We start from the raw sequence: 142307 nt of genomic DNA, 5'->3' as shown, positions 1-142307 counted from the left end.
CGCAGCTTCTTAAGAATCTGGAGGAAGCTGTTGACTACGTTCTAGTTCCTGAACAAGTTTGGAAAAAGCTCGTCGAATGGTGACTGATTGTTTCCTCTGTCCCTACATAATAAGAAACGTCCCGGTTTTGTCATACTTTGTATATCTTTTTCAGGTATAAAGGAGGTCCTCCAATAGAGAGGAAGCTGATCTCTCAGGGTTTTCATAGTAAGAGCTATAGCGTTGAGGTTTACCCACTCTGCCTTAAGTTGACAGACAGTAGAGACGGAAGCAGTTCCATCATAAGGTTGAGCAAGCAGGTATGTGCTGTCAAGTGTTTTGTTTGTTAAAGTTCTTTTGTTCCCTTCTGATTTGGATTCTGTTGATGTCACAGGCTTCTGTAGGTCAACTCTTTGAGACGGTTTGTGCTGCCAGAGGGGTATCAAAAGAAAAGGTGTCTGCTCGAAACATTTTTCTCTTCTCCTATAGGATGATACGATATATTCAACTGTTTGATGATGTGTATAAGCAGGCTCGCATCTGGGATTACTTCCAGAAGAGTAAAAGCGTACTCTTGGATCCTTTATCTGAAAAAACCTTGGAGGAATCTTGCCTTCAAATAGATCAGGATGTAAGTGTCTTGGCTCATGGCAGGTTTTGATGGTGAAGATTGTTTCTTTGTTTGGCACTGATGTATGTATTCCATGCAGATTCTTCTTGAAGTTGATGGGTCTGCGTCATCTCAACATGACATGAGCTCGGCGGGAAATGAGTTAGCTCTCGTACCTGTAGAGCCTACGGCAAATACTATGCTTAGCCAGGGGACCGTATCTAATGGTCATTCCAACGGTTCCATGTTTAGCCTCTGGAAAAACCCTTTCAAAGATGACGGTGGTTCCTCTAGTGGTTTTGGGAAAAGAGACAAGAGAGGCTTAGCAGGATTGCAGAATTTGGGAAACACGTGTTTCATGAATAGCACTCTTCAGTGTTTGGCCCATACGCCTCCTATTGTTGATTACTTCTTGAAAGATTACAGCGGTGACATAAATGAAGATAATCCTTTGGGAATGAGAGTAAGCTAACTTGAATTGGTCTCTCTGTTTATATTCTTTCCAATGTGAAAAGTTGTTCAAAACGAATCTGTATATGTAATGCGCAGGGTGAGCTTGCGGTTGAGTTTGGTGAACTTTTGAGGAAACTGTGGTCATCCGGACAAAATACAGTTGCGCCGCGCTCCTTTAAGACAAAGCTGGGTAGATTTGCACCGCAGTTCAGTGGTTATAATCAGCATGATTCTCAAGTAAGTTAGACAAATAAGAGAGAGTATGTTGAGAAACAAATGTCTTAAACTCTTTTGTTTACAGGAAATGCTATCTTTCCTGTTGGATGGGCTTCATGAAGATTTGAACAAGGTTAAACAAAAGCCTTACATTGAATCCAAAGATTCAGATGGTCGTCCAGATGATGAAGTGGCCGAAGAAATGTGGAAATATCACAAGGCTCGTAATGATTCCGTCATTGTTGATGTCTGCCAAGTAAGCAATCCTTCCTTGCCTCTTTTTTGTAACCTCTTTCGCTTCTAAATGTGTCTGCCCCTTCTCTGTCTGCTCTTTACTTATATGCTTGTATGTGTTTTTACTTACAGGGACAATACAAGTCAACGCTGGTCTGTCCAGATTGTGGAAAAATCTCAATCACCTTTGATCCCTTCATGTACTTAACTTTGCCGCTGCCAACAAGTCGCACTCGATCAATGACCGTTGCAGTGTTTTACGGCGACAGTAACCGTCTTTTGACGCCATACACAGTAACAGTTCCCAGAGATGGTTCTTTGAGAGATCTAAGCAGTGCACTAGGAGCTGCTTGCGGCTTGAAAGATGATGAAAGCCTTTTATTCGCAGATGTAATGATTTTTCACGCCCCCTTTTCGTTGTGCTTAACATGTAAGAAAAAAAAAAAGACATCTAAAACGTTGTATTTTCTCTCTCTCAGGTGTTTTCTCACAAGGTGTTTAAATATCTTGACAATCCCCTGGAGTCTCTGAATGAGATCAAAGACAACGATCGTATTGTGGCATATCGGTTCAACCAGATGCACAGAGGACCAGGCAAAGCCAAACTTGAAATTCTTCATTGGGAGCAGAAAAAGTAATCTTGCTTTCTTAATGATGTTTTTATTTGGAAAGTATACAAAGTTAAATATGATCCTTAAAATGAAACGGAGGGTGTATTTACCATATCATTCTCTTCCGGTCTAATGGATTGTATCTTTCAAATTTTACAGGTTTGGTATTGGCAGAGACACAAAGTATTTTGGAATCCCCCTTGTTACTTATGTCAACACAGAACCACTTAGTAAAAGTGATATTGATGCAATTATATCTGGATTGCTGTCACCTCTACACCGGACTCATTCATCATCATCTACTGTTCATGTTGGAGAGGAAAACGGTCACATTCCAGATGTTGCTGGTGAAACATCTGGAATCTCATCGCCTAAAGACACTGAAATAGAGGAGGATAACGCAGCTGGTGATGGAGAGTTATCTTTCAACGTCTTCTTTACAGAAACCTATTCCAGCAGTCTGAAGCCACTTGAGCCCGGTTTTGTTGCGAATCCTTGTAGTGCTACAAAGGTTGTAGTCAAGTGGAGCGAGAAAGAGCATGAAAAATATGATTCGAGCTCCTTGGATGTTGATCTACCTGAGATTTATAAATCTAGTCTCTTTGTGAAGAAGCCAAAGAAAGAGGTTTCTTTGTTTTCGTGCTTGGAAGCCTTTATAGCAGAAGAGCCTCTCGGACCAGAGGACATGTGGTACTGTCCGGGTTGCAAAGCGCACAGACAAGCAAAGAAGAAGCTCGACTTGTGGAAGCTGCCAGAAATTCTTGTGGTCCACCTCAAGCGGTTCACGTACAGCAGATTCTTGAAGAATAAGATTGATACGCTCGTGAATTTCCCGATTCATGATCTAGATTTAAGCAAGTACGTGATGAATAAAGATGGTCAGTCGTGTCTTTACGAACTGTACGCGGTTAGCAATCATTACGGTGGTATGGGAGGTGGTCACTACACTGCTTACGCTAAGGTTTTGTGCCATCTTTTTTTTTATATTTTTTTTTTCATTTCCTATGAGTATATAATAATATGACAAATGCGTGGTGCTGTTCCTTTCTGCAGCTGATGGATGAGAACAAGTGGTACGACTTTGATGACAGCCGTGTTTCAGCTGTCGATGAATCCGAGATCAAGACTTCGGCTGCATATGTTTTGTTCTATCGAAGAGTGAAAAGTGAATCAACGTCATCATATATGGATGAAGATTAGTCGAAGAAAAGCTTTTCATTCTTCAGTATTCATGACAACGGTTGCTGCTTTTCTCAAGATTCATTTATTAAAAAAGAGTTTAGATTCTTAAGATCGATTAGAAAATTTTTGGGCAAACAGATTATACAAGTATCTAATGCGGGGGAGAATTGGCATATTGTTGTTCTTACCTTTTTTTAACTAATTACTACAAGTTAATTGTTTCAGCCAGATGATTTGGTCTGAATAGTTTATGTTTTACTGAGGAAGGACAAGCAACTCTTCCGTCTTGGCTATACAAGAACCAAAAGAGAATGCTTTTTAACTATTGTGATTTTTTTTTTTTTTTTTTTGTCATCAACTATTGTGATTCTATTGGACCGAATGTGATCATCACGAACGTTAGCATAATAAGAGTATTATTGATCGGGAATATAAAATGTGAATTACATAAGGTGACAAAATGAATTTCTAACATAAATATAATAATAGATAAAAGAAAAAAGAAAAAAAATAGCCGTGAAAATAAAGCTCCAATGGTATGAGTTTCGAAGAATGCAAAAACAGATTTTGCACTCTTTAATTAAATAAACTCTTTTATAAGTTAAAACTCTGTTTTCGTGTAATCAAAGTAAGTGTCGGGCCAATAACATGATCACCGCCACTGACAATACTGCCTCTTTCCCTTTTCTTTTCCCCTGCAACAAACAAACGGTAACACATTAAAGCACTTTATCACTAGATTTTCATCAAACACGCAAAGGTAAAAGAAAGTAACGTCTCTAGCATTGGTATCATCACATATGTTATCTGAATATTAACAAGTTCAGTATCATCACGTCTGTCCATTTTCAAAAAAAAGAACTACGAAAATGGAATAATTATGAGCGCATTACAAAGTTGTAACGTAAGGTTGAAAAGGTTCGAATCTTCCACTTTACTCAACCAAAACTAAAAAAATATGACGAAAATGAAAATGCGAAGAATCTTACTGGAGCTGACGAAATTGCCAAATAACCGGTCGATGCACTATCTGGAGCCACCGGCGTCATCGGTAAAACTGGTGTTTTTCCTCCTCCACTGCTACTACTATTACCACCTTTTACGACATCGTTTAGAGTGAACCCAAGCGAGTAAGCCTGAGTCCCGTCAGGTTTAAACAGACCGTAGTTCCTCTCCGAGGTCGGACCAGGTTTCATGTTCTCGTTGAACAAGGCAAACACGTAGATGATAAGATCGTTGTTCGGTCGTAGGGGCGTTTTGGTCTTTTCATTCTTCATAAGCTTTATCAAGTTTCCGTTATACCTCTTCGCATTCTCCGGCGTGGCTCCGAACTCGTCGTCGTCTCCTTTCGACGGCCACCCCGTCTCCGATATCTGCACTTTAAGGGTTTTATATCCCGCCGCCGCTAAAGCAGAGTAGACGGCGTCGATCTGCGCGAACAGCATGTTGTCGTAGTGGAACCCCGTGGTCGGATCCACGACACCTTGGTTCTGCTGGAAGAGGACGAAGTCGAGAGGGATCTCTTTAGGGCTTCCTTTGTAAGCGAAGAAAGGGTAGGCGTTGATCAAGAACGGAGAGTCTGTCTTCCGGTGAAACTCGAGGATCGGTTTGAGGTAATCTATTACACCTGGTGAAAACTCTCCGGCGGAAGGAGGGAACGATGTCTGGAGGATGGCGAGAGAATGTGCGGTGGTGACGGCGATTTGATCGGAGAGTCCGGCGGTTACTAAAGCGGAGTGGACCCCTTGCATCGCCGGGAGGAGACTGTCGGTGAGGGAAGAGTCGTTGAGAGCTAAGATCTCGTTACCGATGGTGATGCAGGTGATGTTCGTCGCCGGTAGAAAGGGAGTGACGTTTTGTTTGATCCATGTTAAGGCTTTGGAAGGATCTTTCATTTTGGAGAGGTACTCGTTGCCAAGTCCGACGATGAACTCTACGCCCGTGCCGGAGAATGCTTTGAGGATCTCTGGGTTTGCATCGTACAGTTTCACTTTCGTTGCTCCGATTGATTTCACTAGTGGAACTACTTCTTCCGGTGATGGGAGGTTATCTCCGATTTGACCGTAGTTTACTCCGATTGAAGTCACCGTCGTCGGGGAAAGAATCACCACTGTGTTATCACAATGAGGTCGCAATGTTAATAGACTGTGACTAATAAACACTTGTGATAATAAAGAAATAAGCTGTGATTAAATTTTGAACCTGAGAAGAGGAAAAACAGTGCAGAAGAGGGGTGGAAGCTTTTAAGCTCCATTTGATTCGATGCGGCGGAATCCGGGAATGCCGGCGGTGGAGACCGGCGAAGAGGAAGGAGAAGTGGTGATAAAGTGGAATCGACACGACGGAGACTTATTGCAGAGTGGAGTTTTGTGTTTATTAAAAATGGTCGGAGAGAGAGCGTCGGAAGCTGAGGTTGTTTGATGTTGATATATGATTCGTTATTACTTTTAATTATTAAATTGTTGATTTGAGATATTTTTTTACGTCGGCCATCTAAGGAGGGAATCTCGATGTAGTTTGCTTATAGTACTATTCTTTTTCTTTTTTTTAAATAACAGTAATTCTAAAACAGTAAGGAAATAAGTGAACTGAAGAGAAGATCCAAGCGTGTTACAATCTAAAAGAATCTAAAAGAATGAAAGAGAAGATATGAAACTAAAGTAGCTATTAATAAATTTGCAGGTGTCATTTTAAATCATCATAATCCATCCTCCATTTTCAAAATTTAATTTTATAGTTTGTTTAAAAACTTACTTTGGTTAGAAGACAATTTTAACATATACAGCGAATGATCTAGAGAGAAGCAAAATCAAATAGAAAAAGCAAGAAAACAAGCTTCACATGGACGACTCATTCACTGATTTTTTTTTGTCGACTTACTCATTCTCACTGATTGAAATCCTGAAAACACATTTTTTATACATTTCTTTTTGGGGAAACTGACAAAGGTTTTTATGAGAATGTCCATCGTTTATAAGCTCAACGGCTTTGATCTGCTCTTCTTTTTCTCTCAGGATCTGACTTTGCGTGGCGTTTGCACTTTGCACCGCCAAAGGTCGGCTCCATACTCATAATTTAATTTTCTAACAGAAAGTACCTAATTTAATTTATAATCTTAGACAATTTGCAAAAAAAAAAAAACAAAATCTTAGACTTAAATAACAATTTTCATTTGGTGTTTGTGACATTCGGATAATATGTGTTGGTCTATTGGGTAAGGAACATATTCTTACCTTAGCTTTCTTGGATGAATGTAGCTAGCTAGTTGTCGCCTTTACACTTTTACAGCTTTCAGCCTTTCACGTTAAGTTCAACTCAAAAACTACATAACAATATGCCTTTTTTTTTTTGAGCAACTACAATATGCCTTTTATAACGGAAAGTTTTTGTGGCATATTTCTTCTTTCAATACTTATTTATTAATTAACACGAAATCAATTCGTTATTTGGTTATGATTAGAGATGGCAAAACCTGAACCTGCCCGCGGGCCCGGCCCGTTTGAACTTGCTGCGGGGCGGGATTGGTTACAAAAACTCAGGCCCGAATTTTTAGCGGGCCTAGCGGGTTGAGCTTGTGCGGGATTGGGCCAGAAGCGGGATGGGCTCGGTGTGTACCGCGGGACACTGCGGGACGCGCGAGGATCCGCAAAGACATCGTCACTTTCAGTCTTCAAGCTCTCACCGACAAAATAACCTGAGAGAAATGGCGATTAGAAAGCATGTCTCTTATGGCTTCTCTTCTTTGATCTCTTACGGCTTCTCTTCTTCCTCTTAAAGACAGGAGAGGGGAAGACAGTACATCTCTGCTATAGAGAGGAATATGTCTCATGTGAATGATAATTAAATCTGGAGCTGGTGATAAGAGCTGATAGACTTTAGGTTTGCATTTGTTGTGAATGGTTGCTTACGTACTGAATACTGATTGCTTCCTGTCCCGTCCCGTTCTTATCACCAGCAATCAGTATTCAGTACGTAAGCAACCATTCACAACAAATGCAAACCTAAAGTCTATCAGCTCTTATCACCAGCTCCAGATTTAATTATCATTCACATGAGACATATTCCTCTCTATAGCAGAGATGTACTGTCTTCCCCTCTCCTGTCTTTAAGAGGAAGAAGAGAAGCCGTAAGAGATCAAAGAAGAGAAGCCATAAAAGACATGCTTTCTAATCGCCATTTCTCTCAGGTTATTTTGTCGGTGAGAGCTTGAAGACTGAAAGTGACGATGTCTTTGCGGATCCTCGCGCGTCCCGCAGTGTCCCGCGGTACACACCGAGCCCATCCCGCTTCTGGCCCAATCCCGCACAAGCTCAACCCGCTAGGCCCGCTAAAAATTCGGGCCTGAGTTTTTGTAACCAATCCCGCCCCGCAGCAAGTTCAAACGGGCCGGGCCCGCGGGCAGGTTCAGGTTTTGCCATCTCTACATGTATTGATCCCATCTGATAAGGCAAACGAAAATTTCCACCTACTTATCAACAAACCTAAACCCAAATTTTAAACCGATTAATGAGTCCAGGGTCTAGAATCTAGATATAACACGTAGTATGCCTAATTCTATATATTTCCAGTTGAACAAATATTGGTCAACTGTTTTACAAAAAAAAAAAAAAATTGGTCAACTAAGTAATTTGCTTGTGCTCCTTACAAAATAATTAAATCATAACGATTAATTATTATTTTTATTTATAGATAAATTTAAAATAATTTTTTAATTTCTATCAAACAACTTATTTATCATTCAAAATTTAGGTGGTATGAAAAACTAGACCGAAATAAAACAATTAATATAATACAACTCCTTATGATAGCATGTCGATATCTTATATTAGCTAATGAATCTAGAGAAATATTTTCAGAACAGAGAAGATAAATAATGGAAAAGTCATTAAATATATCTTTCAGTCATGATAGTTTTCTTAATTCCATGGAAAGCTTGGTCATTCTTGTGGATCTTAAATCATTGTGATTAGCTCTCTACAGTCGGTGCCAAAAAACTTGGCACGTCGATATTTGTAGCATGCATTCCATTATCCAAGATAACGTTTCAAGTTCTGAATGTAGAGATGATATTCTTCTTCTTTGGTTTCTGGACCCAAAAGTTGCACTTCCCTCTGGAGTTCTTTCATATTCATCCACGACCACTAAAAAGTACGTCATATGTCCACGAATCTCTGAGATTGCATTTTCTGTAGTGGGTTGTCTAATTTCTGGTATATCCTTATGTTTGTTGTTAGCTTCAAACCAAACATGACATTCTGACTCAACATGTCGAACAGTTTTCAATGAGTCCATGTTTATCTCTCCGGACAATTTTCATTCTTTGCTTTCCAAATATACTAGATTATCCAAGGACATAGATCTCTATCCAAATATGGGTCTTCAATATCGTTCTTTCGATAGAAAAAAATCCATATTATGCATTGCTCGAGGAAGAGAAACTCAAGAGTGGGGTAGGGGTTACTGCTAGTGCACATATTTGTGTATAGGCTCGAGGAAGGGAAACTCAAGAAGGCATTCAAAAATGGCATGATTGACTGTTTTATTCTTAGCTTCACATCTTGGACAATGATTATTGCATCGCATATGGCGATGAATTAAAATACTACTAACATCTAGCTGACCCGATTTCCATATAAGATGATGAATGATCATGTCTTCACTACCATTTTAGTGTGTTTCAATTGGACTTTTGTTGTGCCGGGTTTATGTGATAAATCTTGTTTGAGTAGTAAAGTAGGGTTAGGTTAACGGCACCTGATAAGAGACAGTCATGTCGAGTCTGGGGATATATTAATATATACCGTAGGTAAACACATAAAAAAATCATACACTTTGTAAGTGAGGTATTCACGTAGGAAATGTGGGATCGTAGTCTGATTTGGATGCTCTACACGAATGTTGAGATGGAGGGGTTGAGACCTTTGTGGATTAACACTAGGTCCTAGATGTTTAGGTTGTTTGTTGTTTGTTGCATTCTGGTTAATATTAGTTTGTGACTTTGTATTTGTTGTGTTAGATGGTATGAGGTGAGTTATTAGGTTCCTAAAACCCATCTTCACTAAAGAATTCAGTACTCACTTCTTTTCTTGTAGTTACTACATACGAGAAACTGTATGTGTAGAAGTTCGTGTGGTACCATCTTTTGAAGAATTGAATTTACTTTATCATATTTAAAATTTAAAATACTTTCTTAAGTTACTGTAAGGCCTTGCTTGAAATAAAGAAAGTGTTAGAAACTAAATTTTGTTATTGTCGAAAGTAAAATCCTCAGAACTGTTGAAAGGACACGATGGTTCGCTTTGTGGCACAGTCATGTGTCTTGTAAACTCATTCCTGGTCCTTGGTTGTTGTTAAGGAAGGCGCAGCACCGGCCTACTATTTGTAAGCCCAAGAGCCAAATTTTATTTGGCCTTCTATAAATTATTATTTTAATAAAGACATATAAACATAAAAAGATATCTCCTCTAGATTCGTATTTTGTAATCTGATTCAGCTTCTCAAATAAATTACCAGCACAGTTATACATGAGTTTTCTGTTTATTTCGGCCTCTAAAATAAGTAAATATTTCTACGGCTCTAAATAGGAAAATAGGCTTTTAAATTCTCGACTATTTGAAATCATTAATTTTAATATTCAACTATCACTTACGCAGATTTAATTTTGAAGTTATTGTTGACTGCACAAAATCAGACTTAAAAAATTAAACATTATTTATTAAATAGAAACACGAATTACAAGAATCTATGCTATCTGATCGATTTGGCTTTCATAAACCCATAAATCTCTAAATCTATGCTATCTCAGCGATTCCGGGAGAGAAAAACGGATATTGTTACTAAAAAAAAGGAATCATGTTCTCCATTTTCAATATCGGAAGTTTTATATTCTCACTGAAACTTTCTTTTTTTTCACCAAAAATCGTTTGAACTCGATTAAAATCTCCTCCATTATCTTACATAGTTAATTTTAAGAATTTCTGGGTTTTTAAAAGCTAAACCAATCTTTTTACTAATTTTAATTCATGTAATAATTAACATTTAACTTTTTAATATCTGATTTTGTGCAGTCAACGATATTTTTTGAATTAAATCTCCAGAAGAGTTAGTTGGATATTAAAAGTGATGATTTCTAATAGTCGGGGATTTAAAAGCACATTTTCTAGGCCCGAAACCCATATTTAGGTTGCTTCTGTTCAGGTCGGTTCTGGAGAGGCGAATGTTATACCTTTTGTGGGTTGTTCTCTTCGGAACAGTGAATATTGTAACAAAAAACAAGCGATTTGTAATCGGCCCAATAAGCCGCATATGCACGTTATAAACCCTTTTTATTAGCAACATATAAATGCATAAACTAATAAGTTTTTAACATATTTATTTTCGTTTCGAGGTGGTGGAAACGCAATTTCGAGTGATACGACATGCCTAAACACGAGAAGGAAAAGCCATGTGAATGGGGGGACCCACGACGCAAACAATTTAAGATTCAATAACGGCCTTCCATTGTGTATCTATCCACATTCAAGTTTCAAACCCAACTTGGACCAGATTAGGCTGATTCGTGCTCCGTCTTCTCTTCAGCGCGTGTTACCTACGCCACACCCTTTCTCAAAATTTATCAATCAAAAGGATTCTTTCGGTGAATTATAATTGAAACTTCCTTCAACTAGATTGCACGTAAAGAAACGAATACACTTATACACATCCTGTTTTCTCAATAATGCACGCTTACAACCTTTATTCTTTCGGTGAATTCTAATTAAACTTTTTCGTTCCTGGTAGTAATATTTGTAAAAGCGTTTACATCCATGTTATTTTATAAAGACATTCAAAATATCATAAGTACAAGTAACAGTATAATAATTTATAAATACAAAACTATAAACTAATTTTCCTAATGAAATATCATATATTAATTTTTTTTGAGAATTTCTATGAGATATGTGCGTTAATTTACCTTCTTTTTTTTTTTTGATCAAATGCGTTAATTTACCTTTATGTTACCCCTTTCAATACGGAAAACGAAAGTGGATTACTTGCGAATGACTGTATCATGTGAGAATCTGACAGGGTGACATGACATATGCTTTTTTTTTTGCAATTTGTTACGTAACGCGCAGGGCGTGGCTGCTCACGCGTCCAAGAAGCAACTTGGAAATAAATTGCTGGGGAAAGCCACCAAAATTCTTCACTCTTCCCATTCAACACGGTCTCTCTGACTCTCTCTCTGTATATAAATAAACTCTATTTGTCATTGTAAATCATAAAAACCTCACAAACACATTTCTTAATTTGAAAATCTCTCTCTCTCTCTGGAAACTTCAAAGTCTCTTGGTCTTGTTTATTATCTTACTTTACATCATGAACTCGATGTTCAGTGCCTTCGACGCCCTCTTCGTAGAGCTTATGGGAAAGAACCTTATGGTTTCTTCGCTTAACGCTAGCTCCACCGCCACCCCCAAACCTGCCGTACTGCAAACGCAGACGCAGAAGGAGGAAAACGCAAGCAATAAGATAAGTTTGGTGCAGAAGACTCCGAGGTTTGCTCTGGAGCTCGACGGTCTCCACTGCTTCGAGACAATAGTCCGTTCTTGATTTTGATTCGTATTGGTCCGTCTTGTAGCTTGACCTCGAGATCAAGAAACAAATTTTCTGAGATTGTTATTTTTATTGGATTTATTCATTATATCATGTGTTTGTGAATACATTTTGTAATAATATCGATTGATTATGTATAATTTATTTTATATATTTCTTATCAATTTAGTTAAAGTCGAACCAGAAGTAACATAACAAATTTCAATATTGGTATTCTTGAGTTTGCTCATAGCCTCGAACTTTAGATTCTTGGAAATACATCATCAGATTAGTCGTATTCTTAAAATCGAATCCAAATTAAAACATTAGATTGTTTCAAAAAAAAAAACAACTAAAATATTAGATTAAACAGAACTAAAGAACATATTACATATGGATTGAAACAAAACCAAAAGCGAGATTAGGTGTACCCTACTTGATAAAGTGTAGTTTCATGGTTAATTAATTTTTTTTTTTTGAACTGATTCTTTAACAGAGTAAAACAAAAGAGAATATTGTTCCCCGACGTCCTAAGAAACATCATTGTAATTGAAGAACAGGATAGCGAGGGGAGTTTTACAAAAAAAAAAAAAAAAAGGATAGCGAGGGGAACTAAATTTAATGGTTAATTAATTTTTATATAAGATAATTTAATAAATTGGCATCCAAGCAAATGGAACAAAGATGATAAGTTGATAACTATTCCCTTGCATTCCAAGTGTATGGTTTAGGATGTGTTCTCTATTCCCTTCCCTAGTTTAGAATGTGTTTTCTATTCCCTTGCCTAATTTAACATTACGTAGTCCGGATAAAGAACACGATATATTCAACATAACGATATTGGACATTTGTGCATATATAGATACAAACAAATTAACTTTGTAAACAATATAAATAGAACTGCAACACGCAAAAGTGTTATTAGTCGCACAAATAAAATTCAACCTTGCGGAGGGGTTGGCGTATGTATTAAAACAATATCCGTTTATATACTAAAACAACCATCCAGAAAAGTTCACAATACACATATACCATTTCTAACGATGTCTTACAAACATGTATCTAGCTAGCTAAAGAACCAGATATATTCAACTTTTGTAGTTGAAATTTGACCATGTACTGGTTTATATGACTTTGTTTATGTTTGACTCGGCTGGCTCTACTACAACTTTCCAAAAGTCAATAATAGTACTCCAAGAAATACTTTTCATTGAACTGCGATTAAAAGTCAATGAATTCTATAAACAGTTGAGGCTGTCTAAACTCTCATGTCACCAAACACATAGAATTGGGAGTGGTGTGCACTATAAAATCAGTTATCCGATCCACGAGGTTACTAAACCATTATTGCGAGGTTCACAGGCTGTTGATTTCCATTAGTTCTTGTTAACTAGCTATATTAGCATCCGTATTTAGTGAAGATTTATATGTACACATAATCTGAAGACGTTTCCACAATAGTAAGGAAAACATCTCCTCATGTCCATAAGAAAAACTCTATACAGTATTAGTTATTCACCAAAAAAGTAATAAATTTTGGTTGACAGGATTCCTGCTCCCGACTCTGGAGGGAAATCAAGTTGGAATGGAAAATTGGAAATAGTTATAAACTGGTGAGCATTGAAAAAGAGCGTTATTGGTCAAACTACATTCTCCAACTAATAATGTTTACCACAAAATAGTGAAGTAAGACTTGCCAAAGAAAATGTTCGTTTTTCATTTGATAACGGAATTTAACCGTAAGACTCAGCTTTTGTAAAATGTCAATGTATTGAATTGTTTTTAAATAACAGGATATCGGATCGGTCAATGTCTTCTAAAGCATGTTAATTTATATTTTTGTTAGTTGGGTCTAAATAAGTTGGCTAACCTTGCCTTTATCACCCAAATATTTTTTGAGATAAAAATTTTTCTTCAAACCAAACAAATGACCTAATTCTGTTTTTGTTTTTGGCTACCGGAATACCTAATCAACACCAAAAAGACAACTAAATATTAGTTTCGAAATGGAACCAAACATTAACTACTATGTAGATCATAGTTTTCATGAACCAGGTCCAGGTCTATCTAACCCAAAAACACAAGAATAATTAACATAAAGCACAAACATGTTCCATCCTATAATAAGATTCATGGGTGACCATTACTTTTTTCATACCAAAAAAAGTAATTGGATTTGATAAATTAAATTCAAGGGAGAATTGGTGAAATGACCAAAACAGAAAACGAAATTAAAATTTTATAGAGAAGGTAGAGATAGACAGGAGAAAAAAAAGAGAGAAAATAATGGAAAAAAAATGGAAATCTTCAACTTCGCTTTCCTAATCCAACACGGCCTAGTTTCGTCGCGTCTTTATAAACATTCTTTTATATAAAAGCAAAACCAAAGCTTAAGTTTAGTCATAATCTCTCCTAATTCTTGAGATAATGAATTCGATGTTCAGTGCTTTCGACGCCATGTGCGCTGAGATGATGGGCAAGAAAGTCACCGCTGCGTCTTACATCTGCAACCGCTCTGAAATCAACGCCGCTTCTTCCGGCGGCGGCGGTCAAACCGTGGCTTCGCTGAAGAAAGACGAAAAAGCTACAAACTTGGCGGCGGCAGCGAAGCAACCGAGGTTTGCTCTTGAGCTCGACGGGCTTCAATTCTTCGAAACCATTGTTCGTTCTTGATTCCAACCCAAATATTACATATCTTTTTCTGAGTCTTTCTTGTTTTCTTCTTCTTTCCGAATGTAAATACAATTTTTTTTTGGAAAAATATAATCAAACACTTTTGCAGTTTTATGATTGCTCCTGTTTCCTTTTCTGATTCTTGAATACTGTACATAATAATATAAAAACAAAACAAATTATTTTTTCTATAATCCAAACACAAAAGGAATCATTCATTATCAAATTTAGGGTTTAGGATTTGATTAAGGAGGCAAAACTTGAGGCTTTTAGATGATGATTCCTTTAATGTTTAACATGAACATCATCATTATGATCATAACCTACACTAATCATCATCCATAACATAAGAAGCTGAAGCTATACATTAAAATTGGTCAGAGAGCTTAGAAACTGGTGTGCCAGATTGCTCCTTGGCCTTCTCCGCAACGTTGGTGTACTTCAAGCATTCTATCCACTGATTTGCAGATTCCACTGCAGCTCCAGTCGAAGGATGCTGCGCAAGGGTTTCCTGCTTGACCCTTCCACTCACAATCTGCCACCACACACACACACACATATCTCATCTAAACACAGAAGAACCAAACTTTGCAATGAGTCAACAATAGTGTTCATCCATCTTTTACCTAAGGGTGTTCCGCAGCAGAGGCTTCTGTCATCGATGTGTTCAACATCTAGACCAATGAACCATGATCCTAAAGAGACATCTTCATTCGCGTACTTGTGTAGTAGTTGCCTGAATAAGACATTGTGGAAGGTGAGTGAGTCTAACATGTTTGGGAAGCTGACAGTAAAGAATCAGAGGTGAGAGAGCTCACCGGTTTACTGAGATATAGGTTGCTAAGTCTTTGGAGACGGCATAGATTTGTCCAGTGGCATGTCTGAAGTACTTGTTTCCTTCTTCACCGAACTTCCAATATTCCGGCTCATGGTACTTGACTCCTCTGCACACACGAAGATCCAGGGAAAAAGAGTCAAATGATCTGTGTAAAAAAGAGTCAAATGACAGACTTTGTTGCTTACTTTTGAGCAAGGACAGGTCCAGACTTCATGCACCCAATGTACACTCGCGCTTTTGATCTGTGGCGAGCCAATGTAGAACCAAGCATTCCTGGATGATAACTGAATTTAAATAAAGCTTTTCTTGACGTGAGAATGGTTTATGGAAACTGACCGAGATTAACGTGAACATCATCATCCACTTTGATGTAGAAGTCCGCATCCCATTTTGCAACAGCCGATGAGAAGTATATTTGGGTTTTAGATGATAACTCATGATAACCTTCTATGTGATTCTGCAACATTTGTTTAGTTTTTTTTTTTTAGCAAAAAATGCAAAAAGAACATAATAAGCACGTGGGAGAGGGGATCTACCAGGCGAAAGAAGTCCTTGTGTTGTTCTTCTTCTGCTTCAATTGTGTGGTCCAAGACTCCCCCAGGAGAGGAACTAGTAAGGAAGGGTTGATGTTAATAGTAAACTCAATTCAATGTTATGAAACTAAAGGTGAGTTTTAAGATTCTCTCTACCTGTGACCAATGACAAATCGCATAATGATTCCTTTCTCTGTCTCCAATCTTTTCAGTTCATCTCCTGCAAAAGGAAATGAACAAAGCAAACATTTTTTAAGCACTTATGTTTGTTACATCTGCAATGGAGAAAGAAGAGGTGTTTTTTGTTCTTGTTGAACCTTTAGGGAGCCAGGTTCCTCTTATGGAGTCTCTTCGTTTTCTGCTACTGAAAGCAGTCATGATTCCCATCACGAAGAACATCCGAGGCCGTTCCTTTGATTGATCAGCTACTGCTTTTGAAACAGCTGGAGATCCATCAGATCTTGCTGCTGCTCGAGCCGTAGCTAGTTCCACTTCAAGGGACGATATTGTTTTGTCTAGTGTCCTGTACATGAAATGCATAATAATAATCAATTAATGTTTCTGTATACACAAAAACATGTTACAGGCAGTGAGACAAAAAAGGCAGTTTACTTGATAACATCATGAGTATGGGAAACTCGAGATAGAGTGTCTCCTTCCTGAACAGAAGAATCATTTACCAAAATGAGATTAGTGAGTTTGAAAAACCTTCGGTTGTGTAATTGTGACTTGCCTTGTTCTGGCAATCAACAAGAGGATGAAGTGATGTAGCTTGATCAGATGAAGCTCTCCCATTGCTATCTACGGTTTCAGAAGTAGCCAAAAGCCTAGAGAAATAAAAGTTTAAGATTATGTAAGATAACAGAACAATGGAGGAGAAACAAGACCAGAAACATTAGAAAGAGAGAGAGAGAGAGAAGCAAAGAACCTGTTAATGACAAGAACACCGAGGAGGAAGCTAGAAATGCAGAGAACAAGAACCCATCTCGCTGGAACTCCAGATTTCTGATGCCTCCCCATTCCCATGTTTTAATATAAATAAATAAAAATGTTCCTTCTCTCAGAGGAAGAACTCTGAAGAGAAGAGAGAAAGCTTCTTCCTTTGGTTTTAAGGTTGTCGAGAGAAAACAACAGCTGAACTCATCATCTTCTTCTCTCGGAATAGAAACACTCTCAATAATGTCTGTAATTGATTCCTACTTTTCTTTTCTTTTTTCACCACTCCCTATGTTAGTCTCATTTCTTTTCTTAAAAAAAAAAAGCAGAAAATGAATGATTTTGTTTTCATTTTTTTTATTCCTTCTCTTTTAATAATATAAATTCTTTTAAAAGTATTTTTATTTTTATTTCAAATGTAATTTGTTTTCATATTCGATGTAATTTTCTACATTTATTAGATCAATTATATTTTTTAATTGATTGATTAAACTGTAGCTAAAATTCTCTAATTTATATTAAAAAGGAAGAAATATATTTTTTCACATATAAATGCTTTTTAAAAGAATATATAAATGTTGACAAAAAAAGAATATATAAATCTGTGTGTTTTGTTTGTGTCGCGTGAATCTCAGCTTCACTGTTCTGTCCCAAGACAAAATACTAACTTCCAAATTTACCCTCCTTTATTCTTACAACCACCACCAATTGTTTTATTTCTGATTTCTCGTCTCTCTTCAACGGTTATATATATTACAATTTCGAAACGTAGCGCCAGTTTTAATTGGTCTTTTCGGACGTCTAGTTAGGTGACAATTGTCTTTTTCTTTCTCATTTATGTGATCTAATTTTCATTCCTGCTTCTTATATTCGTACAAAATCTAACCATACTATATACTTTACGTTTGCGTATACATATGCAGTATGCAGATAATGTCCATACCTTTGCTTGATGTTGTGGATCTTAACTACTTTTCTAACCTAAATTAATTTGTACTATGAGACAAAAACTGAGCGTGATAACAGCTTTAGGGGCTCGACGTTACTAGTCTTCAGATAATAGATCTAGGTCTCTTGATGCAAAGACTAATATAATAAGATATGTATATGGACTATTATATCCATAACTTTAGACCATCAGGTTCCACCAAACTTGATTATAAATTAATAATTTGTCATGATTAGTACCACTACCCATCGTTTTAACGGGATTATGGGTTGAATCTACAGATAAGCAAATTATTATAAAGTTTCATACGATCATTTCGGCTACACATAACTTTGAACCAAAGAAACATGTAAGAAAGACGGTTGATTTTATATTGTACCCAACATAGTATGCTATATTATTCATAGACATGAGCGCTGTCTTTAACTTTGATTAATGAATATTAGGGGTATTCCGGCGCTACGCGCCGGGTTCAGAAGTTGATTTCTCTTTTGAATTCCATTAGTTTCATTTTCATCTGTTAGTTGTTAGTCCAATTGAATCTGAATTATTAGTTTTTGCCAATTTAGATTTGAAGGCTTAAACTAATAATTGATTTTATGAGTACATGTAAGTAGATCTCATGATGTCATGTTTGCGTTTCTGACTCCCACTGAGTGAATAAGATAATTTTTTCACTTATGGGTTAGATGCAGTTTTTTGGTTTACGTATGTATTAAGGATTTTATTTATTATTTTAATTTTAGGAGCCAATACAGGAGGGTGTAATAATTTATTTTAAAAGTAAAGAAATATATAAATTAAATTTTTTTTTATTCATGATAAGAAATGTAAAATCTGGTTTGTCTTTAAAAAGCAAAGTAAACAATGACATATTTTATTTGGATCTATTAGCAATGTAATCGACAAATTTTTCAACTCTTAAGAAATAGTAACAATTCTTGCATAGATGATTTATGTTTTGGAGATTGCAACTTCTTGGAGGTTTGAGTCTTGCCATGTTTTTTAGATATATGTGCTTCAGCTGAATAGGATAGACACTGAGGTTTTCTTTTTAATTTTCCTCCAACAACACTTGGACTGTGTGTTTCCCCGAGTCTAGGGTATTTAGCTCCAGCAACTGCATTACCAAAAAAGAAGCATTATCCCAACCTCCAGCCAAGAGCACCACAAATGAGATAAAATGGTCCCCACACAACCCCGACCAAGGAAGTTGTTACATAATAAACTTGCATCTCAGTTTTTCAAAACACAGCATTAGCGAAAGTATCAAACATTTATTGTTCCTAGTTATAGGTTTATAACGCTAAGGTAGGTTATTTGTTTACTGAAAATTTTGCTGAGAATAAAAAGAACAAAAGATTCTGAATAAATGCAACAACAAAAAATGAAAGCAAGAAACTTTCTCTATCTATCTAAAAGGTATTCACTCTTGTTGTCTCGGAGTTGCTCTTTGAGCTTTTATTACATCAAATTTGCTCTGTATATTTTTCCTTTGGTTAAACTCACGGAACAGTTTGATGATATGAAGTTGTCTTTCTATTCAGATTGAGTTTGCTTCTTGTGGTTCCAGTACCCAGTTTGTGGTTCGGGTCGAGAGCTTCAATGTCCTGTAGAGAAATGATTACATTGTGTAAAGAGTAAAGCTTCTTCAACATGTTCTACAGAAGAAGAGTTGGTCCTAAACATTTACCTGAAGCAGACTTCAAACGAAGTGTATAGTGGCTCTTGCGGAACCTGTATGGAGATAGTGAAGCCCTTTAGCGCATATCTCAAGCTTCTGTCTCCAGCTCAACCTAGGGTTATCCGAGTCATTCCGATGGTCCTTAAGCGTTCCCTTTTCCCTATACTCATACACATCGATCATCTTGCTGTCCTCATTGCAATACCTGATTAAAGAAACAACATGCATGAGTCTGAACTGAGACAACATTTTGATCTATGTCCTGAATTTGTTTGATGTAAAGCTATATCGATCTGATTACTATTTCTGTGTTTCAATTTTTTTTTTAAGACATTACATTCTGTATTTGGAGATACTCACGGTAGAAACAAATTGATTGATTCTGTTGAGATACCATGTAATAAGAAAGCTTTCTTTCCTCGTCTGCACTTTATCTCAGGAACACTGCATCAAAACAAAAGAGAACAGTTCGATCCAATTAATATTTTTAATATATATTCAGTATTTCATCAGTGCAAGAGCAGAAAAGTTGGTTTCAAACCTTTGGATATGGCACCAAGAAAGTGAAAGTAATTGTCGGTCAAGAAACACACTAACATATGGGTTACGTGAAAGTGGTCACCTGTGAGGCGATATGATATAAGCATTTAGCTAAGACAACGTTTCGATCTTCTTAACACCACCATATTTCGTAGACGTTGACAATGAACCTTCCTACCGAGACCAACCTTGTGGTGACTAACTCTGTACATGATTTATAACATGAAGACATGTAAATTATTTTCACAGTAACAAAGGCTATAATCCTTACTTTGTGAGATAACTTTGGCTGGCTACACTCTCATGGTCAAAAAAGAAATGTGTTCCTGGGGTAGCATTTAGAAAAAAGATGGCTTAAAATAACATATGAGTGTTAGAAATGGTTACCTCCAACTAATTTAGGGTTGATATTGGTGGCTACAGCAACCTTTGGTTCCACACCTGACATTACTAATTCCTCATTGGAGCTCCGCAAGGTTGTCGAATACACTTATGCATGCGGGTCTGTCACAGTCGGACGTTAACAGTTAAATGTCATTTTGCAACCTTATAGCTTCCACCTTTCCACAGATGAAAATAGCAAAAGATATAGAGAAAATTGAATAAAAACTAATACCACTACACAAAGTCATAGATTTTTATCATGACATTCGTCACATAATAAAATGGTTTTAAAGTTTGATACAGAGAAAACTAAGGGTTAAGAGAAAGTGTTTTCCTATACCAAGCTTCTTCCTCTGCTCTGTACCAAATACAAATAAAGTTGTATATATTAAATTAGATCCACAGTTCCTAAAATTAGATATCTCAGAATAGCAGGAAGTAGTCAACAACACAGAGAATGAACATTTTCTCTAACCACACACAGACTTAGTACTTCAGGGAAGCATGTTAACTAAACCTGAAGATGTAAGCTAGATGACATGTAAACGATGTATATTGTGCGCAACCTGTGTACGACTAAGATCATGTGAACCAAAGTAGGATAGTCATGAATCAATCAGCTCACCGTAGATAAAGAAACGACTAAGATCATGTGATGGAAAATAAGTCATAGCACAATAGTAACAAAGAAACATGTTAGTTTATCCGAATAGTAACTGAACATGCAAGATAGATTAATAGACAAATTAGATTATCTTGTCCAGCACATACCCTATTACAATATTGAAAGCATATAAAATACAATGGAGAAGCGCACCTTTTGCTGGTTTCTCAAATCGTAGGCTAATATATGTCTATTATTTCCATACAAAAAAAAGAGAAACCATAGAGAACTCAATGAGTTAGAAGTAATTACCATGAGCATAGCCTAAAAAGAAACACAAAAATTTAAGCTTGGGAGGTAATCAATCAAAGATAAACATATAGTGTCCTGAGAAAATGACAGGGAAATCAATTATCTTATTGCATTGCCATCTCAAACAGGTAACAAATGAATGATACTCAATTCGTCTACAAAACAGTAGATAATATTTACATAATATCAATTCAAATTTGTTAATGCTCTCTCAAACGTACGTCCATTCGTGAGTGGATTTCGAGCCTCCCAGAAGTGAATCAGACGAAACCTCAACTCCGCTTCGTGTGGGCCGAATGAAACATCTCGGAATAACATGACTTGGTCTGCATGCGCGGAGGAGAGAGTGGTAGCAATGTTTGGTTTCACCGGAACGGTAGATGAAACATCAGTCTTCACAATCGCATAGGAAGCGATGGACTTCCCATTTGGTTTCACAGTAGCAGAGGAGGCGATGATCTTCTTGCCGGTCTTGCGGTCACTGGAGTCGGCGGAGTTGCCGGTGGGTTCCATCGGGATGAACGTCTGAGTTTTTTTTCTGAGAGAATGATTTCGATGGAGACATAAGATAAGAAAAGAGATCTATAAATAGAAAAATTGAAAGGAAGGTGAAAAGAAGCCATTGAATGAGTTGAAACAAAGTTTTGATTAGAGCAATTAGTGATGAAGTTAATCGGCTAAACAGATTTGCAGTGAAGGGGAAAGGAAGAGGTGAAAGTTGAAAGGTAGGGGAAGAAGGAACTTAGGTTACGCCGTCTTTGCGTCTCCGAAACACGAACACAACACATGTGGGCCAAAATAAACAGAAGCCCAAATAAGCGGGTCGCAAAATACACCCGAAGCCCAACTTGAACCAACTCGTTGATGACATGGCCGAACGCTGATTTCTTACTGGATGAATTTCCAGTCCGACGTGGACCATCTCAGAAGGCTTGATATTTGCCTTTTAGTATAGTTAGACTAGGGTCGGGTCCGGGATACGCCCGGAATTTTCCTATAATTTTTGTTATTTGTTTGCTATTTATATTTATATATATATATATATATGTGTTATAAAAATATATGCCTTTTAGACAATTTTAAAATTAGTTTCATTATTAGAAACTATGTATAACATAATAAAGATAATGAATAAATAATGAATTAATCTTAGTTATGTTCTGAATTTTTTTATCTTGCTTATTTATATTTACTGTAAAATAATTTTTAAATATACACAAATTAGAACATTTCTCTTTTGAAGTTTTTTTCTTCAACCTGCCCTACATATATTTTGATTTATTTGGACCATCTAATTTTCCAATATATATATATATATATATATATATATATATATATATATATATATATATATATATATATAATCAATTTTTGAACAATTGTCATAATAGTATTTGCATAATATTGTTATTTTCTTGAGAAAATAGTTATTAACAAAGTATAACAAATTATGTATTGTGGTTAAAATTCTATATTGTAGTTGTCTTTGGATGTCATATGATAATGCATAATATGTATTTTGACATTTATTTTTAAATGCATGATATGTAAGTAAGGCTTTTTCTCAATGAATAAACAATTGCGACACCAATATTTTCTGGTCAAAAGATAACCAATTTCTTTATTTTTTTTAAAGACAAACAATTTAATCCATTCTTAATATGTCAAGCTCCTTTCTTTATTGTTCTATTGTCTTATTCTATTATCAATTTTGAATAATCTTCTTTACTAAATAGGATTTCATCTTTTCCTTTAAATTCTACAACGTTCTTATCCTTTTATCATTAATTTTAAGATGTTGTAGATTATTTCAACCTTTTTCAACATGTTTATCAATATATTCCTATTTTCACTTATAAAGAAATTGTTACACCAGTGGGAATTTTTTCACGCAAGAATCAAATAACAGAACAATCAAAAACTTAAACGAAGAGAAATGATCACGATTTGTTAATGGCTCCGTCAATTTTTTTCTGGACTGTAAAACATATATTTTTTACCGGCTATACATTGCCCGCGTATCTTTCCAGTTTCACAACACAACACATATTTTATCAGCAAATATTCTCCAGCTAAAGAATTATTTGTTACAGATAGAATCAAAAGCCAGTTTCTATCATCAACCTCAAGAACCTGACTCATCTCTATCTTACACTTAATCACTTTCCGGGTCCATTACCAGCGATTTTCCAGGAGTTAAAGAATCTTAAGGTTCTTGATATTTAAAAAACTCAAGGGAAGCATCTCAGCCTCTCTTTCAAGTTTGGCCAGACTTAGAGTCTTGAACCCTGCAAACAACTTCTCAGGGGAAATTCCTCATGGTGATCTTCCAAACCTGAAGTAAATAGTTATCCAATGATAGCTACATCTGCATCACAACACTTGATTAATCTTTCTATTCTTCATCCAGAATAAAACCAACGCAAAAGAAAAATAAAATATTACGGTGGAAGCAGTTAAATTAACTTCGATGCAGATTAATGTTCACAGCATGATTTTACTTTTTAGATTAATGTTCACAACATGATTTTACTTTTTACCTGCACTCACCTCTCTCCCCCTCTCTCCCTCACTCCGTCACTCCCTCGCATGTCTTTTTTTTTTTTTGGCCTCACTCCTTCCATTTTTATTCTTCAAGATGTAGTGGCCGCAGATCACTCTGCTCTAGTTCATACCGCTACTCAACTTAAGGTATTCAAAAAATCCGACTACAACACTTTATCCCATTGGTATCGTCGTTTCAGGGGGACTATCTCTGGCCACACTTGCGGTTGAATCTGTATAAATGCAATGAATGGAGCCCATTAGAGACTTCAAAATTAATAAATTTAAACTATGAATATCCATCAGCAAGATCTAAACAAGAACGGTAACAGCCATAGGGTCGAAGCAAATACTCTTTTGTTTACCTGAAAGAACGGGACGTACAGAGCCTCTGCAGCAGTCGGTCTGTTTCATGGGTCCCAGAGAAGAGCCACTGATGGAGTACCACTCAAACTGATACTAACCAACTTTTAATGTGTATACACAGGATTGTAGAAGTACTTCAGATGCCCTTTACCTGTCAGCACAAAGCTTTTAGAGTCAGTTAGGCAGCAACGGTCTGCCGACTAATAAAATTATGGGTCACTGAAGTAGAAATATAGACGCATATATTGATATACTAAAAGAGACATTGCGATAGAAAAAGGGAATCAAATCTTTATCAGCGTATAACAGCATACTCGATCAATCCGAACTCGGATTAACCTCTCATGCCAGTTCAAAATCTGAAATGATTATTATGGGGTTAGAGAAACAGATCTTTTGCAACAACCAACACAAGCATAAACATAGATTGGTGACAAATAACTTAACCATGATTGTTAGAGAGATATAGTGGCCAAAATAAACACTGTCAATCTTCACAGTGGATGTTTGAAGCTTTGTATCGATTGACACCTCAAGGCTACCAATCAACTGGCTACGATCGTGTTGGAGCTAACCACGTTGATGCATCTAAGAATCAACTTCAACATTGTGATATCCCACATACACGTCTCCGTTAAGTTTTTATTGCTTCCAGCTTAATCATGCTTGCTTCTCTTGGGTCCAACAATCTCTCTCGAAACTTGATCACAAACACAAAATCAAACATTTCAAGAGAATATCTTGGACTAAACTATCAGGAATCCATAAAGAATATCACTTTTTTATAGTCAGAGGCAAGAGAAAAAGATTGTGAAATAAAAAACCTTTGAATTGGAAGTTGTAAGAATCAAAGAAGTTGGAGTCTCCTTGCCATTATCAGCTGAGATCAACTTTGTTTCAATGTCTGAACTCGATCAAAATTTCTATAAAAAAATGTGTTAAAAAAGTTTATACTGTTAGGAAGTGTGAGGATGATGATCAGGGTATGAAGGCTGACCTTTTTATAGGTGGAGATCCACCACCCATTGAATGAGACATCGTGCTTGATGGAGTTAAGAAGTTTCTTAAAGGGGATGAATCAAGGAATCTCGTAACGTCACCGATAAGAATCAAAGACGAAACGACAAATCGAAGCTTGACAGAGAGCTTCTTCGCAACATTCGTCTCACTCGCATTCATTAACGCTGGAACTTATCAAAGCTTCGAGGAAATACGAGGAACCTTAGGAACAACGCATCGTGAAGAAGATAGAAGGACGAAAGAACCAATTTTTAACGGGCCAAAACTTTTCCCGTATGACCCCAATAGAAGTCACGAATCTAAATTTTTTTTTAAAGAAGAGACACGTGTCACATCCGTGTGTGATGTGACAAAAAAACAACTTCCCATTGGTCGATTTTCTTTGGGGACGTGGACAGCCTAAAAACTCAGGATATCTGGCTTTTAGTATTGTGATTATCATGAAGGGACATAAACTTCAATTTTAATTAGGACTTTTAACGTTAAAACCCTTTAAATAAGTTTGTGTTGGTTAAAAATCTTCAAACTAAGTATTTAACGAAAGATCCCCAAACTAGCTTTATTTAATGAATTCAACCCTACCAGATCATAATTACCATTACTAATGCTAAATCTTTAGTTTAAGGGTTTTTACATTAAGTAAACATAATTGAGGGATTTTACCATTAAAATATTAAAAATCAAAAAATTAAAATTTTATAATATTATCTAAAAAGTAGTAACATAAATTTTCAAAATTACGATTTTTAATTTTTTTTTTGTAAATATATGAGTTGCTGTGTTTTTAACATCAATATTATATATGTATAAATTAAAAATGTACAAACCTAGAAAATATAATAAAAAATTATCTAAAGATTTACCTGTAATAAAATTACTAAAAGATTAAAAATGTAAAAAACAAGAAAATATAATAAAAAATATATCTTATCTAATAAAAATGTAATAATAAATCTGTAGATAACTTTTATTATATTTCTGGGTTTTACATTTTTAATTTATACATATATAATGTTGATGTTAAAAACACATCAAACTCATATATTTACAAAAAAAAAATGCTAATTTTTGAAAATTTAAGTTACTAATTTTTAGATAATATTATATAATTTTGAATTCTTTTGGTTTTTTAGATTTTTAATGGTAAAACTCCTCAACTATGTTTACTTAATGTAGAAACCCCAAAATAAAAATTTACTAGTAGTAATGGTAATTATAACCGGTTAGGATTTAATCCATTAAATAAAGTTAGTTTGGAAGGGGTTAGTTAAATACTTAGTTTGAAAGTTTTTATCCAAAACAAACTTATTTGGGGAGTTTTTAACGTAAAAAATCCTTTTAATTTTGATTACTTTGGCATGTATTCATTTTCCCATTAGACTTGTAATAAAGAAAAAAAGTTTTAAATCTTTTTTGTGAAGAAAGTGATTCTTTCAGATAAAAAGATAAAACTTGTTTATCTTAATTAAAAAATTGGAGAAACGCGGGGGAGAGAACTTTCGACCGTCCGACATAGGTGCCAGAATTGGATAGAACCCCTCCGAAAACTAAAAAATAAATTTTTAGAAAATTAATTGAGAGAAACGCGTCTGTTCAAAGGTGAGAAAATTTTTTTGTTTAACTTAACTAAGGCTAGAGTCTAAAAATGATGTTTTCCGTTTTATATTAAGTGTCACTTTACGATATTTTTTTTGTTACATAAAAAATATAATTCTACAATTTCAATGCAGTTTATACTTTTTTTTGTCAACTACTTATTTTTAGCTCAATATTAATTGTAAAATGCATTGATTTTATAAATAAATTTATTTATCTAAAATGCCATTGAGTAAATATATGACATTAATGAAAATATAAATGCGTTTCAATCAGTTTTTTAGTGTGAAAAATGTCTACGTGACATTCTTTGTGAAATAGAGTGAGTAAAACGTTTATTTGTCAAAGTTACAGTTTTAAGTTATTTTTTCAGTTTCATAAAGGTATCTCCAATGGTACACAAAAATTTTATCTATATTTCACTCTAAAATAGAGTAACTTTATTATAGAGTTGAATTTGTTCCAATTGTTCACTTTATAATAAAGTTACTCTATAATAGAGTGAAATATAGAGTAAGAGCATCTCCAACCCCACTCTATTTTTCACTCTAAAATAGAGTTTAGAGTAAAAAATGCTCCAATGGTACTCTTTTTCTCACTCTATAATAGAGTGAAAAATATGTTTACTCCAAATATAGAGTAATTTGTTTTTTCTTTGTTCATCACTATATTTTCTACTCTAAAATAGAGTACCATTGGAGCAAAATCAAACTCTATTATAGAGTTACTCTATTTTAAAGTAAAAAATAGAGTAAGCCATTGGAGATGGTCTAAGGGCATCTCCAATGTACACAAAAACTATATCTATATTTCACTTTAAAATAAAGTAACTCTATTATAGAGTTTAATTTGTTATAACGATTCACTTTAAAATAAAATTATTCTATAACAGAGTGAAATATATAGTAATGTTGTTTTTTTTACTCTATATTTGGAGTAAAAAAACAACATTACTCTATATTTTACTCTATTATAGAATAACTCAATAAAGTAAACGTATGAGTAAATCCAACTCTATAATAGAGTTAATCTATTCACTACAAGAAAACAAAAGATTTACGAGGGCGGTTTTCCTCGTGATTTCGTCGTAAAAACATGTTTACGAGGAATTAGCGAGGAAACCCATTTCGTCGTTATAAGTTTGTCGTAACGCATATTTCCTCGCTAATTCATCGTAACATAGCGAGTAAATGATTTCGTCGTAAAAACGAAGAATAATATTTCGTCGTAAAGACTACGTAAAGCTTCCACATAAGAACGTCGCTAAGTTTCCTCGTAAATACCTCGAAATGAGTTCCTCGCAAAACAGACGTAAATAACTCAAAAATAAATCCTCGTAAAGTACACGTAAATACCTTGAAAGTTTTCCTCGTAAAGAACAAGTTTAGTTTTCCACGTCATTTCCTTGTAAAGCCTTCCTCGTAAAGAACTCGTTAAACTTCCACGTAAAGAAGTCGCAACGTTAGCTACGAATTTACTTCGTTTCATTATTTTACAGAAATATTAAAATATAATTAAAAAATAATTAAAATTATTTAATTTATTAATAAAATTAAAATTCTAAAAAATCAAAACCAAAATTTTTTATGTATAAATAAGTTTTGAATTTATAATACAACAACCGAATAAAAAAGAACTAAGAGTCGTTCATCGACCGGTAGAATTCATCACTCCTCCTCGCTACATCCGCCTCGGCATGTGTGTCGGATGATGACTCGCCTTGAATAGGATTTTGCTGTCTCATGTTCCTTAACAAGGTCTCCCATTCCGGATTTGTGGCCGCTACAACGTCCAAGAAGCCCTCGAGTCCACCCACACGAGCTGTGAACGCAGATCGCGTCGAGGTCAACTCGTGACGCAGCTCAGTGGATTCTCTACGCAGCTCATCGGACTCTCTACGCAGCTGAGAGACTTCATCATCCCGTCGCTGACCATAAGACGATGTCGCTCTCGGAACATCGTTGACAAAACCAGTCCCCAACGTCCGTCCCTTTTTTTTAGGGACAATCTTAAAAAAAAAATATTGTTTGTAAAAATTTAAAGTTAAATTAAATGAATAAGAAAAAAAATAAAAAATTTTAATTAAAAAATTTACCTCCTCGTAAATCTTATCCACTTCAAGTGTGGATAAGGTGACGGGTAATCCGTCGGTCGACTGCTGGGTCAGCTGGGTCTGGCGGTCTTCAACACGAGCAACCAAGTCGTTGTAGATTTGCTCGGACTTGCCATCTAGAAATACGCCCGCCTTGTTCTTGTGGGTCTTCTCGTAAAGTCCACAAGAGACGGAAAATGTCCCGTCTCTTTGGCCTAAAAAATATTTAAGAAAGTTAAAATATTAAAATATTTAAATATATTAAAATTTTTATTTAATGAAATATTTAATTACCATTTCCAAACGGACACCGGCGTGTGGTTTTTGGCCCGTAGTGTGAAGCGTCGGCCCGTTCCCGTTCTCATCGACCGTGTTACGGGAGTTAGAGCAAGACTGGGCGATTCTAATGGAATCAGGAATACGCCAATATCGGATGAGGCCATCCCACACATCGTAGTGAGCTCAGCGGGTTTTCCACGCTCATACCCCTTCACGATCCAGTCACCTTTCCAGTTGGAGACCGTATCCAACAAGCAAACTTTCGCTTATGCGATAAACTTCTTCCTCACCGTCTCAGTGATCTCCCAGGCCCAATTATATTTTTGTTGTTGGAAAAAATAAATTAATAATTAGTTTTTAAAAAAGAAATATATATATAAATCTTGAAAAAATTAAAGTATATATATATATATATATATTTAATTAATAGAAACTTACGGCATAAATTTTGAACCACGTACTTCTGACGTAGTGAGGCGTTTTACTCCAGTTCGGATGTGGCATGGAGAAGTAACCTTTGATCGTAACGGTTACGTCCGATGCAAGACATCCGTCAACCCCAAATATGAAAAAAAACAAATTTAAAATATAAATTATTTTTTAATGTTATAAAAGAATTTTAAACGAATTAAAAAAAATTAATGTAACATGCCACAAAGTTCCGTCCGGTCGGTCGGGATCGATGACTGGTAAACCTTCTCTGCCTGGCAGACGGAGAATGTCCTTTACAGTGTACTGCGAGTAAGGATCACTCAGAGGCACCATCAAATCGGGATGAATTTCGGCGGGCATCGGAGGTGCCATCGGAGGAGGCACAGGAGGTGGCATCGTCGGATGAGCCATTGGGGGAGGCACATGAGGAACCGATGGTGCACTAGAAGAAGGAGACCGAGAGACTCTCGGAGAAGACTGAGTCTCGAGGACAGTCTCCTGACCCGAAGAACCGGGAGCTGAAGAAGAACCGGCAGCTGAAGAAGACGGGTCTAAACGACTACCCGGCTCACCGAACATCTCTCTGTAATGGACAGTAAGTATGTTCTTTCGAACCTGGAAAAAAATTTAAATTTTAATAATTAACATCAACAGTATAGTTCCCTACATTATCCACCTAATCAACACTAATTAACATAAAATCCGTAAACCTATATAAATTCGCTATACTAACCACCTAATCTATCCTAAACTAATCAAATTATAGGGAATTAGAGAGACTTACCATTGCTACGAAATAGAGAGGAAGTGGAGAAGAAGTGGAGAGGAAAGAAAGAGCGAGCCCTCGGGGGTGTATATAAGATTACATGTCCTCTTCATTTCCTTGTAAAGTTACGAGAAATTACAAAGGCCTGTTTTTTATTATACGAGGAAATAACGACGAATTACAAAGGTCCGCATGTAGGAAAACATCCAGGGACCTTTTTGGATGGTTCGGACCAGGTATTAATATGGTCAAGAATAGCAACTCCCGTTGCATGCACATCTCCGGTGGCAGGTTGTATGGCGTAAGAAAAACTGGCCACAATGAATATTGTCTCCCTGACATTCCAACCGGACTAAATCCATCTGTGCATAATCCGAGATACACATTCCGGCTATTGCTAGCGAAATCCGGATGTACTTTGTTGAAATGTTTCCAGGCTCTTGCATCTGATGGATGAGTCATCTCACCATCCGTCTGAGTATGCTCGGCATGACATCTCATCTTTCCAGCAGTCTGCTCTGATTGATACAATCTTTTCAATCTCTCTGTAATTGGTAGGTACCACATCCTTTGGTACGGTACCCTATTACATCCCCGTCCTTGCGACTTGAATCGTGGCTTCTTGCAGAATCGACATTCTTCTAGCTTCTCATCATCTCCCCCAATAGATCATGCAGTTGTCGATGCAAACATCTATCATATTCGAAGGCAACCCAAGACTATAAACCAGTTTCTGAATCTCATAATAAGAATCAGCAGACACATTGTCTTCCAGCAAATACTCTTTAAACAAGTCCGCCCATTCGTTCATGCAACTTTCAAGTAGATTGTGATCAGTTTTAATATTCATCATTCTAGCAGCCAACGACAATTTAGAGAGACCTTCTCTACAACCACTGTAAAGTGGTTGATTCGCCGCGTTTAACATTTCGTAAAACTTTTTTGCATCTATATTAGGTTCTTCATTTTCATCATGAGCTACAAATGCATCAGCTACCATATCATGAATCCTATCATAATCTACCATCTCCTCCTGATGGTAACTATGTTCATTATGCAAATGATGATCAACCGGTTCTTCCTGAAAATTGCTATTACTACTATTAGCTTCATTCTGATCATAATTAAAACCTTCTCCATGTTGAAACGAGATATAGTAATTTGGCGTGAAACCTCTATTTATTAAATGCTTCCAAACATTTTCACGGTTTGCCAATTTTGAATTGTTGCATTTCCGAAAAGGACAGAACATCTTACCACTTTCTTGGGCGAGCGGTGTTGAATCTGCTTGATGCATAAATGTCTCCAGCCCCACAAGGTATTCTTTTGTCACTCTCCCGTTAGCATCTCTACGCATATACATCCACTTCCGCAACTTGTAAATAGTCCCGGAGCCAGCCTTTTTTTTTCTTTCACGTTTTTTTGTTGTTGGTGTGTTTAAAATGATGTTAAAACATCCATATTTATAGGAAATTTCGAATCTGGTAGATGTAATTTTCTTATGAATTTACGACGAAAATTAATTAGGTGGCCGAAAAAAAAACGTGGGCACCTACAAATTTGGTGGATTCAAAATTTCCTTGCTAAGTACACGTAAATTATTTCCTCGTATAGAACACGCGAAGTTTATGTCGTTTTCACGAGGAAATAGTGTTTACTCGTAAAAGCCACGTTACGTTACATCGACTTTACGACAAAATTGTTTTGTCGTTACTTTACGAGGAAATAACGATGATTTTATTTTTCCACGTAATTTCCTCGTAAAATCGACGTACATTTACGAAAATTATTTTTCCTCGTTAATTTTCTTCGTTAAACTTGTGTTTTCTTGTAGTGATTTTAGAGTGAAATATATATATATATATATATATATATATATATATATAATTTTTGTGTGCTATTAAGATTGTCTAATGTTGTTATTTTACTATATATTTATAGTAAAATAACAACGTTACTGTATATTTTACTATTTTATATAGAAATTCTATTATAAAGTGAATTATTGGAACAAATTCAATTTTATAATATAGTTACTCTACTTTAGAGTGAAACATGGAGAAAATTTTGTGTATCATGATCTAATATATTTGATCATAATCATTATTTAGTGACGATGGATGGAGTCGGCAGCTTATATACACACAATCATTTTGGTTGTTTTTATTTTTAGTATACTGTCTTCGTAATCAATAGTCTTTTTTCTTCTTTCATATTTATTCGTACAAGACAAAAAATACGTAACTTTTATAGTTGCAAGTTGCAACAAGACACTAAATCAATTGTTTAAAAACAATTAAGATCAGAACAAACAGAGGCATTTTAATATTTTGTCAGTCATATCAAAGAGGGAACATAAAATCACGACGTTAATGGTTCAATTTCATTATGCGATTTTGGTGGTAAATAATGGTTTTTTATAAAGAAAAATGTCATTTTGCTTAATATTCATATAAGATCTGACAATTAAGAATATAGCCATCAAACATTATTGAGCAATGTATGGAACAATTAGGTCAATAAATTTTCATTTCTCTCTCTGCGAGTGAATATCATATAAGAAGATAAAACACATGTGTTATATTCCATTGCACCTTGAAACCTGTCAAAGCTCTATCATAACAACGCATCATGGAGATTGTAAGAAGAGGTAACTAACTAGTTACGAAATTGGATTTCATATGTTAAGTAACTATACATGATTACAACGTAGTACAAAAAATACTAAATACAACCACTAGACGTGTTATACATAATTAACATACTATAATATACTATATCGATTAAATAAATAGTATAGACAACCGGATACATAGAAACATCACAATGTAAATCATTTATAGATTAAGAAAGAATAACAGTATTGCTTCACCGCGACAAAGAGGGAAGATGTGAGGGGGAGGGGCATCGTGAAGGAGGGGAAGGGGAGGGGCAGGGGGATGGGAAGGAGGAGGAAACATTAAGAAACTATTTATATTCTATGGTTATCAAAGAAAATAGTACTACGTAGTGTGTACTGTTTATCTTCTCCGATAGTTCTTCACAGTTTTTTTTTCTTAATTTACATTTATCAAAATAACAAAGTTGTAAAGCCAATCAAATATGTGAATAAAACTAATCAGATAGTCAGTTGTTGTATCTGATGATTATACAGCACGCGAAATCAAGATCATATGCTCTTCAATCTAACCGGATTATTTTGATTCGTTCGTTTTGATAGCAAAGCGGAATCTTTTGCAAAGTTCGTCGTGAAATTTAACATTTCTGTGATTTTTGGTGATGAAAAAAAAGAGAGAAAAAAAATAGAAAGAAGAAGTGTATGTATTAGTTGGTAAGAGGTGAGCATAATCCCTTTTATTGGTCACGTACTTAATTTATCTTGTGATATGATATGGTCATGTCCCCTAATTTCTCTAAAAAAAATTCTCAAGAAAAAATAAGTTTTTTTCTTGTAATGAGATACAAAGGTGTTATAGTATTTTACGAATTATAGAGTGTGGATAATCATGCATGACATAATTCGAAATTCAAAAAGTGGATTGCATGTTCGTGAACCGGCGTCGGTCGGGTGGTGGCAAATAGGACCAAATTGCTAATCGAAAGACGAATTGAATCATGACAAAAGTGGCTCATTTTACATAAATAAAACTATACTCCTTCTGATTTGCCAAGCCTTTCTAATTTATTTATTAGTTTTAGATTTATTTATACAAATACTTAACTTACTGAATAAATTCTTTACATTTTTTTTGTCATACAAATTCTTTACGTATAAAAACATAAATCTCCATTGTATATAAATATTACTTTAAGAATATAAAAATATATTTAAGGCAATTTAGGAAACTCTTCAATTCTAGCTTTTTCCATCACTTTTTTTCTTATAAGATCTCTGAAGTTTGTCAAAAAACCACGTATACATTTTAGTTATACATTAATGTTTTAGCAAAAGTTCAGGTTCGATTGGTTGAAGTTGTAGTTTTATGTTTTTTTTTTCTAAAATTAAGACTTTAGATATTTAGCTTCAACTTTAATTTTTTCTGCTATTGAAATCTTTTCAAGTACTTAACAAGAACTTTAGAGAATTTTCTTTTCTAAACCTAATATATTTCTTTTTAATAAGGTTTTGGCTATAGATTAAATTTTAAAACCTAAAACATGATTAAAAGGAGACTATAGAAATTAAAGTGGATATCCACAACTTCTCTAGCTTCTACCGATCAATCTTTCAAATACAACTGTAAAAAATAATTTCTCAGTACAATAAGTTTATTTTGAGAATCTATAACATATTTATATATTTATCTATAATAACATTTAGATATAAAATTATTACAATCTATTTCTATTTCATAGAAAAGAAATTATTTTTTTCCTTTGTTTAAAGAAAAAATAGCTTTTTCTATATTTTACCTATTCTGAAATTGCTATTTTACAGGAAACATTTGATCAAATTTTATCTTTTTCATAAAAAAATTTGTTTTAGAAAACAACAACACAATTTCATTAAAATGATCTTTTTTGTCCACCACATTAAAATGGTCTTAAAGCCAAAATATTACTAGTTTACTAGTAGTGCTCATGAAGTGGATATTGTATGATGGAATCGAATGATATTATTCACAAGAGCAGAGCTCTAGATTTATACAGAGGAGATCGTACAAACTAGGTAAGTGTATATGCAGGAATTAAGAGATAATATATGCAGCATAATTACAGGAGTGTGCATCAGGACTTTCCATAGTCCCATACGCCCCCTCAAGACGGACGGGGAGTAGCAAGTCCGATCTTGACACACAATGTCTGGAACCGTGGTCGTGGGAGAGGCTTTGTTAAGGCATCCGCAAGTTGATCACTGGAGTGTATATGAGAGACACGGATGTTTCCAGCTTGCACATGGTTGCGAACGAAGTGGTAATCAAGGGCAAGGTGTTTCATGCGGGAGTGAAACATGGGATTAGCGCAAAGATATGTAGCTCCCTTGTTGTCACAATAGATAGCTGGTGCTGTAGTGGTTGTAATGCCAAGTTCCGTAAGCAATGATTTGGTCCATGTAACTTCAGCTGTGGTGTTGGCTACGGAACGGTATTCAGCTTCGGTCGATGAGCGAGCAACGCCAGATTGCTTCTTGGATGACCAAGCGATAGGATGGCTACCATAATAGACTAAGTATGCTCCAGTTGACATGTAGTCGTCTTTGTCGCCCGCCCAATCAGCGTCAGTGAAGGCATGGAGAGATGGTGTGTTCTGCGTGGAGAAGAAGAGACCATTCGTCTGTGTACCGACAAGATATCGCAGGATACGCTTCACGGCTGTCCAATGATCAGTAGTGGGTTGGTGCATGTATTGCGAGAGTTTGTTGACAGCATAGGATATATCGGGGCGAGTGAGTGAGAGGTACTGCAAGCTACCAACAGTGGCTCGGTATTCTGTTGGATCGGGTAGAGGAGTGCCAGTGTGGAGTGTGAGCGGAGTGGTTGCACACATGGGTGTTGTCGCCGGTGTTGCTGTTGTCATCTTGGTTTTATGAAGAATATCTGCAATGTAACGATGTTGATTTAGTAATAAACCATGTTTTGTTCTGGAAACTTCAATACCAAGAAAATAAGAGAGAAAACCCAAATCCTTTAATGAAAACCGAGTGGAAAGTGATTGAATGAAGGTGTTGACGATGGTATTATTGTTGCCGGTGATGATGATATCGTCGACATAAACCAACAGATAGATGAGGGTGCCAGTCTTGTTGTAGATAAATAAGCTTGCATCAGCAAGTGAGTTTGTAAACCCGGAATGAAGAAGAAATGTACGAAGCTCATTATACCAAGCTCGGGGAGCTTGTTTCAGACCGTAAATTGCCTTGTGAAGTTTACAGACAGCAAGGGGTTGCGTCTTGTCTTTAAAACCCGGTGGCTGTGACATGAACACTTCTTCATCAAGCTGGCCTTGAAGGAAGGCATTGTTGACATCTAATTGTCGTAGCTGCCAGTTGTGAGAGACAGAGACACTCAGCACCAATCGAATAGTTGCAGGTTTGATCACAGGACTAAAGGTTTCTTGGAAGTCGACACCAGGTCTTTGATGGAAGCCTTTAGCAACCAGGCGCGCTTTGAATCTGTCTATGGAGCCATCAGGATGTCGTTTGATGGTAAAAACCCATTTGCAGCCAACTATATTCGCTGCAAGAGAGGCATCAGTGAGATCCCATGTTCTGTTTCGAGCCAGTGCTTCCAGTTCTTCATACATGGCTTGACGCCAACGAGGATCCTTGAGAGCTTCAGCTACACTTGTTGGAATTGTCTCAGAGAGTGGAACCACAGTAGCCGTGAGATTAAGCTTTTGAACTGGTTTGCGGTTGCGATTGCTTGTACGCCTTGGTTGAGCAGGTTGAGCTGCAGTTTGTGGCGTAGGTGATTGGTGTGCACCAGTTGGTGCCGGTGTAGCATCAGGTATAGCAGGCACGACTGGTGGAGCTGATGTAGTAGCCGTAGCAGGTGCAGTAGAAGACATTGGATCAGGCGGTAATGGTGCTGTTGGTAAGGGAACCTCTGAAGGCAGAGACTGATTTGTAGCAGGTGGAGCATGAGCATTGTTGGAGTGCAGAGATGTGACTGTAACAGAATCTGCAGGAGTTTGTAAAACCTCATCAACAGAAGAAACATTAGACGTTAGTGGTACTGGCATCGAAAATGGAAACACATATTCATGGAAAACAACATGTCGTGATGTGTAAATCCTTGAAGTTGTACGATCTAAGCAAAAATATGCACTTTGGGTTGGTGAGTAACCAAGAAATACACAAGGCGTTGACCTTGGATCTAATTTGTGCTTAGCATATGGCTTAAGCCATGGGAAACACAAACAACCAAATACTTTTAATTTTTGAAAATTCGGTGAAGTTCCAAAGAGACATTCATGCGGTGTCTTGAGAGACAAAACCGGAGTTGGCATGCGGTTGATCAAGTACACAGCCGTAGAAAAAGCATATGTCCAGTAGGACTTAGGCATAGAGGCATGACTCAAGAGAGCAAGACCAGTTTCGACGATATGACGATGTCGTCGTTCTGCTATGCCATTATGCTCAGGCGTGTGTGGCAGAGTGGTGAAATGAGATATACCGTGACTAGATAGGAACTTTGCTAGTGCAATATACTCACCACCATTGTCCGTATACAGTGTTCGCAGCTTTGATTGAAATTGGTTTTCAACCAACGCTTTAAACTTAACAAAGACTTCATGAACATGAGACTTTTGTTTTAATGGATATAACCAAGTATATCTCGTAAAATGATCAACGAACAAAACGTAGTACTTAAAACCATCGATTGAAGGAACTGGTGAGGTCCAAACATCCGAGAAAACAACATGAAGAGGATGAGTGGAGACTAATGTCGAATTTTGAAAAGGTAACTTATGCATTTTATTGATAGAACAAGCATTACAAGGCTTGTCAAAAATAGCTTTAGAAGATAAAGGTAAATCAAATCGAGAGAGAATAGTTTTTAAAATAGGTAACGCAGGATGGCCCAAACGGGAATGCCAATCCGAAATCGAAGTCTTAATAGCAGAAGCAAAAGCAAGTGAAGGAGGTGTAGTAGTCGAAAGCTTTGGCCACTCATAGGTTCCATTCTTAGGTTTGCCTTCCAACCGAAGAACCCCCGTGTTCAGATCCCTGACCTGGAAGTAAGTGGGAGTGAATGTAACAGAAACACCATTAGTATAACACAACTGAAAAACAGAGAGTAAATTTTTGTCTAGAGATGGAACATAAAGAACATTATCAAGAAAGAAGGGACGAGTAAAAGAGGGTGTAGATAAGGAACCAGTATGAGTGATTTGTAAACCGGAGCCATCACCAAGCACGACGTCATCGCCTCCAGAGTATGGTGAGTGAAGAGACAGGTTCGCAAGGTCTGATGTCATATGGTGAGAGGCGCCAGAATCAAGGAGCCAAGTAGAGGAGTCTGAGGCAGGTAGCATTGCATGATTTGCTTGTGGTCTCCATGACTGCTGTGGGAATGGTTGCCACGGTCTGATGTTGTTCGTTGATGGCCATGGCGGAGCAGAGGCAGAGGCAGAGCCACGAACGATACGGAACTCTGGACAATTCTTAGCACTATGTCCTTGGATTCCACAGGCTTGGCAGCGACCAAGGTACGGTCGTGTGTTGCGGTTGTTGTTGAACGGAGGTGACGCCGTGTAGTTGCTGCGTGAGTTATTGTTGTTGGATTTCCAGTTTTGACGTGGGCGAGTATCAGTTGCGTTAGCCGTAATAGGACCAGTTGGAGGAGTTTCAGAACAGAGGATCATCGCCTCTCGATTGAGCAGACGTTCATGGAGCTCAGCAAAGGAGATCGGATTGTCACGGCCATTTATAGCATCGATCTCTGGCTTGTAGTCTTCACTCAGACCTGCAAGAATCTGTTCAGTGAGATCTTCTGGATCCAGAGGCTTTCCTAGTAAACCAAGTTCGTCGGCTTTTGATTTGATGATACGGAGATACTCGCTTATGGTTTTGGTTCCCTTGGCAGTCGTCTTGATCTGAAACTTAAGTTGTCGTATGTGACCCCTTGTTGGATTTCCATAAGTGGACGCAAGAATATTCCAGACATCAGCAGTTGTCATGGCGCTGGACACGACAGGCTGAACCGGGAGTGAGATAGCACCAATGATAGCGCTGTAGAGAAGTCGATCCTGACGTCGCCATGGAGCGTAGTCTGGATTGGGAGAGGCAGTGCCATCGATTACGATCGTAGCGAGGGGAGCAGATGCATCAAGGAAGTGATGAAGCTCGTGGCCTTCAAGAAGAGCCCGGATCTGTCGGCTCCACATAATGAAATTGAGATGTGTGAGTTTGGTAATGTTTGACATGTTAATCGAGATCAACGTTGTCGAAGGATTTTCAGCATTATAGAAAGTGGTTGTCGTAGCAGAGGATTGATGATTATCAGACATGATGAATCAGAATAGAGTTGAGAGAATAAGAAAAAGAAGGGGAAGCGGAAGAGAAGAAAAAAAAATAGGGTTTTGATCGTTAATGCTCTGATACCATATTGTATGATGGAATCGAATGATATTATTCACAAGAGCAGAGCTCTAGATTTATACAGAGGAGATCGTACAAACTAGGTAAGTGTATATGCAGGAATTAAGAGATAATATATGCAGCATAATTACAGGAGTGTGCATCAGGACTTTCCATAGTCCCATAGTGGATTCCCTTGTACTTCATGTTTTAACCTTCTTTTCGTAAGGACAATTTTTCTTTCAATTAAATTTTCCGATTCCGAACTTGGAAAGACTATGAGTCTATGACCCTAAAGAATAACTTCCAATATTTTTAAAAGTTGATTTCAATCCAAAATTTGAACAAAAAAATGCGAACAAAATTTGTCCAATTGGTTGAGTTAACTTCTTCTACCCAAGCTGAAAACTCTACTCATAACCCTCACAATGAACAATAATTTCAATCAAATTTCATATCGGCTGAACTTGGTGAAGTCGCAGACTCGTCCAACTCGGGATCCATAAAGTTTGAATCATCGGTGCAAGTAGCCTCAGTCCAAAGTCGCAACGCCAGAACAAGCTGTAGCTGATAACTCTCGTCCGTCTGCTGCACTCAGCTCTTCCTAGATGGCGACCCCCATATTTGGGAAAATGACTTTCTTGATTGCTCAAGAGGCTTATGTTAGAAAAAAAGTAACTAGAGTGAGTTGCTTTTTTGCTGGATATTTTGGTATTTGAACAATAAAAAAGTGTGTCAAAGTGAGAAATGTATTATTGTTTAGTCCCGACTAGACAAAACACGGTCGTGCCCGAGATTTCGCACCCCGACTGAGTCTGCTGCCATCCGAATCCTCAAATCTCCTCATACGACAAATTGAAAAATGCATTTAAGATTCTCCGGGCAAAATTGGTTACATATAAATTAACCAGGTCTGTTGGTTTCTGGAACAAGGATGTGTAGAGTGCGTTGTTCGGCGGTAGCCAAAAAAAATGGCCGCGAAACATATACCACCGATAGGTCGAAATGAATAAAAAACAGTTGAGGTTAGGATTCGATTGGGATTAGAATTGTGAATTGAAACCATATTTGGGAAAATGACTTTCTCGGGTTTATTTTTTATTTTGAAATCTTGATTGCTCAAGAGGCTTAGGTTAGAAAGAAAGTAACCAGAGTGAGTTGCTTTTTTTGCTGGATATTTTGGTATTTGAACAATAAAAAAGTGTGTCAAAGTGAGAAATGTCTTACAGTCGTGCCCGAGATTTCGCTTATGGTGCCAAACTATTAATAAATGAGGTTCGGTCTCTATCTTAATCTTCTTTCTTTGTTGATCGATCGCGTTTGTTGTAATCTAACAACCACTGCTCTATTTCACATTTGTTGAAATTTCCATGAAAACAAAGCATTATTATTGGCTACATAAACGACTAATTGAGTTTGACCAATAATTTAGTCGGACTAAAACTTAAACACGTTTCTTTATAAAAATGCGTTTACTTTCTGAAAAGTCTTCAAGCAGAATGAAAAGAACGAAACACTATTTTCTGTGTGAATTATGTACATTCAACACAAGGAACAAGCGTAACACATTCTTGGAGGAGAAGACATCTATTCTATTATAAATGCTCGGCTTGGGGTGATTCCTGAATTAATCTCCAAGTAGAATTAAGAATTAGGAAACAGTCTTCTTTACTTGGAATGATGAATTCTAGATTATTATTTGCTTTGGTGCTTAATCTGATAATAGTTTTGAAAGTCGCAAGAGCTGGTGCTGAGAGCAAGGTAATTTAATTAATTTTCTTTGATCATACTGTATATAATAGGGTTATTACAAACTTTTGTTTGTGTTTTGGTGACAATCTTACAGGTTCATATAGTGTATCTGGGTGAAAAGCAGCATGATGATCCTAAGCATGTCACAGAATCTCATCACCAGATGTTGTCGTCACTTCTTGGAAGGTACAAAACAAACCTAATTAATTAGTAATTCAACTCTATTATATGTCTGTAGCTGTTACCGATGTTTTTGTTTAAATGTTTGTGTTACACAGTGAAGTGGAAGCACATGATTCAATGGTTCATAGTTACAGGCATGGCTTTTCAGGCTTTGCTGCTAAGCTTACCGAGTCACAAGCCAAGAAAATTGCTGGTACTCACAGGCTTGCTTCTGTCTTAAGTCTTACCATGATGTAATCTTGGATTACTTTGGTTGTGATGCTCTTTATTTTTGGAAACAGATTCACCTGATGTTGTTCATGTCATACCTGATAGTTTTTACGAACTTGCCACAACTAGAACTTGGGACTACTTAGGTCTTTCTGTTAGCAATCCGAAGAATCTCCTAAATGATACAAACATGGGTGACCAAGTGATTATTGGCTTTATTGACTCAGGTATATAACTAGTTTCTGTTTCGTTGGTTCCTTTATTTTAGCCCCCAGGGACTTGAGGTTTTGTGTGGTTGTAGGAGTGTGGCCAGAGTCTGAATCCTTTAATGACAATGGGGTTGGACCAGTGCCGAGCCATTGGAAAGGGGAATGTCAATCAGGAGAAAACTTCATGTCAACAAACTGCAATAGAAAGCTAATAGGAGCCAAGTACTTTATCAATGGGTTTCTTGCTGAAAACGAAGGATTCAACTCCACAGGATCACGTGACTACATCTCTGCTAGAGACTTTATTGGTCATGGAACGCACGTAGCCTCTATCGCAGGTGGTTCCTTTGTTCCCAACGTAAGCTACAAGGGACTCGCTGGAGGTAACTTGAGAGGTGGTGCACCGCGTGCTCGCATAGCAATATACAAGGCTTGTTGGTATGTGGATCAGTTAGGCGCGGTGGCTTGTTCATCTTCTGACATATTGAAAGCAATGGATGAAGCTATGCATGATGGTGTTGATGTATTGTCGCTCTCTCTCGGAGCTCAAGTTCCTCTGTTTCCTGAAACTGATCTGCGCGATAGGATTGCGACTGGAGCGTTCCATGCAGTAGCAAAGGGAATCATTGTTGTTTGTGCTGGTGGGAACTCTGGCCCAGCGGCTCAGACCGTCTTAAACACAGCTCCTTGGGTCATAACAGTTGCTGCAACAACTCTGGACCGGTCCTTTCTCACACCTATCACGCTTGGGAACAACAACGTCATACTGGTAAAGCAGACATCTGTTTTGCCTGTCTTGGGCAAAGCCAAATAAAACATTCCCTTCGAGCCCTCAATTTTTTTTTTTAAAAGATAATGACATAGATATATTGACCTTCAAATTTGTAAAATAATTTTTTATTGAAATCTTTACTAAATCGCCTGCATCCACCAAAATGTTTTGATAATGGTTATGAGCTTTTCAACTGTGGATGCAGGGTCAAGCACTATACACAGGTCCAGAAGTTGGCTTCACCAGTTTGGTTTATCCAGAGAATTCAGGGCACAGCAATGTGACCTTTAGCGGGTAACAACAAGTTTCGAGCATCTTGTTGAGACTTACATGTAATCTCCCTTGAAATAGCATAACTGATCAGTTTACTTTACTTCTCTGAATATGTCTGAAACATTAGTGTCTGTGAGCGTCTTAATCTCAACCCAAACGGTACAATGAGAGGAAAAGTTGTGTTGTGTTTTACGACAGCAACACTCTTCACTGCTGTATCAAGAGCTGCCTCTTATGTGAAGGCAGCCGGTGGTGTTGGGGTGATCATTGCAAGAAATCCAGGTTACAATCTCACTCCATGTAGAGATGATTTCCCCTGTGTAGCCATTGATTACGAGCTCGGGACGGATATACTTCTCTACATACGCTCCACTGGGTATGAAACACTCCCTCCAAGAAACATAACACTTGTAAGAAACTTTATGTAACTTGGCTGTGCAGATCACCTGTTGTGAAGATACAACCTTCTAGAACAATGGTAGGACAACCTGTGGGGACAAAGGTGGCAACTTTCTCATCAAGAGGACCTAACTCTATTTCTCCTGCAATATTAAAGGTATGCTTGAATCCTTTTTTTTTTTTTAACCCATCAGATTCGCTGTAATCATTTTCTTGGCAATGCAGCCTGACATAGGGGCACCAGGAGTGAGCATACTAGCTGCTACATCTCCAGATTCCAACTCCAGTGCTGGAGGATTTGATATTCTTGCGGGAACATCCATGGCGGCTCCAGTTATTTCAGGAGTTGTTGCACTTCTCAAAGCTATGCACCCTGACTGGTCTCCTGCTGCTATTAAATCAGCCATTGTCACTACAGGTTATATCCAATAACACAACAAACGATCAAAAGACAAAATAACAGAACACAGTGATCTCAATAAGTGTTTCTTTAATTGCTTTGCAGCTTGGAGAACAGATCCATTTGGAGAGCAGATTTTTGCAGAAGGTTCATCTCGCAAAGTAGCTGACCCGTTTGATTATGGTGGAGGCCTTGTGAACCCAGAGAAAGCAGCAGATCCAGGTCTCATATACGATATGGGCCCAAAAGACTACATTCTCTACTTATGCTCGGCCGGTTACAACGACTCATCTATCTCTCAGCTTGTTGGACAAGTAACAGTCTGTTCAAACCCTAAACCTTCTGTTCTTGATGTCAACTTGCCTTCACTCACAATTCCAAACCTTAAAGAGGAAGTCAATCTCACCAGAACTGTCACTAATGTTGGACCAGTTAATTCAGTCTACAAGGTTGTGGTCGAGCCTCCGCTTGGGGTTCGAGTGGTTGTGACGCCGAAGAAATTAGTGTTTAACTCCAAAACCAAAAGTCTATCCTTCATGGTTCGAGTCTCGACCATACACAAAATCAACACAGGATTCTATTTTGGAAGCTTGATTTGGAGGGACTCTGTGCATAACGTGACTATTCCTGTGTCTGTGAGAACACAGATTCTGCAAAACTATTATGATGAGAATTAATGATTCTTGTTTTTGATGATTAAATGTATACCAAATCTTGTCTTCCCTTCTCATTTATGGTTAATAAGAATATAAATAGTTATGGTTAATAGTATATTTAATACGTAATGCTCAAAACTTTGTCTATAAACTGATTGTAACTAATCATTGACGGAGACCTTTTCTTTGATATTAGGGAAGATGATACCAAGTTGTGCACTGCCACTAACATAAGAACCAATTTTTTTTTATAAAATAACATCTCATAGTCATAGGTATAGTCACGGTGGCTTTATTTGCTGGTATTCTCTGTCGAATCGTTTGTTGATTGTGTTGACTATAAAACGTTGTTATAAACTAGAATATAGTTGACCTTGTACAGATTTTATAAACATTCTCTAGTTTTTATCTGTGACTAAAATAATGGAACTTGAAACCTGTGAAAAGACCAAGAACCATTCCAAGAAATGGAATGATGCATCTATATTAATGCTTGTGCTTCCTCGTATAATTTTCCTAGTAGATTGAAAATAAAACTCTTTTTCTTTTGCTTGAGATGAATCAATCTTTATTTCTTGTGGTGCTAAGTCTGATAATTCTTTTGAATGTCGCACGATCTGGTGCTAAGAGCAAGGTAGATTGTATCTTCCTTACCAGATAGAAAAAAAAACAGAAATGAATAATAGGTTGTGATCAACTTTTTGCTGATAATCTTACAGGTTCATATAGTGTATTTGGGTGAGAAGCAGCATGATGATCCCAAGCATGTCACAGAATATCATCACCAGATGTTGTCGTCACTTCTTGGAAGGTACAGAGTTGAATAATTAACTATCCAATTCCAATGGGTCGTTATAGCTCTAACCAATAGTCTTAATGTTTGTGTCACAGTAAAGAGGATGCACATGACTCAATGGTGTATAGTTACCGACATGGTTTTTCAGGATTTGCCGCAAGGCTCACCAAGTCCCAAGCCAAGGAACTGGCTGGTACTCCTTGATGTTTTAGCTAACAATGTCTTGGATTCTAAGAAATGAAATAATGATGTATGTTTTTATTGTTGATGGACGTTATTCTGCTAACAGATTCACCAGAAGTTGTTCATGTCATGCCTGATGGGTACTATGAACTCGCAACAACTCGGACTTGGGACTATTTAGGCCTATCTGCTGCACATCCGAAGAATCTCCTAAATGATACTAACATGGGTGAACATGTTATCATTGGCGTTATTGACACAGGTATAAGTAGATTTCATCACATGGTAGATTCATCTTTGGTTCTTTTGTCTCCTTCATTTTAGTGCCTCAATGAGTTATGGTTGTGTGTGGTTATAGGAGTGTGGCCAGAGTCTGAATCATTTAGTGACAATGGGGTTGGAGCAATACCAAAGCGATGGAAAGGAGGGTGTGAACCAGGAGAAGATTTCAAGTCAACTAATTGCAACAGAAAGCTTATAGGAGCCAAGTACTATATCAATGGGTTTCTTGCTGAAAACGATGGATTCAATTCCACAAAATCACCTGACTACATTTCTCCTAGAGACTTTAACGGCCATGGCACGCACGTAGCCTCTATTGCAGGTGGTTCCTTTGTTCCCAACGTAAGCTACAAGGGACTTGCTGGAGGAACCTTGAGAGGTGGTGCACCTCGTGCTCGCATAGCAATGTACAAGGCTTGTTGGTATCTCGAAGAGCTGGAAGGAGTGACTTGTTCATTTTCTGATATCATGAAAGCGATGGACGATGCTATTCATGATGGTGTTGATGTTTTGTCACTCTCTCTAGGTAGTCGGGTTCCTCTGTTTTCCGAAACGGATATGCGTGATGGGATTGCTACTGGAGCATTCCATGCAGTTGCAAACGGTATTACTGTTGTTTGTGCTGGTGGTAACGCTGGCCCATCAGCTCAGACCGTGGTGAACACGGCTCCTTGGATATTAACAGTGGCTGCAACCACTCTGGACCGGTCATTTGCCACACCTATTACACTTGGGAACAATAAAGTCATATTGGTAACAGCAGACTAAATGTTTTCCCCTTTTCTTCTTTTTTTCTATAACAAATGGTTTCTCTATTGTTGTCAAGCCTTGAAACTCTCTGATTATGGGTGTTTCCGCTGTTACTTCAGGGTCAAGCAATGTACACAGGTCCGGAACTTGGCTTTACTAGTTTGGTTTACCCAGAGGATCCTGGGAACAGTAATGATACATTTACTGGGTAATTAATGATACCAAATATCAGTTTTCATTTTTTGATCTCTTACTGAATCCGTGTGTTTTTGCAGTGAGTGTGAGTCCCTTAATCTCAACTCCAACCGTACAATGGCTGGGAAAATTGTGCTGTGTTTCACAACAACAAGAGGTTACACTACTGTATCAAGAGCTGCATCTTTTGTGAAAAGAGCCGGCGGTCTTGGCCTGATCATCGCAAGAAACCCAGGGCACACTCTCAATCCATGTAAAGATGATTTCCCCTGTGTGGCTGTTGACTACGAGCTTGGGACAGATATACTTTTCTACATACGTTCCAATGGGTATGAAACTATCTTTAACTCCTTACATTATTAGTACATACTCAATTGTTTCTTCTCCTACAAGTAACAGAAAATCATAAGAAAATAATACTTGCTGGAGTCTGATAATATGTTTCTGCCGAAATTCTGGTTTGCAGATCACCTGTTGTGAAGATACAACCTTCTAGAACAATGGTAGGACAACCTGTAGGGTCAAAGGTGGCAACTTTCTCATCAAGAGGACCTAACTCCATTTCCCCAGCGATTCTAAAAGTTTGTCCTGAGCCCATATGTTTCTAACCTATATTGCTATTAGTACTTGTCCTAAATCATACAAATTAACCAGTACTTGTTCCACCATACAGCCTGACATAGCAGCACCAGGAGTGAGCATATTAGCTGCTACATCTCCCAATGCCACCTTCAATGCTGGAGGATTTGTTATGCTTTCAGGAACATCGATGGCGACTCCCGCAATTTCAGGAGTTGTTGCACTTCTCAAATCTTTGCATCCTGATTGGTCCCCTGCTGCTTTTAGATCAGCTATTGTCACTACAGGTTCTTTTCTTCTTCCAACTACAGAAACATCCAATCAAAATAGAAAGGCCAATCCTTCTTTAACTCAATAATCGTCTTTACATTGCAGCTTGGAGAACAGATCCGTTTGGAGAGCAGTTACCAGCAGAAGGGTCATCTCGCAAAGTAGCTGACCCGTTTGATTACGGTGGAGGCCTCGTGAACCCAGAGAAAGCTGCAGAACCAGGCCTCATATACGACATGGGCCCAAAAGACTACATTCTCTACTTGTGCTCCGTCGGTTACAACGACTCATCTATCTCTCAACTTGTCGGTAAAGGAACAGTCTGTACAGACCCAAAACCTTCTGTTCTTGATATGAACTTGCCTTCAATCACCATTCCAAATCTAAAAGATGAAGTCATTCTCACAAGAACCGTTACTAACGTTGGACCAGTTCATTCAGTCTACAAAGTCGTGGTCGAGCCTCCGCTTGGGGTTCGAGTGGTTGTGACGCCGAAGAAACTAGTGTTTAACTCCAAAACCAAAAGTGTTTCCTTCACGGTACGAGTCTCGACCACACACAAAATCAACACTGGGTACTACTTTGGAAGCTTGGTTTGGAGTGACTCTGTGCGTAAGGTGACTATTCCTGTGTCTGTGAGAACGCAGATTCTGCAGAACTACTACGATGAGAACTGATGACTTATGGATCTTTATGTGTTTGCGAGAATAAAGCATCAATAATCAAAGTTAATATGGGGGACATTACATAGGCCTCTTATGTTCCGGCCATTTTATCACAACCCTGATTCTACGTAAATTTGGATTTGTTATTCTGCATGCAGAACCGAGATCTCTAAATAATTGATTTATATAATGATAAAATAGAATTAAAATTCTTGATACTACATTTTAGAAACAAAAACGATTTGTGCAGAGACGAGACACTCTTTCTGTATTTGTAGTTGTTTATAGTGTAACGGTTTGAGAAAAAAGTAGTCTAGTATAAATGTTGTATTCTTAACATGAAAACAAAAGACAATATTGTGAGATTGATGATGTTGCTGTTGTTCGTGTGTGTTCTGAATTCAAAGAAGGAAGTTGGATTTTGCAATTCTATGCAAAACCCAAAGTATGTTTCATGTACATAGTGATAACGGAATCTGAAAAAAGGAATTAACATTTCGACATCGGAAAAAACACGAGAACGACACGTAACAACACGTAATAAGTCTGAATCACTTATATGGAGTCATGATACCTCTGTATAATTAAAAAAAAAAAAGCAATCTCAGACTTTATATTCTCTATTTAGTTATGGGGAAATTGCCAAAACGGAACAAAAAAATAGCATGGTTGTCCTTTTGGTACAAAACCTTTTTTTTTCCATTTTGTCTCATTTTTACTCTTTCCAATTTTGAAACTAAATAAAATAAATAGTTTTATGAATCAAAAAAAAATGTTAAAAATATAAATAATTAATAAAACACAAATATACACAAATACATTTTTTTGTCAAAAATCTTGATAAATAAATTTTTTAAATTACGTTATAATAAAAGTAGAATTAGTGTTCTACGGAAAATGAGTTAATAGAAAACGAATTCAAATATTAACAAGTCTATCTACTTTTTTAGAACATATAATTTACTTTTAATTAAAATTCTAAATATAATGAATGCAAATTCTACTGATTGTAAAGATATCTACTTTTATTTCGAATGCAACTTCTACTTCTATGAAGTATTCTAAAATTTCGGGAATGCGAAATCTAGATACAACACGTACGTCTACATGGCGTAGAAAGCGCATTCAGGATTTATGTCATTGTTTTACACGTTGTGGAAGGTGTCTTCTACGGATAAGAAAACTTGTTTTTCAAAAATTAAGGAAATTTCAGTTAAATAATATTCTTAAAATATTCTAATTTCCTAAAATGTGTTTTGATCGATTTGCTTTGCCAAAATATCAAAAAAAAAACGATTTTGCCTTCTCTTCTTCATCAATATATGATTTCTCCATAGTTTATCTTGTAATTTTCACAAACTCTTGTTATATGATGCATATCTATACAACATGTGGTGTTTGGGAATTAGGTGCAACTACTGAATGGGTTTTTCGGCTGATGACAAAAGGGGTAGGCTACTGTTATTGGAATCAAGTTTTACCTTAGATGATTTTAAAATAATGATTTTGAAGGATTTTGGTATGGAAGAATATAGCTTAGACGATTTGGAGTTGAGTTATCTACCTGCTGAGTTGATCAATACATCAACATGTCCACCTGTGATTATTGCAAATGATCGATAGCTTAAGAATTTTGTTGGTGTTGCTAAAAGGAGCGTTTCTACTCGATTGTGTGTAACATATAAAGTGAAGGTTGAGAATCTAAATTAAGCAGACTTTGATCTTAACAAGTCGCCAGTAGATTCAAGTACTGATGAAGAGGAGAAAAACTTGTTTTACAGAGGGGACGAATCAGCTACTGTGTTTGATGAAAGGCAGAGCGAGAAGCAGAAAGAAAAGATTAAAGGAGTTGAAGTTGATGAGGCTGCCGATGATGTTGATACCATGAACTCTGAAAAAGAGAATAAACATAATATGTCAAAGTATTCTCTGCAAGAAGGAATAATTTTTTACAACAAAACTTCGTTGAAGGCGATTTTCGAGATATGTGCAATGAAACATAACTTTGACTATCAGGTTATCAAATCATATTGATAGCTTTGGTATGTTAGATGTGCGGACAATGCATGCAACTGGGCTGTTCGAGCAGACTGTTTGAAGGATTCTACATATATTATTATCAAAAAGTATGTCGGTGAACATACATGTGCACCTTCAAGCAAAAACCAAAGTAAGACTGCTTCGGCAAAAACTATATGCAGTCTTATTATGCATAAGTATGAAGGTGTCAAGGAAGGGCCCAAATATAATGATACCATACAAGTTATGCGTATGGATCATGGATGTGAGATCTCAAAATCTTTAGCATGAGATGCGCGTGAATATGCGATCAATGCAGTTAGAGGTATTCGAAAGAGAAGTTATGGGAAAATGCCAAAATACTTACACATGCTGAGAGAGGCTAATCCGGGTACACATTTATCTTAAGAGATTGACAGCACTGGGAGATTTCGGTACCTGTTTATTGCATTTGGGCAATCGATAAGAGAATTTAACAGAGTTATGAGGCGGGTTATTGTGGTCGATGGAACTTTTCTGAAGAATAATTACAAAGGAGTTTTATTGGTTGCAACTTCTGTAGATGGAAACTCTAATTTGTATCATGTTGCATTCGGAGTAGTCGACTCAAAGAATGAGCGTTCTTGGGAATGGTTTATGAGACAACTAAAAGTTGTCATTGCTGATGATCATCATTTGGCTTTTTTTCGGACAAACATGTGGCCATCGAGAAAGCGCTTGAGAACGTGTTTCCGACAGCTAGACATGGTATTTGTATTCATCATTTGTTGAATAATGTGGTAACATATTTCCATGGAAAATGAGTTGCTGGGTTGGTTTCAAAGGCGTCCAAGGCTTAAAGAGTTGCTGATTTTGAAAAGACATTTTCTAGTGTATGTAATATCAGTCCGACAATTGAAAATTACCTACGGGAGGCTGATGTGAAAAAATGGGCTAGATGTTAATTCTCTAGATACATATATGACATAAGGACAACCAACCCTGCTGAATCCATCAACTTTGCTTTGCGTTAACCGAGAGAGTATCCAGTCATTCCTTTGATTGACAGTGTCATGGAAATGTTGTCTTGGTGGTTTTATAAGCGTAAGAAACTGATTTCAAAGCATAAACATCCTCTGGCCAAAGATATGGAGAAGAAGGTTGATAGGCGAACCGGGAAAGGCAAAATATTTACAGTTTATCATGTCACTGATGGTCTATTTCTTGTTAGAGGGGAGAAAATCAACTGCTTAGTTGCTTTGGATATACGGACTTGCTCATGTGGAAAGTATGATCTGATGAAGATCCCTTGTACACACGCAATTAAAACTGGTTTTCATGTTGGCAGAGAGCCACACATATTGACTGATTTGATGTACACGACATGAGCTTGGAGAGAAGATTATCAGGAAAGCATAAATCCTATTGATGTTCCTGAGGATGCTTGGTCCATACCAGAAGATGTTGAGGAAGTCAATGTGCTACCACCATACACAAGAAGATCAGTTGGAAGGAAAACAAAACCCAGATACGAAAGCGTTGAAGATAAAATTTGGTCCTCACAAACATCGCAAAAGAGGCACCCTCGCAAGTGTAGTAGATGTGGCATGAGTGGTCACAACATAAAAACTTGTCAAATACCAATCTAGTCAGAACAAATGGTAAGGGTCGGCTTATATTGTCTCATTAATTTGTCTTTCATAGTCGGTTTGTTTCGTGACTTATATTAAAGAAGCCACTGAATCATAACAACAAACAAAGCATTACATTCATGGAGTTATCATTACACAAACATTCAAGCATATTACACATTACAAACCTATTACACAAACTTGTTCCATTGCTTATTACAATATCCGAAAGTGTTACATAATATTACACAGTGAAAATGTTAAGTTCCAAGTACAACCTAGCTCCAATAGCCTAGCTCTAGCACCCTAACTCAAGCATCCTAGTTCCAAGTACATCAAGTCCTACACTTTCTTTTAGGAAGTACCTTTTTCTTTGCTGGAGCTTGAACGGTTTTACTCTTAGGTGGAGCTTCATCAGTTTTGCTCTTAGGAACGCTTCCTTCAGCACTCAATCTGATTGCTTCCCTGAGCTGTGAAACCTCACTCTCCATGTCGCCCATCCTCTCTTTAAACATGCTCTCCATATTCGGCATTTGCATTCTGAGTATATCGCCCAAGGAATTGACAGACAAGTGGACTAAACCCTCAATGAAACTCTTAGTTTCACGATCAATACTCTGTTTTTTTTTTTGATGTTCGCTTACACAATAATTTCTTCTTTCTTGTCTCGGCTCCTTCATCGTGAATATTTTTCTTGCCTTTTCCAGCAACATTAAACGAAGATGTCTCTACGTCTGCTGCAATATCAGTATCATCCACACTCTTATCAGCTTCTGACTTCGTATCCTATGTATCAGCTTCCTCCATTTCAGTCTCATCAGGTTAAATAACTGGCCATTCTGTATTGCTCTAATCAAACCTTTTTTTTAATCCTATTAAAAAGAATGTTCATTCGTTCATCTTCCATCTTATCCTTCCTTGGATAATCAGCATGCAGAAAACACATCACCATTACCAGTCACTGAGATGACCGAGAACAAGTCACCCTACAAAACAATTATAACATTAAAAGCTATAAAATATATATACGACAACCATATAAAAGAATCAATAAATATACATACCTTCTCAGTAAATGAGCCATCAAGTTGAATGATGTCTTCATAAGAAACTTTTGCAACTCCTTTTCAGTTGCCACACCTTGGACCTCTGAAACTGTCTGAGACTCTTCTGCCACATATTTCTCCAAAATCCGGAATTGTTTCCATAATCCAAATCTAGAAAGCATAGGAGAAGCCCTAAAAAATGTAGCTGTTCTTCTTACCCAACTTCTTCCTAGCCTTCTCAATGGAACTCAGCAAGAATTCATACGAGTGAAGACCCTAATGGAACTTCTAAAGCTTGTCAAGATCCATCACAAGATTGATGTACATATGAGGGATGTTCACCTTCTCATCTCTCCCCATCACTACACCCATTATCACGCACAAGTAGATCAACCTCATCCTATCGCCACGAGTCCAGTTGTGAACTTCTTTTAGATGCATATTTTTGATCGACTGCAAGGTTATCTTACCACCTGTCCTTAGTAGTTCACTCCAAAATTCCCCGTCTTTTTCCATTTAACTACGTCACAGATACTTTCCCGCGAAATATTGAGGCTTGTCACAGCGTCCTGAAGCGAAAACTGGAGAGGTGTTCTCGCAAAGACAAACTACTTCTCATGCATCTTCGAGGTAATCAGCTGCTTACACAAGAAGTTATCCACCAATTTCCCCGAAAACTTGAGCTTATTTTCTGCAATAGCCATGATATGTTTGAAAACATGATCTATCTTCACATCATCGTACTATGCAGACATATCTTTCTTAAGATCCCTTATACGTTCCATGCGGCAGCAGTTGTTGATCTTTTTCACCTGAGGTTCCAAACTCTCTGCATACACTCGCTTAGGTAGCTCTAAATCCATATCTACAAGACAAAAAATTGATTATTGTTAAGCAAGCTAAGACAATTCACAAAGGAAATGAGTTGATATAATAGAAAACTAAGACAAGATTGTTATGTAAAAACACATAGACTATCATTCTGTTCATATAATCATTTAAGCAAATTAAGTGAAGATTTTTATATAAAAACACAAAGACTATCATCCTGTTACAGTGAAACATAGACAAACTACAAGCAAACAAAATCAATTAACCAACCCAAACAAAACTGTTTTCACTTGCAAACAGAGACAAAGTACAAGTAAAAATGTCACTAGAAAACAAAGACAAAGTACAAGTAAAACTGTCACTAGCAAACAGAGACAAACCACTTGTAGTGACAATTTGAATATTGTATGCATGATAAGCAAGCAAAACATCATTATAGAAATGAAACCAAATATGACATTGTATGAACTACAAGCAAACAGAGACAAACTACAAGCAAAGAAAATCAAATTGTCAGTAGCAAACAGAGACAAACTACAAATAAGACTATTTTCATAACTCTAGTTTCTATAGAATACTGTTTTAAAAATTCAGAATTACAGAGACTATCATCCTCGTCAGAAACAAAATCAATTAACCAATCCATGTCAAGCGAAATCAATTCACAAAAAGCAAACAAAACAAATATCAATTGATCCAAACAATAACCGGATCGAGGAAATGAAATCAAGAAATATAAAGTTGGAGATAATACCTTAGGTGAACACAATTTCAGAGAAAGAGAGAGGCAGAGAGGCAGAGAGAAGCGGAGAGGCGGAGAGAAGTAGAGAGAAGCTGAGAGCCGGAGGCGGAGACAAGCAGAGAGGTGCAGAGAACCGGAGAGGCGGAGAGAAGCAGAGAGAAGCGAAGAGGCGGAGAGAAGCAGAGATAATTAGAGAGGTGGAGAGAAGAAGAGGCTGAGAGGCAGAAAGAGGGTTACACCTGAAGGGAAGCTCGATTTCACCACACGCCGTTGAATTCACCACTCGATGTTGATTTTACCGGAGAAGACACAAGATCACCATCTTATTCATTTCGCGAGGGAGAGAGAGAGAGAGGCGGAGAAACCAAACATTAGGGTTACGTGTTTTGCCTTTTTGTTTTTGTTCCCTTTAAAAAAAATATATTTTCCCTTTGTAACACATTTTTTAAATTAAATTTTTAAAAATTCTATTAGTTTAATATGTTTAATTTGATTAATTAAGAGTTAGTTTTGGGAATATGAAAAAAAATATACTAAAGGGACAACTTAAGGATGGATTTATACTATAGAGACAACCATGCCAAATTTTTGTTTTGTTTTGACAATTTTCCCTTTAGTTATTTGAATGTGTATTCAGAATTTTGATGTTACAAATCAAATTGTTTTTACGCTTAATTACTTGTTGAATGACATAACCAACATAATTTTTTTTGGGGCTCAACATTAACTTTTATCACTAACCAAAGAGTAATAATGGTACATGATTTGTAATCATATCATGATTTTTACTAGTTTTCAGTTACGATATAAATTTTACTTTAAAAATGAATATTACATATTTAAATTGTTTGGAGTATTTATAGAATTAAGTACATTCTGAACGAATTTGGTGACTTTGGATCACTTTAGAACGTAGAGAGAAATGATGCTGAAAACATCAAATCCGAGTTGAGTTTTTAGTCTTGTGTCGATCGATGCCCATTTTGGTGTAAGTCAACACCCATAATCAGTGCCGATCCTGACATGGCAAAGACCACAAGTAATTTTTTAAAAACTTGGCCTATTCTGTATTATATGTAACTAAAGTAATATATATATATATATATATATCAATGATGTGTTCTAAAACAATGACTGACTTTTTCAAGTTTTTTTGGTCGGCCAGAAAGTTGTGCTTGTTGGGCTTCCCATTAGGGCCGCTACTGCCCATGATGTATGAACAAATCAACATATATTTAATGGTGTTTCAAGAAAGTGCACTTTGTCCAAGATTCTTAATTACACCCATGATCATCTATCTAGTTTATAGTTCTGAAGAACTTACGAATTTTCCGGAGTCTAGCACTCTTCATCTCTGATAATTTGCGATCTTCTTGTTTTAGATATTATATACTGCATTACATCCCTTGTTGTTTAGCATAACGTTAAAAACAAAAGTCTATTATGTAATTTTAGAGTTCTTGTGGATTCAACCTTTAAGTGATACATTCAATTTTTTATTAGATTAACTAGATATTGACCAGCGCTTTAAAAGCGCATGTTAATTTTGGTTACAAAATTTCACTCAATAATAATTAGAATTTTATACATGATTTTTGTATTTTTATATTTATTCATGATTTATGTTTGAATTTATGTATATAGTTTATTTTAATTATTTTTGAGAACTATTTTGTATATTTGATTCATTAACCCGTAAGAACTTCAATCTTAACCAACCTAACCAAAATATTAATTATTTTCAATATTTAATTTTATATGTAAATATATATATATATATATATATATATTGATCAAATATTTGTTATTAGGTTAAAAAATAAAACATAACTTTTATAAACACATTAGAATCTTAACAGAAAGTAGACATAATATGTAAACCGTCTACTAATATATATATATATTATATTTGTCTATGTTGTTCTCGAGTGTTAATATCAAATAAGATCATCATTTATTATATTTACCATGTCATTAATATAACTGTTGACTAATATCTTATACAATAAAACAGACTTCTCTCTCCTCATGCGTCCACATCAGCAGGGAAAGGTGGGCAAATCACGACACATCAGCACTAAGTCAAACTCCTCTTCTGTCATCTTCTCCGACTGGGCCCTAATTTTGAATGGTGAAGTCCAATATTTACTAAGCCCACTCATACTTCTCTTGCCTGTGTTTCCTCGACTCTGTTCAACTTCCCTGAAATCTTTAGACTCAGTTTCAGGTATCTGTAACGCTTGCCTAGACGATGAGCTGTTTGCCTTTACTTTACACCATTAAATCACTTTCAATCTCTCACACTACGATGAATTCAGTTACCTCCTTCCCAAAAACTGAGATGAAAACCCTAAAAAAAAACATTCTTTAAATTTCATCTGATAAATCTTCAAATCACGCTGCATCAACAGAATATAATCTCTTTCTTACAACACAACCTGCAATAATGGTGGCTTATCGAATTCTTTTTTCTGATGTTAGCATCGGTTTCTGTTCCAATACCGTAGTCGCGTGTCTTATGTGATTTTGGGAGGCCTGAAACGTTAACAAAGGAGGGGAACTGGTTCCTTCTTGATGAAAAGGTTTGTCTCCTTAGGTTCCTTTCTTATCGTTGAGCCTGAAAACTTCTCATATACTTCAAAACCTCTAATTTTGTTTGCCTCTTCCCAGGCAACGCTTATGCAAAGGTCTATTAGTGTTCATCTGCTTAATACTTTCCGATCATGGCTACTCTATCATGCTTGGTGTAATTTCTCTGTATGTTAAGTTTATCTATGTGTCGTGAAGGTGAGCGAGATTTTTGTCTATATGGATGAATATATCATGGCTACTCTTCATGATCGATGTGTCTCCAAGGTGAGAGATTTTTAGTTTATGGTTGCTCTCTTCTGTTTTCACTGTTTGCAACAAGCTTTTATAAATTCAGTAAATCTTTAATTTTCATTCCATGATCATGAAATTACCATCAAGTTCTTAATTAGGACTATAATTTTTCTTATTGATGTTAGCTGATCAGGACTAACAGATTTCAAAAGAAATGAAGAAGGAGATCAGAATTTAGGCTCATGATCGTTTGCTAAGTTTATTTGGCTGCTATTTAGTGTGATATGGTGCCAATAGTTTCATGATTATGAGGCGTTATCACCGTAAGTAATTTTGGCTAATTGTTTGCGTTTGGCATATGCAAGATCTACTTCTGTATTTGGAGTAGAGTCTACATTCCTTTAACTGTTTTTGTGTTCTCTCTCTGCAGGAGTTGAAAAACCAGAGGCTTTTGTCCAAAATGATTTCTCAGTCAAGACAAATGTAAATGGAAGAAGCATTGTCAGATACCATATTTACTTTCTGAAAAAAAAAGAAACCCGAGGTGGATGACAAACATATGCGTCTTTGAAGGATTCGCTATTAGAAAAAAAAAACATAAACAACAAGTTTTATACATGTATTCTCATATAAGTTTCTCTTAAATTTCATATAGTTCTACTGCTTACAAGCTTTTTGATTTGCTATTTTGTTCAACTATTGTTTACAAGCTGACATAGCTTTTTTAGTGGTGTTTGATAGCCTATGCTGAGAGATTCAGAAGCTGGATATTAATGAAACTGTTTACTCTCAGGAAAATCACCAGAGAGATTATTGCTTCCAAGGGTGATTATGCGAAGCTCAGTAGCGTTGAAGAAACACTGCAGGAGTGACCCCTTGAAAAAACTGCTTGACAGATCCAAAATCCAAGAACAAGTCCCAAAACCAAGGTGTTTGTTGAGAAGTACAAATCTTGTGACACTGCACATGTATGGTGTGTTGGGCTTCCCAAATTATATACACGTGACACCTGCCCACAAGCATTGTATTTCGTCATAGTTCCAGTTATGTATAACAGAGAGAGAGGGTCACTGAGGATAGAGTATTTGAACGATATCAGAAGAACACCATCAGTGCTGAGGGAATTGTACCTCATGAGAGGTATATTCTTCGCCAAGTACCTTGGTTTAAAAAAGCGCTTCAACCCCTGAGGCGATGGAAAGTTCAAGCTCGCCTCAACGCTAAAAGCGTCGCTTCGGAACACTTCGCCAACTTAAAGCGTTATATTAACTTGTACGTAAGATTAGTGGTTAGAACATATAAATCATTCAAATTATTCTGTTCTTTGTAATTATCTAAACAATTAAAACTTAAAAATAAAGAATTAATCCCAACAAAGTGTTCAAAAAACAGAAAAATTAATCCCAACAAAGTGTTCAAAAAACAGAAGAATCATACCAGCAAATCTTAAAACAGAGAATCAAACCAGCAAAGTCTTAAAAGAGAGAATCAAACGAGCAGTCTTAAAACAGAAAATCAAACCAACAAAATCTTAAAACAGAGAATCAAAATCTTCGCTGCCTACATACTCATCAACGTCCACATACTTATTAGCCCCAGCTTCAACATCTTCTTCAATTTCATTGTCATCATCCTCATCAATCAACATCATTTGAGATGGCCTTTGAGAAGCTTTTTGACTTGGAGTTGAGCTTGTGGATGAATTCTTTCCTCTTTCATTCCTATTTGTAGTTCCTCTAGTAGTGTAACTAGGTTCACTAGCTCCACATGCCTTGCTTACCAATTCCCATGGTAAATCATCATCTTCAAATACTAGATCAACACCATCAGCAGATTCTCCATCCATTGTTCCTACCAGCCACTCATTACCCTCATCAATTTCTTCTAGGTCAATGGGATCAATTGTATCTTTCAGATTGTAACGACGTCGAAGAGCACGGTTGTACTTAACAAGAACCATATCATTCAACCGTTTTTGGGTCAAGCGATTCCTTTTCTTGGTATGGATATGCTGAAATACACTCCAATTTCTCTCGCAGCCTGTTGCACTACACGTGAGACTTAGAATTCTTACAGCAAAATCTCTAAGTGTTGGAGTAGATGCTCCATAATACAACCACCACTCAGCTGGTGCCTTTGTTTCCCTTTGTCTTATCGCCATCGGATGGCCAAAGAGTCCAGAAGCACTCTTAAAATAATCCAGCTCTTTAAGTATCTGATCTTGAGTTGCAACTTCAGGAACCAACTTTTCAATGGTGTCATATAATCCTCTCATAACCTCTTCACAATTCACTTCAGGTCCTTTGTACTGAAACTCAGGATTCAAAAAGTGGCCAGCAGCATACAAAGGGTGATGGAGTTGGCAGTTCCATCTTTCATCAATTACTTCAAAAGCACGCTTGTACTGATCTTCTTTCCACATTAAGTTTTCAGAAATCTTCTCCTTGGCTTCATAAATATACCCCATAGCTGGTTTCTCTCCCCATCTACCAATCGAAGAACTTTAACTAAGGGCTCAGTCAACCTGATTGCATACAGAACATTTCTCCAGAAGCTCTCTTGCATAATGATTTGTTTCACCCTCTTTGCTCCTGCTTCTTTTGACCACCTTGCATCATTCCAATCTTGAGAAGTTACAAACTTTCTCAAGTTATTCTTGTGGTGGTAGTACTGGCCAAGTGTGATGAATGACGTAGCAAAACGAGTAACTGCTGGTCTATGCAGATTTCTCTGGTCTGTGAACCTTCTCATCATATTCACCATAGATGTATGACCATAGATGTAGCCATTCATGAAGATGCAGCTTCATATTGTAGCCTTAACCGAAGGAATCTTTCCTATATCCTCCAACATGAGATCAATGCAGTGTGCCACACAAGGAAGCCAATATAGATGAGGTCTTTTGGCCATTTGCAGCTTCCCTACGAATTAGAAGAATAAAAGATTCATTTAGATTCATAATAACTACATAATCAAAAACACATAAAGATTGGACAGAAATAAACTTACCAGCTTTAACATAGTTTGATGCATTGTCAGTTACCACTTGGACAACATTAGCCTCTCCAACTTCATCAACCATACGATCAAGCATGCTAAACAGCAAGTTAGTGTCTTTCACAGCCTCTGAAACATCAACTGATTTGATGAAAACTGATCCCTTTGGAGAGTTAACAAGGAAGTTGATGATGTCCTTTTGAACAACTGAATCACGCCATCCATCAGACATGATTGAACAACCTTTTGCTGCCCATTCTGTTTTGTGTTCCACCAGCTGATTCTCAACTTCCTCAACTTTTTTAATCAAGAAAGGAACTCGCAGCTCATACATACTTGGTGGCTTAAAACCAGAACCATATCGACCTACTAATTCAAGTGCCTCCTTGAAACTGTCATAGTTGGCGGCATTGAAAGGAATCACTGCATCATAGAACCACTTTGCAATAGCTCTACAAGCATTGTCCCTTTCTCTTTATCACATACTCCAAAAATATCTTTTCTGTCTTTTCTTCCTTTCAAGACATCAGGAGGAGTAGGAGCAACAAACTTGTCCATAGGACCCTTACGTTTCTTCAGATTAGGCTGAGATGGGCGTGGTTCTTCTACTTCTTCATCATAATCAAAGGCTGGTTGTTGCATTTGGAGAGCAGCTTTAGCATTAGCCTTGTTTAAGAGGAAGGCTTTGATTTCTTCCCTCACATGATCAGTGACTTTAGGACACAGAGTTACAGTAGAGAAGCCTCCAACCAGATGATGTTTAACCCTTAAAACTCCACCATTCATGGTTTTACCACAAAAGTTACATATCCAGCAACCTAATTTCTTAGCATCAGCAGTTGCATATTTTCTTGCTGGATCCATTTGTTTAGTTGAAGTAGACATGGTGAGAAGAAAAGAGTAGAGAGATTTGAAACAGAGCAGAAACAAGAACCAAAAGGTTTGTAGAACGAGAAGTGCAAGGAGAAAGAGAGACTTGGACAGTGCAAGAGTCGAGATAAATTTTTTTTTTCAAAAAAGTAAAGAAATCAATTAGCCAATTCACGTACATTGATGTTTTGGAACCATAAATAGAAAGTAAATATGATCTCAATCATAATTCCTTTTTTTTTTAAATGTAAAATAAGTTTTAGTCGCCTAAGCAACGAAGCGTGATGAAGCGTGAGGCGTCCAAAGCGGCTCGAGGCGAGATTAAAGCGACGCTTTCTTGAATTCGCCTTGCTTCACGACTCCGAGGCGGTGAACCCCCAAACAAAGGTCGCCTCACGCCTTAGCACGCTTTTTTAAACCAAGCCAAGTACACAAAGTGAGTGGGGGAAGTTAATACTTATACCTCTGTTCCGCTATGGTTTTAGCCATTGTTTGCTTTGATTATTGAAAAATATATAACCGTATTATAACCCTAAATAATTAATACACTGTAAAGATTTTCCGGTGATTTCTAGCAGCAGCTAGAAAGCATTCAGAAGATGATGGAATCAGTTCCATTGATCGGCTTCCTCACAGGTTTCCTTTAATATTTCATTACATCTACAAAATATCGTTGATCACTGACAATGCATTTGCTGACTTTCTTACACTCTTTTATCTCCAGTGAATTGGTTTTCATTTGTATGTTTTGATTCTCTGACCTTGCATTGGAGAGAGCCTTTAGATATAATATATAACTATGTAATTTTTCTATATTACCATAATGCTACAAACTAAGTCAAATTTTCCTTCCAGCTTCCAAGTAAATGATTTGAAATTTGAATGATGCAGCTACGAAAGGGAAGAAGGTGAAAGAACGAGTCAGACAATGAGGTCAGCACTGTAAAAACGTAGACCCGTGGTTGATTCTCATCGTGTTTATTAGTTGTGGTGCACGTTTTACCTTTTTATACTTCTGCTTTTGTGATCTATAGAAGGATACCATGCAGAACAGCCACTAAAGATCCAAATTTCTGCAACACTAAAACAACAGCTCATTATCTGGGAGAATATTACGCACCAGGACAAGGTATATCAATCAATCTAACTAAGTACTTTGACTTCCAATTTTCTAAGGCATGTGTAGCATGTGCCTCTGCTATAGGTACAACCAGGGTCTGCTGCTGATGGAAGTTCACAAGCTAATGACATTGATGGGAAGTGGAAAATTAAGCGGGCAAGAAGTTGCTACTAAGACCTGCCATTATCCACCTAACAACTCCATGGCTGCTTCACAACACTAACGTGTAGCTCAATGCATACAATGCTTTGTAAGTTTATCCAAAATCATTTGAATATACAGAAATGCAGAAAAGTGTTATGTTGTAACAACTTTAACAGATTGTTGGAGGCCCATACGTGTCCTCACCTGACTAAAATTTGGTAGTGGACTTACGAATCTGATCTCATTTAGTACATAGTGGCTCTGTGAGTTTTAGTGTTCATAATTGTTTGCTTGATAAAATGTTATATTGTCAAATAAGTTATGCCATTTTAGTTGATAGCCTTCTGATTATTCTTACAGATAGTTTACAAGAAAACAATAGGAAGAGCAACGATGATCCTAAAGTATCAATACAAAGTTAAGGAAATGAGATCGATGCTTGGAGTGAAGGGATTATTTTAAGGGAAATTTGGAAAAAAAGAAAAAATTAACTATACTATTGTCCCCTTAGTACAAAATCAAAATTTTCCACATTTTGACTTTCACTACCCTTTTTGTTAATAAAAATTCATATCATTATATTTACAATGTAAAAAAAAATTTAAAAATATAAAACATGAAGTAGTTAAGCATGTGCATATATGAAAAATATTTTTGGAATAAAAAAATTGTTAGAATATTAAGTTCAAAAATGGGAAAAAAGAGTTAGATTGTCAGATCTACCATCTACTGAGATTTAGAAAATGCAATCTAGGTAAGACACATTGATCTACCATCCGTAGAGTGCATTATACACTGCGAACACAATGATGTACCGACGAAGAATCTATAATACACCAGAAACATATACATCTAGTGTGGAAGAAAACAAATTATACAGTTCCTTCTATGTTCCGTATTTTTGGTAGATCATAAGACATACTAAATATTCTTATATCTGCCTTGAGAGAACATACAATCTACGATGTCTTCTTTTATCTATAAATACAGTATTTCCTATCTACGTGTTCATCTTTTTTCTAACTTGGTAGAATGTATGTTCTACAAGATTTTTAAACAAAATCCGAAATAAGGAAAAAACAGTTACAAAAATATTCCTAAATCTATTAAATCTTTTTTATTTCCTTTTTAAAATAATATTGCCTAAATGTAAATCTTCATCGTTACCACGTTGATTTTGGATTTGCATCGTGGGGCTTCTTCTTTTCCTAGTTGGGGGCTTCATCTTTTCCTAGTTTTTCCATGCTTTTGTCTCTCTAACATAAGAAGATGCACATCTATGCTTCTTCTGGTTTGTGGAAATCGTCCAAAAGAAGTGGATGGAGATTTCTTGTTGATGAAGTAAAAGGAGGTAGATTACTTACTTTGGACACAAGCAAAACCTTTGACAACCTAAGAGTTATGGTTTGTGAAGACTTTGGAATCGATGTAAACATGGTCAATATCGAGCTCAGTTACTTAGCTTCTGATTTGGTCATTGGCATCGACTCACCACCTGTATTCATCACCAATGATCGGCAACTCAAAAAATTTCTCACCTATGTGAAGAACAAAGCTTCGACGTGGTTATGTGTGTGTATTCGATCTAAGGCCGAGCCTAGCAATATCAAAGTCGATTTGAATTTGAATGAAGAAGCTACTGAGTCGCCTAACAGACAGAAAGAGCCTATGTCGTTTGAAGTTCGAGAAGAAGATGTTGAGGTGGATGAAAGTGATGATGATTGCAACCGTGAAAAAGATATGATCAATGTAAAGGCAATTCGTTTTTCTCTCCTTGATGTGGTGAAGAAGGGTCAACATTTTACTACAAAAAACGCTTTGAAGGCAACAATGGAAATATGTGCAATGAAACATAATTTCGACTACAAGGTTGGCAAATCGGATAAAACAGTTTGGTACGTTCGTTGCGCGGATGATGATTGCGGCTGGCGTGTTCGCGCAGAGGGATTAACAGGTTCTTCATTTTTTATCATCAAAAAGTATGTACCTGATCATTCATGTTCTCCATCATCAAGGAATCACTCTGTTCGGACAGTTTCATCAAAATTAGTTGGTAGTCTCATTATGCATAAGTACGAAAGTGTCAAGGAAGGGCCGAAACCTAATGATATCATCCAGTTTATGCGGGATGATCATGGAGTTGAGATATCCTACTCTTTAGCTTGGGATGCACGTGAGTATGCAGTAAATGCTGTGAGAGGAATTCCAGAGAAGGGTTATAAAAAAATTCCCAAATACTTGCAAATGATGAAGGAAGCTAATCCAGGAACACACACATTTTATGAAACTGATACCGATGGGCGATTCAGATTCCTCTTCATCTCATATGGTCAGTCTATTCGCGGTTTTTATGCTGGCATTCGAAATGTTATTGTTGTGGATGAGACTTTTTTGAAGAGCAAATACAAAGGAGTATTACTGGTAGCTACTACTTTAGATGGTAACTCGAACCTATATCCTATTGCATTTGGAGTTGTCGACTCAGAGAATGACCGCTCGTGGGAATGGTTTATGAGACAACTTAAGGTTGTCATTGCTGATGATCAGAGTTTAGCTTTTGTGTCTGATAGGAACGCCTCCATTGCTAAAGCTCTTGCGAAAGTGTATCCGCATTCTCATCATGGAATTTGCATTCACCACTTGCTGAACAATGTTGTAACATATTTCAAGGGTAAAGGTGTCGCTGGTTTGGTTGCAAAGGCTTCTAAAGCTTATCGAGTAGCTGACTTTAAGAAGATTTTCACTGCTATTTTTGGAATTAGTCCTGAAATTGGAAACTATCTAATAGAAGCTGATGTGAGTAAGTGGGCTCGCTGTCAATTTCCGGGTTACAGGTATGATGTTAGGACCAGCATCTGGAAGGAATCCCTCCATTGTTAATCATGTTCGTTTTTTTGAAGAGTGAACGAAAGAGAGGAGAAATAAAAGATGAGATAAGTAGGGTTTCTCGCCATTGGTCTTATATAAGTTTATTTTTAGGGCAAATCATGGTTTTAATCGGGTCAAGTTTTAGGGTCTACTTGCATGTGTTTTGTTATTAAGATTTGTATTGATTATTATGATGGGAGATTTGTAGTCTTGGTAGGTTTGATATCGTATATGGATTAGTTTTGTTTCATTTAGGGTATTGTTAGGGGTTGATATCGTGTGTGGCTTTGTTTAGTTTTATTTAGTGTCTAGTTTGATATCATGCTTTGTAATCTAGTTAGGTTTCATTTAGGGTATAGTTAGGGTTTGATGTCTGATAAGGCTTAGTTTAGTTACATTTAGGGTCTAGTTTGTTATTGTGTACAAATATTCAAATAAGAACAAAAACATAGAGAGAAATGAAACTAAAAAACAGAGTCGTTGTTATTGCCTAGAAGATGGCATTCAATGTGCTTCAGCGCATATACTCCACAATCACTGCTAGTCTTGTTTAGGAAGGGCATTGGGGCGTAAGTGACATCATATGGCTTGACGATTAGTTTACTCTTCGAAGACTGCACAGCTTTGACAATTCTAGGGATGAGATGTGCAAATGGCTCCAAGCCCTTGTTTTGTTTCATTCCTCCACAGTCAAAGACCTCTATTGAACGAGTAACAAAGTTCACGCACATAGAGATCCAGTGGTTACCGTGAACAAGAAGAGGCACATACATGCGACTGACATCAAGATCCCACATTAGTCCTGTTCGTCCATGTGCAGGAAGTTCACCAATTCCGTACTGGTGGAGCAGTCCTTGCACTTTGAAACCTTTCCTGTCTTTTTTGAAATCTATGTAAGAATTCTTCATTTGATTACTGAATATGCAGCTCATGAAGGCTACTTTGGATTGATTCCATCGTCCCAAAGAAGTTCTCTCGCGAAATAAGTACAACATATCATCAATTTCCTGAAAGTAATGATACAAAATTAGTAAGTTGGTGTACAGAAAATTAGAACAGACTTTTTTATAACTCACATCGTTCTTTAGCCACACTGCAGGTCCCATTACACGTGCTGCTAACTCACTTGTGTAGACATAAGGTCCAATTTTGAGGTGCCTGCGATACAAAACATAGTTAAAAGGTGTTTGAATTTAATACAGTAAGGCACGCCAAAAACTTACTGTTTGGAAGTTGAACACCACTCCCTTAATTTGACCCATGAGTCCTCAGGGACAAAAACTAATGAATAATCTATGTCGTTCACCCGGTCCTCATGTAAGTCTGTATCTTTGAGACTGAGGGTTTTGTAATCCGCAGGCTTAGATGATGATAAAGGAGTACTAATTTCTACGGCTTCTTCAGCTGAGCTTTTTTGTGAGGGATCGAAACCTCTAACATGTGATGCTTGAGAAAGGTTACCCACAGCGTCTTGTAAATACTCTTGGGTCCCCATATCTTTATTTTTCGATGATTGTGACAGATTTTTCAAAAAATCCAACATATCATCATTTTAAATCTCCTGTTAATAACACCAAACATAAAATTAATAGCTAAAACAGACAAGAACAGAAGAAAAGAGGCAAACCACAGAAAAAGACTATATTACAATAGAGTCAATTAAACAAGTCATAGTCATCAGTTCGCTTCATATCAAACAACAAAATACATTACAACCCGATGTTACAAGCAAAGACCAAAGACATTGCACAACAGTCAAGAGAAAATTAAAACACAAGTAATTTCTCCTGACATACTACAAAGCTTCATTTTGTGGTTACCTTTCTTGGCCGAGGGCTACGATGAACCGTAGGAGGAACTCCAGTCTCATCTGCCTTGCCTTTGCCTTTTTCCTTTGCTGCTAAAGGCAACAGACTCTGTGATGTTTCTCGGAATTGGTCTTTCTCCATTGTTGCTGAAGGAAACATAATCTTAGTGGCTCTTTCTTTTCCCATTGTATCTGACGGACCCGAGATCTTAGACACCATCAGGTATATATGATATTAAAAATATATACAGAATTTATGTAAAAATTAAACATTATACTACTATTATTTAATCTAAAATTATGTTTACCCATCTTATATAATAGAATACCAATAACTTTTTCCTGACTAATAGAATACCAATAATCCATAGCATGTTATATAAATTGAAACAAACATTACCACAACACATCCAAGAAATCATGACGTAATTGAACCACTATCAAATGAACTAGAAAAAAATATTATTTTCTTTCAACATATTTTATTTTCATATTTTAACATATTTTCTTTAATAAAACCATAAAACGAATTATAAATTCATGTAAAAATAAAACATACGAATCCGGCGCGTAGCGCCGGAATACCACTAGTCATATATATAATGGGGCACTTTTGCTTCTCCTAAAGCTATCCACGTATGCATTTCATAAAGCATGTGGGTTCCACTTAATCTCCGGTTTGTTTAGATCGAATAGGTTATTAGTTTGGGCTGGTTTAGTTTGATGTAATTGGATTGTAGTTGGGTCTGGTTTATAAACACAGCAGCACATATATGCATGAAACATAGAGTTTTGTGGTTCATCTGAATCATCGTTCCCTTACTTCCTTACAGAACTCAATCAGCCGTCATGTCTTTTCATATCTGGAAAACTACGGCTTCTCTTCTCATCTCTAAACCTCCCCTGTCGTTATCTCTTCACCTCCCCTGAGGTTAGTTGTATTGCTTTTAATTCGGGAATCATTGTTAATCACATTAAACCCAGTCATGATGTCGACGCCTCCGTTTCCTTCACGTGATATCTATATATATGAGCGGCTTGAGAGGATGATTGACCCTCAGAAGCACTGTCAGTTTATCATATTATAAAGCTTAGAAAGTTTCTCATAGATGACTGATATCACTCAAATTACCCTAAAGAGTGAATTACTCTCTCAAATAAGAGGGTTCAGATGTAGTAGTTAGGGATCAAATCCACAAAGAATAGGATTACACAATAGATTATGGATTTTGAAGAAGGCTAGATTAATTGGTTTATGGGTTTTAAAACAGTAAATGAATTGGTGAGCAAGGTTATTGCTCGATTGGTTGTTTTGAGGTTGTTAACAGTTGGGAGAATAGCTAGATTCAAGTATATTTTCAGGTATGATAAGTAAACACTTAATTTGGGTTTTTAGGGGTATATTGATATTAATTTTTCTTGAATTCAAATTAAGATATAATCAATCTGATTATCTAATCTGGATCTTGGATAACAACTATCGTATGTTAATCGCGAGAAAGTGTCTATCGATAATTCATTAAGAATATCGATCGATACACCTTTCGAAATATCGATCGACAGAACTATCGCTGTGTCGATCGATGCTTCTTCCATAAAGCTTTACGGACATGTTTGATTTATATTCTCTAACTCACTAGATCAACTCTCGTCTGTATCTAGTCAATTAGATCATACTAGTTTATTTTCAGGTATTGAGTCAAGCAATGACTTGATCTCAATTAATCCTAAGATCTAAGTTTAAAGGGTGATCAATCTTAAACTTAGCTTTAAGAACAACTAAATGAAAGAACTATATTTTTAAACGCCCTAATAACAGTTTGAATCAGTAATACATTTATCAACCTATTGAGAAACCTAAATTTAACAGTGATGCAGCAGCATCTTAGAAGCTTAACGGCATCTTTCCTTTTTGAATATTTCCTTTTTACTTGAGTCTTAAGTTATCGAGCTTTTACTATTAGGATTAGGTTTTTAAAGACGGTTTAAGAGTTTTATATAGAGAACTCTCTTATGGCCTTATAAAACACGCTTTTGAGAATTAATAAACTAGCTTTGTGCTTTATACCTTGATAGAGATTTGATTCAATTCATCTTGTCCGAGAAGCTTTGAAAGATATTCGATTAGATTCATCTTCTTCAAGTTGCAGGTCACTAGTGATTTCAATTCGAAATCCCTAGATTGAGCTGATCACTGTTCTTATCCGCCATCAGGTTCCGACTGAGACGGCAATTATTCCGGCTGATCAAAATCGACCTGCCAGAACTGGTGTCCTACATTGCTTTGCGTGCGGGGAACCCGGTCACAGACAGTCCGCCTGTCCGAACAGGAACCGTCGAGGCTTACTACTTGACTCATCCGGCCGCGATGTTGAGCTTGAATTTGATGATACAGTTAGCGACCATGTTGACGATTCTCCAGAAGAACTCGAACCCGACATTGGTATCTCGTTGATGTTACGACGATCTTGTCTAGCACCACGATCACAAGAAGACTTTCCACAAAGGAATAACCTGTTCCACTCCCGCTGCACGATTGAAGGAAAATTATGTAAACTAATTATTGATTCAGGCAGCAGCGAGAACATGATTGCTGAAGACGCTGTTAAGAAACTTTCACTCCAAGACGAGCACCACCCGGCTCCATACAAACTTGCATGGTTACAACGAACAAACGACGTCCTTATTACACGACGTGCTTTAGTCGCTTTCTCTATCGGTGATTCTTATCATGATAAAATCTACTGCGACATAGTACCAATGGACGCCTGTCACTTACTGCTTGGTCGACCTTGGGAGTTTGACAGACGTGTGCTACATGACGGTTTTCTCAATACATATACGTTCAAGTTTCAAAATCGGACCTTCACACTCAAACCTGCACCACCAACGCCTCTCGCCTCTATACCACCAGCGCCTCTAACACCTATACCATCATCACCTATACCACCATCTCCACTTCTTTTACTAAACAAGAAACCCTTTGAAGCAGCGCTGCGTGAAGAAAAGATTGTCTACGTCTTAACTATGACGCCTTCCTCATCACCTTCACTTGAACAAGAACCAAGTCCAGAGTTTCAAATCCTTCTGAAGGAGTTTTCCGATGTATTCCCAAGTGATTTACCGCCGGGACTTCCTCCGTTGCGAGACATACAACACCAGATTGATTTTGTTCCAGACGCAAATCTCCCTAACCGCTCCCATTACCATATGAGTCCATCCGAGCATGAAGAGTTATGCAAACAAGTGGAAGAATTGGCACAAAAAGGATTTTTACGCGAAAGTATGAGTCCTTGCGCTGTCCCAGCATTGCTAATACCAAAAAAGGATGGTTCGTGGTGTATGTGTGTTGATAGTCGAGCGGTGAATAAAATCACAGTACGTTATCGCTTTCCGATTCCCCGTTTAGATGACCTCTTGGATCAGATCGGAACGGCACGAATATTCTCCAAATTGGACTTAAAAAGCGGTTACCATTAAATTCGCATTCGTCAAGGAGATGAGTGGAAAACAGCTTTCAAGACACGAGAAGGGCTTTTCGAGTGGATGGTAATGCCCTTTGGATTATCAAACGCACCAAGCACATTTATGCGTGTTATGAACCAAGCATTAAGGCCTTTTATTGGCAAATTTGTCATCGTCTACTTCGACGATATCTTGATCTTCAGTCTAACGTTGGAAGAGCACTTACGGCACCTACGGGAAGTTCTAGTAGTACTGCAACGTGACAAGTTGTTTGCAACGATCAAGAAGTGTGCTTTTGGTCTACCTCAGGTTCACTTTTTGGGTTATATCGTTTCTGAGAATGGTCTACAAGTCGACCCGGCGAAAGTCTCTGCTATCCAGTCTTGGCCGGAGCCAAAAACAATTTCCGAAGCCAGAAGCTTCCATGGTTTAGCGTCCTTTTACCGCCGTTTTGTGCCTCAATTCAGTTCGATCATGGCCCCTTTAACTAATTGCATTCGAGAGGGATCTTTTGAATGGGCCCAAGCGGCGACAACTTCATTCAACATTATCAAGGAAAAGCTAAGCTCCGCTCCTATACTTGCTCTACCCGACTTCACTGCAGTTTTCGAACTACATACCGATGCTTCTAAAACCGGTATTGGCGCAGTCCTGAGTCAAAAAAACAGACCAATCGCTTTCTTTAGTGAAAAGATCGCAGGTGCCCGTTTTCGCTACAGCACGTATGATATTGAGTTCTACGCTATCGTACAAGCAATCAAGCATCGGCGCCACTATTTATTTCACAAAGAGTTCGTCCTTTATACCGATCACGATGCCCTCAAACATCTCAGTACTCAAGATGAAGTCTCTTCTCGCCATGCATCCTGGATCGCATTTTTGCAGTAGTTTACTTTTGTTATCAAGCATACTTCCGGTACAAGTAATCGTGTTGCTGATGCCCTGAGTAGACGTCATCACTTACTTGCAGTTCTTCATGTGTCTGTTCCCGGATTTAGTTCCTTCGCGGACCTTTACCCTACCGACATTTTCAACCGGTTCTTCTTCATCTTATGCTTTACATGACGGTTTCCTCTTTCGTGATAACCGTCTCTGCATACCGGATTGTAGCCTGCGCCTACAGCTTATTTCAGAGCTCCATAACGAGGGACACATAGGGAGGGATCGTACATTACACCTTATCGCAACATCATACTTTTGGCCTTCGCTCCGCCGCGACGTTGAACGCTTTGTTGAAAGATGTGTTATTTGTCAACAGTCTAAAGGGCAAGCATCAAATGCAGGTTTATATCTCCCTTTACCCATACCTACTCAGCCGTGGACTGATATCAGTATGGATTTCGTGATGGGTTTACCGCGAACTTAAAAGGGGTATGAATCAATCTTCGTGGTGGTTGATCGCTTCTCCAAGATGGTCCACTTCATACCTTGTAAACGCACGACTGATGCAGTCCAAGCCGCTACGCTATTTTTCCGCAAAATCTACAGACTTCACGGATTACCTTTGTCAATTGTTTCAGACAGAGATTCAAGATTTCTTAGTCACTTTTGGCAGTCCTTATGGAAAACACAAGTCTTGATATGAGCTCAGCATATCATCCTCAGACAGATGGGCAAACCGAAGTTAAAAATCGCTCCCTTGGTAATCTTTTGCGCAGCTTGGTAGGCACTTCAATCAAGTCTTGGGATTCAAAACTACCACAAGCAGAATTCGCTCACAACCATGCTCACAACCGCAGTACTCGCCTCAGTCCATTTGAGATTGTTTACGGGCTCGTTCCACGGGCTCCTACGGATCTCTCTACTCTTCCCGATCGGACACGTCTGCATGGTGATGCTGAAACATTTATGGACCATCTAGTCGACACACATGTTCAGGCTAAATGTAACTTGGAGGCCTCAGTTTCAAAATATAAAACAGCGGCTGATGCTCATCGACGACGCCTTGTGTTTGACACCGGCGACCTTGTTTGGGCAGTCTTAACGAGAGATCGTATGCCTGCACACGCTTATAACAAACTTAAAGCTAAAAATATTGGGCCCTTGGAAGTTTTGGAACGTATCAATGATAATGCCTATCGCCTTCGTCTCCCTTCTGATATCACTACTTCGGATGTCTTCAATGTCAAGTACCTATCCCGTTATTTTCCGCCAGACCAGCCTCACGATTCGCGGTCGAATCCTCTTCACCCCGGGGGACCTGATGCAGCAGCATCTTAGAAGCTTAACGGCATCTTTCGTTTTTGAATATTTCCTTTTTACTTGAGTCTTAAGTTATCGAGCTTTTACTATTAGGATTAGGTTTTTAAAGACGGTTTAAGAGTTCTATATAAAGAACTCTCTTATGGCCTTGTAAGAGACGCTTTTGAGAATTAATAAACTAGCTTTGTGCTTTATACCTTGATAGAGATTTGATTCAATTCATCTTATTCGAGAAGCCTTGAAAGAGATTCGATTAGATTCATCTTCTTTAAGTTACAGGTTTCTAGTGATTTCAATTCGAAATCCCTAGATTGAGCTGATCACTGTTCTTACCTGCCATCAAACAGTAAGGACTACTCAGACATATTCATAAGGTACATGGTCATGATGGTCTGAATAATAATAATAAAATGAATAATAAGAGTAAGCAATATAGTAAATGAAAGCAAGGGAGTTCAAGATCTTCTCTGTTTTATAGTTTAAATCTATCTCTCCAATACTAAGCTCTCCTTCTCCGATGGTGGCTTGTTGATTCTCTCCAAACTAGGTCTAAAAGGTCGCTAAAATGATACAAAATCCTAATAATATAGCCTAACAGGCAGCCATAAACTTAAAATGTAATTATTGAAATTTTTGTGAAACTTGCAAAAACGTTTTTTTTTTTGCGGCTATGGGCGGATTGTAACCAGAAACGTTTTTTTTAGATCAGAAGTTTTTTTTTTGCGGCTAGGGGCAGATTGTAACTAGATGCTCCCGTAAGCATTGATGGTCACATCTTTAAAGCCCTTCTCTACGACAAGGGTCCTGGAAGTAGTGGTGGCTACAACGTACTCGCCATGGGTGAGAGCTCTTCTGTTGGCGCCTTGGCAGAGCAGGACACCAGCTGAACCTCCATAACAGCTGGATCTGTGATGGTTGCAACCGCTTCTTCCTCCACTCCAAACATCGGTGGTATTGGCAGCTCCTCCGCGGTGACTTACAATGATCCAGCCGCTCTTTATCCAACGAGAGAATAATAAGTACTCAGCAGCAGAAGAACACCATAAATTTTCTGGTTTTGCCTTCGAATTTCATATTGTAATTGATTATGTAGATCAGATTTCGGCCTGCGATTTTTTTGGTTTGTAGTTAATAGTCATTTGGGTGTTGTATATAATTTTTGGTCTGGAAAAGTTTAAGACATGTTGATAATATTAGTAGCACAACGTTTAAACAGTGTGATTCTCCCTTCTAAGGTACAAAGCAACAAGATCACATTGCCTATCATTTAAAATTTAATATTCATTGATATTCAGCTTTGCCGTGTGAAGCCTTTGTCAAAAAAAAAAAGAACTTAATTATCTGGTTCTTCATAGTGAAAACGTTTTATTGCATCATCAGATAAGTAAAAGCCGATGATGTCTTATTGCCAAATAATAAGTCTGAGAGTAGCCTCATCGTATTACTGTCCCTAAAACATCCATACTAAGCATATGTACGTTTAAGTTTTTTGTCCAGCCGACTACTCCTTGGTATTGTATCGATATATTATACATTGTTAGTGCATATGAGGCGACGAAAAACAAGTACAGAAAGTAAAACACACAAAATTTGTTAACGGGGTTCGTTTCCTACATCTCTGGGACCTCGTCCAGATTTCATTGACTTAAAACAAGGAGCAACCTACAATTGCTATATGATACAACACACACACTAGTGTTTACCACTCTTTTCTAAGTAGCAATCTACAAAGATTAGGAATCAAGCACGCATGCATAGATCACCATCCGACGCATCGGAGCACACTGTCTTCTACAGCTGCAATCTTCACAGATCTCTTTAATGAAACCGCCTCTGCTAAACTCCCCCTGAGTCTAGGCTTCAATTTTCCACTTCTCGGAAGTACTTCACCAAGTACGTCAGCACCCAACGCACACCAGTGACACCAAAACGCTTGATCACCCAAGCACACACAAAGCTCACACGAGCTATACACAATGGCTAACTCCACCACACAAAGCGTCAACTCCATCGCCACCAAACTAAGTCCACATCAGACTCCATTAGACAATGCTTCAGAATGTCCTTCGACACCAAGCAGTAACACACACTAAGGAAACCTCTCTCTCTTTATTCTCTGAGGTCTGGCTTTCTCAGAAGGCACATCCCTCCTTATAGAGCAGACCAAAACTTGCTCTCCACGTCTTCAACTTGCTCTTCAAGTCTTCCAAATACACTTAAGGTAACTTTCCATTTTCATTAATGAAAAACTACATCTTCAAGCAAACTCCCTTTTGCTTTATGGAAAACGTCCATATGTCTTCAAGCACATATCATCTTTCCTTTTCCAAGCTCAGCAAGTCCACGCACATCACAAAACCCAAACTCACATTAAGCTCCATCTTCATGACACACGCCTGTAGTACTTCCTGTAGTACTTCGCGAACTGATACATATCATCTCAGCATACTGCATCTTCATACATTACTTTGATTCTCGAATGAAAATTTACTACTGATGCAAACATATCTTCTTATTATTTAGACGAATCAGGTTACTCTGGGATCTCAACCCATGGCGGAAGAAACAGATTATGCCTTAAATGGTATGTTATTTCACTATCTTTGCAGTGATTCTCTTTGTTTACTCGCGCCATTATACATAAACAAGTAGGGAGTAATTTAGATTCATTGTTGAATTCGAGACTCTAATATTTTCAAGTGGATGGATTGGATTACATATGGTTAAAAGACTGCAGACATAGATGAGAAAGCTATCACGAAAGAAAACCCTGAAAATGTGGTTGTGGCCTTCGCTGAAGCAGCCAAGGTATTCTCTCATCTCATCAAGCAGCAGTAATAGGTTCTGAAAATTTGCCTCATGTCTCCACAATTACTTGCTTACTGGTCATGAAAATTATATGATATATAGCATTACTAACTCTGCAGAAATTTTTAGTTATTCTTATTTGACTAAACTGATGAGATAATACTGAAACTGTGAGATGAAAGCATGTTTTCTCTGGATCCTCAACCAATCTTATCGGTTAGTGCTGCAGACACTGTACGCTTACTTTTTAGTGATTACTATTAGAATTTGTTCTCTTGTGATTGTTATTTTAATCTTGAGGTGATCGTATGTATCTTAGGTTGTTGTGTACAAAGGTGACATCTAGACAAAAACCAACCCGCAAGAAAAAAGCTCCCAACTCTACTTTTAAAGATTATTTTGTGATTCTAAACCATGTATGTGGTAAAAATGACAACTCCTTTAAAGATTCATTTGTGATTGAACATTTTTTAAGAGCTAATGGAGCCACACCAATGAAGATTTAATCTTTTTTTTAATCTTTTTTTGGTCCCTACCAAAGGGGATAATGTCTACTGGCCTATGCAATGGGAAGGATAACCTATATGCTGAAAACGTCAAGCCAGAGAGATGGCTCAAGGACACCATCCAAATTCATAAGCTTTCATGTCCGTGCACTTTTTCCCGGACAATTAAGCTTTGTATGTACTTAAGAGTAAAGACGTTGCCTTTTGATATTTTTTTTTGCTTTGACTGTGTATGTAAGCTCGACCAAGAATTTGTCTTGGTAAAAGAACTTCGCATATGAGCAAATGAGCTACATATTTGTCAACATCCCTGCGCAAGCGCGGGGCTACGCCTCTAGTGTATTTAGAAGAGTGGGTTTCGAATGCTTTGGGATTAAGGTGGAGGTTATGTATATTATTATAAATGGTAGTTATAGTTAAGCAATTAGTTGTATATTTATATGTACGTAGGTTTAGTGGCAAAAAAATAATATGTAAAATAGTAGTAAGGGCAAATGTTAGTAATGATCCTGTTATAATTATATTGATTTAAGCATATGATTCAGTTTAGTGTGGAGAGGCTCTTCTCCTTCGTCCTTTTCAGTCCCTGGCTCTCCTTTGATCAGAGGATTTTGAGCAGTTGCATTTATCTAACGGATTTACGTTGGCTCATTTATATTTTTTGGTTTCAAACCTTGCATTTTTTGAGTTTTTGGTGTCGATGTAAACACTGTATCTCTCATGAATATTATCAGATGGAAAAATGATAGAAACTATGGTCATACCCTGTATCTCATAGATCAGTGGATATGCAATTCTTGGATTAATAATGTGATAATTCGTCATGCGGACTCAGGCTCACAGCTCTACAAGACATCAACCTTAATTTTTCATATGTGAATCTTCACTAAATCTTTTATGTAGGTTATTGGTGTGCGTGACCAGTGACAAATCTAAGATTTTTCTTTTGTCGGAGCATAAAATAAATAAAAAGGAAATAAATAGTATAAGAAGAGATTTGAACCATGGTCTAGGGGACAAACAAATGATTCAAACCAATTTTGCTATAGAAAGCTTGTTAATTCTTATGCAATTATATTTATAACTAGATTTTTGTGGGGGCAATTACCTCCTCCTTACACAACGTAGGTTCACCACTATGCGTGACATTCCTTGAACCCAAACTGTATCTTTTAACAACATTTTTACAGGATAAATTATTACCAATTCGAAAAACATCAAATGCATCAATAACCTACGTAAAAAAATCAGTGAAAATTAACATATAAAGAATTAAAATCCTGCACTACAGGACCAGTCTACGTAAAAATCCCACGCGTATATTCACGTGCATATTTTTCCTCGAAATTTCACTTAGCATTAAAAGGATGGATACAGTCACGTGGCACATTGCTTTATATGCTGGCATTTTCTGTCAAGTCGTTTGTTTAAACGTTTCTATAATTGACCTCGTGCAGATTTCAAAACATAACTTACTTTTTATATTAAAACTAGGTGATTTTTCCGTGCTCATGCACAGACATAAATATTTATAAAATAAATATAATACAATAATTAACTGATATTTATTTTTAATTTTAAATTAATTTATAATTTGTATGCATAATTTATATTAATTACTTCATATTACTTTAATTACATATTTATCTAATTGGTTTTGTTGTTTTTACAGTCAATTTAGTTGTCATTTGGACATATTGGATTCTGTTTATTTATTTGAATTCAACTATAATATTTATTTCTTGTAAATGTATTAATTTTTGATTAATTTTCTTATTTGCATTTTAGGTTGGTTGTTGTCTTAAATACATAAGTATATTTTATTAAAATTATGTATAATTTAAGATATATTGTGATTAGAATGAAATAAAAAATAAGCTAAAATGTCTGATTCCAAATTACATAAATTAATATAATGATAATATTCTAAAGTCTCATGCATATATATATAAATTTTACAAAAGATCTAAATTGTTACAGTGAGTTAATATTTTATTTATCATTTGTTAATATGTTTTAAGTCATCATATAATTTAAATTTATAAAATAAATAAATTATTATTATATAAACAAAATAAATAAATTATTATTATATAAACAAAATGAATAAATTATACATTCTTATTGTAGTTACATCTATGATTTTATGATTTTATATATAAGTTGGATTAGTTGCTAATAAATTATACATTCTTATTGTAGTTACATCTATAATTTTAGATATAAGTTGGATTAGTTGCTAATATGTTCATTTGTTAATATGTTTATTGCTAAAATTTATTTTTAGTTTTTTCAATATCTCTTAAAATATGCAGTAAAAATGTGATTGTATTTTATAAGTTATATTATATAAGTAAAATAAAATTTATTTATTTTCTTGTAATTGTCAGATATTATAGTAAACTATGAAAAAACATAAAAAAACATTTCAATAATAATAATAAAAATAATTTTTTTTGTCTATTAAACCTATATACGTTTATGTTACTTAATTATTTTGTGTAATCATCTAAGAAAATATATAGATATATATAAAAAATTCAATCACTTTGAAAATATATATTTGTATTGTGTAAAATTATGTTTTAAAATAAAAATATTTCTTTTTCTAATATCAAGATCATTTGTGTGAACTTTTGTTTTAATGAAATCACATTATATACAAATATAATTTTTCATCTAAGAAGATGTTGATAAAAAAAATATTTTATTACTTCAAAAGTATATTTTTTGTTACTTAAAGATATCTTTTAAATGGAATATTACTATTTTGTGAACTTTCCTTTTTTTATGAAATAATATTATATATACATATATTTTTTCGTTTTTAAATTATTTTTAAAACTTTATAAATGTTTCCTTTTTATTTATATTGTTATTTGGAAAATTTTAAAAAGTAAAAAATAATATTTAAATGTATTTTTTAATTTTATTAGGGGTATCGTAGTAATCAACCACCGTGAGAGTTAACGTGAACGTGACACGTAGGAAAGTGACTCCTCAAATAATATTATAGAGATAAGGGAAATTGAAAGCTCCGAAATGACAAGGAACCATTCCAAGATACGATAGTGTTTAACATCTTGGAATGTGACATGTATATAAATGCTTGTGCTTCTTCATATAGTTTTCCATGTAGATTGCAAATCCAATTTTTTTCTTTCATGGTATGAGGAATTTTAGATCATCAGTTCTTGTGGTGCTAAGTCTGATCATAGTTTCCAATGTCGCACGGGCTAGTGCTGAGACTAAGGTAAATTTTATATTCACAGCAAAAAAAAAACAAAAAGAGAAACTAATAATAATAAGTTATGACAAACATTTGGCTGTGTTGTAATAGATTCATATAGTGTATCTGGGTGAGAAGCAGCATGATGATCCCAAGCTTGTCACAGAATCCCATCACCAGATGTTGTCGTCACTTCTTGGAAGGTACACAGATGATTGATTAACTTTCTGGCTCCAATGGGTCTCAATATGTCTCAAGCTCTAACCAAGAGTTTTCTTTTTGTGTCACAGTAAAGAGGATGCGCATGACTCAATGGTGTATAGTTACCGGCATGGATTCTCAGGGTTTGCAGCAAGGCTCACCAAGTCCCAAGCCAAGAAGATTTCTTGTACTCATTGATGTCTCATAATCACATATAAACATCACTTTGATTGTCTGACCACTATCAGCAGTATGTTTTTATTAATGGCGCACTTCATTTGACAAACAGATTCACCGGAAGTTGTTCATGTCATGCCGGATAGTTACTATGAACTCGCGACAACTCGAACTTGGGACTACTTAGGCCTGGGTACTGCAAATCCGAAGAATCTCCTAAATAATACAAACATGGGTGACCAAGTTATCATTGGCGTTGTTGACACAGGTATGAGTAGATTTCATCACATTCTAGATTTGTCTTTGGTTCTGTTGCTTTTGATTCCTGTATTTTAGTTCCTCAATGACCTGTGGTTATGTATCATTCTAGGAGTGTGGCCTGAGTCTGAATCATTTAATGACGATGGAGTTGGACCAATACCGAGCCATTGGAAAGGAGGATGTATACCAGGAGAAAATTTCAAATTAACTAATTGCAACAAAAAACTCATAGGAGCCAAGTATTATATCAATGGATTTCAATCCGAAATTGATGGATTCAACTTCACAGAATCACCTGACTACAGTTCTGCTAGAGACTTCGTTGGCCATGGAACGCATGTAGCCTCTACTGCAGGTGGTTCATACATTCCTGACGTAAGCTACAAGGGACTCGCTAGAGGAACCATGAGAGGTGGTGCACCTCGTGCTCGCATAGCGATGTACAAGGCTTGTTGGTATCTAGAAGAACTAGGCGGAGTGACTTGTTCATCTTCTGACATCTTGAAAGCAATTGACGATGCTATTCATGATGGTGTTGATGTCTTGTCACTCTCTCTAGGTAGTCGAATTCCTCTGAATTCCGAAACCGATCTGCCTGATGCGATTGCTATTGGATCATTCCATGCAGTTGCAAAAGGTATTACAGTTGTTTGTGCTGGTGGTAACGCTGGCCCATCAGCTCAGACCATTGCAAACACGGCTCCTTGGATATTAACAGTGGCTGCAACCACTCTAGACCGGTCATTCGCCACACCTATTATACTTGGGAACAAGAAAGTGATATTGGTAAACCGGACTATGTTTTTACTTCTTTTTTCTTCTTGACAAATGTTTCTCTATTTGTTGTCGAGCCTTGAAACTCTGTTTATATGTATTTCCGCTGATACATCAGGGTCAAGCAATGTACACAGCCCCAAATCTTGGTTTCACTAGTTTGGTTTACCCAGAGGATCCAGGGAACAGTAATGAGACATTTAACGGGTAAGACCATCGCCAATTATGTTTCATTTTGAATAAATTTATACTCCAATAATATTTTACTACTTTAAGTTAAATATCAGTGTTTTGCGCAGAATGAATATTATATATTCAAATACTTTCACATACTATTATTTATTTACATTTTTATATATTATTTAATAATTAAGAGAGCCATATAATATCATATTATTTAAATGATACTAAAATAAATAAATATTTTAATTTTAATATCTATTAAATGAGACTTCCTGCTGGGTCTATATTATTAAAAATGAAATACAAATCTAAACCTACTCTTAAAATAACATTTTAATTATATTCTAATGCCACTGAAAACTACCTTATCCTAACTTTAAGTATTTATTATTTTTGCTCTATTAAAATAAATTCCTAAATTGATCTAAACTAATGAATGTTGAAACTGTCCAAATATTTCTCAGTTTAATAAAAAAATTGAAAATTGATATTTAATTTTATATGAAAGAAATATTCTGTAAAAACGATATCACTCAAAACCTAATATACAAAAATTAGTATATGCTAAATCTTAAAATAAAAAAAAAAATCATTTGAAATTTGATTGAGATCAAAGCCTCAACTCCGTCAATAACAGACCTTTCTCCAGAACTACAATAACATAAACCATATATTAAATAAAAGTTTTTTAGCATTTAATAAATTTACTTTCGGAAATTTTTCCTATTTAATTAATTTGGAAAACTTATTTTAGTATCATTTATATTTTTTCATTAACTATATTTCCACATTAAACAAATGAAAAATATTGTTAAATAAAATATAATATATGGTATTATAATCCATTCCTCATTATTTATTATTAATAAATAAAACTGTAAAGCCTCATGTAAATAATCAATTTTGTAATATATGTATATATATAAAATACAAAATGCTGTTTAAAAATGTTATTTTTTACATATTTTTATATAACTATTAGTCCAGTGCAAATTTAATAAGACAAATATATATAAATAATAGCTAATACAATTGACGGTATAAACAAAATTACTGCATATAACCAAAAAAATGTTTTTATAATAAGTTTCATATTACCTAAAAAGTTAATATGGGTAAATATTTAAAATATATATTACCATATTATATTAATATATTGACTTATATAGCTGTAAAACAAACATCCGCACAAGTGTGCGGATCAAATGCTAGTATGGTTTTATAATCAATTGTATATTGTTAGAAAAAAATTAAATCAGTGATCACAATTTTTATTAGTTTTATTAGCTTACAATCGCTTTTAAAAGTTCAAAATATAACAAACACGAAAATATAAATTCTATTATATGGTTAATATGATTTTATTTACTTTAATAATATAAAATTGAACAAAAAATGACAGATTATACATAATTTACTACCAAATCTTTATTTTTATTCAAAATAAATAATAAATAAATAATTTTCATATGTATTTTAATTTTTTTTTACGTCAAATGGCCATTATATTACTCAAACTGTCATATGTATTTTAATTATAATAGGTAATTTCATAGCTTTTAGTTAAGGAAACAAGGAAATATAGTTTTTATACATTAATAATTAATTCTATGATTAGTTTAATGAAAATCATAATATATGTTTAGATGAACCAACATAATTTTTTATAAAGATTTTAAGAATTATTCTTGTGATGGCATGTGCCATAGTTAAAAATTTGTAATGTTTTCTCAAATAACATATAAGAGATTTCTTGATCCAAATGAAGCAATACACTGTACAACTTTAAATTTAAATAAATCATATTCATTTTTTGAAGATAAAATGTTTTTAATTGTAAAATAATCAGTTAACTCTCTTATACTTATTTTTGTTTCAAAAAATTATATTGGTTAAGGTTACTAAATTAATTACAGAGTTTCAATTATATTTTCATCTAATTAGATGTTTATATCAATGGGTATCAAAATATTCATTCCTAATTTTTTTTAGCTCAGTTAGAAGAATCAAAGATAAATTAGCTCATTTTTTACTTTAAAACAATTTTCTTAATCACTTATAGGATATATATATGGTGTTCTTTATAAAATCTAATTTTTCTGTTAATGTATTTTTTTGTAAGAATTTTAAAGAAATATCATATAATGTCATTAATTTTTTTTGTATCACAAATATAAAACTAAAGGTCATAATGACCAAATATCTTCTCTATTAAAAGAGAAGTACAAAACAATCTACTGCACAAAAATCATGTTTGACCATTTCATTAATTTTTTAATAACCATATTTGATTATTTACATTAATCAACCAAATATGTATCATTAAAAATATCTTAATAATTAATAAGGATATTTTCTCTATTAATAGAGAAGAACAAAAAAAATCTAGTGCACAAAAGTCATGTTTGACCATTTCGTCATCTATATTTAAAGAGAATTACAATTTTTATCTACCATAAAAAAAGTTCATACTAGGTCTCAATTACATTAATTTATTTAATATATAACATTTTTAAATCTTCTCTATTAAAAGAGATTCACTATTTTTATCTACCATAAAAAGGTCATAATATGTATATTTCATCAATTACATTAATTTATTAAATATATAACATTTCAAAAACAAATCTTAATAATTATAAATATATTAATAATAAATAAATTTAACTGTAAATTTAAATTTTACTTTTAGTTATTACAAAATCTGTAGAGAAAAAAATTAACAAGATCTTATTAAAAATTTAAATAGTGTTTTAAATTACTGCATTGATTAATTTCCTGATTAATAATTTAATGGTAGATAAACTTTTATCATAAAAAAAAATAATGTTATTTTTTTATAAAGTTTATAATTGTAATCTACATTATATTAAATATATAACATTTCTAATTTTTTTTAATAATTATAACGATATTAATAATAAACAAATTTTAACTGTGAACTTAAATTTTACTTTTAGTTATAAAAATTCTGTTGATAAGAAATTGATCTTATTAATATTGTTTTAAATTAGTGCATTGATTAATTTTCTTTATTAATAATTTAATGTTAAATAAAATTTTATTATAAAAAAAATTAAAAAATTTAATGTCATTCCTTATAAATTTTGTAATTGTAATCTACATTATATTAACTTATAATATATTTAGCTCTTTAGTGAAACCTATTTTTATCATTTTACTCATTTATATTTTTTGGTATAAAAACACTTTTTGAGTCATTTTAGGAGATTTGCCCCCAATTTTATTATATGAAAAAGTTGAATAGTAGTTATGTTTGATTATTTGACAAAATAACTGGATAAAATTGGTAAACATGTACATTAGAAAGTGTTATCAGTGATAAATTGGAGACTAAATATATTTGAAATAATATTTTTACAATAAGTAAATGAAGCAAATGATTAAAGTAAATAAATAATTTTTCATTTTTTTTCATTTTTAAGAAAATGAACTATTGAAGATAAAATTGAATCAAATGCTCTAATGTTTTCAAATCTCTGGCTTCCTTCTAAGACCTATGTTCAGTTTTCATTTATGGACATCATTCTCTGATCTCTTTACTGAGTTTGTGATATTTTGCAGTGACTGTGAGTCCCTTAATTTTATCCCCATCCGTGCAATGGCTGGGAAAGTTGTGCTGTGTTTCACAATATCAAGACGTTACACTACTCTATCGGGAGATGCATCTTTTGTGAAAAGAGCAGGCGGTCTTGGCCTGATCATCGCAAGAACCCCAGGGTACACTGTAAGTCCATGTAAAGATGATTTCCCGTGTGTGGCCGTTGACTACGAGCTTGGCACAGATATCCTTTTCTACATACGTTCCACTAGGTATGAAACTTTCAGTTTTGATCTTCACTTATTAAAGCTCAGTTGTTTCGTTCGTTACTAGAAACACTTCCACTTGCGGGAATCTTAGAATATGTTTCATGAGAATGTGTTTGTAGATCCCCTGTCGTGAAGATACAACGTTCTAGAACAATCGTAGGACAGCCTGTAGGGATAAAGGTGGCAACTTTCTCATCAAGAGGACCTAACACCATTTCCCCAGCGATTCTAAAAGTTTGTCCTGAGTCTTTTTTCTTTTTACCCTATAAACACCTTAATGTATCAAATCGTAAGAAACACTACTTGTTTGGCGATACAGCCAGACATAGCAGCACCAGGAGTGAACATATTGGCTGCTACATCTCCCAATGTCACCAACAATGCTGGAGGATTTGCTATGTATTCAGGAACATCGATGGCAGCTCCAGTTATTTCAGGAGTGGTTGCACTTCTCAAAGCTTTGCATCCTAATTGGTCCCCTGCGGCTTTACGATCAGCTATTGTCACTACAGGTCATTATTGTATCTTCTTCCAACTACACAAACAACCACATCACCGATCAAAAGAGAAACTTGAATCCCTCCTCTTTTAACTCAATAGTCGTTTTTACATTGCAGCTTGGAGAACAGATCCGTCTGGAGAGCAGTTACCTGCAGAAGGGTCATCTCGCAAAGCAGCTGACCCGTTTGATTACGGTGGAGGCCTTGTGAACCCAGAGAAAGCTGCAGAACCAGGTCTCATATACGACATGGGCCCAAAAGACTACATTCTCTACTTGTGCTCGGCCGGTTACAACGACTCATCTATCTCTCAGCTTGTCGGAAAAGTAACAGTCTGTTCAAACCCTAAACCTTCTGTTCTCGATATGAACTTGCCTTCAATCACAATTCCAAACCTCAAAGAAAAAGTTACCCTCACCAGAACAGTCACTAACGTTGGGCCAGTTAATTCTGTCTACAAAGTCGTGGTCGAGCCTCCGCTTGGGGTTAGAGTGGTTGTGACGCCGAAGAAACTAGTGTTTAACTCCAAAACCAAAAGGGTCTCCTTCAAGGTACGAGCATCGACCACGCACAAAATCAACACTGGGTACTACTTTGGAAGCTTGATTTGGACTGACAATGTGCATAACGTGACTATTCCTGTGTCTGTGAGAACACAGATTCTGCAAAACTACTTCGATGAGAACTGATGATTTATTATGTGTTTGCAAAAACAAAGCTTTAACTAGGTGATAACCCGCGCCATGCGCGGAGTGAATAAATTTAAGAGTTTAGTAATTTGAAGTAATCTATATTATAAAGGTACACTACAAAAAAATAGTAAATATTCAAAAATAAAATGTTAGTCAAAATTACACGTTTCACTAACAAATTAATTTTTTTTTTTAAACTTGTTTATATTTTAGATTATTTCTCCTATAAGTAATGGAAGAGAGTCAATAAGAGTGATAAGAGTAAACAAAAAACTAATATAAATCAATTATGAATTAAAGATAGAAAGCAACATAAGCAATAATAATAAAACCCTGCAGAATCAAAATATAATTTAAAAAAAAAATTGAGGAAACATGACTGTTGTGATTGTTTGAATGCAGTGTGGTAAAGTAGTATTGAGAAGGAGATAATTGTGAGAATATAGCTACGAGGCCAAGTATATATATATGCAAGGTGCCTAGGTCTAGAATAAACTCGACGCAATTAATAGCCACATTAAAATCATTATTATTCAAAATCGATATCACAATATATTTGTTGCAAGGTTCCGAAAATTACACGATATGTATGTTGTATTTTAGGAAACAAACCTGGTACATGGATTCTAAATTAATATTTGAAAGCAATCAGTGATTATGTCACATGTGTCTTTCGAAATTTAAGTCACTTAGATTTTTAGTTTCCATTTTTTTTGTATGATTCTACTACTATGGTTTCCTAATACCATAAAAGCATTTTATTTGATACAAATATAAACAAATTATAGTCATTTACGCATTTAGATTCCTAATGTGTGATACATTGAGGAGATTACCAATTAAAAACCACCGAGTAATCCGTGATTTACAGAGGATTTGATGTATTTTAAATAAATTTAGTGTATCAATAGAATAATTAAGGGAATCACCCCCATATTGCAGGTTTCAACTATAACTACAATTATAAATTATAAATGACATAATCAACGTATGAAGATCACGTAAATCATGTGGGTTGTGATGGAAGTAAATCGTGATTGAGAATTCATATTTGATGTTTTAGGAAAATACATCAAGCGAATCAATGTCCAAATTATTGTGTTTGATTTTTTTCATATATTTAATATATTTCTACATGCGTAATACACAAATAGACATAGTGTATTATATGGTTTTTAATATTTCTATATTTTTATATATGCGTAATACACAAATCGACATAGTCTATTTTGTCTTAACCCAAAATTTTATATGGATTCTTATCAAATAAATTAACATCAAACTTGACTAACTTAAAACCAGTTCAAACGATCACTTCAATTTAGATTATAGTTTTCAATATTATATAAAGTAAAGTGATCGTTTGATGTTATCAAGCCAAATATATTTAATTGTATTTTCCCCTAAATATATAAAATATAATATGATTCGAAGTCTCAGATCTTTTTGATTTAATAAGATAGATGTCGAATGCTACATGATTAATATAAATGTATATAGACTTTTAAACCTTCGATGAGTAAATCAAATGTTACATTTGCTATATTCCGTGTAATAAAACATGGAAAATATTAATGCGCAAACATAAATCGTACACATTTTATATTGTAATGACCAATGGCATATGTTGTAATAAGTCTAGTTAACCAAGGGTTTTTGAATATAGGTTGTGAGAGTGTTTGTGAGACTGACACGTAGGAAATGACACTCTTGTAAATCACACATGAACTAAAGGTTATTTATTTTTAATGCTTCTCAAATAATATATAAGAGAAAATCAAAGTTGATTTGGGGATATTATTCTGTTCTCTTATCCTTCTATAAACAAATAAATTTGCTTAAATTTTAATTTTTCTTTTTCTACGAGAAACATATTAGCCTTCATCAAACACAGTGACAACACCATAGTCTAGATACATTCTGGATTACCCTTGTTGAGCGCTTGAAACTCTTTTGACTCACAACTTCCTTACTTCCAAATAATAATAGGACAAATTAAAAAAAAAAATTAATGTGTCTATTGAATATTCATCCCATCTATTAAAAATTATTTTGTCAATTCTCGATTAGTAGTTCTTGTTTAAATGTAGGAAAAATTGGCAAATTGGGCAAATCGCAAGTTTGATATTAGGGAGTTGGGACACCTCAAGTTTAAATTAGCAAATTGGGTAAATCGTCTTTTCGAGAAGTGTGAAATATCGACAGAGGGCGCGCGTGGTTCTTGATATTACGACTGTGCCACCACTTATTTTTTTATTTAAAAAATAAAAAAAAGACCTAATAAAAGCAAAAAAAAATTAAAAATTAGAAAAAAAAAACATCCCATCAAAATATACCAGAACCACCTCTAAACAGCTGCAATTGAGAACCAAACATAAGAAGATTCTCACATAAGAACCACCCTCGACTGAACCCAGATCGGCATGGTATCCCCGTCCAGCGTAACGCCCTCGAGGAGGGTGACTCGTAGTCAATCCGCCAGTAATAGAGAAGCAATTCCCAAGAAAATTTCCCGAGAAGGCAAAAGTAGAACTTGTTATGAAGGTATCTCCTTTCGCTCTCCACTGTGAAATTCTTTGGGAAAAGTTTTTAAAAATAAAGCGTTGGGTAAATGTCTGGATTTGGTCATTGTATTTCAGTAATGACCACGGAGTCAGAAGTAGACGAACCTGCATCAACCGACCAAGAAGAAGCTGCATCCACTGAACAAGACGAAGCTGCATCCACCGAGCCGGAATTTATTGTCACCACGCCGACTTTCCCGGAAAGACTATTCGCACGTAATTGCTATCCTGCCAAACCTCGACTGAACATCTATTCAAAGGCGAGTATCATTGGATCGTTAGTGAAGTTGCTAAGAGGCTCCCCTGAAATGAATTGTCTGCTAGGAAGTTAGTTTAGAGCTCTGTTCCACTTACCTGTAGCGCGCTGCTCTAACTCTGCGAAACTTGTACATTCTCTCCTCAGCCGTCAGCTGGTTACGATGCGCCTATATGAGCTCTGGTTCTTGTTTGCAGACAAGCCACTACGCTTTCTCTGCGTGAGTTCGGAGACATCACGGGGCTGAAATGCGAGCCTGAAAGGGAAAAAGTAGGAAACGGGTCAGAATCTATCGATGCCATACCTGGACGTATGTGGAAAGAGTTGTTTGAAACTGAAGATGAAGACGTGACTGTACCAGATGTTCTTCGTATGCTTGAACAGCCTAGTCTTCCTGAGTCGAAGCGGTTGCCACTAGCTCTCATTGCGCTTGTAGATGGGCTCCTGGTTTGTGGTCACAAACTTCTTCGTGTGACGCCTGCTTACGTCGAGATGCTGGAAGACACCGAATCATTTCTTCAATATCCATGGGGGATAGAGGCATTCGTCAGCACTCTGTCTAGATTGACACCACTTCAACCTTCTGATCCTTCTAAAATGGATAAATACCTTTCGGTCATGCGCCTTCGTTTGAAACAGCAGTCAACAGCGTGTTATGGGTTCCCTCTGGCGCTGCAACTTTTTGCTTTTAAAGCTATCCCCTCATTGCTTGAGAAAATTCCCGAACCTAATAAAACCACTTCTTTCTTGCAAGAACCAGAAGGATGCGACTCAACAAATGCACTTCTGAATTTTGAAGACATACTTCTGGTGGAAACCCAAAGAGAGGTACAATGCTGTTGTCTATCTTATTTGCAAAACAGAAGTTAAGACGCTCAAACTTTGTGTACATATGAATGTTTGTGTTCTTTGTTTGAGATTATTGTTACGTATTCAATCCCAGATGAAGGTGGGGATCCAAAGTGGAAGAAAGAAATAATCGATCCCCGAATAGATAACTTAGTTCGTCGAAAGCGGGAAGGGCACGAGTTCAAAACAACAGACTTTAGAGGAGGTGATTCATCCCTTCCACCTCTGAAGGCAGCCGAAAAGGCTGAAGGTGTTGATGTCAAAAAAAATGTCAAAAGCCGTTTAGGCGGTTTGGGAAAGCCAGTGATGAACCTGGAAGTTCGACTCAGGCGCCTGAGCGTCCTATTCGACCTCGTCGTGGGATATGTAAACAGGGTGAACCAGGGAACTTATCAGATAAGGAGCAAGAGCTGAAAGAGTGGATACGAGTTGAACTGAAAACCCAGTTGGGTAAATTGCGGAACGAGATTTTTGACTGGTTGCATCATGATAGGGGAGGCTCGTCCACGGTTCCGCAAAACACAGCAGCCGGTAAAACAAACAGAGACAACGGTCACGCTGACCCAACCGGCATGGAAGTTCCAAAGAAACGACGTCCGTTCAGTGGTGATGGTAATGATGAAGCTGAAATATTTGGGTCTGATATTAAGAAACACAAGAAGAACAACGGCAATGGGTTTAGCGATGAGGAGACGATGAGAATGCATGATAATCATTGTGATGGTCGTACGCCAAATGCTCGCTTCTAGGAAAAGGTAATCAAACTGCTCCTACAATTTCTAATGATAAATAATGTCTGAATCCCGGTCTAACTTTTTTGAGTAAAATTCAACGTGTAGGTAGATTCAATGGTGGGCGAAGGCCCCTCTTTCTCGAAGTCGGCAAAGATTCCAGAAGTCGATGTTTCAACGCCTATTGGACCAGAAACTATATCAAAGCCAGCTAAACCAACTCTCCCGGAACCGTTGGAGGTAAATAGATTATAACAATGAATTTATAGGCTCTAGATATATTATGGTTGCTGTTCAGCTTGGTTTGGCCAGGTATTCAGCGTAGATTATCAGTTGTTCGTTTTAGCTAGTGAGGTGCACAAGAATACTGATTTGTTTGGTCAGGTATTCAGGTTATTTAGTTAAGGTATTCATGTTAATTTATGAGGTGTACAGGAATACTGATTTGTTTGGTCTGGTATTCAGGTTAATTTAAGAGGTATTTTGCTTAAGTAGTCAGGTTTACAGATCTGTTTGATAGTTTTCAGGTGAGTTTCAGAGGTATTCATCTTAGTTAGTCAAGTGTTCAGCTAATTTTACCAGGTGTACATATTATGTTGATTAGGTGTTCGGATTTTTTTTATCAGGAGTTCAGTTGAGTTTGTCAGGTATACATCCAAGTTGTTAGGTGAACATATAAACTACGTCTGAATCGAAGTATTTGAATGAGCTATATCTGAACGTTGTCAGGGCGAGGGGGGAGATGGGTCTCCAATATCATGGCTAAATTTGTTAGCAGAAGAGGTTGAAAAGGGGACACAGAGTGACAATGTGTATAAAGATCCACAGGAGAACACTTGTAGGATGCTTACCGTTTGGTCTCATCCTGAATCTTACGTCCTTCCGCCGGAGGAACAAGGTGGTAAAGCGTCACCGACAAATTCTGAAGATTACAAGACACCACCAGAGGATAATCCGATGAATGAATCTCGCACACCAGACGTTGGGAATTCGAAGCTGAGTCGATATCTGACTAGGTCATTAAAAAAAGCAGAGCTAGAAGGAAAATGTATTCCAATAAGCTCAACCAAAAAAGATGACATCCCGACGAAGCGTATTCCGAGACGTTCAACAAAGATTGGAGGAGTGTACACCCCAGACAGGAGACTGAAGAAGCTTTTCCAAAGCTGCAGGAAACCCAAATATACGCCCTTAGCAGACTTGGAGAAAGCGCAGTTTCAAGAGTTTCAGTCAATTCTCCGCGAGAATCCGGCACAGTAAGTTGTTTGGATATACTGTATAAATTTCTTGGACTGTCAAATGTTTAATATTGACTTTTGGTTTGTTTTCAAATTTCAGGGAATTTGAAATTGTTATTGGGATTCATGTCTCAAATAAGTTCTTCCTGTCGTTGGCGAGGCCAACAAATTGGGTCAGTACCGAGGTATTCAAATCATCAGAACTTAATTTGGTTTATTCAAGTTACAACACGGATTTCCACCGATTTAATGTTCTAATGGTTTGTACATATTTTTCAGCATATTTATGTGCTAATTGGTATGCTAGTAAGGCGACATGGACGCAATTACCTGAGTGGGAGGTGCAGATTTGTAGACTACTTCAGTATTGCGGGCATCATATCAAAGTTCGCAGAGTTCGAGAAGGCCTCAGATCAATTGGGATTCAACTGGGGAGGGCTTGGCAGTTACAATTTCACGAGAAAAACGCCGCGTCGGAATGACAAGAAGGGGTTGTTGGTTGATGTGGACAGGGTGTACGCCCCAATGATGTGGGGAAAATATCATTGGGTTGGTCTTGTGATTAACTTGACATGCAGACAAGTGGAGATTTTGGACTGCAACATTCCCCATAATGAGTCCGATAATGAGGTGAACAAGCACATGGCTTATCTTCTACGCGCATTGCCTCATGTCTTAGCTGCGTTTTCGCCTCCTTCCGATAGTAGTCATCCTGAAGAAGACCAAGCATTTTCATGGGTGCGTCCAGACAATATTTACTTCAACGAAAGGTCTGGCGACTGTGGACCATGCGCGGTCAAATTTCTGGAAATGCATGCAGCGGGATACTCGTATGAGGATATGGGGCAGATCGATGACAAAACGGTGGACATATTCCGTCAGAAATACGCGATGGATACCTATGAAGAATTTATTGGAAACGTAAAAGTTCAAAACGATTGTTGAAGACGTGTATACTGCCTGCTTCATTTCGTTTGTTAAACCGAATTGTTAAACGGTTATTGTATCTTTCCATTCATCCAGACACTATAATTCAAACAGATCAGTTTATCTTTGATGGTTTTACATCGTCTTTCTTATATATTTAGGGTTTAGGGTTTAGGGTATAGGGTTTAGAGTTTAGGGTTGCATGTTTAGGGTATAGGGTTTAGGGTTTAGTTATTTGTTTCAAAGGAAAACAATTTCAGAAGTATTTGGTGTTTTTACTGTTTCATTTAATAAGTATTAGTGTAAAATTTAAAAATTGATTGCAATAACTATTTCTCTGAGTGTGTTAGGTATAAAATGTGGAAGGGAAAATAACTTTCCTATTAACAAATAAGACTCCTTTGTTTATTTCTTTATTCTATATATACATATTCAATGCGTGTGATAAACATCTCCAACAGAACTCAATAGTATGGCATCTCTAAACATCCACAATCTTCCAGAAGAAATTTTGTGTAAAATAATAGAGATGGTGGGAGCGGATTCATTTTACTATCTTGGTGGTATTTTGCGGGCTGGGAAACGCGGTTATGCACTTGTCCACGAACCCTCCGTCTTAAGGAAGTGTAATGTTCAGCCAATGGTCACCTTTGCAACATGTCAAATCTGCACTGGTGATCAGTTTCGGGAGTTTTTCATCAAGTGCGTAACAGCTGGCAACACAAACGCTATCTACTATGAAGGGCTCTATGCAGCACTGATGGTAGGTCCTGAGAAATGTATTAGAATATTGCAACCAAATGTCCCAAATCATGATTTATCTACTTTAGCCGTCGGCATTTTCAACGTGTGTATTGGCAATGACAAGGAAGCCAGTAAACTGTTTCAGCAGTTCGCAGCTAATCACTATGACCTTCGCTCGGATGCGATAGTTGGACTATGAGCTGATCTAGAGTGGCGATTGATATCATTTGGAGCGCCATACATGAACAGATATGGTGCATCTTTCAAATTTCCGGATGATTAGGTCATCAAGTCACCAAGCTGCCTTTATGGCCATGATTACACAGTCGATTTTGAAGATTCTTGTAAAAACTGCAGGCTATTTTGGATATGCTGCAACATTTCTCACATCCTCTAGGACTTTATTTATGTTAATCCTCGATGTTATCTGTTTTCTATCGTATAGCTTAAGTATTCGTAGACCTTAAGTATTCGTATACCTTAAGTATTCGTCAATGTTATCTGTTTTCTCTCGTATACCTTAAGTATTTCGTCAATGTTATATGTTTTCTCTCGTATACCGTAAGTATTCGTATACCTTAAGTATTCGTATACCGTTTAATCAATCAAAAGTGAGTACAGATAAATACTAATGGAATTATGAATAGAGATGTCAATTGGGCTGTCCATATCCAATGGGTATGTCCAAATGGACAAAGCATTTTATTGGGCATTATTTTTCTTAAGTCCAAATTGACATTAGCCCATCTAATTTGGACTTAATAGGTTTCAGTCCAATTGGACAACTTTAAATTTTGGGCTCTCGTATACCGTAAGTATTCGTATACCTTAAGTATTCGTATACCGTCAGTATTCGTATACCGTTAGTATTCGAATACCGTCAGTATTCGAATACCGTCATTTTTCGAATACCGTCAGTTTTTGTACACCGAGTCTTATGTTTTCATGATAACGGTATGAGTAAAGAAACGATAAACCGATGTTGGAGTTTGTCTCCTAGCTTTGATGGTATACGTCACTTTCCAAAATAACAGCTAATGTTATACTCGACAACGGAATTAGAACAATGCTTAATGTGGTAAATGCATTACAACAAATAATAATTACTGCCAACTGTCGAAGGGGCGAAAAACTCGTGGCGCAACGAAAATCCCAGAGGAAAAGACCAACCTCTTTTATTCAGAAGCATCGGTTACACATGTCTTCAGTCTTGCTTAACTCCATGTGCCACATATCCCAATCAAAATCCAACGTAGGTGAACAGGGGCAATTATAAAACAAAGGTCGATCTGTTGACATGAACATGAACTTCTTTGTTAAGAACCACTCGTTAACGACCGGCACCCACGGAACATCATCCATTCTAACAAGCCATCCAATTGTACCAACTGCTTCTCTCGTAAAACTAGCGAAGTATTCCTCATCATCCCAGTAGAGTTTGCGAGTCATTGCATAGGTATACAACGCTCGTTCGTATCCAGCATCCGCTGCTCTCTTCATCAAAGCAAGACCTTCTTCGTGGCGTTGTAGGGCGTAGAAATACTCAACACCCTTGATGTAAAGAGTACTTGGGTTTCCGACATCGTAGCATCTTCTCAACAACGTATTACGCAAGCCTGTCCACCAAGGGTGTTTGTACAGATCAAACGAAGAATAGACGTCATCTTCTACGATCTCTTTCATCTTCTACGATCTCTTTCAGCTTCTACAAGCCTGTCCACCAACGTATTACGCAAGCCATCTTCTACGATCTCTTTCAGCTTCTCAAAAAACCAACTCCAAGACTCATTTGTTTCATTGTCTACAACAGCAAACGCTATAGGGAATACTTGATAATTGGCATCTTGCCCACTTGCAGTTAGTAAACACCCTTTGTACTTCCCAAACATATGAGTACCATCCACCACAATAACCTTCCGTAGATGCTTCCACCCGTCAATGCAAGCTTTCAGCGCCATGAACGCGTATTTAAACCTTGTCCGACCCTTATCATCTTTTTCAGTTTTGATATCATTAATGGACCTAGGATTTGCAAACTTTACAACATAAAAATATTTCGGCAGGAGCATGTAAGAGCTCTCTTCAGTTCCTTGTGCAACCACAGTTGCTAACTCTTTTGCTTTCCAACATTTTCAATATGTGGCCGTAAACAAGAACTCAGTCCGGAGCATCTCAGGTAATTCAGATGCGCGCGGTCCAGCTTGGAGCCTTTCATACTTTGATCTCATTAGTGCAGCTATTGCTTTCGACGTCGCATGTTTCTTATATTGCGCTTTAGCATCAGATGTGCAGACATGCTTCAGTTGCGCCTTCCTCACCTGATATGCCGAAGATTCCCCCAATTGCTTAGCCATAACATAAAATTTGTAGTTTTTATCAATGCATTTCGCTGCGACGTAGTTAAACACATGTTTGTGGAACTTGAATCTGAACACCTGCTTTAAGGCATAAATGTGCAAACTGATCTTGAATTCTTGCTTGCTACTGAATAGTTTTCCAGTGTAATATCAGCATCTGCTAAAGTGAAGTCAATATCATCGACGGTATAGTCGTTAACTGCTTCGTTGTTAGACGAAGATTCTACATCCTCAAATCCATATAGCTCAACGACTCTAACGTATTTCATGAGTGATTCGTCATCAGCCTTATCCGTTTCACGACTTCTTCTTGCGTCTTCCTCACGGCTTCGAGACTGAGGTACCGGTCCGATAAAGTCGTCATCCTCGTCTTCTCCTACCAGGGTTTCATGTGTCTGACCACCCGAAACACACTGAGGTACCGGTTCGACAAAGTCGTCATCCTCGTCTTCTCCATCCGAAGTTTCATGTGTCTGACCACCCGAAACACACATAGGTACCGGTTCGACAAAGTCGTCATCCTCGTATACTCCATCAGATGTATCATATGTCGGTCTAGACGAAACACATTGAGGGACCTGCCCAACGAAATCATCACTGTCGTCAACTTCACGAGTATGCATGTTGAACGGCTTTGGAGGAGTTTGGAGAACCAACATTTGGGAGTTGTTGTCCAAACTTGGGTCCTCTTCTTGATTTGGATCTGAATGATTCTCAGTGTCGGCCACTTGATCACTTGACTTGACACCTAAATTGTTACTTGCTTCTTCAATATTCTCCATCGAAATCCTAGATGAGCCTATGTAATCTCTACCCTCATCTACGTAATTTTCGAAAGTTGATGGTGGGTTTGCGGTACGCTGTTTATTTGTAAATGGACCACTGCCTTTGTTTGAAGAAGGATTAGTTCGTCCACTCCTCGTTTTAGTCACCACCTCACCACGTACACCTCCATATGTTACGTTCGTTCGACAACCACCACCTACCCCTCCATCATCATCCTTATCATCGTCCCATTCGCAATTTCGTCCAACAAAATCATGCCATAAATTGTAATCATAATCCTCATCGTCGTCATCTTCGCCTTCCCCTAACGCAGCATCTTCAGTCGTGTCCACTTTATTCGGAACTTCACATGTAGTTCCATCCACTTCACGCATCCCAAAACCATTTGAGGCATAAACTGCTTCAATTTACGCAACTCCCATCAGAATTATATCATCTTCAGTCAAATCAGTCTCACTGTCATTAACTTCATTCCGGGTGTGCACATCAGCAGACGTATTCCCAACTTGCATTTCGTTGCTGCTGGGAACTTCTTTGGACTTCAAAAGATTCCCCATTGGCCTCATATAAAGGATTTTTCCATCTACTTCCTCTCTGAATGTGACAAATACGTTGATGTACTTGTCCACCTTACGTGCCGAGTGAACAAGTCGAAATCCTTGTCGTTGGAAATTTGAACAGGAGCTTCTCTTTCACCAACAGCACAAGATCCGTGTTCACGAAGCCAATATGACATCTCAACGGCAACAGACATTCCAACTAGACCGTATGACTCAATAATGGCCCGCTTCAAGGCTTCAACAGAAGTTATCAACTTCGCATAGACAGCCCTCCCCATACGGTCGCTATCAAGTTTAAAATTCCAGTCACCAGTATCGTACATAATCCACCGTCCAGAGATTACAACGATGTATGAATCGTGAACACCTACGAAAAATAGAACGTAAATTAATTTAAAATTTCAATGTGCTAATCAGAAGCAATAAATATAGTTTCGTACAAAAAAACACCTGAATTCCGAACACCCTCAAATCTGTAATAAATGATTTCAGCCATAACTATAATGTCATAAATGCAATGGTGTACGGCTTATATATGATTTACCTTCGATGCTAGATACAGAACACCCACCATCCGCCATACCCTTTCCTCCCTCACCATATCGGATGCAGCTCATGCCTCTGTGTGTAAAATTTGCTGCCTCAAGTTTCCGAGTTCGGTAGCCTTTTTTACTCATCAACAAGGAGACAGACAAAGAGATAGGGTTCGTACGTATTTGTATTAAATAATTAATATTTGTCCTGTTTTTAATTAATAAATTAAAGTAAAACACATGTTTTCCAAAGTCACCAGTCATTAATGGCCGTTCGTCCACCTTGGAGCCGTTGTTTCCCGCGAGAAATCATCACATATAAGGCCTTCAAGTTTTGGGGTCAAATAGCCCAAAAACGAAGCCCAATACCATGTTTCCTTCTGAAATTAAAATAATATAATATTAAAATCGTCTCTTACACGCACATCCGGCGCGCGTGTGTCGGTTTTCCAGAGGCAAGTTTTTCTGGGCAAAAGACAGCTTGGTCCCACGAATTTCAGCTCAAGATTGTTGGTAAAAAAGGTTAAAACTGTCCACTTTTTCTTCTCTCTCCTACTAGGTTGCCCAACAACCTAATTAAAACATGGGCTTGCCCAATTTTCTAATTCAAACTTGAAAGTTGCCCTATCTTCTAAATTTCCCTTAAATGTATCTGTGTCCAACAGTTTTCCCTATCTTTTTGTACTTTTTTCTTTCCCAAGAAACCTAATAAGCTTTATAGTAGATTGGATGAAAATTCAATAGCAATACTAATCGTACTATTAACTGATCATCAACACAGACACACGTTCAAACGAAAGAAACCAAAAAATAAAGGAATCGAAACAACTACAGGAATGCTGAATATGAAGGCATGAATTAAAAATCAGGCTTCGAATGTTACTAATCGCCCTGCCCTGCACTGCAATTAACAGTAACAAAAATCTCTACATATATGATATATCTATACGTTTTTATAACTGTTAAAACTGCATGTTAAAACCGCACCGCAGTTAAACCGTTTGTCCCGCACCGCTCAAACCGCAGTTACCATTCAGAGCCTCAGTTCTCGCCATAATAATGCTGCAAGATCTGAGTTCTGATAGAAACAGGGGTTGAACCCCGGGTGGAACAACACCTCCTTGCACACCTACTTGAGCATCTAAATTTCAAAAAAGAAAAATATAAACACTAGGATAATACTGATGATAACACTAATAGATAATGAATTTGAGAAATAGAAACTTAATCTATGGAGCATTGATAATGCCCAGTTCTCTTAGGTTAATAAGAATGTTGTGTCCCTGTATTTTAGCTCCTCCTCCGCATGGTTAACACAGGTAAGCGAAACTTGTATTTCGATACTGATAAAGTTTGATTCCATTTTTGGTGACGGTTTGAATCGATCACACTTTTTGCTTTTTTATAGGATTAGGTCATTTGACATTGGGCTAACTAGCCTAAAATTGAATGGGCTAAAAGAGTTTATAAAAAAACTCAATATTTTATATGTATTTTATTTTCTTTAAAATTATAAAAAAACTATTCAAAATTTTCAAAAAACATAAAATTAATAAAAAAATTTAAATAAATATACGTTTCAAAGTTTTTTTAACGTATACTACTAGTGGGGGCTCCTTCATTCATTACTTGAAAATGACAAATGCTGGGCGTTTCAGTATATAGAGTGTCATGGTGTTGGACAACCACTGGTTCAGAACATACAAATTAACATATTCTGAAAAATTATAATTAATGGAAGAGGATTTAGATTCCTTTCCTCAAACAACTAAGAACAAGAAAATACATATGGATAGAACAAATAAGAACAAGATTTATGATCTGCATCTGCAAGAGAAAACTGGTGAAAGCTGTCTTCGACGGTCCGTTGTATAAGAACGTGATATGCGGAAATGATTAGAATAAATAAAAACAAGAAAAAAAATTATTTTATCATTTATGAAATAAATCTTTATTAGGAATACGATTTGGATGAACGATTGGAGGAAGAATGAAATTAGGAACCAGCAGATTTGGGGATTAGAAAAGACAAAAAATTAAACAAAGATGGATGGATGAGGAATTATTGAGAATAGAAAATTACCAAAACGGAGGAACATAACCAACAATTGGAACAAGGGAACAAAGGCAGATGGAACAACATGTGGAACACCGGGGGGGGGGGGGGGGGGGTTGAACACCGGGGCCTTGAGGGGCATGAACACCTGGACCTTGAGGGCTTGAGGGAATTGTGGGGCTTGAGAGGCTTGAGGGGCAGCCGGGGGCTTGAGGGACTTGGGGAACTATAAACCTGGGGCTTAAGGGGCTTGAGGAGTTTGAAAACCGTGGGGAGGGGCTTGAGGTGCTTGAACACCGTGGGGTTGAATACTGGGTGGAACAACACCTCCTTGCTCACCTACTTGAGCATCTGAGTTTCAAAACAGAAAAATATAAACACTAGGAAAATACCGATGATAACACTAATGGATAATGGATTTGAGAAATAAAAATTTACTCTATGGAGCATTGACAAAGGTCAGTTCTCTTAAGTAAATCAGAATGTCGTGTCTTTTTATTCTAGCTCCTACTCCGGTATATTGAACACAGGTGAGAGGAACACGTATATCGATACTGATAAAATTTGGATTCATTTTTGGTGACGGCTTGAATTGATTACTCCTTTTGACTTTTTATAGTATTAAGTCATTTGGCCCTGGACTAATGGGCCTAAGATGAATGGGCTAAGAAAGTTTATAAGAGATTTTATATGTATTTTATTTTATTTTAAATTATAATAATAATATACATATACCTCTGGTTGGTGCTTCTTCATTAATTACTTGAAGAGTGACAAACAATGGACGTTTCAGTATGTAGAGTGCCATGGTGTTGTACAACCGCTAGTTCAGAGCATGCAAATGAACATATTCTGAAAAATTAAAATTATCGGAAGAGGATTTAGGATTCCTATGCTCGAACAAATAAGAACAAGATAATAGTTATGGTTAGAACAAATGAGAACAAAACTTACGATATGCATCTGCAAGAGAAAACATGTGAAAGCTGTCTTCGATGGTCCGTTGTATAAGAACGTGATCTGCACAAATGGTTAGAAAAACTAAGAACAAGAAAAGTTCAAAAGATTATTTTATCATTTATGAAAGAAAAGTTCAAAAGATTATTTGAACACCGGGGCCTTGAGGGGCATGAACACCTGGACCTTGAGGGCTTGAGGGAATTGTGGGGCTTGAGAGGCTTGAGGGGCAGCCGGGGGCTTGAGGGACTTGGGGAACTATAAACCTGGGGCTTAAGGGGCTTGAGGAGTTTGAAAACCGTGGGGAGGGGCTTGAGGTGCTTGAACACCGTGGGGTTGAATACTGGGTGGAACAACACCTCCTTGCTCACCTACTTGAGCATCTGAGTTTCAAAACAGAAAAATATAAACACTAGGAAAATACCGATGATAACACTAATGGATAATGGATTTGAGAAATAAAAATTTACTCTATGGAGCATTGACAAAGGTCAGTTCTCTTAAGTAAATCAGAATGTCGTGTCTTTTTATTCTAGCTCCTACTCCGGTATATTGAACACAGGTGAGAGGAACACGTATATCGATACTGATAAAATTTGGATTCATTTTTGGTGACGGCTTGAATTGATTACTCCTTTTGACTTTTTATAGTATTAAGTCATTTGGCCCTGGACTAATGGGCCTAAGATGAATGGGCTAAGAAAGTTTATAAGAGATTTTATATGTATTTTATTTTATTTTAAATTATAATAATAATATACATATACCTCTGGTTGGTGCTTCTTCATTAATTACTTGAAGAGTGACAAACAATGGACGTTTCAGTATGTAGAGTGCCATGGTGTTGTACAACCGCTAGTTCAGAGCATGCAAATGAACATATTCTGAAAAATTAAAATTATCGGAAGAGGATTTAGGATTCCTATGCTCGAACAAATAAGAACAAGATAATAGTTATGGTTAGAACAAATGAGAACAAAACTTACGATATGCATCTGCAAGAGAAAACATGTGAAAGCTGTCTTCGATGGTCCGTTGTATAAGAACGTGATCTGCACAAATGGTTAGAAAAACTAAGAACAAGAAAAGTTCAAAAGATTATTTTATCATTTATGAAAGAAATCCTTACTAGGAATACGATTAGGATGAACGACTGGAGGAAGAATGAAATTAGAAACTATCAAATCTGGATATAAGAAAGAAAATAAAAATAGACAAAGATGGATGGATGAGGAATTGTTGAGATCATAAAATTACCAGGAAACGGAGGAACATAACCAATAATAATAAAAAAGGGAACAAAGGCGGGTGGAACAGTGAGGGTTTGAGGGGTTCGAACACCGGGGGCTTGAGGGGCTTTAAAACAGAGAGCTTGAGGGACTTGAAAATCGGGGGCTTGAGGGGTTGAAAACCAGGGGCTTGGGGAGGATTGAAAACCAGGGGCTTGAGGGGCTTGAAAAACCAAGGGCTTGCGGAGCTTGAAAATCAGGGGCTTGAGGGGCTTGAAACCATACGCTGGAGGGTATTGAGGTGCTTGAACACCGGGGGGTTAAACACTGGGTGGAACAACACCTCCTTGCTCACCTACTTAAGCATCTGACAAAAAATAAAAATATAAACAATAGGATAATACTTATGATAACACTAATGGATAATGGATTTCAGAAATATATACTTACTCTATGGAGCATTGACAAATGCCAGTTCTTTTAGGTTAATCAGAATGATGTGTTCCTGTATTCTAGCTCCTCCTCCGACATGGTTAACACATGTAAGCGAAAGTAATATTTCGATACTGATAAAGTTTGGATCCATTTTTGGTGACAGTTTGAATTGATTATTCCTTTTGCCTTTTTTATAGTATTAGGTCATTTGATTTTTGGCTAACGGGCTAATATTGAATGTGCTAAGAGAGTTTATAAAATATTTTATATGTATTTTATTTTCTTTAAAATTATAAAAATACTATTCATAATTTTCAAAAAACATAAATTTAATAAAAAAAATGTTAACAAAATATACATTTCAATATTTTTTAACATATATATTTTAAAGTTTCAAATTATTGTTTTAGTCCTATAACCTATAAATTGTTAAGCTAACCTTAAATCATGAATCTAATCCTCCAAAATAAAGATTCACTAGCATAAGGAATGAAGCAGAATCAAATGTCGACTATTTTAAATATAAATAATCAAATAATACTTTTTTAATGTCGAACTTTTTTTTGTTTTAACTAGTTGAATAAATTCACACTAAATACTTTATGTTATATTTTCTTCTTTTCAATCTCTCAATTTCAACCATTGTAACATATTTTATTATATGAAATTTAAATTTATCTCTTTTTTCTTACTTTTTAATCTATACTATTATTTGCGAAGTAAATTTTAGCAACGAAGCTCTCACGTTAAAAGTTAGGGCGGTTAATATCTATAATGAATTTATCTATAATTAACAATATATTAAAAACGAATTTTTATTTATAATAATATTTTTTTTTCAAAAAGATAATTTTTACATTGTGTTGTTATCTTAAAACATATTTTTCAGTTATAAATATAATTAAAACGAATTTTTATTAATAATATTAATTTTTTTTTAAATATGATAATTCTTATATATTGTGTTGTTATCTTAAAATTTATTTTTTCAATTATAAAAGTTAAAAAATAACAAATAAAAAATTTATAATTAAATATTAATCAACTAAATTTATATAAATATATTTACTAAAATATTTTTAATTTGTAAATGTTTTCTTTTAAAATTTCAGCACAATAATAAAATTATATATTTTATTTAAATTTACGTCATATATATATATAATTTGATGTTTGATTTAATGTTTTTGAAAACATAAATAATAAGTTATGATGCTGATTTTTTAATTAATAAAATATAAACTAATATATATTTGTAAAAAGATTAAGCCCGCATGTGTGGGCAAAACATCTAGTTGTCAGATACTTGTTGAGAAGTCATCGTTATTAATTAAGGGGGTGTTAGTGGGAGTAAGATTTATATAGAATTTGTTGATTTTAAAAGTTGAAAGATTTATTAAATTTGGAAAGAGTTGTAGAGAGTTTTGTGTATTGTGAAATTCTATGAAAACACATTGATATAATGATTCTAAGAATCTAAGGTATATAAGTAGTATTCTCAAAATCTTGTGTTATGAGTTAAATGGTGAAGAATACAACTTCCAATAACACCAACTTTAATAGATTTAAAGAATCATTAAAATCTAAACTTTTTGAATAACAAAAGATTGTGTATAGAATTACTAAATCATAAAACCAATAACACTAGATTTTAATGAGAATGTGAGAATGTGTAAACCAATAACACTAGATTCTATAAATTCTAACAATCATCATAAATATAACTCCCACTAACACCCCCTAATGCTCACAGAGATTCTCATGAGAAATTCCCATTACATTTGTCAATTTATGACTATTTCAATATTCTTAAAATATTTTAATTAACTAAATAATAAAAGTTTATGAACTATTAGTATTATTTAGATTACATATCCCACTTTAGAACTTTATTCATTGAAGTTGATCTATTATGACAAGCTATTTTAAGTTTTTTGATATCCGTTAACTTCATAAAACAGAAACTGAAAATCAAATTTTATTATTATTCACTTATAAAGTTGTTCAAAACTCAAGAGTAACTTTTTGGACAGTGTGAGATATATAGAAAAAGAGAATTTTAAACTTTTTTTATAAAATAAAAAATGAAGATAGAAAATATTATTCAAATAACTAAAACGGATGTGAATCAATGGTAATAAAGTAACCATATCGTTCGCGTTCAGGATAATTTTGGTTTGGTTTGAGTTATGCTGAAGTAAAATACATAACTAAAATTCTAAACATAAGAAATTTAATACTTAAACTGAATTAAAAAAGTATTCAACACACATAATATTCGACCAAATAGTAACATTCGAATATTTATAACAATAAAATACTTAATAATGATCATTATAATCCAAAATAATAAAAATTTGTAGAACTTGTATATGTGTTTGGTTAAGTTCAGGTTATGTTTCAGTTATCAAGTAAAACCGAACTGAACCCGATATCCAAAATATCACAATATGAAATCCGGGTTATTTTTTTGATCCGATACCTTTATTTTGGGTCAGATTCGGGTTTTGGTTTTGGGTTTATGCCCAAACCTAGAATACACTTACAATTCTCAAATTCAGTATCCCCTTTATGGACTACTCAAGACATGTTACAATTAATGGTTAATGTGGATCCTAATATCCACATTAGGTATTTGGTAGTGGTTGTTTGTAAAATATCAGGAAAAAAATAATGTTGGCAACTATATTTTCAGAACACAACGATCTTATTAGATTCTGGTCGACAAAACTGTTCTTTATTGATTGAGATTGATTGGAATACAAAGGTTACGATGAATGAAATGACAATGACTAAGAACTAAGACAATAGTACTGAGAGTCAGAGGTCGAGTAGGTCGAGTGTGTGATGTGTAGTGTCTAGGGTTTTGAATGTCCCTTCTCTCTTCCTTCATTTCTTCCTTTATAGTCGCTCTCCTCCAAGATCATCTCAACTACTTCCGCCAATCTCGGCTCTCCCGGTCTTGACCAAGTCGCACTCGTCATTCCATCTCGGTGATGGGCATACTCGGGCCTTACGAGTTATTGGCCTCAGGAATTGTCCCCCACCATTTTGAGTGGAGGGCAACCACAAAAAAGTGTGATTACCTCTGCCTTAATTCTTGCTTGGAGCGCTTGTCTTGATCGAGATAGAGCCTATGATTCTTTGACAAGTGTTGATCCTCGCCGCCTATGACTTTAATTCGCTGTAACAGTTGCTTCTTCGTCACGCGGTCGATATAAGTTCGAAGGGATAATGTTCATCATTATTTTTGTCCTAAAAAGCGGACATGCCGCCTTGGTATATTTTTTATTGTTTTTTGTATGTTCTTCCAATGGATTTGGAAAGACGAAAACTTCAGCTCAATTGAACAGTTTAGAAAAAGTAATTGACAGATCTACTGCTGGTGGAGACGGGTCTTACCGACTTCAATCGTTGATGGTTCTTCATGTGATGGTGATTTCTTGCTGCAAATTATGGTTTCTTCAAAAAGCAGCATGAAATTCTATGGAACAATTTCTTTGGCCCTATTATTATTATCAATATAGCAATATAAAAAGTTGTCTTGTTTCGGTGGCTCCTACTAAAGTATTAAAAGAGAGTGACAGTCGTTCTCAATTCAGTCTGAAGCGTAGTGTTTTTAGATTAATAAGAAGATTATCTCTCTTGAGATTCAACTATTTCCGATGCAAATATAGAACTTTTATATAAAAAATATTTAGTTATCCATATGCAAACTAGATGTGTGTTAGTTTAATTTGGGGATATAAAATCAATAATATAATATTTAGTTTGTACTTATAAAAAATGTATCTAAAGATAGATTATTAATTTATAATTTTAAAGGAACCATATATTTACACAAAACTTTCTAAAAAGTTATTATCTCATTATTTAATAGTGTTTCATATTCTGAACCAACCAATTTGGAACCGAATAAATTTATTAATTTACAGAGTTTCTACAGTATAAAAGAGATGAATGAGTAATAGAAGAGCCGTTTGATGTCAAAAAAAAAAAAAAAAAAAAGAGATGAATTATATTTATCACCAATTGATGATTTTAAGTTAAAAGTCTATCTAACTTAACATATTGAATTTTCAATCCGTGATTCTAGAAGTCTTCTAACTTGTTAATCACGTCCGAGCAAGACCAACAAATGAGAACCCTCGCAATGATAGTATTCACATCGATAGTTCCAGGCGAAAACATTTGATCCGTGGTGAGAAACCAGTAAGATTCATATATTCGTTTGGTCGACTCTAATGAGCATGTCGCTCCTTATGCTACAGAGGCGAGGACGTTTTGTCTTTCGGACATCATTATCATACTCCATATGTCCTATTAATGAAAACACACTCTCTACGTCGGTTTCCTTCAAGGTTACTTACATGCCTTGCCAATTATATTGCAGGAACATCAGCATAATATAAGACACATACACATGTCACGTCTCTGATATCACGCAAGATAATGTTTATATGGATAACTCTCAAGTGTCTTTGTTGGAAATTACATTTAGAAACAAATAAAGCACAGAAACTACAGTGCAGGGTTTTACAACAAAACAGCTTTCTTTTTGGGTTCAAGAACTGGAGGGTCTATGTCGATCCCCATGTTCGCTGCAGTTCCTGCAATGATTCTCATAGCGGATTCAATGGTCGTGCAGTTCAGATCGGGCAGCTTCTCTGCTGCGATTGTGCGAAGCTGGTCTATTGTTATCACCCCAACTTTATCTTGCTTTGGGTCTTTCGATCCCTTCTCAACACCTGTTTCCACAACTCAAACGTCAAACAGGCACAAAACTCACAGGAAGAGAGCCAAAGAAATAGTGTAGATGGCACCATCATATAGTCTACATCAGAACACATGATTTGCTTGCTAATTTATTCTATCTTTGAGTAGATATGCTCAAGTAACGATCTAACAAAACTAGTAAGACAAAGGACATGGTGTTGAAAAATTCACAAAACATTTGGTATACATGATTTTCTTGCCAATGGTGAACTTCTACCAAGTTACTATTCTTGCAAAACCAAACGCCTTAAGATTCTCATTTATAAAAATGCACATTCATTGGTCATTATAATTCACCTGCAGCCTTTAGCAACAGAACCGAAGCAGGCGGGGTCTTGAGGATAAAGGTGAAGCTCTTATCCTGCAACCATGTACATATAAACTCCATGAAACACTCTCATAGACATTATCACTAGTTAAGCAGGGTAAAAAAACTCACATCGAAGACGGTGATTTCGACAGGAATGATGTAACCAGCTTTATCAGCGGTTCTAGCATTGTAATCCTTGCAGAAAGCCATAATGTTGACTCCCTTCGAACCAAGGGCCGGACCTACCGGAGGAGCCGGAGTTGCTTTCCCGGCCTCAAGAGCCAGTTTTATAAGCCCCACAACTGCCAAAGGATGAGACGATTGAGCACGGAGATTAACATTTTAAGGAAATGGGTAGTGGAAAGCATGTACCTTTCTTGGCTTTGCCTCCAGGTTTGGGTGGAGCCATGGCGATGACGGTGAGAAATCTCGGGGTTGAGGAGAGAAGTGGGGGCTGCCCCTTTCCCAGAAACTGGACTGATACATTTGCTTTGGAGGATAACTTAGCAGAAAGAGAATTTGATTTGGGATGAAGAGAAGACGAAGCGGAGCTGCAGAGAGTTGATAGAGAAGAAGACGCCATTGAAGGAAGAAGGTTGTGATAGCAGAAGGCGAGTTCTCGGATTGCAAAAAATCCTTATCCACTTTTGAGTTTAAAGCTCTCACTTAATGGGCTTAATAAGTAGGCCTATAATTCAAGATCTAAAGCCCAGGCTGTGTAGAGACATGTGCTGCTATAATCTATCTCTCGACTACGTACCCGTTCGGGTTCGGATCGAGTATTTCGGATTTTCAAGTATTTCAATATTGAGGTATAAAACTCATTCAAGTATTTCTGTACTTTGGATTGGGTTCAGTTATTTTTAGTTCGGGTTCGGATATTTAGATTTTGAAATAAAAATAAAAAAAATTTATTTCTCAAATTTCTTGTATTTAAAAATATAACTTTCACTTAACTAATTTTTTTATATTTTTAATAGATTGAATGGTTAATAGATTTAGATATAATATTTTGAAACTAAAAAAGAATATTAATTTGGTTATTTTTTTAAATTTTGGATGTAACTTTTTGTTAATTCTTGAAATAAAAAATTTGACATGCATTTTAAGTGAATAGCAAATCATTTTCTCTGTAATTATATGTATATCATATGAACTGAAAGTATGTGTAGTATCAATATAAATATTTTATATAAAATGAGAGATGTAAATTAGAAATATATGGTTAATTATACATATGTTCGGTTATCTTCGGATATCCATTCGGGTTAGAATATTATCCGTTCGGGTTCGGATATCCAATCTCTCTTAATTCAATACCCGTTCGGATATTTTACTACTTCGGTTCGGATTTCGTTTCGAGTTTTTCGGATCAGGTTCGGGTGCGGCTTCGGATATCGGGTAAAGTGCCCACATCTACTCTCAACTATGGAACCAGTAACTCTTTGGATTCTGTCAAAGGCAATAGCCATTAATTTGTTATTTTTGTTTGGCTGATTTTCGTTTTACTGGTGTGGGTTAATTATCATTGTTGTATTTGGACAACACTAGTGATCGTCCTTGTATATAGTAGAGTTATATTTCGGGGGAAAAAGGTTACATGATACAAGAATCAAATAAATCATCATATCTGTATATCCACACCAAAAAGGTATCGTGTCTGAATTTTTTTTTTCAATGATGTTTTAGATTTTTTGGCATATTAATAAAAATTAAATACATAACTTGATTTATTAGTTTTGTTATTTTTATTTGTTTTTAAATAAAGTTATGCCACTCATATTTTAAAATTTTAATTCATGTTTTAATTTAAAATTGAAATACATTAACTAAAGTTACAACAACAAAAATTTTATACAAAGAAAAAGTTTAAAACACAATCGTCTGTATATGAAAGTAATATCATGTAACCAATGTTTTGAAAATCGAAACAATGCCGATTTGGTATAGCTATTGGTTGACTGATTAGACCGGTATTATATATATGTAATCATATATCTTATCTATTAAAAGAGAAGTACTATTTTTATCTACTATTTAAAAGTCTACTAGGACCATTTCATTAATCACATAATATGACATAATAATTAATAGGAATATTAATAATAAATTAATTTTAACTATAGATTTGAATGTTATTTTCAGTAATTACAAAATCTGTTGAGAAAAATCTAACAAAATCTTACTAAATTTTTAAATAATATTTATTAAATATTGCATTAATTAATTTCTTAATTAAGTAATATAATGCTTTCATTTAAATAAATTATCATCTACCACTAAAACGGGTTCAAATTTATTAATCATGTCAGATGTTTTTTATACAAATGAAGTTATTAACATATGTTAAAAATTTATTTCTACAGCTATATATTTTCAAAAATCATATGTTGAAGAATATTTTATATTTGATTATTTCAAATTATGAAAACTCAAAAACATAATAAAAAAAGGTAAAATGTATAAAACAAACCCCTATATTAATAAAGTAATAAGAAACCTAAACAATAAAATTAAAGAGTTATAAAATTCATAACACTAAGATATAAATTGTATATTTAAATTTATATAATAATATCAAAATTAAATATTTATAAAATGAAAATATACCCGCACGATGTGCGGGATAAACTCTAGTTTTCATTATATGAATCTAAAATTAGTTCTACATATGATATATTTTTTGGTCTCTTTTATTAACTATAAAATAAATAATAAGCATAAATTTAGCTATATACACTAAACAAATGAATATTATTTAAACTGAAATTGATAGAATCCAAATGATTAACCGTTCAGATTATCATATTTATTTATTCTTAAAATTAAAGTCCTATAATTAGTGAATATGTCAAAATGAGAATAGTATATGAGAGCCAGATTTTTTTTAATATTCTTTCTTAATAAAATAAAATTAAATAGAAATCTACTCCATCCATTTTATAAAAAGTGTAACTTAAGACATATTTCACGGAAATTAAGAAAATTATAAAACATACTAGTATACCCTTATTTAATAAAAATGTTATAAATAAACATCTCTTTGTTAGTTAAAATGGTAAGAAAGAGATTGTGTATAAAAAAATTGCATTAACAATATAGAATGACTTTTTTTGAAACAAAAAAAAAATTAGAATGACACTTTTTTAGAAACAGAAGAAATATTAAATAGTGATAGTCAAATATTTCTTATGGAATATTAAATTTTGATAACAATCGAAAATCATTGATTATATGATGATTTTTATAAAATTTTGTTATATTTTGAACTAATAGAGTTTAGATCCGAAGAAATCTATTACCTTAATGCCTTTTATTAGTCATTGGATATTAATTTATAAAGTTTATGTTGTATTAGTATGAATTTTCTCACATGTATTTACCATTGTTGGATCACCGTAAAGTTGTCAATATGTGTTTTCTTCTCTTGATTCTTTTTAGCGCTAATTTATTAGGATATTACAATTATGAGAAAGATCACATAGACGATTCGACAACCGGCAATACTATCTGATTTATGAGGATCTATGTGTAACTGCATTACGAGAGCCGCTCTATGAAGATCCACGTCTGACCAAGTTTACTTGCACCATGTTGAAGATTCTTTGTAAGCCTTTTTTCCGTAGTTTATATAATTGTTTAATAAATCGCTTTCTCCGGGAATTGAAACCTGGACATGCTGGTGTAAAAACATTAATGAATACTTAGTCAAACCACTAGACTAAGGGAGCTTCCACTCTTCTCTTGATTTGGTGGATGATTTTTTTGTAGTTTATTTTCTTTCAACTTATTATTCGAGTTGATTACCTAGTCAAACTAGAAAACTTTGTCGTAACAAATTATTCATTATTCGAGTTGATTACTCAGTCAGATTAGAAACACACAATAATCTATCTATCTATACTAATAAAGGAGAGTTTTCTCCCACCTTAAGTAGCCAAATCACCATATAGCATGGGCGTTTTAGGACACCTGGCATCACTTTATTTACGTTTTCCGCTTTGTTAGCATCAAATAAGCGACACTATTTCGGGCTTCAGCTTTCGTATACAAAAGTTAAATTATGGGTTTGTAACAAATAAGAAAATCCAAAATGGATCTGCAAAATCAGATGTGATATCAAATAGCCCACTACATGTTCCTTCTTCTTGGACTTCATCTTCTCTATGATAGAAGTTCTCATCTTTCCACACAGAAACCAGAGCAATACGCAACGCTTATCATTGAGAGTTTGAGACTACTCATTAAGTTTTACCATTAACTCACTCTGTAAAACTCCCTCAGTACGTCGAATTTCGTTACTTCTCTCCCTACCTCCTTTGCAAATCCCTAATTTTCTATTCTATAAATAGTGATGGAACTAGGCCTGGGATTTCGGGTATTCGGATCGGTTCCGGATAAGATCCGTTCGGGTCCGGATATTCGGTTATTTACAAATTGTATCCAATGAGTACTTGGAACAGTTCGGTTCGGTTTCGGATCGGTTTTCGGTCGGTTCCGGGTCGGTTCCGGGTATTAAATTATTAAACCAAAACTAATATTTTTATGTATTTTATATTTTCTATTTTTTTTTAATTTTTTTTTTTAAATAGTTTAATTCAAATCGGATATATATGTATAGTTTGAAAGTAACTACAACGAAATAGAAGTGGTGCAGTGGTAAAAGTTGATGTATTTTCAACTTTCCCACCCGGGTTCGAAACCCATGAGGCGCAAATCCATATTTTTTAAACATTATTTCGGTTTAAACGGGTACCCGATCGGATCCGGATAAAAATCCGAACCGACCCGATACCCGTGGATATTCATAAACATTACCCATCGGTTAAATATGCCTTATCCGAAACCGATCCGAACCGGTCCATTTCGGGTCGGATCCGGTTCGGTATTCGGTTCCGGTTAAAAAGTCCCAGGCCTAGATGGAACCATCTCCTAATTTCACTGCTTCAGATTCATTACCATTTTGTTTTTACTAAAAGAGCCTGCAACAATGGTGGAATCCTCATTGAGAGTCTCAATTGTCTCTCCCTTGCCATCTCTCCCACTACACTAATATTAATTACTTTTTCCCATCACCGCTTTGTAAAACCCTAATTTCTCAGATTATAAATAAAGGTTGAAAACCTCCAAATCTCATTGCTTCACCATATTCTTTATACTGGAACCTGTGACGATGGTGACCTCTCCAATCCAGCTTTCCAATTGGAAGACTGGCGATGCTTCTCAGACGGTGGTGACGCGTCTCCTTGCTCACATATATCCACGTTCTTTATCTAGAACTTCCTTGATCTGCAGAGAAGCCTTTCTTGCCATGGCAGCATTATATTACTTGGTCTCTTTGATATTCATCTGTAATAATTAGCTGTTGATGTTCTGTAGATTGCAGTCAAGAGATTGAAGTAGCAGAGAAGAGATAAATTTTGCTGTAGAGTCAGCATTTTAGGCCGTATTCGTCGCAAGAATCTATTGAGTGCAAAAGCTTACTGTGCGGAAGGACGAGAACGACTCATTGTAAGTCTTCAGAACCAAAATGGTTTATATACTTATTGAAAATTATCTTCCATTTGAAATGTCGATTTGTTTTCCATATTGTTGTGTTTTATACAAATAGTACTGGTGTTCTTTTGCTAGAGCAGGTGCCTGGTACGAGACCTGTAGACAGGCTGAAACGAACAACAAAACAAGGTCTAACGAATGGTTTTACCTTCTTGTTTACCAGAAGAAGTATGGTGAAATTGCGGATCAATAGCTAATTGGGAAGTATGTAGACGAGGAGCTGGAAAAGGTAATTTTAGTACGACATATGTGTGTTCAGAATGAGGCAGAGAAAAGACCAACAATGTCTGAGGTTGTGGATATGCTGATGAATAATCTATGGAGAAAATGGGTTATCTTGAAGGTATCCCGCTCTTCAACATATACAATAGAAGTTAAATCTATAGATGAAATTAAGAGATTCAATCCCTAGATAAATATCATCAGAAAAAGAACAAGAATTGATTAATTGTATATTATTCGATTAATACAGTTTTTTATTTCTTTTGCAAGAATCTGGTTTTGGTTCTGGATATGGAGGTGGCTAAACTGACAAACATTCAAGCTTCTGAGGCTGCACAGATTGTGGTATAGCTTATAATGAAGCACTAACAATTAACTTTTACTATTACTTTTTCCTGATGATGCATATATAATGCTGTAAACTGGTTTGCAGGGGATATGTGTCGATGCTCACATTGAAACTGAACTGCCTTGGTCCCTTGCTGATATTGTTTGGTATATCTACACCTTCCAGCTCAAGTTAAAGAACTTCAATTTTACTTCAAAGAACCAAAACCTTCACCATTTCTCGCGTTTTTCCTTCGCGAGAGCTTGCATCTGCGCCAGCCTTTGTTGTAAATGTTGGTCTATTTTCTTACTATGAGTTTGCTGCTATCTAAAGTATATAATCTCTGTGTCTGTTGCCTTATTAATTGGAAGGTGCAAAGGTCTCTGAAGCAGTGCAGCCTGAAGTTGTGGCAAATAGATCATATGCCAAAGTTGATAAGACTTGCTGTGTAACAGAGGCGCCATCTATATCTGATGGTTCACTTGCCGGACGTACATCATCATGTTGCTTTGGACGAAGAAACCACGTTTGGAATGAGTCTACTATGAGAACTTAAACTACCACGTCTTTATTTATCAAATAATTGATTTCGTATCTATTTCCCTTTGGAAGGAGTCTACTAATGAAATTTATTACCTTTTTTAAAAATTCTCAAGTGTCGTGGTTTTTTTTATTAGTAATAAATCATCTTTCAATTATCTTTAGTTCTATTTCTCCTATTTAAACTTTCTAATTTCTTTACCTCTATTTATCCTTTTTCTACTCTACGTGGTGGTTGTTGTTTCAATTAGTAATGCAAATCATTTTCAGAACAAAAGATTTACATCACGTGGATCTGTAAAGTCAATAGTCATACGCCCTTGCATGGATATCAAATTTGCAATGCTTATGAAACCGTGGCTACAGATAAATTTTGTACTTTCCAATGACACCCGTAAACAACATGCTAAGCTCGCAACACATATGAATAATAAAGTAATAAACTGAAAATAATCAAATCTCAATTATACAATCAGAAATTCACAAACCATTAAGCATTTAGTTTACAAAAAAGGAGTTCACAAACTGAATTTCTTAAGCACACAAGATTTAAAACAATAACACTGAAAAAAACACGACCATCGTTGCGCCCAAGGTACGTATTGGCCACTCCGCGTCTGCCAGTGACAGTTTGAAACATGTTACAAGTCAAAATTAGAGCTAAGATAAGGTTCACGGCAATAATAACAATGATACGTTAAACGTCGTCGACAATTACTATCCCGACACATAACAAGCAGCTTCAAACTTTAATTGAACTGTAAAGTTGCAGGGTAACTACCCGCCTCCCAAATGAATCATTCTAATGCATACTGTAAATGCAATGAGATTGGCATAAGACAACCAATAATTAACTTACTGGATTCATGATTCCTATGAAGACAAAATATTTAACTAATACTCCCACAATGAAGCCTCCAATAAATTATCACATCTTTGATATAGATATATAATCACAAAAAAATACAAACATTTTCACTTTTCCTTATGAAAACATCAACTTTACTGTATGTTTAAATTTTAAATAAATTAATTTATTATGATTATGAGTTTTTTATTTTATTTTTATTAAATTGACCAGTTACAATCACTTACGTTGTTTTACTTTGAACTAAACAACTCCAAAACAAAGTAATACACGCTGTTTGCTAACCACTATAAGATGGATCAAAAAATATCATTCTCTTTTAACATATTTTTATTTTCACATTTTTGAACATATTTTATTTATTAAGACCAGAAAATAAATTGTAAATTTATTTAAAAATAAAACATATGAACCCGGCGCGTAGCGCCGGAAAACCGCTAGTTATACATTAAGATGACGTTAAAACATCATTATTCGTTTAAAACAGGAAATATAATAATTATACATGACAATACTGAGTAATCTAGTCCAGCTCATTTGCAAAGTCGCAGGCATCGAGGTACAATGTCCCTTCAAAGTTTTCAGTGAGGTTCACTTCTTTAGCTTTGCCTTTCGTGGACTCTTGATATAACTTATAGAGATGTGGGAGAGTACGACAGGTACGGGACCAATGTCCTTTACAGCCAGATTTGTAACACACTGTCTCACGTTTCTGGGTGGTATCCACTTGAGTTTCTTTACCCTTAGGAACTTGTTCGGATCTAACCCACTTGTTAGATCCCTTCCATTTGGGATTGTAAGTTTTTTCACGTTTGTTGTTGAATCGGCGACCATAACCTCGGTTGCTCTGGTTTCTCCTTTCCGAATTTTCTATCGCTGTAGCATTCACTTAATGAAATCCTTTGGCTCCCCATAGGTCGGGAATTGTGGTTTTTGATCAGAAGCTCATTGTTCTTTTCAGCCAACATGAGCGCAACCATCAATTCATAAAATCTCGTGTACCCGCATTTTCTGTAAATTCCGGGCAGGAAGTGAAGCTGTTTGTGGAAAGTGTTGTACGTTTTATTCATCATTTCTGTCTCAGAGACAGGGTTATCACAATATTTCAGGAGTGAAATTATCCTCAGGACAGCGGAATTGTAATCCTCAACCTTTAGAAAATCTTGGAACCTCAGGTTTTTCCATTCTTCTAGAGCGTGAGGGAGGTTGACTTCTCTATGGTTATCGAACATTTCTTTTAAATCTTGCCACAGTTCAGTTGGGTCTTCTACGCTTGCATAGTCGTGCGTAAGATTCTCATCTAAATGCTTCTTCAGGAAGATTATCGCTTTGGCTATATGCTCGGGCGGCGATTTGTTACCGATTTTTATCGTTTCGGTTAACTTCTTCATTACATGGTAAGGTATCACATTTATGACAAATCTGATGTAATTTTCGCCAGTTATTTTCAAAGCTGGAACTGAAGTTTCTCGATGTTTACCATTTGTATTTTGAATCACAGAATAATCGTGCTGATAACGTGTTATGAAATAACTTATAATTTTATAGTATCGAGAAATTTAAATAAGGGTGAAATTTTATAACTGCAGGAAGGAGATAAAACTGACATATAATAAATATACGACATAGATAGTTTATTATAAAGGAAGAAAAAAAGTGTAAGGGACGAATTACAAATGATCGAAATCGATTATTTATATAGAAGTAAAAAAGTAGAAGTTACTGTGTAAATAATGACAGTGGGTTCCACTTAATTTTCTTTCGCAAGATCATTTCAATGATCGGTGCAGCTTTGGTTGATATCTTCTTTTTCACGTTTACAACAAAATACTCTTTGTTTTCTGTTTAAACAAGACTGGATATGTGATCATTTGATCAATTGATCACTTTTGAACACATGAATTATCTTCCCACCTGTCTTTCAAACCACCCAAATGCGACCAGATTATGCATCTATAACTTGATGCCCAGCACGCAAGTTTCAAAAGAAATGGCAATAATAATCTTGTAACATCGTGAAGAAAAATCTCGCATTTTACACCAAAAAAAAAATCTCGCATTTAGAACTTTTGATCTGACTTACCAATAAAGTCAACAAACTAAGGAAGGTCGAAAATTCGTGGATGAAATGAGATACAGTGTAGTTAAGAAGCCAAGTAGGTCAGTCCGTATAGACCTTTGACCAAAAAAAGAGAGCAAAAAATTGGTGAACAAAAAAAAAGGAAAAAAGTTTCTCAGCTACACCATGTTTAGTATAATATGGTGCAAACCATCTAGAGTTTAGAATTGTGTCGAAACCTACACGATGTATATGATAAATACATGCCACATATACGACGTTAATAAAAACATGGTGCCAACATCATAACGAGGTTTAATTGATTTTAGTTAAAATAATTGGGGTCAGCTCGTAATTAAGTAAAGTTAAACTCCAATTAACAAAACCCGACCCGAACCAAACGAAAAACCCGACCCAGACATAACCAATTCTCTCCCCCAAATCGATTTCAATCAGCAATTTAGGGTTCATCGTTCTTCAAAACAGAGAAAGAGAGAAAGAGACAGAAACAGAGAAAGAGAGAAAGAGAGATGGAATTTGGTGGAAGATGGAGCAATAAGGGAAAGGGCAAGGCTAATGAAAGCAATGTTCTTTGTTACTGTGGGTTGGTGGCAAAGATATCTCAAGCTTGGACAGACAAAAATCCGGGTCGAAGGTTCTATGGGTGTGAAAAATTCAAGGTATAAACTATTGTGAATCCTGTATGGTATAGTCATGGAGTTCTTTGGAAAGTTTTTAATTTTATGTTTGTGTTAGAGTGGAGGTGAATGCGGGTTCTTTCAATGGTTCGATGAGGGAGAAGCTTTTGGATGGCAAAAGAAAGCTTTGATTGAAGCTAGAAACGAAATTCGCCAGAAGGACAAGACTATTATGGGATTGAAGAAGACCATTTCGATGCTTCAAAGTGAATTGGCCAAAAATGCGGAAGTGGAAGAAGACATCATTAACGCCTTTCTCAAGCTCTAAAGACATGCTCATTATCTTTAAAAACCTTTGTAATGTTGTTGTTGTAATGCTTAACTATGTAATGGTTTGACAATGTTTGGAAATCAACTTCATTTAGCAATAAAAAAAAGAGTTTGAACTCATTGCTTTAACATCCAAAATAGGTGATCATACATAACAAGAGAGACATCAACACTAGTTTAACATCCAAAACACACATATCCGCTGAGAGAAAGGTCATATCCAAAGACCAAAGAAGACATCAAAAGAGGAAAAAAAGACATCCGAGAAAAGAAAAAGACATTCTAGAGAAGTCAAGGTTGTGTAGCAGGTGGTGCAGTTGAGGAAACGTCCTCGATTGCTTGCTCATGTGATTGTTGTTCCATGTTGAGACGCCTACGCTTTCTGCTTTCATCAGACTGCAACGTAATAAAAATAAAGAGAATCAATCACGAGAAAGAAAAAAAGCTAGACAATTGCAACGACGACAATGTACCTCATGAGGACACTTCCTTGAGTTGTGGCCTTCACCACCACAAAGACCACAATGACCTATTCTTCCTTTTCTATCAACTTTGGTCTGATTTTTCTTCGGGGATTCACGCACTACTTTAATCCTTGCCTTCCCCTTTGGTCTTCCAGGCGGTCTCTTGTATGGTGGTGCTTCAATACGGTCTTCACCAGATAGCTTCCAAAACCTTGGACCATTTACAGGCCCCAACCCATCCGTGTACAAACCTCGCCACTTCAATGTCAGATAATAATCTGAAATATAATCGTCAACCTCGAAACCATTCTCACGGATAACAGATACAGCATGGCGACATGGGATTCCAGACAAGTCCCATTTCCTACAAGCGCAGCTACGAGAAAGCAAATTCACCGTGTAACCATTTGAAAATTCAACGCACTCATAAGCACCACCTGTGCTTGAATAAGAATAGCAATGCTTAGCTTCATCACAAGACTTTTCAACCTCCTTTCTCGCCTTCTTTGTAACGAGACCCGTCTCTCTACTTGCTGTCTTATATCTAGTAGCTATCCTCTGCATTGCATCTCTTCTAATCAACTCAAGCATCTGAATAAAGGGCTTCTTTCTTGCTATCTTCAAGGTCCTATTGAAGGACTCTGTGAAGTTGTTGTGTGTATCAGAACAACACGAACCTATCCGGAAAAATGCCCTGCACCAAGTAGAACGATCCTTCTTCATAAGGTCTTCAGCTGCTAACGGATCAAACTTTTTGAAAACGTCCAAACTCCTCTCATAGTCACCCTCGTTGTAGCTACTTGCAATGCGCCAGAAGAGAGGCTTCAGTGTATCAGACTTGTGATTCTTCTTCAGATTAGAGTAGATGTGCCTAGCACAAGCTCTATGTTCAGCTCTTGGCAACTCAACAGCAACTCCATGAATCAATCCCTTATGCTGATCTGATATGATTGTCACAAGATCACCCACGCCTAAACCCAAATCAATCTTCAACCTGTGAATAAACCATTGCCAATTATCATTGCTCTCAGAGTCGACCACAGCCCATGCTATTGGGTATATCTGGTTATTTGGATCCCTTCCTATCGCAGTAAGAATCAGCCCTTGCAGAGAGCTGTGCTTGAGGAATGTCCCATCTAATCCAATAACCGGTCTGCAATACTCCTTCCATGCCACACGAATTTTGTCCAAGCAGATATACATGGAGTGGAATGCTTTCGCTCCATTTGACTTCGTTGTTGTATTGATCTCAATTTTGCTATCAGGATTTGAACTGCATTTGCAGAAAATCAAAAGCAAAACATTTAGTCATACAGACACTTAACTATAAACAATATTAAGAAAGTTTAAAAAATGTTACCGTAATAGTTCCATCTCATAGTCCCTTAGCCTTGCAAAATGTTCATTGCATTCAGCCTGTAGCTTATCAAGAACAATACGCCTTGCAATCTTTGCCTGCTCGGGAGAGATAATGATGTTGTACTTATCCCTAAACTCTTCTCTAATCATTGGAGCACTCATTTCAGGTTTCTTCCTGATTTTCTCCAACATAACTTCAGCAATGGCAGGGCTTTTGATGAGTTTACACTTACCCGTGGGATGGCAAGTATGTGTGTTAACATACACTTTCACCATCCATTTCTTGATGGGTCTCTCTACTGAGCAGTATATACGCCACACACAACCTTTACCACTACATTTAGCACCAATCTTTGTCTTTTCCCATCTGTCATAGACCACATTTCTTCTCGTCTTCAGAATATATATGATCACTTGCTTCTTGAACTCTTCACCGCTGTAAAAGGTCTGCCTAAGACTAAAAACGCCATCTAATTCACCCCTATTAGCCATCCTCTCAGCTTGTTCCTCTTCATCATCAGATGACTGCTCCGTGTCAGGATATACCTCATCCTCGTCTAGAATCTCATCCTCATAGTTCTCATCCCTAAACATCTCAAGATCCTCTTCAAAGTTTCTGTCAATATCCTCTTCTTTATCAGATTCATCACTCGCTTGATACTCATCTTCACTCTCTCCTGCTTCATGATCACCATCAGAATTATCACCTTGTTGCTCAGCATCAGACTCGTCACCATCAACAGGTTCGTGCCCAGTCACTGCTTCCACCACGGCACCATCACCCGTAAGAACATCAGTTTCAGGTGTCTCTATGAAGACATCAAGCTCCTCGTACCAACGACCATTAGAAATCATCTTCTTTTTGGTTTTTTCGTCATTTTCAAGCAACTCCTTCTTCTCTGATATATCCTCAAATGGTAACTTGTACCACATTCTCCCCATTGTAATTATCTTACCAATGATCTTCCTACATTCTTCATAAGCCGCATCACCATCGACTTCAAACTGCTCCAAAAGACCATCAACATAATTTAGCTTCCCATCTTCAGTTTTGAACACACCCGAGTGAAAACAATTAATCTTCACCGATATTGAATCACTGTAAGCAATAAAATAGCATTAGAACATGGTAAAACCATCGATTGAGTCCAATAATCGAAGTAAACATGCAAGGATTCTTACCTCATTGTCGCCTTGTTTCTTCAGTTACCACATCCGGATTCGATTTCGCCGAAACTGAATCGATCTCTCTCTCTGTCTCTGCAATCTCTCTTTGTCTCTGACGAATCTCTCACTCTCTTTTCGAAACTCCCAATTTTTTCTTGTTTGGAACCCTAAATTGCTGATTGAAATCGATTTGGGGGAGAGAATTGGTTATGTCGGGGTCGGGTTTTTCGTTTGGTTCGGGTCGGGTTTTGTTAATTGGAGTTTAACTTTACTTAATTACGAGCTGACCCCAACTATTTTAACTAAAATCAATTAAACCTCGTTATGATGTTGGCACCATGTTTTTATTAACGTCGTATATGTGGCATGTATTTATCATATACATCGTGTAGGTTTCGACACAATTCTAAACTCTAGATGGTTTGCACCATATCGTTTCGGTTAACTTCTTCATTACATGGTAAGGTTTCACATTTATGACAAATCTGATGTAATTTTCGCCAGTTATTTTCAAAGCTGGAACTGAAGTTTCTCGATGTTTACCATTTGTATTTCGAATCACAGAATAATCGTGCTGATAACGTGTTATGAAATAACTTATAATTTTATAGTATCGAGAAATTTAAATAAGGGTGAAATTTTATAACTGCAGGAAGGAGATAAAACTGACATATAATAAATATACGACAGAGATAGTTTATTATAAAGGAAGAAAAAAAGTGTAAGGGACGAATTACAAATGATCGAAATCGATTATTTATATAGAAGTAAAAAAGTAGAAGTTACTGTGTAAATAATGACAGTGGGTTCCACTTAATTTTCTTTCGCAAGATCATTTCAATGATCGGTGCAGCTTTGGTTGATATCTTCTTTTTCACGTTTACAACAAAATACTCTTTGTTTTCTGTTTAAACAAGACTGGATATGTGATCATTTGATCAATTGATCACTTTTGAACACATGAATTATCTTCCCACCTGTCTTTCAAACCACCCAAATGCGACCAGATTATGCATCTATAACTTGATGCCCAGCACGCAAGTTTCAAAAGAAATGGCAATAATAATCTTGTAACATCGTGAAGAAAAATCTCGCATTTTACACCAAAAAAAAAAATCTCGCATTTAGAACTTTTGATCTGACTTACCAATAAAGTCAACAAACTAAGGAAGGTCGAAAATTCGTGGATGAAATGAGATACAGTGTAGTTAAGAAGCCAAGTAGGTCAGTCCGTATAGACCTTTGACCAAAAAAAGAGAGCAAAAAATTGGTGAACAAAAAAAAAACTAAGACAAACAAAATCATAACAAAACTGTAAAAGCCGGAAACCCAATTGAAGCCCATTTGACTCAAATAATAGACCCAACAAAAACAACAGTCTTCTTCTTCCTTCCTCTTCTTTAACAGATCAATTCTAGACAAACAAAATCATAACAAAGCTAAGCTCTGTGATATGTTGGTTTTGTATTTCCAACAAGAGGATGCATTAACTTGAAAATATCTTATTTACAACAAAAGCTCTGGTATACACATCTCAACTCAAATAGAAATCACAGAGTAAGCATATATTAAAACATCAAGCTTCTTGGATTATAAAGTACGAGCGTAAGGAGGAGGAGAAGGAAGGAGAATAGGGGGAGATGAACTGGAATTATGGAAAGGGAGAGAGTATAATATATGAAGTCGGATCCTCCTCGGAAATGGCGCCTGAGAAAAGAGATGCTCCAAAACTCCGGCGAGTACCACCGTGTACTCCTTTAACATCTCGGCCAATACTGTCACCAGCAACATTCTTGATTTTTTTTATTCTCTCAATCGAATCTTCTTCTCCTTTCTCTGTGTCTCTTAACTTCTACACTCAGTTGTCTTTATATATAGTTTAAGAGGGGAAGTAAATCTAGGGGTGTCTTCTACCGGTCTCCGCTCTTGGTTTTCTTTACTTTCTTAATCTATCATTTTGATTTATATTTGTTACGAAAACATTTTTGTTTGACTAATCCCAAGTCCAAGATTTTTACATAACTTTTATTACTATTTGATTTTCACTATTAAAAAAGCATAAAAATAAATACAAGTTTTGGTATCTGGATTTTCCTATTTTCACACGGCATACAATAAACAAATATGTTTACTTTTATACTGTTATCAAAAGCGTATGCATAAATAAATATATGTATATATTTTCAGCTTTTTCACCAAAAATAGATATCCTCAATGTAAAGTATTTAACATTTTTTCAATTTAGCCAAAAACTTTTTTTTTTGAATCAGAAAAAAAAAGTAATCAAAGATCACTATAAATTAACTCGGAATTCCTTTTTTACAAAAAAAAAAACTCGGAATCCTTTTAAAAATGCAAAATTCCTGTAAATTAAAACTTGTATTTTTACTAAATGTTACTAATTTATATAATGGGATTTTTTTTAACATATATTATTAACAAGAAGTCAAGAACCAACAAAATGAGAAAACATTGGATATTTTAATAATACGATTTAATTATAAAAGGCTGTGACAAAAGTTTGAGCAATAGAAAACTCCCAAGTGTTTTTGGGAAAGAGTATCGCACATTGTATTGGATATGCATCTGGCCACTAATTTATTGTGCGGGACCTAGTGAGAACGGGATGATGTTTATCCCTAAAATATGATAACAGTTACGAGCATATTAAAAAGAGAAATTTATATCTAGAGACACATTATCACTTTACAATTACATCTAGAGACACATCTTGCTTTTGACACACTTTCTTCATGTGATTTGTCTCTTCTACCCTTTGTTTAACCAAACAATATGTTTAACTTTTATTCCAACTAAAGAGAAAAAATCAATTGTGGAATCTCACATCGCCGCCGCCGTAGCCAACCCTACTTCTCTGATTAGAACCGCCGGATTGGCTCTTCACCCGCTGCGATCTTCCTCTTCTACAATACGAACTCGCATAGGTTCTTATTGACGAGATCTGGAGCCGTTGTCTCTCCAATTCAATCTATCAGGAGCTTCTTCTCTTGGTAACATGTCTCCTCCGCCATTTGTCTCCACCCTGAAATCTCACATTAATGTCGTCGTTCACCGTTTAAAATCATTGTAGCCATTAAAAAGTCACAAACTTCACTGTCTGAAGTCAATTGTCACTAATGAAAGGTAAAGTTTTTGGCTTTAACGAGATAGCTTTATCTAAATTATAAAGTTCTTGGATTGATTGAATTAAATCCACATAGTGTTTTTTCTTCTTGTTGTTGATGTAATCATGCGCTGCTCTATTAAATTGAATTTTTTTATCAACAAGATTAAGGCCAGAAACTCGTCCACAATTCATTGGTTCAAACGATATCATTCATTCTATATAATCAATATCAACCCGTCCACAATATGTATATCCACAATTTATTGGTTCAAACGATATCATCGTTCTATATAATCAATATCATTTATACAAGATGTTTATGTGTATAAGAGATATGTACGTTAAAATTGTTCGTCCACAACTTGCTTTGTCCACAAACATTAATGTATCTATGTCCAAAAATTTTCATGTATCCATGTCCACAAATATTTTTTCCTTCTCATTAACGATAGATTTGTCAAAAAAACGCATAGGTCCCACCAGAAAGTGTGTCAAATGTGGAAAGTGTCTATAGGTGTAAAAGAAAGACAAAAAGTGTCCTTTAGTGTAATCAACTCTATTAAAAAAACAAATTAAATCATCGGTTACAAGATAAACACGACGATTGTACTTTGGAGTTTTTTTTGTCGACTTTAAATATCATTAACTATGCCCAAGAGCATTGTTCGACGACACTTTTATTTTCGGAACAACCCAAATTTATTTGATATAAATTTATTTTTGATTGTATCCACATTTAAATGTTAACAAAAAATATTATATTTCTGCAAATTATTATAAATTTAATATTCTAATAGAAATAATTTTGATTATAGATTTTGTATTCAAGTTTTAGAATGATATGATTTTAAAATATGTAATCAGATTCGAATAAACTCAAGGTATTTTTTGTATTTATTAACAATTTGAATTATTAAATTAATTAGTTAACAATACATCCAAAAAAAATCTGGAAACGATCCAAAAATCAGGATCCGAACCCGATTAGATCCGGTCTATATACCCAATTGTTATATCTCTATATATAAATTATTATTTTATTTACAATAATATGAATACCTAAACTTAAAATTATAAATCATATATATTAGTTATTTTGGTATTATGGATATAAATGGATGCTTTGGACATCAAATATCCAAATCATACTATATATATGGATACTTTTGGAAAATAACTAATTTTAATTGTTTTTTTATTATTTTTAGCTATTTTTATAAGTTTGATAATTTTGATATATATACACGATATTTTTATTATGTTAAGCTATCTATCTATATTTATATAAAGTTGGTTTTTCCCCTTCTTATGACATGTGGAAGAGGGTTTGTTGACATGTGTCCTCATTTTTTTTGTTCTTTTAGATTATTGCAATTTGTACCATCAATTTCTAATTATGTACTATCTAATCCTTCTTACACTTATTAGTCCCTAAAATTCAAGAAATAAATAAAATAATATAAATATATTTTAAAATTTTAATTTATTTACAATTAAAAATAGCATAAACTTTCACCATTTTATTATTTTTACTAATTTTTATTATTTTATTTACAAATTATATATTTATTTCACTACTAATTCCATAAGATAATCAAACTGAGAATACGAAAGTAGAGCACCAACGCAAATAACCAAGAAAGCGGGTCAGAAGGAGAATAATAATCGAAAGGCCAAAGCCACTAAGAAGCAGGAACATATATACTTAAAGCATCGGAATCACATCAGTAGCTAAAAGGTAAGAAACACCTCACAAACTAAACAAGAATATACAATACGACCATGCAAGTGAAAAACCACAAAGCTTTGGATAGAAGAAACCAAAGCTCCAAGTATATATATATATATATATATATATATATATATATATATATATAACATTTGAAAAGACCTCTTGATACAATGATAATAAAATCATATAAATAAATAATTTTATTTTAATAGGTGTTTATGTTAATATATATATATATATATACTTCATATCGTTTAAATTTAAGTATATATCATATACGATAGATAAGATTGATTGTTTTAATTTATTTATTCTAAAATGATTGCGAATAAACAAGAGCAGTCATTTGATTTATATGTGCAAGCCAATTTATTACGTAACTAGTGGTGTGTCCGCGCTTTGCGCGGAATGTAATGTTTTATTATTTGAATATTTTGTATAGATATGCTAAATCTTTGTGTTTTCGGTGAAGCTCTAAATGTGTCGGAGAGGGTTTTATTATTTGAGAAGTGTTGAGAGTTTTTTTTTCCGAAGTTTGAATACTTTGTGTTTTTATTTATTTGAGAATATATTTTGTTATTGAGTCCGGGAGGAATTCTATTTTTAATTTAAATTATGATGATTATTTTTATTTTTGATGATTCACCCAATTTCTAACATTATTTGCTTAGAATTATTTTGATATAAAAGTTTAAATACATAATTTAGCTGTTAATATGGTATTTGAAACAATTTTGTGACTGTACAACCAAATTTTCCATAGTGTATTAGGAAGAAAATAGTCATTGAAATAAGAGGATATTTTTTTTTATTTCACTTTATCTCTGTAAATTCATTTTAGGAAGTTTGAAAAAAATAAGAAAAATAGTGATCTTCTCATAATTAATATAATATTTATTTCTTACACAAGAGTATTTTGTAAGCTTTTGTATTAACGGTTTTAAATTTTATTTATTTCAAGTAATTTTGTTACGATAAATTAAATATATGGTTTATCTATTAATATATGTGCCGTGAGATTTTATAAATATAAGTTTAAATTATTTTCTGTGACATCTTAGAAAGGAAATGTTTATATGAAATATGAAAATATATTACATTTATTTTATATTATGAATCATTAATTTTGGATTTTTTTTAAAGTAAGTTTAGTTAAAAAAACATTCATGTATAGTATATCATCCTTTTACGTAAGAGTGTTTGAAAATATTTTTTTGTGTTACTATCTATTTTAATGGAACTTTATAAATGTAAGATCAATTATATTGGTGACATCTTAAAAAACAAAATGTTTCTCCAGAACATGAAAGATATATTATTTTTTTTTCTTTTTTTGCATTATTGTTTTGATATGAAAATCATCTTATGATGGATCATCTCGTCCCCTCGACCATCCCGCCGTTTACTATGATTTTCACTTAAAACCATCCATTCTTGATAGAAATTTTGAAAAACAATTTTATGCATGTTTGAAAGAAAGTGTTTCCTTTTGTCACATATTTACTTCTGTTAGCAGTTTAATTTCTATGTATCATCAGTTTGATGGCACTTCACGCAAAGGGTCCAAGGGTGGGGTCATAGATTGTACAAAACATAACTCCGAGAAGAGACCAAATGAAGCTTTTCTGCGGTTTCATTTTTGTGCTCCCTCGTGTAACTTTGTTTACAGGCTTTTGTCAGTGAATGTGGTGTGTCTGGAGAAGATGCTGGTGGAACAAGAAGCCTTCTCGCTGCTCTTGTAGAAGCTGCATTTCTCATTAGTCTTGAAAAGAACATGTTTCTTCACCCTTTTTTTTTTGTCTACCCGAGCTTTTGATCGCAACTAAATCACCAAAGGAGCAAAACATCATTCATGCTTCCTTTGTGCAGTGACGTTGCGGAAATGGCGAGCTATGCACCGCTCTTTTTAAACACAAACAATAGACGGTAACTCTCATTCTGTTGTTATAATTGCTTAGGAAGCTAATGCAACAAAAATTTCAAAATTCTTGAATTTGTTTTAGGTGGAAAACAGATGCAGTAGGTTTCAATTCCTCCCATCAATATGGAACTCCTAGCTATAGGGTCCAGTGACTCTTTCGAAGTCTAGTGAATCATCTCTTCTCTTTTCAGAGCCCAAGGGAAATTTGTCTTCTCTTGTCGCAGCTGCAATCTCCTGGAAAAACAATATCCAAAATTACATACGCAGAAAGGTACGCGAGAAAAAGAAGGTAAGTTAAGCCTTAATCACAACTTTGAGTGATTTTCCTCTCTTACTGGTTAAAGCAGATTTAATTATTGCAGGTTGTGCCACACAAAAAGCTTGCTAGATAGGGCTGCAGAGGATCTGACCATTGTTTGCATGTATCCAAGAAACACAGTCATCTCGGTGAAGCTAATGGCGCCAGTGGAGTCTGCCACAACCTTTCTACAGAAAAAGTGGCATATCAATAAAAGAAGCTTAGACAAACAGAGCTCGATTACCAGAGTCATCATCATCCACGACAAATGAGTATTTTTGAAAGCAGATCATACCATTGATAAGAAACCGGTATACTAATCTTAAACGCCATCTTCATCAGCCTGATACTGAATAAACTCAGAGAAAAATACATCAGTAACATCTTTTTCAAACACCATGTTGTTAGTGTGCCTAATCTGCGACGCAATACCATTGTAAGAGTTCAATATCACATGTGACTGTTAGCGTCCTTGAGAAAATTTAGAACAGCCATTGTCTGAAGTTTTGAGAAGCATAACATCACAAATCTCGTATTTATGGTCTTCATGGGCAACGAACTTGTACTTTCCATACTTGTTTGATACAGCTATATCTATGTAGATCTCTTTCATTGTCTTCCTGTCTTTTCACACAAGCTTAACCGTCTCACCTGTATAGTCAGATATAGGACATAAGTAGAAGACTCGAGAAGTATAAAAAAGCGGCCCGACACTTATCATCTAGTTTTGAGTAGCATGTCAATGCCGAATAGTTACACCACATCCCTTACACCACCAAGAGTAATGACAAGAAACATAAGTGACATGGCTATTAATGCTAAATGACTTTCTACAACATAATATTTATAGTTCTAGTTCAAGGCCATATGCTTAACCTGAAAAATATTCCCAAATTAATGTGTTTTGCAGGGTACGTTTTCAAAAAGTCCAAGACATAAGTGTCCTGTTCCAAGAAAAATCTTGCCTGATTGAAGAGACTCGGATCGCTTTTCAGCTTCAGCATTAGAGAGAGCATTGCGTCGTCGTTTGCAAATCTGATCTTCGGTTGGTCAGCTCTGTTAGTGCAAGATGACACAACAATAGGTAATGCAGAAGGTAAATCAAAGAGACAAATCACACAAGCACACTAAAGCTTTTATTAGAATCTCCTTTAAACAATCTTTACAAGACTTGCTTATTCAGCTTTTACACGTCAGTGTTAACACCCTAACACACGCTACTGAAAGATTCCTAAGCTACCCGCTTATGTCTCTTCTCCGTCAAGTACTTCAGCCCCTGCTTCAGCACGACCCAAGAACACTTCCAAGAGCTTCTCTCTCTCTATAAGATCAGCCTCCGTGTCTCTATGTCTCTACAGACGACCCATTGCTATCTTATACTTATTCTCCATGTTCCCGAAACCCTAGTCTCCAAGGCAACATGTATGGACATCTTCCATAACAATAAGTGCAACTTTCCTTTTTTTGGAATGCACTTATTCCTCTTTCTTTAAGTCATAAACTTGCTCCTCAAGTTTATTCATCTTTCCATATCTCCAAGATACTCCCTTGCTCTCCAAGTCTACACGACTCCAGCTCAGCATCTTGACTCCACATGGTCTTCACCACTCACTACGACGTCTGCTTCAGCAACTACGTCAGCGACTACTTCAGGGCGGACATCTTACATCTTCATTCTCCCCCTTTTAGCTTTGTATGCCTATCAAGCACAACAATCTTCTGGTTCAGCAACCACGTTGCAACCACGTTCCTCACCTGGAAACTTCCATACCAAATGTGCTTTTCTCCCCAACGAGATGTGCACCACACCATGCTTTTCTCCCCCATGAGATATGCATACTAAGGACCAGAACATCACCATTCTCCCCCTGCTTGATTGCATACTAAGCTAAAACAGATGCTTAGATGTCAAGCCTTACAGACCCACCGTCTGTTTCTTCATGTATAATCATGACACAGCCCCTGCTGCAGCGGAATAACAAGTACTGCATCACGATCTGACGCACCTGTCGAACTACCCTTCGACCAGCTTCTGTTGAGGACCAGGCTTCCTTCATGTGTCGTCTCCTTGACCATGAGCCCTTCCCCATCCGCACCGAGTGCCCTCTGCACTCGTTGCTATTGTCTTGGAGTGATTTCACACCCCAGAAGATCATCTCGCACCACTTCCTGACGCACTTCGATCTCCTTCCCCTTTTTGTCACAGACAACTTCGTGTCCTGACTCCACGCTTGATGCTTCTTGATCTTCCTGAAGATCACTCCTAACAGAGCTGCATCCATCTTCTGATGTCTCATCCTTGATCTCATCAAGTAAGCCACTCTTGGCTAAGGACACCTTTTCAACCCTCCTGGGCTTAGTGAACGTCTTGTTCACCTTCTTGGCCATGTTTCTGCTCTTCTCACGAGCAAAACACTCCACCTTCTTGTGTCCAACCTTCCCACAGAACCAACAGCTCATCCGATGCTGCTTCTTGCTTGGCCTGACACAGTTGCTGATGCACCGATCAGTCTCCTTCCTTGTACCAGCTGCACAACCATGCTTCAGAACCTCCTGTCTGACCTTCATGTTATTGCACTGATGTACTACTTTCGGCTTGTTACTCACAGCTACGCGCTGTAGAACTTCCTGCCTTACTCCCTGTCGTACGTCCCGACGTACTTCTTGACAAGCTCCTTTGGCTCCACTTTCTGATGTGCTCCCATGCACGAAACGTGGCAACCCCTTCTGCTGGACTTTCCTCAACTTTCTAACCTCCTGCTCCAAAGACTCATTCTTCTCTTTTACAGTCGCAAGTTCTTCCAGCATTTCTTTAAGCAACTCGTTCTGCTTCTGAGCCATATCCTCCAATCTCAGATTCTGATCCTTGACCCTCAACCACTTGTTAAGCAGCACGTGATACTCCTCATCATCTGTGCTGAGATCTGAATCAGAGGACTTAATGGATCCCTCCTTGCGTGCACCAAATGCAACAAGGTTCTTTATCACCTTTCCATCTTCTTCAGACTTTGAATCATCAGACGACTGCAATGGAACTCCTTTCTCCTTCTTTGAGTTTGGACATTCACGCCGTGTGTGTCCAACACCTCTGCACTCAGAACACTTAAGTTCTCTCCGTTGTGCTATAGAACAGTCAGCCTTTATATGACCAACTCCTTCACACTCATAGCATCTAAGACGTTCTCTTCTTCTGCTATTGCCACGATCACCTCCCTGACGACCATACTGATTCCTCCCACCAGAGGAATTCATCATCTTACTCAGATTCCTAGCCAACATTCCCATGGCATCTTCAATATTCGGAGATCTATCTCCATCTTTATCAGCAGCAAGAGCTATACTCCTTGATGCACCACCTGACGTAGAGACTGAACTACTGTATGTCTCCATCTCTTGTGCCTTCAGCATACCCACAAGCTTGTCAAACTTGAGCTCATCCGTGTTTGTAGTCATCTGTAAGACCGCCTTGTGAGCTCCAAACTTTGTTGGAAGACAGCGTAGTAACTTCTTTACCAGCTTCTTCTCCTTGTACTTCTTCCCAAGTACAAATGCTTCATGCGCCATACCACTGAGTTTGGCATTAAAACTCGCCACAGAATCATCATCAGACCACCTGAGATTCTCAAACTGCGACCCAAGATGATCTAGACGTGTCCTCTTGACACTCTCATCACCTTGAAACGAATTCAGCAGGATCTCCCACGCCTCTTTAGCCGAAGTACTCCCCTGAATCAGCTGAAACTGCTCTGCTTCAACAGCTCCAAAAATCACCGACAACGCCTTTGCATTAAATTTTGATGCTCTGACCAATCATCTTTTGGCTTAGGCTTCTTCTCACCTTCTGTGACTATGGTAGGCTCCTCCCAACCAGTCTCCACAGCTGTCCACGCATCTTCATTGATTCCTCGAATCATCTGCTTCATGCGAGCCTTCCAATGACCATATTGGTCCGCATTCAACACGATCGCCTTCTGCACAGAAATAATTGTGTCCATCTTCACTTTCAGGATTACACCGATAACTTAGGTGCCCCGCTCTGATACCACTTGTTAGTGCAAGATGACACAACAATAGGTAATGCAGAAGGTAAATCAAAGAGACAAATCACACAAGCACACCAAAGCTTTTATTAGAATCTCCTTTAAACAATCTTTACAAGACTTGCTTATTCAGCTTTTACACGTCAGTGTTAACACCCTAACACACGCTACTGAAAGATTCCTAAGCTACCCGCTTATGTCTCTTCTCCGTCAAGTACTTCAGCCCCTGCTTCAGCACGACCCAAGAACACTTCCAAGAGCTTCTCTCTCTCTATAAGATCAGCCTCCGTGTCTCTATGTCTCTACAGACGACCCCATTGCTATCTTATACTTATTCTCCATGTTCCCGAAACCCTAGTCTCCAAGGCAACATGTATGGACATCTTCCATAACAATAAGTGCAACTTTCCTTTTTTTGGAATGCACTTATTCCTCTTTCTTTAAGTCATAAACTTGCTCCTCAAGTTTATTCATCTTTCCATATCTCCAAGATACTCCCTTGCTCTCCAAGTCTACACGACTCCACCTCATCATCTTGACTCCACATGGTCTTCACCACTCACTACGACGTCTGCTTCAGCAACTACGTCAGCGACTACTTCAGGGCGGATATCTTACATCTTCAAGCTCTGTCAGATTTTCCTTCACGATAGCTCGATGGTGAAAAGAGAGATTCTTAAAACGGTTACAGCCACCGTTTCCAAAGGTGGAGATTCCACAGGGTAAGCAAAGAGCTTCAGTTCTGGCTCACTCCGTTTTGACTTGTTTGAGTCTGGTGGTCTGACTTGATTTCTCTCTACGCATGAAGACAAAATTTGGAAAATAACACTTGTTTTCTTTCTTCTCATCCACTAATTCCATATCTACAGGCCATAAGCTCTCCTCTACCTTTCGTGACATCCCTTGCTTCTCAATAACGCAAGACTCTTGTCACCTCACAGATCCTTCACTGAGACGGTTTCTGAATCTGAGTTGCGGTTTGCACTAATGGATCCTTGTATAAGACTGTTGCAAAGTGAAAATATAAACTTTACACAATCGGAATAGAAGTAATCATCAACAGCATAAATGAATAAGAAAGTTGCTTACGTTCTCATCAAGGAGAAGCATGTCAAGACTCATCAGTTCACCACCTTTACCCACATTCCTCGGTTCCCAAAACCTCAGCAAACCAAATTCCAAAGTGTTGGGCTTAAAATGTTAAAAGCCCAACCAAAAATTAATAAAGATCCGCCTACCAATCGAAAAAAGAACGAAACAAAACCCAGTGACTGTATGATCGATATGTGTCATCATTTGATTCAAGGAGTGATGAAAGTCTACTTTATTTATAAAGAATTAATGGGCTTAAAATGTTAAAAGTCCAACCAAAACTTAATAAAGATCTTCCTACCAATCGAAAAAAGAACGAAACAAAACCCAGTGACTGTATGATCGACATGTGTCATCATTTGCCCCAAGAAGGAACGAAAGTCTACTTTATTTATAAAGAATTACTGGGCTTAAAATGTTAAAAGCCCAACCAAAACTTAATAAAGATCCGCCTACCAATCGAAAAAATAACAAAACAAAACGCAATGACTGTATGATCGACATGTGTCATCATTTGCTCCGAGGAGGGACGAAAGTCTACTTTATTTATAAAGAATTACTGGGCTTAAAATGTTAAAAGCCCAACCAAAACATAATAAAGATCCGCCTACCAATCGAAAAAAGAACGAAACAAAACGCAGTGACTGTATGATCGACATGTGTCATCATTTGCTCCAAGGAGGGACGGAAATCTACTTTATTTATAAAGAATTACTGGGCTTAAAATGTTAAAAGCCCAACCACAAATTAATAAAGATCCGTCTACCAATCGAAAAAAACGAAACAAAACGCAGTGACTGTATGATCGACATGTGTCATCATTTGCCCCAAGGAGGAACGAAAGTCTACTTTACTTATAAAGAATTACTGGACTTAAAATGTTAAAACCCCAACCAAAACTTAATAAAGATCTGCCTACCAATCATAAAAAGAACGAAACAAAACCCAATGACTGTATGATCGACATGTGTCATCATTTGCCCCAAGGAGGAACGAAAGTCTACTTTATTTATAAAGAATTACTGAGCTTAAAATGTTAAAAACCCAACCAAAACTTAATAAAGATCCGCCTACCAATCGAAAAAAGAACGAAACAAAACGCAATGACTGTATGATCGACATGTGTCATCATTTGCCCCAAGGAGGGACGAAAGTCTACTTTATTTATAAAGAATTACTCGGCTTAAAATGTTAAAGTCCAAACCAAAACTTAATAAAGATCCGCTTACCAATCGAAAAAAGAACGAAACAAAACGCAGTGACTGTATGATCGACATGTGTCATCATTTGCCCCAAGGAGGAACGAAAGTCTACTTTATTTATAAAGAATTACTGGGCTTAAAATGTTAAAAGCCCAACCAAAACTTAATAAAGATCCGCCTACCAATCGAAAAAGGAACGAAACAAAACTCAGTGACTGTATGATCGACATGTGTTATCATTTGCCCCAAGGAGGAACAAAAGTCTACTTTATTTATAAAGAATTACTGGGCTTTAAATGTTAAAAGCCCAACCAAAACTTAATAAAGATCCGCCTACCAATCGAAAAAAGAACGAAACAAAACGCAGTGACTGTATGATCGACATGTGTCATCATTTGCTCCAAGGAGGGACGAAAGTCTACTATATTTATAAAGAATTACTGGGCTTAAAATGTTAAAAGCCCAACCAAAACTTAATAAAGATCCGCCTACCAATCGAAAAAAAAACGAAACAAAACGCAGTGACTGGATGATCGACATGTGTCATCATTTGCCCCAAGGAAGAACGAAAGTCTACTTTACTTATAAAGATTTATTGGACTTAAAATGCTAAAATCCCAACCAAAACTTAATAGAGATCCGCCTACCAATCGAAAAAAGAACGAAACAAAACGCAGTGACTGTATGATCGACATGTGTCATCATTTGCTCCAAGGAAAGTCTACTATATTTATAAAGAATTACTGGGCTTAAAATGTTAAAAGCCCAACCAAAACTTAATAAAGATCCGCCTACCAATCGAAAAAAAACGAAACAAAACGCAGTGACTGTATGATCGACATGTGTCATCATTAGCCCCAAGGAAGAACGAAAGTCTACTTTACTTATAAAGAATTATTGGACTTAAAATGTTAAAAGCCCACCCAAAACTTAATAGAGATCCGCCTACCAATCGAAAAAAGAACGAAACAAAACGCAGTGAATGTATGATCGACATGTGTCATCATTTGTCCCAAGGAGGAACCAAAGTCTACATTATTTATAAAGAATTATTGGGCTTAAAATGTTAAAAGCCCAACCAAAACTTAATAGAGATCCGCCTACCAATCGAAAAAAGAACGAAACAAAACCCAGTGACTGTATGATCGACATGTGTTATCATTTGCCCTAAGGAGGAACAAAAGTCTACTTTATTTATAAAGAATTACTGGGCTTAAAATGTTAAAAACCCAACCAAAACTTAATAAAGTTCCGCCTACCAATCGAAAAAAGAACGAAACAAAACGCAATGACTGTATGATCGACATGTGTCATCATTTGCCCCAAGGAGGGACGAAAGTCTACTTTATTTATAAAGAATTACTGGGCTTAAAATGTTAAAGGCCCAACCAAAACTTAATAAAGATCCGCCTACCAATCGAAAAAATTGGATATCTCTTCCTATAAATATTGATATTTGTGATTTGTTTTTTAACGGATATTGGAGTTTAGTATTTAATTTGTTTCGTAGAGTAACGGATATCTGGATTTTTTTGGTTCGAATCAAAACGGATAACAAATTGAATCAAAATTTATAAATAATTTGTCCAGGCCTATTCGTAAACGGTAAAAATAACGTAAACAAAAACCATGCATGTGAGTTTTATATTAAAAAACATAAAATACATAGTGTGAACATATTTATGTAGAGTTTGGCAGAGAAGCTCTCTACATGTGACATGTGTCCCTTTTAGTGTGAACGTATTTATTACAATGCTTTTCCTTTAATATATAACTAGACCCTGACCCGCGCGCTAGCGCGGGTATGAATTTTTGGTTTTTGGTTATTTATTTAACTAAATGATGTATTTGTAATATTTGATGTATTATATTCACCAACTAAATATTTTTTGGCATCGTAAACCATCTATTTACGACGAATATTCAATATCATATAAAAAATTGAACAAATAGACGTAATTAAAGAATTATAGACGATATATAAAAATAATGGTTATTAATGTAAAATATGAAGAAATATTATATTATGACTTAGTATGGCATAAAAGATTATAAATCAGTTATACATGTTTAAAGGAAATACAATTATTTTTAAACTTCTATGAAAAATTTAACATATAAAAAGGGCGATGAATTAGTCATCAAATTATAAATAATTTCATAATTTTATTAATATTAAATTATTTATAGTCTTTGTTTTTTGTCAAGATAATTATTAAATGTCCATAACATTAATATGTTAAAATGCCATATTATGAAAGCCCATGTTGTAACCGTTTTTTTCCGGGAAGTGTAACAAAAAAAATTACATTTAACTCTTCGTTTTGTTTAAGTTCTGTGTCGGTAAGAGATTAAAAATAAATCTTTATATATTTTTCAATGTTCAATTTGAAGCTTATTATGCGAAAATCATACGCAAATATAGGCAATTGGTTGGAATCTCTATATCTTTATATTCTTACAAATTTGAAATTTATTGTTTTCTATTCTGCAAGCAAATCAATTACCAAAGTAATAGATCAATTGGTTGGAATCAAATCTATTCTTATAATTATTGTAATTATGGTTATAGTTTCTATATTTAATAAGTACATTAAGGATACGACATTGAAGATATTTTGTTTTGATTAATAAAAGATATTGGATTTTGAGTTTGTATTTATTGATTTGTTTTTTTATAAAGTTTAGAAAATCAATAGGATGATTGGTTGGTTGATACATTCTATAAAGAAAACGAAAACTATAGGTGGTTTGAATATTGTTCATCGATAGATGCATGATGTAAGTTGATTATATAAAACTTGAGCATGATCATTTCAAACTAAAGTATAGTTAGGTTATATGCACTTGTTATATTGTAAATATATTTTAAATATTACATATGTCAAGTGATTCACGTTTTCGTAAAAATAAAATTCAAGTTCATTGTTGGGTTGTACTCGTCCGTAATAAGCTACGTTAAATATGATGTATTTTTACGTTCATTAAATGACATTAAGTTTAAATTTGATTAAGGAAAACTCATTAATTTAACTGGAAAAGACAAACATTAAAATAGGTAGGTTCATTTAATGACATTAAGTTTATATTTGAACTAGTATACTACCCCATACTACGTACGGGAAAATAATTATTAATTTATTATGTTAAAAATAGTATGATTTGTAGCAAAATTAATTGTCAGCTGTTAATTTCCATGTATTGTAATATTTGTAGATAATGCTTGAGTTCTATAATAATCACATTTGAGAATTTTGTTCTCCATTAAGAGCTAGTTTTTTTTTATCTATAAATTAGTAACAAAGCCGTTCAGTTCGTTCAATTAATTGTGTAACCATAAAAATCAATTTTGATTTTACATGAAATTTAATTTGAACAATTAATTAAAGGATTGTTTGGATGAAAATATGATATTTTAACTATGCTGTAAAATAAATACTAAGAAGAATATTACATAATTTAAGTATTATAATTAATTGACCAATATATAATATAATATTATAGATGTAAACAGAATAGCCTCGACCAGTACATGCTTATATATATAAACTACCCATGATATTTGTCATTATATAAAATACTTTTTTTTGTTAAAGCATTATATAAAATACTATTGAAAATTTATCAATCTTAAGAGTTTTCAGCATTGTTTGATAGTTAAAGAGCAAAGAGAGAAAAGAAAAAGAAAATACTAATCAAGGTTTTGCATCTGACCTATTAATCAAATCATGAGCAGCACGTGGGTTGAGATATCTTGGTAAATTGGAGTCCATCTTCTCATCCATTCTTCATGAACTCTCATCAACTTTAATCGGAACATAACTCTAAAACAAAAAAAGAGATGAAATGGTGTTGCCAGCTTCTTCATCTGCGGTTGTAGTGGAGCCATTTTGGTTTGAGGAAGAACCATTCCTCTGCAAGAAAAGTAAAAATATAGAAATAAATCAAAACTACACAACAAAAAATAATCTAATGTTGAGAATAAAAGAAAGATTCTGTACTAACTCATTTCCTAAACAAAAATAAACTGGTTGGCACCACCAACCAATGGATACCAAGGTATTTCCCAAAGCCAACTATAACTTTCACTTATTTTTTTTTAAGTGACCGTTTCTACCGCTTCAAAACCTTTACAGTCCCCATAAGATTGAAGATGCATCTTTCTCAAAGAAAACAAATATGATCATCTTGTAGGAACCTTATTTTACTATCATAGGACAACTGATATTTGTAAAGAATAATAAGAACATAAACTAAAATTTCAATACCGAAATATAAAAATAAAGAAGAATTGCAGAGTCGAGATAATTAATCTCTTTCCTTAAATCTATAAACGCCCCGTAGTGTGACAGTTTTATGGCGCTCAGATTCCCAAGATACAACTGCAGCATTGTTTCTGTTTACCATCACCAAAAAACAGAATCTATCGAACCTATTTATGTGTTGTACTCTCAGACTCAAAATAAAAAAAATACTAGCATAACTATTCTGAATGGGAGAAAAATTTCTTGATTGTATGAATGTATGTCTTTTCTATAATGCTAACAAGTCCTTTTATAGAAATATAACGAGAAGTACAAGTTTCATTTTTCAATACAAAAATGAAACTTCCATGGTGCACTAATGGAGTTTTTTAATTCTTGTCAATTATTATGTGAATTTATTCTACATTTTGATCAAGAAATTAAAGAGCATAATTATTATGGTTTGACCAATTCAAACTAAATAATATACTTTAAAATGGATTTCTTTTTTATATTTTATCAATATAAAAGATCAACATTTATTTGGTTTATAAGATTAAGTTAATGAACATAAAGTCCAACTAACAAATCAGAAAACCCAAATCCAAGTTCATGTATCCAATGTATGTATTTGTTACTTTATACAAATTTTCAAATCACACACATTAGACCTCCATTTCTCATTCAAATAAAACTTCATTTTTGACATATGAATACACTATTCATAATGTTCAAAAAATAGTTCTAACAATCCCCCACATGAATAGAAATGACTCTAGACACTAGACGACTCAACATACTTGACTTCCTAGACAAGACTCGACTTAAGGACTTTTGAGAGTACAAACGAAAAATCCACTGCATGATGAGTTGGTAGCAATTTTTCAGCCTTGAACCAGTCATTGTTAATAGCTATCGGATTTACTCGGCCAGGAGGTGGCCATGATGTCTTGAACCTCCCGGGCTTTGGTGTAAACCTAGACAATAGCTATAACACAGCTTCATTCTCTCACAGAACTAGGTTTTCTATTGTGTTCATTTTGGCCGTGAACAGTCCTGGTTAATCATGAGTGAACTTGGAGAATATAGCATTTCCTTCATTCTCCTAGAAACGGCCCCATTTTACACACACAAGGTGATTTGCCATTAGTTTTGTTTAGAGGAGTATCATGTACTACTCCATTCATATTTCAAAACAATGGACACAAATCATTAAAAGCTAATGCTTATCCTATATTCCTTACATGTAGCACTGTTTAATCATCATAGGAACTGGGTATAGACCGAAGTCTTACAGTGCTTTGGGCAGACTTAGTTTCACTTAGTTGTCTCCTTGAACCTATTTCTTGGGATCTCTAGTCAGTTAGGTAGAGTTACCGCGAAACCTCATCTTAATTCACAGGCTACCCATTCCTTTAGATGATATAACAACTTGATCTCATGACACACCTTTAATATAAGGATCCTAGGTTGTCATCAAAATGAACATAATCTCCTGAGATTTGTCGAGATCAATTGTCTAATGATTTTTGTCATCTTTTATTCAAGATACAATTAACCATTATACACAAAACTCAGTATATGACACTAGTTTTTTTTTTCTAAAAAAGAAAAATCACATTGTGATAACTATCACTAAGTTCATTTGACCTCTTGCCAACAACTTTATATGGTATGCAAAATTCCCCCACATTTCTTGAGATAACAAGAATATGCATATTTAATTACATTTAACATTTCTTAAGAGTTTAGAAAATTGATCTACAACTCTTTTAGATTTAAATGAATAAAAAGTAATTTCAGAAATGTATTTCATTCTTAGAAATTCATATTTTACATACATTTATTTTCATAGTTCTCTCAAATTGATTTATAAATCCAACTTGTATGTTTTGGATCTTTCCAAACACATATTTTGCTTTTTAGCAAATACACATATCATTTCAAGATATTATTTTTTCCATCAAGACCATTATATGATTATTCTCAACCATATTGACTTTATAAACTACAATACACTTGTCAGTTTCAGTCATATTGGTCTAAAAATTCTCATTGTTTTTGCATGGTCAATCTTCTTGTAACTTGCATTTAAACATTGATGAAATATAAATGTTTTTGATCAATATCAACAAACATTTTATTTCCTACGGCAAATGATTTATATGTGGCAGACCTCTCCCAAACTTAATTTGGAACGTCGGCTCACAAAATCCATTTCCATCCATATAACATGATTCTTTAAGAATCAAAATGTTATTTTTTTTTTTTTTTTTTTTTTTTTTTTTTGACGTCGAACGGCCATTCTATTACTCAAGCTTGAGGTGGTCTGGGTAACCAGACCGGAATAGAACAACCAATGAAAAGTAACTCTCTACGAAAGGTCCTAGCAGTCTTAGCCAAAAAATCAGCAAACAGATTGCGCACTCGTGGCACATAGGTTATTTTGAAGTCCGGGAAGCAAATCTGCAGCGTTTCTATCTTCTCCAGTTCTGTCGCAAAGCTTGGCCACTCATGGGGTTCTTTTATCATTGAAATCAGCTCCTTGCAGTCTGTTCCAAAGCTCTGGCATGGCGAGTGTTGAAGCATATTCTCCATCGCCCATCGCAGTGCTTCTACCTCCGAATGCAAAGCTGATTCACATCGAATGAAATTCCGTGATCCCATAAGTTGTGTGTTCTCCCCGCTATCCATCCAGACCCATCCACATCCACTAAAGCGATCCGAAGCTGTCCAAGATCCATCTAGTAGACAAATATTACCCAAGCTTAAGACTTGGTTCTCCTCATTGCTGATGGCCTGAACTACTGGCGATATCATCTCGTTTGCAATGAACCAGGCTTGACATTCACTTTCTGCATATCGAACTAGTTCCAAGGGGTCTCTATCTATTCCCCTAAAAAGTTTGTCATTACGAGCCTTCCAAATATACCATATTAACCAGGGATAAGGATCCCTGTCTTGGTCTGGCGCTAAGATTTCATTCTTCCTCCAGAATAGATAGTCCATATTAATCAAAATGTTATTTATGACTATGGTTTCACCATATTTGAAACTTGAATCATTATTCTTTTCTCTTGATCAAACACTTAATAATCAAATTAAGTTGTTCCAAAAAATCTGAAACAGAAATCAAAAACGTTAGCATTCTTGATTATTAAAACAAATAATTATCTTTAGCCAAGTCAAAGCAGTAACGATTTTGAACAAATAAATTATTTGATCATGTAAACTGACGAATTTGATCACACTTAAATGCAAAACAAATACACAAAGTAAATGCATTAAAAGATTTTAAAAAAAAAAACCACAAGAACAAACGCTCCACACTTGCTAATATATGCAAAGATCAAACGCTTGAATTTTGATAAAAACCAGTCGTATAAGCATGGCTAAACCAGAAGTAAAGCAAAACTAGATCATACAAGTCACATTTTTTATTCCAAAATAATTTAAAAAATCAAAGCGAAAGTGCAACACGACGGTTTCAACACGTCAACAGACAGATCAAATAAAATTGGTTTTTTTTTTTTTTTAGAAAATATTTAACTAATGATCAACGCTTGATGATAAAGAAGATTCAGAGAAAAGCAATAGCTAAGATTATTATAAATGATCCCTGCGCATGATCGATTTGAAAAGATCATAACATTGATTTTCCATCACCATGACTTCTCGAATTCCTGTTTTTATGATAAAACAAGATCTGATTCCGGCATCTTTAACCTGTTCTTAAATATAAAAACTTTTAACAAATATCAGTATTGTTAGTGCAAAAGCATAAACAATATTTAAAGATTTAAGAGTGTAGGAACCTTATTTTACTATCATAGGACAACTGATATTTGTAAAGAATAATAAGAACATAAACTAAAATTTCAATACCGAAATATAAAAATAAAGAAGAATTGCAGAGTCGAGATAATTAATCTCTTTCCTTAAATCTTTAAACGCCCTGTAGTGTGACAATTTTATGGCGCTCAGATTCCCAAGATACAACTGCAGCATTGTTTATGTTTACCATCACCGAAAAACAGAATCTATCGAACCTATTTCTGTGATGTACTCTCAGACTCAAAATAAAAAAAATACTAGCATAACTA

General features: G+C 35.8%; 14 protein-coding genes, 3 long non-coding RNA genes, 2 other non-coding genes and 1 pseudogene across 25 annotated transcripts in view; 9 read left to right on the top strand and 11 right to left on the bottom strand.

The window, feature by feature from the left end:
- LOC106367104 (putative ubiquitin carboxyl-terminal hydrolase 11) overlaps positions 1–3513 on the top strand; it is a 4407-nt gene extending 894 nt beyond the window's left edge. For both annotated transcript variants that reach the window (XM_048739021.1, XM_048739022.1), the window contains 11 exons: positions 1–79; positions 155–299; positions 374–433; positions 512–610; positions 690–1052; positions 1139–1279; positions 1344–1514; positions 1625–1882; positions 1972–2126; positions 2263–3064; positions 3157–3513. The exon at positions 1–79 is cut by the window's left edge and continues 125 nt beyond it. In XM_048739021.1, coding sequence (XP_048594978.1) covers positions 1–79; positions 155–299; positions 374–433; positions 512–610; positions 690–1052; positions 1139–1279; positions 1344–1514; positions 1625–1882; positions 1972–2126; positions 2263–3064; positions 3157–3303 — 2420 coding nt within the window. In that variant the 3' untranslated portion in view covers positions 3304–3513. The remainder of the gene's footprint in view (positions 80–154; positions 300–373; positions 434–511; positions 611–689; positions 1053–1138; positions 1280–1343; positions 1515–1624; positions 1883–1971; positions 2127–2262; positions 3065–3156) is intronic.
- A 171-nt stretch (positions 3514–3684) lies between these two features.
- LOC106367107 (glucan endo-1,3-beta-glucosidase 11) lies at positions 3685–6418 on the bottom strand. Its single transcript, XM_013806814.3, has 3 exons — positions 5488–6418; positions 4275–5395; positions 3685–3980 (listed from the first exon to the last, which is right to left on the bottom strand). Exons 1-3 carry the CDS (start codon positions 5537–5539, stop codon positions 3909–3911), a joined length of 1245 nt encoding a protein of 414 aa, XP_013662268.2. The 5' UTR covers positions 5540–6418; the 3' UTR covers positions 3685–3908.
- A 5062-nt stretch (positions 6419–11480) lies between these two features.
- On the top strand, positions 11481–12033 carry BNAA09G24140D. Its single transcript, XM_013804112.3, has one exon. It carries the CDS (start codon positions 11644–11646, stop codon positions 11875–11877), a length of 234 nt encoding a protein of 77 aa, XP_013659566.1. The 5' UTR covers positions 11481–11643; the 3' UTR covers positions 11878–12033.
- Positions 12034–12369: 336 nt separating this feature from the next.
- LOC125578871 lies at positions 12370–12497 on the bottom strand. The gene has a single exon (XR_007316952.1). It is a non-coding gene; the product is annotated as a small nucleolar RNA snoR136 (small nucleolar RNA).
- Positions 12498–14086: 1589 nt separating this feature from the next.
- LOC106367103 lies at positions 14087–14644 on the top strand. The gene has a single exon (XM_013806810.3). It carries the CDS (start codon positions 14287–14289, stop codon positions 14530–14532), a length of 246 nt encoding a protein of 81 aa, XP_013662264.1. The 5' UTR covers positions 14087–14286; the 3' UTR covers positions 14533–14644.
- Positions 14645–14696: 52 nt separating this feature from the next.
- LOC106367102 (beta-1,6-galactosyltransferase GALT31A-like) lies at positions 14697–17118 on the bottom strand. The gene is made up of 11 exons (XM_013806809.3): positions 16832–17118; positions 16637–16730; positions 16516–16562; positions 16221–16426; positions 16060–16123; positions 15907–15979; positions 15707–15827; positions 15556–15643; positions 15351–15476; positions 15159–15268; positions 14697–15067 (listed from the first exon to the last, which is right to left on the bottom strand). Exons 1-11 carry the CDS (start codon positions 16927–16929, stop codon positions 14919–14921), a joined length of 1176 nt encoding a protein of 391 aa, XP_013662263.1. The 5' UTR covers positions 16930–17118; the 3' UTR covers positions 14697–14918.
- A 6027-nt stretch (positions 17119–23145) lies between these two features.
- Positions 23146–25962, bottom strand: LOC125577580. The gene is made up of 3 exons (XR_007315993.1): positions 24670–25962; positions 24222–24581; positions 23146–24089 (listed from the first exon to the last, which is right to left on the bottom strand). It is a non-coding gene; the product is annotated as an uncharacterized LOC125577580 (long non-coding RNA).
- Positions 25963–38718: 12756 nt separating this feature from the next.
- On the bottom strand, positions 38719–38855 carry LOC125578814. Its single transcript, XR_007316897.1, has one exon. It is a non-coding gene; the product is annotated as a small nucleolar RNA Z247 (small nucleolar RNA).
- A 1886-nt stretch (positions 38856–40741) lies between these two features.
- Positions 40742–44393, top strand: LOC106367100 (subtilisin-like protease SBT3.5). The gene is made up of 10 exons (XM_013806807.3): positions 40742–41190; positions 41276–41367; positions 41460–41557; positions 41646–41801; positions 41876–42552; positions 42761–42849; positions 42956–43204; positions 43270–43384; positions 43453–43645; positions 43733–44393. The coding sequence occupies exons 1-10, from the start codon at positions 41107–41109 to the stop codon at positions 44302–44304; spliced, it is 2325 nt and encodes a 774-aa protein (XP_013662261.2). The 5' UTR covers positions 40742–41106; the 3' UTR covers positions 44305–44393.
- Positions 44394–44634: 241 nt separating this feature from the next.
- On the top strand, positions 44635–49292 carry LOC106367101 (subtilisin-like protease SBT3.4). The gene is made up of 10 exons (XM_013806808.3): positions 44635–44917; positions 45003–45094; positions 45175–45272; positions 45369–45524; positions 45621–46297; positions 46414–46502; positions 46570–46818; positions 46956–47070; positions 47163–47355; positions 47444–49292. Exons 1-10 carry the CDS (start codon positions 44840–44842, stop codon positions 48013–48015), a joined length of 2319 nt encoding a protein of 772 aa, XP_013662262.1. The 5' UTR covers positions 44635–44839; the 3' UTR covers positions 48016–49292.
- A 7925-nt stretch (positions 49293–57217) lies between these two features.
- LOC106350555 lies at positions 57218–59852 on the bottom strand (annotated as a pseudogene).
- Positions 59853–63474: 3622 nt separating this feature from the next.
- On the top strand, positions 63475–65085 carry LOC125578147. The gene has a single exon (XM_048740464.1). The coding sequence runs from the start codon at positions 63475–63477 to the stop codon at positions 65083–65085; it is 1611 nt and encodes a 536-aa protein (XP_048596421.1).
- A 13876-nt stretch (positions 65086–78961) lies between these two features.
- LOC106364563 (subtilisin-like protease SBT3.4) lies at positions 78962–83209 on the top strand. The gene is made up of 4 exons (XM_048739018.1): positions 78962–79114; positions 79202–79293; positions 79381–79736; positions 79839–83209. The coding sequence occupies exons 3-4, from the start codon at positions 79604–79606 to the stop codon at positions 80552–80554; spliced, it is 849 nt and encodes a 282-aa protein (XP_048594975.1). The 5' UTR covers positions 78962–79114; positions 79202–79293; positions 79381–79603; the 3' UTR covers positions 80555–83209.
- A 1430-nt stretch (positions 83210–84639) lies between these two features.
- LOC125575451 (subtilisin-like protease SBT3.3) lies at positions 84640–85900 on the top strand. Of its 2 annotated transcripts, XM_048739020.1 has the most exons (3): positions 84640–84751; positions 84837–85029; positions 85135–85900. In XM_048739020.1, the coding sequence occupies exons 2-3, from the start codon at positions 84915–84917 to the stop codon at positions 85704–85706; spliced, it is 687 nt and encodes a 228-aa protein (XP_048594977.1). In that variant the 5' UTR covers positions 84640–84751; positions 84837–84914; the 3' UTR covers positions 85707–85900. The 2 variants fall into 2 exon arrangements, with proteins under 2 accessions (XP_048594977.1, XP_048594976.1); XM_048739019.1 differs by lacking the exon at positions 84640–84751 and having other exon boundaries at positions 84758–85029.
- A 13029-nt stretch (positions 85901–98929) lies between these two features.
- On the bottom strand, positions 98930–102612 carry LOC125577579. The gene is made up of 2 exons (XR_007315992.1): positions 100265–102612; positions 98930–100162 (listed from the first exon to the last, which is right to left on the bottom strand). It is a non-coding gene; the product is annotated as an uncharacterized LOC125577579 (long non-coding RNA).
- Positions 102613–106371: 3759 nt separating this feature from the next.
- Positions 106372–107704, bottom strand: LOC106367099 (50S ribosomal protein L11, chloroplastic). Its single transcript, XM_013806806.3, has 4 exons — positions 107390–107704; positions 107147–107319; positions 107005–107068; positions 106372–106679 (listed from the first exon to the last, which is right to left on the bottom strand). Exons 1-4 carry the CDS (start codon positions 107598–107600, stop codon positions 106468–106470), a joined length of 660 nt encoding a protein of 219 aa, XP_013662260.1. The 5' UTR covers positions 107601–107704; the 3' UTR covers positions 106372–106467.
- Positions 107705–110182: 2478 nt separating this feature from the next.
- On the top strand, positions 110183–113827 carry LOC106367097. Of its 5 annotated transcripts, none has more exons than XM_048739016.1 (6): positions 110183–112247; positions 112397–112528; positions 112737–112916; positions 113066–113140; positions 113229–113415; positions 113495–113827. In XM_048739016.1, exons 3-6 carry the CDS (start codon positions 112821–112823, stop codon positions 113677–113679), a joined length of 543 nt encoding a protein of 180 aa, XP_048594973.1. In that variant the 5' UTR covers positions 110183–112247; positions 112397–112528; positions 112737–112820; the 3' UTR covers positions 113680–113827. The 5 variants fall into 5 exon arrangements, with proteins under 5 accessions (XP_048594973.1, XP_013662253.1, XP_013662256.1 ...); XM_013806802.3 differs by adding an exon at positions 112654–112660 and having other exon boundaries at positions 110187–112528; XM_013806801.3 differs by adding an exon at positions 112649–112660 and having other exon boundaries at positions 110187–112528.
- A 4022-nt stretch (positions 113828–117849) lies between these two features.
- Positions 117850–120568, bottom strand: LOC106363121. Its single transcript, XM_048740463.1, has 4 exons — positions 120564–120568; positions 119383–120480; positions 118032–119295; positions 117850–117954 (listed from the first exon to the last, which is right to left on the bottom strand). Exons 1-4 carry the CDS (start codon positions 120566–120568, stop codon positions 117850–117852), a joined length of 2472 nt encoding a protein of 823 aa, XP_048596420.1.
- A 1466-nt stretch (positions 120569–122034) lies between these two features.
- On the bottom strand, positions 122035–122465 carry BNAA09G23980D. The gene has a single exon (XM_048739017.1). The coding sequence runs from the start codon at positions 122337–122339 to the stop codon at positions 122139–122141; it is 201 nt and encodes a 66-aa protein (XP_048594974.1). The 5' UTR covers positions 122340–122465; the 3' UTR covers positions 122035–122138.
- A 3529-nt stretch (positions 122466–125994) lies between these two features.
- On the bottom strand, positions 125995–128719 carry LOC106367095. The gene is made up of 3 exons (XR_001273785.3): positions 127922–128719; positions 127739–127814; positions 125995–127562 (listed from the first exon to the last, which is right to left on the bottom strand). It is a non-coding gene; the product is annotated as an uncharacterized LOC106367095 (long non-coding RNA).
- Between the last annotated feature and the right edge of the window lie 13588 nt (positions 128720–142307).

This window comes from Brassica napus, chromosome A9 (genome assembly GCF_020379485.1).
Source record: "Brassica napus cultivar Da-Ae chromosome A9, Da-Ae, whole genome shotgun sequence".
Lineage (NCBI taxonomy): Eukaryota > Viridiplantae > Streptophyta > Magnoliopsida > Brassicales > Brassicaceae > Brassica > Brassica napus.
This window is presented reverse-complemented; position numbering and strand designations above follow the sequence as displayed.

What these genes read in the sequence shown, in the direction of transcription:
- LOC106367097 (XM_048739016.1), top strand. Translation starts at nt 112,821, where the DNA reads ATGTGTGTTCAGAATGAGGCAGAGAAAAGACCAACAATGTCTGAGGTT. An exon ending in CTGAGGCTGCACAGATTGTG is followed by an intron (nt 113,141 to 113,228) that starts GTATAGCTTATA and finishes ACTGGTTTGCAG; the next exon opens with GGGATATGTGTCGATGCTCA. An exon ending in CGCCAGCCTTTGTTGTAAAT is followed by an intron (nt 113,416 to 113,494) that starts GTTGGTCTATTT and finishes ATTAATTGGAAG; the next exon opens with GTGCAAAGGTCTCTGAAGCA.
- LOC125578147 (XM_048740464.1), top strand. Translation starts at nt 63,475, where the DNA reads ATGCACATCTATGCTTCTTCTGGTTTGTGGAAATCGTCCAAAAGAAGT.
- BNAA09G23980D (XM_048739017.1), bottom strand. Translation starts at nt 122,339, where the DNA reads ATGTTGCTGGTGACAGTATTGGCCGAGATGTTAAAGGAGTACACGGTG.
- LOC106367102 (XM_013806809.3), bottom strand. Translation starts at nt 16,929, where the DNA reads ATGGGAATGGGGAGGCATCAGAAATCTGGAGTTCCAGCGAGATGGGTT. An exon ending in CATACTCATGATGTTATCAA is followed by an intron (nt 16,427 to 16,515) that starts GTAAACTGCCTT and finishes TTTCATGTACAG; the next exon opens with GACACTAGACAAAACAATAT. An exon ending in CTGCTGCGGAACACCCTTAG is followed by an intron (nt 15,068 to 15,158) that starts GTAAAAGATGGA and finishes GTGTGGTGGCAG; the next exon opens with ATTGTGAGTGGAAGGGTCAA.
- LOC106367099 (XM_013806806.3), bottom strand. Translation starts at nt 107,600, where the DNA reads ATGGCGTCTTCTTCTCTATCAACTCTCTGCAGCTCCGCTTCGTCTTCT. An exon ending in TGGAGGCAAAGCCAAGAAAG is followed by an intron (nt 107,320 to 107,389) that starts GTACATGCTTTC and finishes ATCCTTTGGCAG; the next exon opens with TTGTGGGGCTTATAAAACTG. An exon ending in TCTGTTGCTAAAGGCTGCAG is followed by an intron (nt 106,680 to 107,004) that starts GTGAATTATAAT and finishes TTGTGGAAACAG; the next exon opens with GTGTTGAGAAGGGATCGAAA.
- LOC106367103 (XM_013806810.3), top strand. Translation starts at nt 14,287, where the DNA reads ATGAATTCGATGTTCAGTGCTTTCGACGCCATGTGCGCTGAGATGATG.
- LOC106364563 (XM_048739018.1), top strand. Translation starts at nt 79,604, where the DNA reads ATGCCGGATAGTTACTATGAACTCGCGACAACTCGAACTTGGGACTAC. An exon ending in CATTGGCGTTGTTGACACAG is followed by an intron (nt 79,737 to 79,838) that starts GTATGAGTAGAT and finishes GTATCATTCTAG; the next exon opens with GAGTGTGGCCTGAGTCTGAA.
- LOC106367101 (XM_013806808.3), top strand. Translation starts at nt 44,840, where the DNA reads ATGAATCAATCTTTATTTCTTGTGGTGCTAAGTCTGATAATTCTTTTG. An exon ending in TTCTACATACGTTCCAATGG is followed by an intron (nt 46,819 to 46,955) that starts GTATGAAACTAT and finishes TCTGGTTTGCAG; the next exon opens with ATCACCTGTTGTGAAGATAC. An exon ending in ATCAGCTATTGTCACTACAG is followed by an intron (nt 47,356 to 47,443) that starts GTTCTTTTCTTC and finishes TTTACATTGCAG; the next exon opens with CTTGGAGAACAGATCCGTTT.
- LOC106367107 (XM_013806814.3), bottom strand. Translation starts at nt 5,539, where the DNA reads ATGGAGCTTAAAAGCTTCCACCCCTCTTCTGCACTGTTTTTCCTCTTC. An exon ending in ACTGTTTTTCCTCTTCTCAG is followed by an intron (nt 5,396 to 5,487) that starts GTTCAAAATTTA and finishes GTGATAACACAG; the next exon opens with TGGTGATTCTTTCCCCGACG. An exon ending in TGGCAATTTCGTCAGCTCCA is followed by an intron (nt 3,981 to 4,274) that starts GTAAGATTCTTC and finishes TGTTTGTTGCAG; the next exon opens with GGGAAAAGAAAAGGGAAAGA.
- LOC125575451 (XM_048739019.1), top strand. Translation starts at nt 84,795, where the DNA reads ATGTATCAAATCGTAAGAAACACTACTTGTTTGGCGATACAGCCAGAC. An exon ending in ATCAGCTATTGTCACTACAG is followed by an intron (nt 85,030 to 85,134) that starts GTCATTATTGTA and finishes TTTACATTGCAG; the next exon opens with CTTGGAGAACAGATCCGTCT.
- LOC106367100 (XM_013806807.3), top strand. Translation starts at nt 41,107, where the DNA reads ATGATGAATTCTAGATTATTATTTGCTTTGGTGCTTAATCTGATAATA. An exon ending in TTGTCGTCACTTCTTGGAAG is followed by an intron (nt 41,368 to 41,459) that starts GTACAAAACAAA and finishes TGTGTTACACAG; the next exon opens with TGAAGTGGAAGCACATGATT. An exon ending in TATTGGCTTTATTGACTCAG is followed by an intron (nt 41,802 to 41,875) that starts GTATATAACTAG and finishes GTGTGGTTGTAG; the next exon opens with GAGTGTGGCCAGAGTCTGAA.
- BNAA09G24140D (XM_013804112.3), top strand. Translation starts at nt 11,644, where the DNA reads ATGAACTCGATGTTCAGTGCCTTCGACGCCCTCTTCGTAGAGCTTATG.
- LOC106363121 (XM_048740463.1), bottom strand. An exon ending in TATGAGATGGAACTATTACG is followed by an intron (nt 119,296 to 119,382) that starts GTAACATTTTTT and finishes CTGCAAATGCAG; the next exon opens with TTCAAATCCTGATAGCAAAA. An exon ending in CAAGGAAGTGTCCTCATGAG is followed by an intron (nt 117,955 to 118,031) that starts GTACATTGTCGT and finishes ATTACGTTGCAG; the next exon opens with TCTGATGAAAGCAGAAAGCG.